Genomic DNA, 124219 nt, shown 5'->3' on the forward strand with positions numbered 1-124219 from the left:
TTAAGCCCCCCTGCTAGCTGTTATACACGAACATACATACCTGTCCCAGGCTGCAGACACACACACACGCATGAGGAGAGAGGCTGAGGGCACAACGGCGGAGCTGCACGCTACCTGCGACCACAAGCGGGTTAGCCAGGAGAAAGCATGCGCTACAAGGCTACGAGAAGGAGAGAGAGAGCTTACCACAGCCAGTGTGGAGAACAGACTCACACCACGCACAGACACACTGATCAGCAAGCCCAGGTAAGCCTGAGCACTTCTGCCGTACAGGGGACACTCCAGAATGCATGGGTGTGATGCAGAGGGAGACACAGGGCCGAGACTGCAGCTTAGACAGCACTCCCAGCTGATTACTCAATCAGCTACACCTGCATGCACCACGGGCAGGTGAGGAGAGAGAGAGGAGAGAGAATCTCCACACTGCCACATTCTACCCCCTCTTTTTGCATCGTCGCCCCGACGATGGACAACTTACAGTAAATCACACTGGCTCCACGGTCTAAACCAGGCTGTCACTGCATTGGAGGCAGGCGCGGGAGGGCTAACAGCCCGCACGCGCTCAGTTGACCGTGGCAGATGATGCACATTAGAGTGCTGGCCAGCTGTTGCCCGGGTGGTCCGGCGCACTGCTTCAGGGCCGGGACCACTGGCTGGAGAAGCAGGTGGAGATGCCGGTACTCCAAGATCAGGAGCAGTCAAATGGCCATGCATGGGTGAAGCAGAAAGAGGCGGCATCCCTGGCACCCGAGGTGCCACTTGGGTCGCCTGGGCCAAATGAGTGGGGTGCATGCCAGCATCATCCACAGCAGGCTGTTTCCCAACAACCAACAAGTCATACTCTGAGGAGCACTCATCCTCAGACAGTGGCCGTTCTACAGGTGGAGAGTTATGAGCCACAGACCCAGGCGAATCCACACCAACAACGGCCTTTAACATACTGCGATGGACCTGTCTGACCCTGTCCAGGTCATCAACTGGTCCAACAGTATACACTGAACCACCTTCATCAGGTGCCCTCACCACATGATATTTGAGCGGTCTCCATCGATCTCGGCTCTTGTGGGGGCCCCTGACACTGAAGTTACGCACCAACACTAACTGACCCTCCCCCAATGGCTGACCTCTCCAATGCTGGTCGTGGGCTCTCCGTCGGCAACCAGCCGCATGCAGTAGGCGTCCCTCTGCCTCTTCAAAGGCCATACGAAGTCGAGCCTTGGGGTGGACATCTTTGGCGACCTGACACCCCTCACACATCTGGCACCACTGGGCCACGTCAGATGTCATGCCCGGCCAGTAGCACCGAGAACGTAGCAGCGCCAATGTTCGCTCCACCCCCTGCTGCCCATGCTCCTGGTGTACTTTTGTTAGGACCTCACTACGCAGCACCTGGGGCAACAACAGCTGGAGCACAGCTTCAGCTCCATCTGGGCGGAATACCTGCCGATACAGAACCCCATCCCTCTTGATCAGGTGACCCCACTGTCGCAGCAAAGCCAATACGGGACCAGACATCTTCTCACGCTCCTCCCGGTTAGGACGCCGTTTTCGACCCCAGAACTTCAGCAGCTCTTGAATAACGGGGTCAGCCTGTTGAAGGGCACCAAGCTCAGAGGGAGTATGCGGTGGCAAGGCTGCAATGGCTGCCAGCATGTTCATAACCTTACCCACTCCCATGTGTACATCTGAAGAACATGACGATATGAGCTTAGTAGTCGCTAAGCTGGTCGAAACCTCTGATGAGCCAGTCGTGGCCCCACCCAAACTGTGGCTCTGCAATTTGGAGGGTGTTAGTTTTCCGGCACTGGAACATTCCGAGGCAGGGACTGAGAGGGAACCTGAGGACAAGAAGAAGCACGCACTTCATCACAATTCCGCGCTGTGTGACCAGGCCGATTACAGCGCCTGCATATTATAGGGGCAGAATGAGGGGAACGACTCTACTGGGTGTTCTGCAACCGCGCAATGCTCTCAGTGAGCTGATTAAGCTGATCTTGCTGTCGCTTCAGCATCTCTTTGATCTCACAGATGTCAGACAGTGAGCATGGGGGAGGTGATGCCTGAAGGCCACCTCGAACTCCATACTGGACACCCAGCACCGAGGGGACTGATTAACTGCGGCCCTGCGCACCGCCAGGCAAGGCCTCGTGCTCCCACCGGATCGCCTCTGCCCTGACATCAAGCAAAGTATGCCGAGGCTGTCTGCGTACCATCTGCTTCAATTCGCGACGCAAAGAGCTGTTCGACACATGCTCCACAAATTGATCCCTCAAAAGGGTTTCAGCATTTGGTACAGCAGTGGGTGCTCTCTTTAACCTTCTCCATGAGGCCCCTCAGCGCAAGGGAGAACTCCTGAAGAGTTTCTCCTTCTTCTTGCCTTCTGGAGAAGAATGCCTCCTGCAATGCAATGTACGAGTCTGAACATCCATACAAATCCTGTAGAATAGCAAGGATACAATCAGGGTCCTTTCTCTCCACACTCGAGCGATACTTAATCTCGTCTCTGGCTTCACCCTCCAAATGGTCAAACAGGAAGAGCGCCTGGTCCAGTGGAGACAGCCGCCGGGCCCTCATACAAGCCTGCACCTCCTCAATCCATTCACTCAATCCTACTCCTGCTCTCCCCCTAAAGACCGGACATTTCCTCTCTCTGCGGAGGAAAATTAACCTCTCTCCTATAGGCACACTAGGAGTAGGAGCTATAAATGGTGCTGAGAAGGTAGCTAGAGCGGCACTAGGACCAGCCTGTCCCTCTCGCAACCGCTCATTATCAGCCCTCAACTGATTTATCACTTCTCTAAGTCGCTGTATCTCTTCCTCCATTGCTCCAGTAACTCACTACAGGTCGCTGCAGGGGTGTAATGGCAACACGGGGACCACCCTGCCAGGACTGTCATGGGGACCCACCAAGGACGACTGCTGCTTTGTCTCCAATTTATCCGATCTGCACAGAACAAAAACAGATCAATACACAAACAACAAAAGAAAAACAGAAATAAAACTCGAGGAACCCACGTCTCAGCCGTTTATGAGTACATCCTGCCGACAACGCCAAGTGGATCAAAACCTGTGGATCAGTAGTGAAACGTGGGAAAAATACATAGTAGACAAAAGAAGACGAAATGGGATGTTACCCTCAAAATAGCCTCTGATTTGAGAGAATTCATGTGCAGGTTCCAGTCAACATGTTTCTTCTTCTGAGCCGATTTGTCCATCTTGAAAATCTTGGTCTTGAACAGAGCTTCGAATGTCTCAAGGGCTGAGAAATCTGTCTGTTGCCTTATACAGGCTGTGTGCCAAATAGTTTGTTGCTGTTCGGGGTCCGAATTTCCCGCGCAGTCGTGGGGATGTGACGTAAATTGACGCTGTATGCGCGTTGCCGAACAGGAAGAACATGGCCGCCGTGGACACGGACTCAAACGCTGCTGGGATCAGGGGCGGGAAGTGTTGCCAACTTGGTGACTTTCTTGCTAAATCTGGCGACTTTCCAAAACCTCTTGGCGACTTTTTTTGTCAAAGCGACAAGCGACAAATTTAGCGACTTTTTCTGGTGCTCTGGAAACGTGACAGGACGTCTCCGCTGTCCTCAGCAAGCAGCGGGTGCTGCCGTGAGCCCCTCCCCCGTCCCAAAGCACTCACAGGCGGCCAGTGTCACGCAGCGCCCCCTGCTGCAGTCAGAGCAGAGAGGAGACCCACACCACTCCATCCACACTTCAAATGAATCGCACGTGCGCAAATACGCCGCTGCTCACTCACTGACAAACCAAGAATCAACAGAAGAAAGTTCATCTGTAGTTCTATTTGTAATTTCATTTGTCCGCTTTCCCGGTAATATTATATATTTGCTCCCATCTGTGAATCGAAGCACGAGCGCGCACCCCCCCCCCCCCCCCCCCCATACAATCGGATAACTGCATCCACTCAAAGCCCACAAAAAACACCACGAAGAAAAAAAAGGACTTTATCAGTGTTATCTCGTGAGTCAAAAAAAAAAAAAAAAGACCAAAGCCGCAGGCACCCGAATAAATATTGGATATGCGTTTGATTCATGGAGGGAACTTCAGCTGCATTTGGGAGTGAAAACGGATGCTGACAAAAATCACATAATATGCGCTGTGGTCTTGCAGTAAACCGCGACGTAGTAAACAGCATGAGCATCCCTGGTGCACGCTGTGAAGACGGACTTTCTGTAAAATGTTTGTGCGCGCTCCCGTGCCGCCTTGGCTGGTGGCTGCAGTTACCCGCAGCACCTATGGCGGCAGCACTGAGGTAAATTTTGTAAAGTTGCCTTAAGTCCCTTTAAGGTCATGGTTTTTCGGACTTGGGCTGCAGGTTGAACATGTTTGTCTCTCAGAGTGATTCAACCCGCGGTCAGAGCTCTCAGTCTGACACGCTGCTGCGGGGAAGAGAGCCGAGGAGGTGTGCGGGGGTCGGGCGCTGGATGCCGGATGTCAGTCAAACTGTCTAATTCCATTTGATAAAAAGTATGTTTCAGCAGGATAAAGAATCTTGTTTGAAGATAATGCTTCTTAAATCAAGACTATTTTCATTTGTTCTGTTGGCAGAAAATCTAATACAACTAATGAATTTCTTTTAAATCATGTGGAATTAGACAATTTGACTGAAAACAAGCCTAAAAAACTGGTTAAGAATTTCAGCTGGGCTAAAGTTAAAGAGGTGTGAAGTGCTGGCCTGCAGAAATGAGTCATTCACACCTCAATGAGCTGGAGTTGCCACAGAGAGATAATTTCCTCTTTGGACGCCAGATCAAGAATTCAGAAGATTTCTCAAAGCAGCACCTCTGCTTCTGTTCACATTTCAACTGATTCGACGACTTTAGCTGCAGCTGATCAGCTGGAACACACATATTTGGTGAGAAACTTCGAAACAGTCGACATTTTGACTTGAAATGTTTGTTGAAATGCAAGAACTGTAATTTGAACTATTATATCAAGAATTAAGGCTGTATCGTTGACATTTTGTTCCTAAAGCTAATATCAGAATGTTTATGTGATTCAAAACAGAAATAGATTCAATGTTATTTTGAATACATATAAACAACATGAGCAAAGCACTACTTCAGCTCTGAATTTACATATTTGTTAGTAAATATGATTGTTTATTGAAAGAACAGGACTGGATTTCTTATTATTTTCTTTTCATGGGTCTTTTAATGAGCTGTATCATGATTTTCAGAGACTGCCAAAGTCAGCCATAGGCTGTTACAGGTAGTTTTAGCACCTGTGGCAGGATGGAGTATTTTCACATTGAGAAATATTAATAATTCTACAAATCAACACAGAGGTCACTCACTTAAACACGCCTTGGAATTCAATTTGAAGAAAATTACTATTTTCAGAATGCAGGTCAGATGTACTGACTGTTTGTCAATCTGATGGTTTAAGTGAAAGAACTCCCCCACTTTTAAAAGTCAGTCTCACAAAATTGACATTGAAACTGGTCAAGATTTGTGAAGCAGTCTGCAGTGAAATGTTTGTCGCAGAAAAAAAAGAAGAGAAGAAGGGTGTTTCTTGTGGGATACTCTCCAATATGAAATCTAGCCACTGTTGATGGCTGTGCTCTTCTTTTGGAGGGATAAACACAGTTTTTGAGCAAACAAACAAATTGAGCGCTTTGCCACGAGGCTACGCTCGTGTTATTTGGCGCTTCATGACTGGTTCCAGTAGTTTGAGGGGAGGCCGAGCTTGGACAGAAAATTTGTATAGATTACTCAAATATGTGTGAATGAAGAGAAATAGTGACTAGAATTATTTTTTATGAGGTTATCACACACTGAAAATGTTAAAAGCTCATGAAAGTCCATTTTTCATTACAGTGCAGGTTCCAGTCAACATGTTTCTTCTTCTGACTGTTTTCTTCCTCCCAGGTGAGCTCTCTGTTGCTATTATTTAATATGTTTGTTGAATAATTTGAAGGTTTTAAATCAATGATTCAGATTTTAAATTGAGCTCACAAGTTGTTTGTTTTTCCAGCTGTTTTGGTTCATTGTGCCGGTGACAAAGCTGGTCTCTTCATCACTGCACCGAGGAGTCTGGAAGCAGTGAATGGATCCTGTTTGATTATCCCCTGTAGCTTCAGACCTGCTTCAGACGAAGGCTTTGACAGCAGAAGAAAAGTAGTTGCTGTGTGGATTAAAGATGATTCGCCTTTTCAGGATCATCCAGAAAGAATAGTTTTTAACAGCAGTGATGCAGTTAACTACCCTGATATCAGCATCATTGGAGACCTGAAAGAAAGAGACTGCACCACCAAGTTTCAGAGATTCAAACTTGAAAAAACCACAAAGTTCTTCTTCAGAATTGAGAATGAATCATTCAAGGCAACAGCTGCTTTAAATCCTGTTGAAATTAAACTGAAAGGTAAGACTGCTTCATTTATGTGCATTAAAAAGATAAAATGTCACATTTAAGATTAGATTTTGACTTTGTAACATTTTTGATCAAATGATTTTATGAGTATGATAACGGTGATAAAATGGTTGATTATTTGCTTTTGTGTCCAGGAAACTAATGTCTGCACTGCTGTATCTAACATGTAACTGTCAATATTCAGTCGACAAAAACCTGCATATTGACTGAAAAATCAGTTCACAGCTTTCTCTTGATTTATCCAATGTTTAAAGTTGTTTTTCTGATTTATACCTTAATTTGAAGCCTCAAAGGATTAGTTTAGTTGCTAGAAGAACTTGTCCAAACTGTCATATGTTGTAGTTTTATGTGTAAAATGTATGTTTCATGTGAAACTGCAGATTCTCCTCCGAGGCCCAGATTAGAAGTCTCAGCTGATCTGAAGGACCTGAAGGAGAAGGAGTCTGTCACTGTAACCTGCTCAGCTCTCACTCCCTGTTCACACTCCCCTCCTCAACTCACCTGGAGCCTCCAACAAGACGCTCACAGCCAAACTGAGGGAAACACGAACAGAACCTTCAGCACTCAGATCCAGAAGACCCTCACTCTGTCAGACACACATGATGGATTCAGCCTCAGCTGCTCTGCTGTGTATCCTGTTGCTGGAGGAGAACCTGTGAAAACACCTGAGACAGAGTTAACTCTCAGGGTTTCATGTGAGTGATCCTGTCAGCTCATCACACTTCAGATGTTTCTGATGAATCAAGTTAATCTGAGTCTTATTTTCCCCTCAGATTCTCCTAAAGACACCACAGTCTCCATCAGTCCATCAGGGAGCTGGGTGACCCTGACCTGCTCCAGCAGAGCCAAACCTGCCGTCAGCAGCTTCACCTGGTTCAAGAACAGTGACCATGGACCCATCAAAGTGTCTGAAGGAGACTTTTACACCTTTAATGCGGGCGTAACAGATCCAGAAAGTTTTTACTGTGTGGCTGAAAATGCTCTCGGTAATTTCTGTACAAGTGTTTGTCTATATTTATATTCTTATGTGTGTTGATGATCTTTCTCTTTCCTCTTATCCCTATTTAATGTGGATATTTTATGAAAAATCTTTTCAGAAACTCTTTTACAAACCCATTTGACAGCCATGATATCACCATCACTGGAAACCTGAGGAAAAACAAACTGCATCTCTGTGTTTTCTGGTGTCGTCTTTCCTTTGAAAAGCACAAAATACTTCTTCAAAATCATCTGTGTTTTTGGCTCCATGAAGTGACCTTCACTAACAGATTAAACTGAGTCTCTAGCTGGATTATCTGAGATGTTGAAGCAGTTTGTCACCAGACTGTTTTTAATTCATGTTGCTTTTGGATCCAGCAAAGACTGGAAACTATTGTCTAAGTTAGAGAAAAATGTCAGTATTAAGATCACGTGTTTCTCTGCAGGTGAACTGAGGATTGAACTCGTCTTCAAAACACTGATGATCCTTCAGGTTGTATCTCTCTACTGTACGATCATCATCTTTGAGTGGTGAGACAAACTTTTCCATCTGTAGACCATTTGATCATTATTTAAAGTTACACTTCAAAATATTCATAGTTTTATTTTTTCTTTCTTTCAGCTGGTTCAGATGGAGACATTGCCGCAAACAAGTGAAGGTAAACAAGTTGTACAATGGCTACATCGAGAAGAAGAAAATCTACCTTCATTAACTCTTTAAGTTACTGAAAACAAATGGAGTAATTGACTTGTGAGAGTCTCCAAACTTCAGATGATCACACTTTATTCCGTGTCGTCTCATTTCCACACAGGACTCACCAGAAGCAGATGACGTCAATGCAGTGAATGAAAGTCCAGCATAATGGGCCACAAGGAGAAAACCGAGATGTTAAAGCCATCATCAGTGACCTGCTTTATTAATTCTGATCATTTCTACCTGCATGTTTGTCATTTTTGTCATGAAATCAGTTGTTTTACTGGATGTCAGCATGAACCAGGCCTGTATATAAGAAGTGGTGCGGCTCTGTAGAGGATTAACACATTTATATTCATGTAGAGTCTTAAACAGAGCTGATGTCTGTTTCCATTCTGAAGATGAATCAGCATGTATTGAAGCTGAAGAATGAATGTATTTTCTGTGTACATTTAAACAAGTTATATCTCAATTTATTGTTGCATTTTTTTCCATTTTCTCCTGGTTTCATTTGCTTTGTGTCTATTGTAGTGGTCATTTCAGTGGGGGGTGGGGTGGGGGGGGTCAGGTTCTGGATGTTGGACACGCTCACAGGTATGGACCTGCCTCTGGAGCTCACCGCTGCTGGTCCGCTTCGTCACCGGGAACAACAGGCTGGTTCCACCCATAGACTGTGGAAAAAAAAGCTGGGAGTCGATCATTCAGAGAATGTGTTGTTTGACAAGCCTCTCATCACCTGGGAGGTTACTACAATGGGGTGGAGGTCATTCAAGGTCATAGGAGGGCTCACCTTCGGAATTGGGATGATGGAGTGTTTCCACCACTTGGGGGAAATTCCAGTGGAGATGGAGGCCTGGAACAGGTTCTGGAAAACAACCCTGAGCTGGCCGGCACAGAGTCTGAGAACCCGTCCACTGATCATGTCAACACCAGGTGCGCTGTTGACCTTCGACCTCCTAAGGGCCTTTATGACGTTGGCAGTGAGGAAGGTGATGGGGTCTTCACCAGGTTTGAGATTCGACCTGATGTCCGCCAGCTTGGTCAAGTTGTTTCAAATGTAACCAAGATTTTCAGCATTTGGTGTTGTTGTGGTGACCCACTCAAAAAATAGCCTCTGATTTGATGGAATTCATGAGCTGTTTTTCTCTGCTGTAGCCATCCCAGTCCTGCAGAGGGCAGGAGTGGCCCAGTAGAGTGAGAAACGTCACAACCACCAACAAAAGTCTCGGCCTCATTCATGATGGTGTGGACTGGAGCCCACGTGCCTGCACAGCAGCCATCTTGCAGCGGGGGTCCTCACTTCAACAGCATATTGAGGAATGACATGTTTCATCATAAAAGTGATCATAAATCGATCAGGTTTCAACTTCTATTCAAGTTTGTAATAAGCAGACATGGAGGAAACAGACATGAATAGAACAAAATGAACTCGAGAATTGTTCAGGCAGATTGAGATTTTTATTAAGAGAATTGATTTAAGGATTTATATTGTACTTGGTTATATATATATATATTCTGTCAAATTCTGTCATCCCGACAGTCTTTCAGAGGCACACCTCATACTTCACACCAACAAGAGGGCAGCGTGGTTTTAACCATGTTTTCAGTTGTGTCAGGCCAGTCGTTGAACCTACTTTTGGAGTGATGAAAATGCGTTTCAGATGTCTGCGCCGTAGAGGTGGCTCATTATCGTACAGCCCTCAGAATCTCGGTGCATTCTTTGTGGCACGCTGTGTCCTACACAACATAGCCTTACGCTGTGGACGCCACAGAGGAAACAATCAGGACTTAAGACAGAGACCAAACTGCACATGGCACGAGTGTCGTGAAGGCAGAAGTGATCTGTCAGTGTGACGCTTCCTGTGATGACAGCTGTCAGTTCTCTGCTTGGGAAATAAACGACTCTTGACTCAGTCTTTTCTTTTACTATACCTCCACAGGCCTCAATTTAATCAGTCACATTAAAGATATACAAAATCACTCATGAAACAGTTATTTTAATCGTCTCCTTCCTCTTCTGGTTGGAGACGGAGCGGGAGAGCCTGAAGCCAGCCATCCTCCCCGGTCCAGGATCTTAACGGCCTCCTGTCACTGGGTATCCGCTGCACGAGGAAGCATTCAGCTGCCTCCGCCAGGGAGGCTGAGTCGATGGAGGAGAAAGGGTCCCCCAGGTTACAGAGGGGGTTTCCGCACCCTCAACCCGGGCATCGAGAGTTCACAGCTGCCTCTCCAGCATGTCGAAGCCCCGCCAGATGTCCAGAAGGGGCTGGTCGTCACTCCTCACGTGGGTCCGTCTCAGCCTGCGCCTCCCCCTCTGTCCTGCAACTAGCAGTCTCCCTGCGTCGTCCACCTCCTCCCACTGCTGGCTTCATCTTCTGAGACTGGATGCCGAAGCTGGTTATATCACAAATGAACAGTTTATCAAATGTATAAGTGTCTTAGATTTTCCATCATTAGGTGGTGTTACAGGGCGGTGAATGTTTATTTTCAGTATGCAGACAACCTGCCACCCGGGGAATCTCACCCCAGGAAATAGTTAAAATGTACAAGATGTTAACAGGAAACAAACAACAACAACAAAATAATAAAAAGCGGTTTCAACTCTACTGAAATTGCTGGTTCACAGATACACCAGGATGGGGGCTTACCAGGCAGCCAGTTTAAAGAAAGCTTTACACCACAAGCCAGGACACCCAGAGTGCACAGCAGTACAACAAAGAAGGGCCACCACCACCAGGGGATCTGGCTGGACTGGAAGTCTAAACTAAAACAGGATAGATAATAAGAGGGGAAATGAGGAAGAAATAAAGGGAGAAGAAAAGAAAGGGATAATCTAACAGTAGCTGGAAATTAACAACAATGAAGAACCAACAGAAAAAAAATATTGAAAAAAAAGATAGCAGCAGGTGAAAGTCACCAGGTCAAGCTGAGCACACAGTATGCAACATGCTCCAGACACATGACACTAACGATTGCAAAAGTGTGTGCCTGTGATCAGCAGAGCAACGAGGGAATCACCCTTTGTAGCAGCTCAGGGATGTCGGTGCAGGCTGAACATACCCGTCCCAGCATGCAGCCTGGTGCTGTTCAAGCCACCACTGCTGCAGCGCTGAGAGAGAAAACCAGGGCAGGTGTGGGCCAGCAGCTAAATGCCCTCTCAAAGCACCGCCCACCAATCAAATGAGGGACAGCTGTGTGGGAGAGACAGCAGGGAGGACAGAGCGGACGTTACATGACAAAATGATCATGATTCAGTCGGGTAAAACAAGTTAATTTCACAAACAAACACTAGAAAAGTGTCGTTTCAGCACACTTGCTTGTAATTTTATTGCCACTACAGTCGATTCATGTTGCGATCGGTTCACACCACTCATCTTTATTGTGCAGGTTTTAAATATAGGTTACTGAACGTGTGTCTTTATTAGTAGAAAAGTGTTTTCCTTACCTGCAATCCCAACTTCAAAACCACCAAAGTTTTAACTATTTTACCAAAATAGAGCCCAATATCTGAATTCATTTAAGGTACAAGACTTGAGTTTTTGATTGTAGTTCCATCCCTCACCCTCTACTGTATCGTCTGTGTGGAATTTGCGCGCTCTCCTTGGATTTTCTCTTTTTTTCCTCTCACAATCATACATGTGAGGTTAATTATTGACTCTAAACAGCTAAATGACCCGGCACAGTCTTCCATGTTCTTATCTAAAAAAAATAAACAGCAACAAAGTTGAAAGCATTGTGAAAACTTTATTTCAGGCTGAGATTATCACATGCAAACACCACTCTATCCACAGGCAGAGAGGGTGTAAAAAGCCTCAGTAGAAAGGTAAACTGTCGCTTCTCTTATTAAAACATAATGGCTCTGGACAGATTAGTACTACTGCAGATGATAAACTCTGTCAATACAATATTCTACAATATTATTACACAGGGATGCAATTAAAATATTGCATTTGGATCTGAACTGTACAGCTATTGTATACAATTTAGAGCTCGCTGCTTCCGCAGGAAATTCATGATCACTCCAAAGAAAACCTCCTCACAATATTCACACACTCAATGACAAGTTACACGCTCAAATTACACATGGAGAAACACCACAGAGGATCCCTAGGTAGTTTCATTTATCTCCATTTGGTCCAGAACTACGTCGTGATGCTACAATATGTGACCGTAGGAGCTCGTGACGCCGCCTAGCGATGGATGGATGGATGTCGAGGCACTTCTTCCAGAGCAGTGAAGTGAAAACGGGAGACCGAATGAAGAAAACCTTGTCTGACCTACACGTTTAAAACACGGCTGGACTCTGCCGGCCGTCGCCAACAAGCAATAAATATTAAATTAACCTCTGAATTAAAGGACAGTATATTATTACATTCAAGCCTCACATATATTCTACTCTTTTTTACAACTGTGTTTATTATCATAGCAGCATTACGTCTGGGCAAATTACATCAAGCAAGAAAAACAAACAAAAATACAGGCTGAGTTTTGATGCAAGAAAACCTTTCGGTAATGGAAATGACAGTATTCCTGATGTAAATCTCCCCTCTCGACCCAGAGGGAGAAAAACAAACAGGTTCTGGTAAAGTGGTATCATCATGAAGACAGGTGGGAAGATCACTGGCTGCCGATACATTCATCCTCCTCATCCTCACCAGAGCGGCCTCGCCTCGCGCCGCCTTCCTCATAGTGCAAAAGCAAATCACCGGGCTGTGGGGCCTAAAGCGGGGAGGGAGTTACAGCCAGGACGAGTTATCATCTGAGCCCGCGGGGGTCCGGCGCGGAGGGAGGGGTCAGTTGATTCGTCTGGTGAAGGGAAAGAAAAAAGAAAAAAGAAAAAGACATTAATTTGTATTTCACATTTAACGTAATATGTTGTATACAGTGTGTGTGTGTGTGTGTGTGTTTCGGACCTCCTCCTCCTCTGCAGGTACAGCCGGACCAGCCACTGGACCACAAACGGCCAGATGACGGCGAAGGCCAGGCTGGTCGGTGAAATGTCGAAAGGCCACCAGGAGGGTTTCTGAGGGGTGAGAAGAGGGTCAGAGGTCAGAGGGCATTCCAGTGTTTCCTTCTTATTCTCACAACGGAGAGCAGATTTGTAGGTTTTCACTTGTCACTGAATTTCCTGCACTTGTTTGTTGAGGTAAAACACTCTGCATGACCTCGTTCTGTGTGTGTGTGTGTTATGCAAGTCAAGTTGCCTTGTAATGTAGCCCAAACACACTTAAAATTTAACAGACTGTTTACCCGACTCCTTCTCGCTGGAGGCGGCTCGTACGCCGGAGAGAGAGCTGCCGATCTGGCCTGCAGTGAACAGAGACAGTGAAGGTTACATAACGGCGGTCCCTCGTCCTCGCCGGCCGTGTTTACCGGGCCGGAGTGCGGCCCCCTTCATGTCCGCGCTGTGAAAAAAGCCACAGAGTCTGACCTGGCTGGCCGTCAGGGCCTCCAGGGTGTGCAGCCTCTCCAGAACGCTCTGCATGTCCTCCTGCAGTCTGGACAGCGCCACCACGATCTGCTCGTTCAGGCTGCCCCCCCGGCTCCCCGGGCCCCCCCGGCGGGCTCCGTCGCCGTCCCCGCCGCCGTGCAGGGGCATCAGGGACCCCGAGCCGAGGCCTGGAGACCTGGAGCCTGGAGACAGCGCAGCGTGAGGAGGATCATGGCCGCGGCCGAGTGGAGGACGGAGGAAGAAGCGGTTCCTCACCCCGTCCTCTCCGGAGCAGAGACCCCCCCGCAGAGTCCCCGCTCTGCCTCGGCCTCTGCGACACGGCGCCCCCGGCCTCCCCGTCCTCTCCTCCACACCGGAGCCCCTGCGGCGGCCCCTGGCTCTCCTCCGGGAGCCCCTCCAGGGCGGGGCCGTCGTCCTCGTCCAGGTCATCCACAGAGCGATTCAGCTCCAGGTTCTGGAGAGGAAGCTCAGTGACGTGAGCCTGAAAACCGCCAGCTGTAACCGTTTGTCCTCTGAGAGCTTCACTTGCCTCTTCTTGACCGAACTGGTCCACGGAGTCGCAGTAAACCTCGCTGTCAGAGTCGCTCGCCACGTGAAGGGGTCCAGACGTGCCTGGATCTGACCGGAGGGCAAAGAAACGAGTGAAGAGCTGAACAGACGGGACGGCGCTCTCCGTCCATACAGCCGCTTATCAACGCCATTTAAACTGTGTCAGCAGCAGCTGGCGCCTCAAGGGTTAAGATTCAGTGTTTGCTGAACCAAAGCTTAGCAGATAATCTGATCACATGGTGCACACACACACACACACACACACACACTCACACACACACTGAGGCCAGCAGTGTGGCTCCTGCCAGGTACTCGGACCACTCTGTGCTTTTCGGTTATTAAATGAGCGTAGTTTACCGGTGTGGTGTCCGTTGAGCTGAGGCTGGACCGGCGAGGCCTCCGGGGAGCCGTCGCTGTTCAGAGCTGCCCTGCTGTGACTCCCGTTCGTCAGGTGAACGGCCCCGTTGAGCACTTTGCCGTTAGCCAGGGGAACTTTGTGCCTCCTGGCTGAGCCTTTTTTCTTTGCTTGTGCCAATTTCTTATCTGGAAAGAAATTAACCCCCATCAAGGGATTCATTTCACCATCCAAAGATGACATTTCACAGTCCACTCAGATGTGCTCCTCGTTAGATAAATGAAGAACCAAATGTTATCCCCACAAGGGTTCTGTCTGTACATTTGCTGGTTTAATGAATAAAGCTTCCTGTTGTAACTAAAACTCAGGTTTCCAACACTCAGTGACTTAACGTGAGGCACCACAGAGGGAGGCAGCAACAGTCGTACATACGTTAAAAAGAAACAGCTTTCATCTGAAAACTTCCAGCTCTAATCTCAAGTCTCTTCTCAGCAATAAAAACCTTCTTTACTCCGTCTCTAGTTTGAGATGTGAGGTTTTCTATCTTCAACCAAGAGGTTCATCACTTTTTTAACATCGTATAATCTGAGCACACAGTACGACACACGATCAAAGGTGTGAATAAACAGAAGAGCGTTCTGAGGTGTAAATGACTTAAACCTACAGTTTCCCATTAACAGAAGCAGCGACTGCTCTCATGCGGAAAGTGGAGCAAAGTTCACACAAGTGTGGTTTATTGTTTGTGTGTGTGTTGGAGTGCACGAATCTCCTGCTATGGTAACACAGACTAAAGTCTCTAGAAAGGAGTTTGGGTCTTGATGCCTATTCAACAGCATGGTGCAGTCGGTGTGGGGCTCAGTGCTCCAAAAATAACAGGAGGACAGAGTGACCTGTGACACCTGCTCTCAGCTGGTTTCTACTGCAACACATTTCAAACCAACACAACGGAGGACACACTGAAGCCAAAACAGCTCCAGGAAAAATACCTTTTCTGATTTCAAGGTTCTCAGTTTCTTCATTGTCATCGTCTTCTTCCTCCTCGTCTTCTTCTTCTTCATCCTCCTCCTCCTCGTCATCTTCCTCCTCTTGTGCTTCCTCCTGCGGGGGTCTGAGCCTGGAGGGCCGGGTCTCCAGGGTGCCGTTCATTTCCATGGTTCTGACGATGCTTCTGGTCACGCTCTTCGGCGGCGCCGAGTTGAGCATCGTGCTGAATCCTGTCCGGAAACACGGCTTTCAAGACGCGCTGAAGGCTAACAACGTTCAGATGAGGGCGAAGACATCTGCCGAGGCTAACATCTATTTTTAACCATTTCTTCATGTTGATCTAGGACCTACATCTTCTACTTACAGGCACTAGAAGCATCTGAGCTACGGCACCAGACAGACACTCCAACAGAACACCAGACTCATGTTTTCACAGTGGAGTACTTGCCTTCCAACTGCCTAGCAAACTGTGTCAAACGGGCTGAGCGCATAACAAGAGGCAAATCGTAAGAAGGTTAAGCTCCACATGCTGTTTGGGACAAAGTGGCAGATTTCCGGGTCCCAGGAGAACCCACCTGTGCTCAGGTCTGATATCTGGGAGATCTTCTTCTTGTCCTCCACCAGCTCGTAGAAAGGCCCGAGCACCCGGAGGAGCTCCTCCACCTCGTCAGTCATGGGCATGCCCTCCAGGATCTGCGGGGCAGGGACAGGGTGGGGGTCGGGGGGGTCACAGATTGATGTAAATTTAATGCTGTGCGCAGTGTGAAAGTGCAGATACAAGAGCTCCATGTTTAAACTCCTCCATACCAGTTTCATTTCATCCACATAGGCCGTCATTGCTTCTTCCTTCGGCATGTCCCCAAGTGAACTCCACGCATCCCTGCAAAAGTAAAATTCTGCATGACATGTTGCACAGAGAGAAAACAGCACATTGCGCAATGTGTACAAACACTGTCCGCACTGTTACCATAGAATTTAACCAGGCAATATTCAATAGAACAAGCTGGGAAACATTTAAATTCAGGACAGATGAGATAAGGAAACCTGCATGCTAAGCAGAAAAAATTCTAAGCGACTGAGTGACTTTTGCTTTTACCATTTTGCTTTGCCGACTGCGTCCCAGAAGCCGGGCCGGGGGATATTGCACACTCCTACCGTGGCTTGTTTGTAATAACTGTAGAATTTGAGCATCATGTCGTTGGAGGGCTGAAAGGGACCTGAGGGGGAAAACAAAAAGAAACCTCGATTATCAGCAGTCAGGTTATGATGATTCTGACTGATTTCTGTCTGTCTGTGTTGAGACAGAGCTGGCCTTGATAAGAGACGGCTGTGATACTGCAGTGAGCTGGGAGGAAAGTCCACTGTGCTCACTTGCTGCTACGCAAAGTGGATTATTTTTAAATCGCACTTGCAGCCAGGACAGACCCGAGCCGCTGGGCCGCTGCTTAGATGGTCTGACAAAAACTTGCATGTGGGGTTATTTGACGACCTCAAACCACCGACGGGTGTGTGGATGTGAGTGTGTGTGGTTGTCCGTCTCTCTGCGTTTGCCCTGACAGTTAAGTGAGATTCGCTCCAGCTCCCCACTACCCTGCACAAGTTGAGATGTCGAGAACATAAATCAGGTCAAATTGTGATTTTAGCCACATCAAGAGGAAAAACACAGAGATCACGTGACATTGAAGAAATAGATTTAAGGCTCTTTTGAAAATAAAATTCTGATAAAAAGGGTCAAGTCACGTGACCACAAAACAAACGTGCTGTCGTCTGTTTATTTATTTCCCCCATAATAATAATGATTAGTGCAGAATTACATCACGTGCATATTTTCGCTGGGCTTGTGTGTGTGTGTGTGTGTGTGTGTGTGTCCTGCAGACCACTCACCGTCCGGGGGTAAACTCTTGATGACTTTGACAGCAGCTTCGAACCTCTGCTGGACCAGGCGCCCCTCATCCTCCCCCCTGACAGTGTCCACCTCCATCCTGTCACACTAACAAAAACCTGCACACGGCGAACACCGGAAACCAGAAAAAAAAGGCATTTAAAGTCACTCCTCTCGCGGATTCGTGCTCTTTAAAAGCAGCTGACATTAACTTGAGAGTTCGCTGTGTGTTGTGACCACCAGTAGGAGGTGGTTGTGTATGTAGGACACAACATCCAGCGTGCGACGCGGGTTTATTGGCGCCTCTATTCAGGCTAAAGGTGATTAATGCAGCCGAAGTTTCGACAGAAGGAGCAGAAAAAGGACGTTACTCACCGCTAAATTCACCGGCCTATCTGTTTGTCAGACGGCGACTCGTCTGAAGGCTTCGACCAGACGCCATGAACTGTGTATAAAGCCAGGGAGCGGCGAGCTGCCGGGAAATGGAGTTCTCCAGCGGATTTCACCAAGCCTACAAGACCCACAATCCTTTGCGCCCAGAGAGTGATTTTGTAGTTTTAAACGGAGCCGGCTTCATAAGAAACACACTTAATGTTCACCTCATAAGGATAGAAATGCTAAAGAGAGATAAATATCTCAATTCACGTCGTGTTTCATATTGTTATTAGAAAAAAAATTCAATCACTACGATTGTGGGTCATTAGGTGTAAGACTACATATCCCAGCATGCTCCAGTCAGAGCCTGTTTATTTTTTGTGATAGGAATGAAGGAACGAGTTCTCACTATGGAGAACAAAAGTCGGCGTGTTTAATAATATCGTCAAATATTTATGATTTGTTAAAAAACAAAAAAGGAAAAAAAAGTGCTGATGAACTATAGTGTTGAACAAAATGTTTCTTTTATTGTTCTTTCACAGTGATTTGTCACTCTTGACTTTTCATATATCTTAACAGAACACACTTTTCTTTCAGAGTTACAATAGATTCTAAGTATTTTGTAAAACGCATTTAATGGAAATTTGTTTTACTCTGAATGAAAACTAATATGTATTCATTGCACAGTAGAAACAAACAGCAAATGGATTTCACTTGTATACTGCTTTTGCAATACTTGAGTAGTCACCAAAATATTTGACAAATATTACTCTGTCAAAGCTTTAAAGTATACAATTTTAATAGTTTTTCTAATTCAAAACAAACTGACTGAGATGTTGCTGTGATATATGCAGCTCATATCGTTAATAGAAGCTTAAATATAACAATAATGTCAAGTAAAATAATCTCAATTGTTGAATATTCAGTTTTCTTTGTCACATTATAAGACATTGTATTGAAGGCTGTTGGGAAAAAGGCAATAAAAGACAACTTTTTCCATGTTAGAAGTTTTAAATTTAAAATATTTGACAGATCTTCACATTTAATGTTCTTTGAATCCTCTTGTGGTGCCATGGAGGCTGAAGAATCCAGCTTGTATTGACGGTTTGAAGGCTCGAATGTAACCCTCCATGTCTGATCAAACATTTTACAAATAATTTCCTAAACGTACAAATAAATTTGAATCGAAAAAAAAGTGGAAGAAGAGGGCGCTGGTTATTGTGGGATTGTGTTTTCGGTGCGGAGTGAACCTCTTCGCAGTCACAGACGATCTCCGGCGGTGGGAGACGCCGCGGCGAGGGGCAGGCAGCAGGAGCAGGCAGGCGGAGAGAGGAGGGCTGCTTCGCTTTTCCTTTTTTCCGAGGCTGAGCTGGTTCTGGGGGCTGTTTCAATCAAAGGGAAGGCAGAGGGAAGGGAGGCTCTGCGGAGACATGTAAGATGGCAGAGCTACAAATGTTGTTAGAGGAAGAGATTCCGGCCGGGAAAAGAGCGCTGGTGGAGAGTTACCAGAACCTGACCAGAGTAGCGGACTACTGCGAGAACAACTATGTCCAGGTAGGACTTTGTTTCTGGGTTATCTCCGCACTCCGCCTTTTTGTTCCGGACTGGAGGGGTGTTGGGACAGGAAATGTGGATCAAGAAGCTTAGTTACACTTTGGAATCAGCTCTTTTCTTCCTCTTTTTAATCTTTCATTCCCGTACGATTTAATTCTCTGCTGCCCTCTTTTTTTTATTTTTTTTTTAAATCACATTTATTCTTTCTACTTTTTCTATTATTATTTCACCGCTCCGTAAACTGCTGGCAGGGCAGGCCCGTGTGGGACAAGTTCCACTACAGGTCCGCATGAGTGAGGCAGTTCTTTGCATTCCGTGAGGTCATTAAACTCACCATGTGAGCCCACAGGGGCAGCTGGAGGAGGCTGCAGGGATGTGAGCACTGAGTGCATGTCAGTGCGTGGCTCCTATCATCTGCTGCTTTATATCTCCACACTTCACTGTGTGTGCGTGCGTGCATGGGAACCTGCAGGAATGTGTGCAGGCAGAGAGGAATGTATTGATTTGCTTCCTCTCTCTCTCTGTCTGTTCATCTCTGTTATCCATTTATATACATTTTTAAACCCCCCCCCCCCCCCCCCCCCTACTTACAGCAAAATGTCATGAAATCATACATGTGGGATTATTACAGAGCAGTGTCACTAAAAAGTCTCTCCATCCAGTTTAATTTTAAGGCAGTAGCGTGTGTGGTGAACCACGGCTAAAAAGAAATGAAACAGACAGGCTGAGTGACAGACACACTGAAGCGGTGGAAAGAAAACACACTCTTTTCAACAGGAAGACCAGCCACCATATCAGCTCCGGAGGGTGTGTCCGCTCCAGCTGTACTCCCCGAGGACTCCCTGTAATTTTGTTTTCTTCCCCGTCCTCGGGTGATTTGGTGCTCTGGAGCTCGGTGCAGCTTGCAGCCCACGCAGACACTTCCAGACAGGACTCGGAACAAGTTTGTCCTGTGTTGAAGCTGGATTTCTCCTTTTTTCTTTCCCCTCCTCCTCCTCCTCCTCCTCCTCCTCCTTCAGTGAGAACATGAGTATTTCTGTGCAGCTGCTGGCTGATCGTGGACAGTGCAGTCGGACACTGTGGGAATTTTTGGGATTTTGTTGATCTCCTCCAGCTGTAACATGAGCTGGAGGCACAGCAGTCAAATTTCCCACGAAGCCTCGGTGCAGAGATCCACTCATAAATACACAAACGGTGTGCGTGTGTGAACGCTGTATACTGCAGAGCACTTTCGCATGTGTTTGTAACGTAAGCACTTTAAGATTTCACCTGGATCCGACATCCAGCACTGCTCACTCTGCACAGTGCAGCTCTCTCTGGCAATTAAATATACAAAAAACATTGATTCCAGTATGATCAGTGGTAATTTCTGGTGTATTTTGTTGTCTACAGCACGTATCATTTGATTTTTTTTTTCTAAGTAACAAACAGACTCAAGAATATCTCAGAAAATGTTAGTTCATCACCACCGAAACCTCCCCACAGCCTGATATGACAGTTTTCTGTATCTGACACCCGTATGTTGCTGAAAGCATCTCTGGTTAAGAGCTAAATATATGTGGAAATAGTTCAAGTTGCTCTCACAAGGACTATAAAGTGTGATTTGTGTCACCTGGTTAATCAGCAGAAGGAAAGTTCCACTTTGGCCTTAGAGTCATGTTAGCTTTTTCCTTTTGCAAAACTATTGCACAAACGAACTGCAAAGAACTGTAGAAATCAACAGGAAATGACTTCCTGCAAGCAGAGGTGTTTGTTAGAGTCAAAGGTGGGTTTAATGTCTGGAAATCTGAGCGCTTAAATCCCAGAAATCAGAAGCTGTCTGAGCGTCGTGTTGATGACGAAAAGCGGAGGGATCGGAGCGGATGACGGGGATTCCGTCGAACCGCAGGAGAAGTTCGGCGCTCGGAGACAATTACAGATTCTCCTGGTTCACACTCACGCACACACACACACACACACACACACACACACACACACACACACACACACACGCCGGCATGCCTCAGCTTGAATGGTCCGTCCTCTCTGCGCTCCCCCATCCATTCTTCTTCTTCTTCAGGTTTATTGTGTTTATCAACCTCTCAGTTAAACTCTGCCCCACTTTCTCGACACCATGATGACTTTTTTTATTTTTAATTTGCCCAAGAGAGGGTTCATAGCCGTGTGTGTGCGTGTGCGTGTGCGTGTGTGTGTGTGTGTGTGTGTGTGTGCTGCGTGAACACACTGACAGGCCCTGAGATGTGTTTCCTGTGTGACCTGATGACAATGCCGGCAGGAAGCATCGCAATAACAGACACCAAAACAGTAGATTGCAGGGTTTTTTTTAAATGTGACAGGGCTTTGTCAAAAAGCGAGTTATTATGTTCCGTCGTTCATTATAACAGGCAGGTAAATAATAAGATCGAAATCGGTTGACACCGATTTCGATCTTATTATTTACCTGCCTGTTTTAATGAACGATGGTGAAAGTGTGACAATCACTTGCAGAGTTTTTTTTTTTTCCTTTCTGTGACAAAGCCGTTGCAGACGTCTCAAGCCCGCTCTCGAGGAGCAACAAATGGCGGATTTGTCTGGCAAATTTCATGCAAATCTCGAGCAAATCTCTCAACGTGCACGTCAGCTGCAGGCAGATCTCTGACTTCAAATACAGCGAAACTTTTCTGTGACACAAAGTACCTTTTTTTGGTGTAATTTGAAGTGACTACTGCAGAGCACTATGGGAAATAACGGTGAAGTTCGATAGTTCATCAGTCTTTGTTGCAGGTCTGCAGAAATAGTCCCAGCCGCACGGTGCACGGCAACCACAGACGGAACAGGGAACCCTGGTTGTGGTGAACCAGTAGGGCCGAAACCAGATCAAAGTGACGCATCGTCAGAGTTCAGCTCACGTGACTTCACCTACTCGAGTTTTAGATCACCGTATCGGAGAGTCCATTAGCACTTCAACGCACGAGACGTCTTCTTTCTGGTCACATGACCTCCATCCATCCAGCTTTCCCAACACGATCGCTCTTCCCAGAAGCTGATGAATATTGCACCGTGTGGTGATTCTTTTCAGCATTTCTCTATTTTCTCCTTTCTGGGTTAGTCGCAGTTCTCGTTTCCCGTCCTCTATTCCTCTCTCTCTCTCTCTCTCTCTCTCTGGCCTGGTTTCCTCTCGGCACGGAGAGGCCTGCCGGCTCTCAGCCTTACCAGCCGGACCATTCATCCTCTCGACCACCTGTCACTGCTCCCCCCCATCAGCTGACTCCACTTGGTTTGCTCCAGATCGCTGCTCTGATCTGTCAATGTCTAGAAAGTAGGAGTTTCACTAAACTGGATTAGCGTCGCTCTCTGCTTCCAGTCAGATTCACTCCATGTTTATCTTTTTTTTTTTTTTTTCTTCCTCAGAATGTCCTCTGCTTCCTGAAATATGCAAATAATGCGCGGCGGGGACCCAGCAGAGAGGAAGTGACCTTGTGAAATCCTCCGAGAACCAGATCCCTGTTTGTGTTTTTTGTTTATCGGTGAAATACTCGGAGCGCGTTCCAAAGTTACAGCCGCTTTCTGCCTGGACGAACCAATTACCGAGTCACTCAGTAAAGGTTAATGAGTTTCATCCTTGTGCAAACTTCCCCCTTTGTGTCTCCTCCCTGACATACCTCAGGAATTTTTAATAGCTCGCTCGCAGTTCTTCAAGGCCAGAGAGACCTTCTGGCCTTTCAGTCAGCCTCCATCTGCCCTGCTGGAGGAAGAAATTATGAATTCGCTTATCGTACCGCAGCCTTTTCTTTCTTTTTTTCAAAGAAGCCAGACTTTGCTCAAGCATTGATTGAAGTCTTTATTCTTCGCTCGCTCCGGAGTCACTTTCACCGTCTGCTCTCCTCAGGTGGCTCGAGTCGGCGTCGGTTTTTCTTTTTTTTTTCTAATTTCCACACATTTCTCCCTTCAGAGCCTCCGGTTATACGATAAGTTCGCACAGAGTTTACAGAGATGGGTCCAGCTCGCTCGGCGCCGTCCCGTTTACATGGCTGCTTTTTCAATCCGATTGAAAACATGTTTTTCTTATCAGTCAATATTATATATATTGTGAAATAAGTTGTAGAAAATGGGACATTAAAAAACCAGCTGCTGTCAGTTCATATATGTCTGCCACAACACGTGTGCTGATGTATCTGGGTGTACTGAGGCACTGAATTGGAGGTAATCGATCCGGTAATAGCTTGAGCAACACTCATACAGATCCTGGACGCGTCGGTCTCGCAGCCTCATCAATACACCGAGCTGCGGAGCTGCAGCTCCCGTCTCTCTCGTCTCGCCCCGTCCGGTCTGCGGTAATCAGCGATCGATGCGTGACGGGCGGCGTGCGAGCGCCCCGACCTTCCACTCCGGCGCTGCTCTCGGCCCCGTTGGGGTGTTTGGAAGCAGAAGTTTCCCGTCCGCAGAGTTGCGCAGCGGATTAACGTTGCGCTGCCGTGTCATGCTGACAGTGTGTTTGTTTTGCCTGGCTCTTGGCTGACACTTGTTTGTCTGCTGCAGAGCTCCTCGGCAGCAGCTCTTCAGACTTTGAAGATGTGTGACACGCTGCAGGATTCCTCGCATTCCTGAGTTGTTTTTTTTTTTTTCCCCCTTTTTGTTCTTGGAGCATTTCCCCTCCGGACAAGCGGGAGCTTAAACGTGTTTCTCTCTTGTTCAAATCCAAGAGAAACTCTACAAACTCCAACTGTCAGCTATTCGCACGTGCTCAAACTATTCCAAACCCTGTGAGGACTTTCTCTGTTCTTGATTTGATTTGATTGGGCGACCCTTTCGAGTAATTGTTTGTCAAGTTTCCATTTCAGATCCCTGCACTGTCAGTGAGTCATGTCGGGAATACTCATTTAGTGGGTTTCCTCTTTCTGCCGAGGCGTTGAGGGCTGTCGGGGCAGCTCCTCCTCCCCTGACCCCTGAACAGATCCTCTCCTGCGGGAGGAAGTCTGCAGCTTTCCTTCCTCCCGTAAGCAGCGACGCAAGCCTGCACATCCAGAGACAACCCTCCCAAAAACAAACTGGATTGGCGTTCTGCGGCCGTTATCTCGTCAGACTGGATGGGTGACGGCGCGAGATGAGAGCGTTTACTCATTTCACCACTTCAAAAAAAAACAAAAAAAACCCTGCCAGGAAGCAGCCGCTCCCTCATTGTTCCAGAAATTGATCAACCTCCACTGCGCCGCCTTTAACAGAGTTTCCTCCCAAACGTCGTTACGCTCTGCCTGAGTCTTTGCTGCGTTCATGTTTGATTACCCAGCCTGCCTCAGCTCACAGCGACAAGTTTACAGCGAGCGCAGCGACCGTGCATTCCTCTGTACTCCCTCCTTAAACCCCGCCGAGGTGCTGACAGCCTGTCTGTTACTGCCTGGATCTTCCCGAGTTTCTCTCTCGCTCGCAGTCATTACTCAGCTCAGAAATATGAGATGAAGTGCCCCAGGAGCACTCTGGGAGCTCACCTAATTCTCCGCATCTCCCACTGCGCTGCAGTATTCTCAGCTTTTCCAGCGCTGGCGCGCGTCTCATGTAGGTTGTGATTTTTCTGAAGCGTGTTTGGAATCAGTTGCATGTTGTTCAGTGACTGAACAGCAAATCTGGTTAGTTTGATGAATTGCAGGCCTTGTGATGAGTGAACTAGCGATATGGTGAGGGTGTCTGGGGGGGGGGGGGGGGGGGGGGGGGGGGGGCTTTAACTGGAGCAGGAGGTCATAAGATGCCGCCAGTGGAGATGTAATCAAGTGTCACATCTGTCCTGACGCCCACTGCTAACCTCACTTCACAGCTCTGGCTGCGAGGGCGTTTTACGATCATTTTACCCCAGAGATTAAAAAAAAAAAAAAAAAAATTGTATAAATGTCTGTTTGTTCCACTTACTGTGACAGTGAGCCGTGCAACCGATTTCACACCCTTGAGCTCTGGGTGTGAGCAGGAATTGCAGCTGCCCGATTAACACCGGGCTTAAGTCTCACCCTCATGCAAACCAGGAAATATACATTCTGTCTGTTTCGACTCACACGGTCTGACAAAGACGAGACCGGCTCATTGTGGTGGCCACCGGAAGAAAAGATAGCGAACTTGACGGCTTCTCGTCTCACCTGGGCTAAAATTAAAGTCTGATTTAATCAGAAGCAAGACTGCAGTAAGTTATTTGTGGTCACGGTCGAGTTTTTATCTGCGTCTGAAACTGAGAGAGGCGAGACCCGAAGAGGAAAGCTGTGAAATGGACCGGTGAACATGCAGCGTGTGACGGTGGACTGGACGTATATGACAGCAGAATGAACTGTCGCCATTGAAGAACGTGAACCAGACATCACATGTTCTCCCCGGGGGGGGTTCAGCTCGAGCCTTGTATGTCTCATGAAACACTCCTGCTTGTTTACTGATAAAAGTTCAGAATACGTGAGATAAAACATGAATGGTGCAATAATATTCAATTCCAAACATAATCTTATTGATGTTCACAGGGTTTTTTTTTTTTTTTACTTGATTGATGAATGGTGCCAGCATGAGGCCTTCAGACACCATGAACAGACTAGAGAAATGCATCGATGGTATTTATGTTGCAGTTGATGTTGGAGCTATTTGACTACATCTGATTTTAGAATGTGGAGATGCCTGTCCTACATTTGAGGGTTTTCTCTCGTCTGCACAGCTCAATGGGTCGATGTGTTTATTTTACAGCGTGTGAAACATTAGAAGAGAAGTATTTCTTCTTTAAAGTGGACTTTGCCGTTTTCTGCTTTGGACAAATAGTAATAAAAGCTTCATAAATCAATGGTTGTAGTGATAATAGTAACAAACGGCATCGTCTTGTAATTGAGTGCCGTCAGGAGGGGGTTGTGTGTGTTTTTCTGTTGTGTCGTGTGTGTTTTCCTACAGCTGTGCCTCCCTGCGCTCAGCAGTGTCGGCAGTAGGTGTCTGTGTGTGATTTCAACAGATGGCCTTCTGCGCCGGGCGCTCCGGAGGAATCTCTCCTCTTTCCGGAGAGCTGTTGTCCCGCGACACATCTGCCGCCGCTCTGATTCCCCTCTAAAGAAACGCGGCCAACCCCGTCACGTCTTCCCCCGGCTTTTAGCCGCGCAGATTGCTGCTGGATTAGTTACGCTCTCCCGCGGGGAGTCGGTAACGACACACGCGGCGGTGTGGTTAGTTCGCATGTCGTCTGCCTCGCCTCTCATCTTCATGTGGTCAAACCCCCCCCCCCCCCCCCCCCCCCCCTGCCCCAGCTCCAACCCCAGTAATCATCTCCTCCACCTCCTGCCTGTTATCAAAGGCCGGCGTTGGCCCCTCCAGGCAGCGCTCTTCGGACTGCGCTTTATGAACGAGCGTCGCCGGGAAGAGCCCGCCGAGATCAAACGTGACGGCTCAATTCAGACATCCGCCCGTTAGCTGACGTGTTTTTCACGACCGGCCAGCGCAACGGTGTGCGATTAGTTCTGTAGGAGTGATATTAGGGATGCTATCTGTGCATCTGTACATCATCCTCCGTGTTTTCAGGTTTCTAAGCATAAAAAGTCAAATGTTCCTCCATCTCAGCAGCTGTGAACTGAACAGGATGTTTATTCGATAACATTGTTTTCTTGGCAGTGTCCAACGTGGTGACCTTTCTGAACTGGTTTATCCGAAATGAAAACATGCACATATTTCTAAGCACTCAGATAAAGAAGAACACTTTTTGTAATCTTTTTGAAGATACTGACAAAAAGCGGCTATGACCAGGAACCGGGGAGTTTTGAGCACATCTGAGTAACTGTTTAGTTTGCTGGGGGGTTTGGCAACTTTTCTATGAGCACAGCAGAAGTTTGTTAATGATTAGTTACTTGATTGAATGTATATGTATACATATATATATATATATATATATATATATATATGTGTGTGTGTGTGTATGCTAAATTAAAAAAAAATGCTTAAAAGTTCCCAGCTACATGATTAATATTTAAAAAAAAAAAAAAGATTGTGTTGAGTGTGAGTTCCGTTAAGCAGTCTGAAGTTGTCTAGTTTACAAATGCCGTCAGCTGTTCACACACTGTTGTGGAGCCACAACATGGCAGCTGCTGGACGCGTTACATCATCTGAAATCCCTCCAGAGGGAGCGTGGTATGCTGGGAATGAGAGCCGGGTCGACCAATGGATGTCTCGGTGGATCCGCTGGCCCGGACACGGGGGATACGCCTCGTCTCTCTGACTCGTCTTCTCTCTGATTTCTGCACGCAGGCCCAGGACAAGAGGAAAGCTCTGGAGGAGACCAAAGCCTACACCACCCAGTCCCTGGCCAGCGTGGCCTACCAGATCAATGCCTTAGCCAACAACGTGCTGCAGCTGCTGGACATCCAGGCCTCGCAGCTGCGGCGCATGGAGTCCTCCATCAACCACATCTCTCAGGTCAGAACTCACACAGACACACTGCAGAGCGTACAGCTGTGAAGAACGGCGCTCCACAGTTCCCTCCTCTGCTCCGGGTTTCACACTGGCGCTCTTATTCCCCGTCAGTACGGAGTCTTTTGTACCCGTCGTCCCTTTTTCTTGGTTCATCGGTTGTATTGGTGTCCTGACTGGCTGTGTGTTCGGCTGAATGACTGGCGGTCTGTTTTGGTCAGACTGTCTCAAACACACTGAAACGTTTCCATTTGCCGCTGACAGAGCACCACTCAGCCGCCTGGAATTAAAGCAGAACAATACTTTAAACATTTGGTCGCCTGTTTGAGACAGACACAAGAAAGCACTGCTAGTTATTCCTTTATAACCTTCTCCTCCCGCCATGTGCAGGTAAATCCTGCCGCTCATCCAATGAAGGCATTAAGAGCTCAGACAAATCAAACCAAGAAGTGCAGCCATGTGGCATCTCGTAGATTACAACCCAGAGACGTTCATCAAAGCCCCAACAAGAGCAGTGAATCCAAACCTGTGAAATAAGTGTTGAAGATGAGGCTTCACAGCGATCGGAAGTGGATCGGAAGGATTAGTTCCTTTTAGTTTTGCCTGTCTCTCGTCTGTGTGTTTTTTTTCCCTCTCCCTCTCTGACGAGGCTTCACCAGTGTCAGGAATTCTTTGAAGATAAACTTGAAGGTCAGATTTTCAGTGTATCGGAGGAAAAGAGGACTTGCGAGCCTTGAGGATAAGAGAGGGAGCGAGGAAAAAAGACAACCAGCAAATCAGAGGGAGGGCAAAAAAAAAAAGGAGAAGATTGATGGTGACAAGCACAGAAAGGCAGAGAGGAAGACCAAAAAAGGCGTATTTGCACTCAGGTTTTGAGTCAATATCCTGGCAAATTGCATTCAGCCGACGCCAAGGTCGCTGTGACGCCATTGCATGCTTCGGTCGCCATGACAACCCCCCGAGCCACACTGGAAAAGCGTATGAGAGACAGTGGGACGTGGAGAAAACCCTCCGGTAAACTGTGAGGAGTTTACTCTCTCTCTCCCCCCCCCTCTCGCTCTCTCTCGCTCTCTTTTCTTGTGCACGGGAAATTCCAGCCCGGGGTCACGGCTCGACGCTCACGCCCGTGTGCTTTCTGTAGCCAAAGCAAAGCCTCCAGGACTCTGAAACTGTGTCACTTCAGGTCAGCTGACGGGCCCACAAACACGTTTTCCTCCATCCTCGCTGTTTGCAGGGAGGTGCCGTCGCGTCCGACACCGGTTCCTTCCAGCTGGAAGTCATTGCAGCTGCGCGAGTCCCTCGCTGATCTCGGTTTGTTGATACACTTGCTTGATTTGTCTCGGGGAAAAGTGGGAACAATTACACAGCTCTGCGCATCGCAGAACACAGACTGCCTCGTCTTCCCATGTCTGCCTGCTTGTTGTTGCTCCTGGATGAGGGAGCGTCGAGGGCCTGGCGCGTCGGAGGCACCGAAGCGTGACTTTCTTCTTAATAATGAAGAGGCAGAGCGTTGAGCTCCGCCTGCGTTATCGCCCGCCGCTGTCTTGTTCCGAGACGGATCGTTATCGCGTTGGCCTCGCCGCTCATGGATATGAGATGAGCAGGAAACCCTCCCGGCCCGGCCCGGGCCGCCTCCTCCTGAATGGGTAATGGAGAGGGAAGCCCGGAGCACAGAGGGCTTTCTGAGCTTCGGCCGGAGAAGAGAAAGGAAATGACCTCAGGTGCCGGCGAGATGCGATGAGACGTACGAACAAACGGCTCAGAATTCGTTCTTTTTAGCCGTCTGTGCTCGTTTTCTCCAGTTTCTGTCTTGAGCCTGAGCTGATCCCCGCCTGAAGCCAGATATGCCTTCGAACGCGGTTCACTTACAGACAGTGTGTTTGTCTGTGCGTGCGCGAGTGTGTGCGTGCGCGTGTGTGTGGTGAGACGCCGGCCTGGCGTCGGCGCCTCTCTCTTTGGTCTAACCAGCAGCTCCGAGGGCTTTGCCTGGCCTCGTTCGGGGTGTGTCTGCTCGGTGAAGACAGCACATCGCTCTGTCTCCCTCGTGCACACGGAGGCCACAACCACAGGAAGCAGTGTGTGTGTGAGAATTTTGTGTGTGCTGTTGAATAAATGCGACTTCATTCATAAACACCGTCGTTCATGCTCTTCTTTCAAGCCACGTGGAAGAATGGAAGAGTTTTCAGGGTTTTTTCCGAGCAGCAGAAAAACCAAAGTTTTGTCCGTCATTTTAACAAATCTGATGACTGAGCACGTCTGTGTTTCAGACGCTTCCAGATTGCTCACGTCTTCATTAAAATTCCACCGTAATGGTTCGTATGTAAAGGCGTGAAATGAATAAAGCCAAATGGAATTGAATTTAATGACATCTCCTGTGTTGAGCAATATAAAGCTTTAAAGCTTTTCCTCACTGAATCAGGTTTCTGAAAGCTTAGGGAAGACAAATCCTCGCTGACTGCTCAGGGTCACGCCCTGACAAGAAACAACGCAGGTTAGAGGTTAGGTGAGAAACGATTTTGCTTCACTGATGACTAAAAGGAAAAACACTCATTTAAAAAGTTTTGTCAGCGCTGCGTCGCTTCACTGTTTGTCCATTCATTCAGTTTGAGGTCGATCTATTCTCTGTGATAGTCTGACCCCTCCACTCATGGACAAGAGGGTTTTTTTTTTAAATTTTTCTGGCTGTTTCAGCATGATGCAGAATATGCTGACTGTATAAAATGCTCCGTTTTGTCAGTACATACAGGTGGTTTTGAATCCAGCCAGTGATTATAATTTCAGCTAAACAACACAGAGACAAATACACAGTGAAGTCTCAACCTGACATTAAGGAGTGGGAAAAGAAAAAAAGGTCGAATTTTAACTCATTGTGCTGTCATCACCCTCAGAAGCTCCAGTTCAGGGTCATTCTCTGCGTTTTAGTGCTCATGTTGGGTGTTTGTTTGCACGTCTCAGTGCTCGTTCCCGCTCCGGTTCGCCGTCCCCCTGCGGCGCCGCAGGCAGAGCGCAGTAGCTGGCGGGGGGCTTCCACCTCGAGCTGCGTGTGAAGTGGCTGCTAAGAGGCTGCGAACAGCGAGCGCTTTGTGCCTCCTCGCTTTGAGAAACCTCCCTGTGGCACCCCGGGACGGGAGGGCTGTGTGCCTCCACGTCTTCAGCCTGTGATGTCGTTACAATAAAAATCAATCAAACAGCATGTGGAAACACACATATTCAACCTATTGATCAGGCCTGTTCATGTGACTCTTCATTTCTAATGTGAAACTTAACAGCATTCAGTTTTAGGAAATTCAGCGTTTCATTCTGAGTTCTTTTTTTCTAAAGATGGTCATCTGGAAGGTTTTGAGTCATGGCAGCATGCCTGTTAGGGAAGTCACACTGACTCACACTGCAGCAACAATACTGGAAACTCTGTTCAGCAAGTTCTGAGTGGAAGTCTTAAAAATACCGTCGAAAGCAAAGGAAGTGCTTCCTCCTCCTCAGCGTCGACGTTCACCTCCAGCTGTAAACCGACTGATCGCTGTGTTTGTCAACCATTTACAAATCCGCGTGTTTTTATGACTGTGGAAAAAGCGGCGCTTCCAGAGGTGTCCGTCAGCGGCACATTTGGCCGTGATCCTGCTGCAGATTGAACCCGGCGACCACAGTGGTGTAGCAGGACGACAATGGCAGCAGAAACCAGCTGACACACACACACACACACACACACACACTCACACACACACACGCATCTCTGCTGAACTGTGCCACAGCTGCGAGCTTCACTGCGTCGCTGTTACTACAGTTACACAATATACTTATCTGATCACATGAGGCCGGCCGGCCGAGCCGCCGCCGCTTGTGTATAAAGCAGGATTGAGTTTGTGTTGGTGAGAATCCGCTTGGCACACATCTCTCTGTTTGGGGTTTATTTTTCATTCCAGTCCTCATTCCGACGGTGTACAGCTGCATGCTTCTGTGCTCTGACGCCTCTGCTCCTGCGCATTGGGACACACACACACACACACACTGCAGCGGTGACTTTGTGACCTCCCGTCGAGGAAGACTGGCTCCCCTCCAAACAGGAAATGAAGCCCGATAGTCCCGAGTCTGAGCGCTGCCGGTGCTTCCTGCTGATCCCTCTGCCCGGTGTGTGTTCTGCTCTCTCTCTCTCTCCCTCTCTCCTGGTGGTCTCTCGCCCTCCTGCCCGGCTGTGACATAGCAGGACTTTCTTTGTCCGCTCTCGGATGTTCACACGTATTTGCCATGCGTCCCTTGGCGGGTTACGGCGCCGTTCCTGTGTGGTCCGCCGCCTCTCGCTCTGTTTAAATGTCAGGAAAAAGTGGAGCTTTATTTATTATGGATGATTTAATTCTTTCTTTTTAAAACACTTCAAATAATTTATTCTTTCTTTGGAAAAAGTGTGACTGCATTATTTACATGAAAAGAAAAAAGTATCCCAACTTCAAAGAGTGAAAACTTGTGAAAATGACATTAACAAGCTCAAAGAGCATCACATTTCACTTTCAGAAGACTTCTTCTGTTTTTATTGTAGCGAAACATCAAAGACGATCATTTAAAATTCTATGAAAAGACTAAAAGCAGCAAATATTCACTTCTTTTATTGTTTGAACTGAACAAAGAAAACAATGAATGGACTGTTTGGATTCAGCTCATGAAGTGGAACATCACAGAATTCAGTTTTCTTTTAAAATTTTTGATCAATGAGCGTTCAGTTCAACATAATTAATTACAAACGTCATCATTCCATTTGTTGCCTTTTAGAAAAAAATTAAAAATGAATGAAAGAATCTGGTGTATTGGTTTTTTTTTTGGTATCATTTAGCGCCGTTCGCCGGGAGGCCTGGCATCACCGAGCTCCTCCAGACTCCGTCCCGGCCAGACTGGGGTTAAAGGGGAGCGAGTGCCGATGTGAGATGACCGGTGAGCGAGCTTTGTCCGGTGAATCATCAGCTCCTCTGCTCTGTGGTTGCTCCCTCCTCCGCCCCCCCCAGAGCTCCTTCACCATTACCAGCCACATTCTTCCCCTCCTAACAACCGTCTGCAGCTTCATCTAATCATCACGCCGCTCCCTCCTCGTGTCGAAGCAGCCCAGATAATTAATCCAGAGCTTCTTATAAACAAGACCGATTGGAGAAGACCGTCTTCCCCGGACAGAAAACACGCTCGGCGTCTGACAGCTGGGTTTGGCTGTTTGTTGTCTTTGTCTGCCTTCCACTCCGGAGCGGATCGGGACCGGGGCCGACGCTCTCAGCTTGTATGTAAACTTCAGGATGCTGTTTGGCCGCTTCCCAAAGCGAGCCGGGTGGAAGTCAGTCGGCCGAGGTGTTTTCCATATGTGCTGTGTTAGCAAACAGAGCGCCGACCTTGGCGTGCAGTCCTGACTCTGTTTAATAATGTGTTCGGTGTGAGTGTGTGTGTGAGAGGTAGTCTCGCTGTGGTTTCACACTTGTCCAATAATCACAGCCTCCGCCGGCTGCAGTGTGACACACATGGGCTTTCACATAAACAAGAGAGGTCTGCTTTTTGAGGGGCGTTGAGCAGGAAGCTGCTGAGCTGAGAACTGCTCCGGAGGGCCGTTGACCTCTCGTTTTGGCTCCGACATGCCGCGTGTCGCACCGACAGCCCGGAGGAGCGGCCTCGGGGCGACGGTTTGACTCCGCAGATGGCGGGGTTCAGATGTGTGATCGCGCTGAGAGACGGAGCGGACAGAGAGGCGCGTTGGACCGCTCGCCTCTTGCAGATGAAGCTGGACACGGTCGCAGCCGGAGGACGCAGCAGCAGCAGCAGCGCCGCAGGGCGTGAGCGGACATGTGACCTGAACTTCATGGGATGTGGTTCCCCGAAGGTTAAACCCCGCCCCCTCCCCCCGTCACAAGACCAGGCTGAAGACGGACGTGTTTCAGTTGCAGAGGCACAGACGCTGCAGACCAGAGCAGTCGGGCCAACAGCTGACTTCTCGCCGTTCACCTAAAAGTGCGTCTTTCACACGGCACCTTGAGAGTAACAAAAAAACATCGCTCCAAATTCTGGAGTAGCATGAGTGGAAAGTAACGAAAATATGTAAACAACCGAATAAGCAGAGTAGCTGGAGAATGGTTTTATAAACCTAAGCTAATGTTTATTTGCAGAGGCACTATGGCTAAGAGCTAATGCTAATGCTACCTCCTGCAGTATACAGGAGCTTAGTGAAATAGTAACAGTTACACCTAAAGTATAATAAACCCACTAAAACTTCAGAAACTGACATTTTTTTATTTTAAAATCTCTAATGCAAGAATTTCTATGTCATACAAAAACAGGTTGCATATTCACAAACGCAAAAGTGACTACACATTTTAAATATTTGTGTTTTGCCTTTCTATTAGCTTCTAACAGTCGGTGTAACCCACTCCGGTATCTACTATTACACATCACAGAAGCCGAATGTGTGAATGGCGTGACACAATTCAAACTCTTGACCAGCCTGTATTTCCACATTTTATCGCAGCCTCCTCTGTCTGGAGGGTATTTTAGGAAATGTTGGAAACGGCTGTGGCGGAAGCCGACCCGGCGGGCTGAGAGGAGGTGGGCGGAGCAGCGAAAAGCACGCTCCGGCACTCTCTCCGCACTCGGTCATTAGGTAACTTGCTGGAACACACTCTGAAAGCATCACAGATTGTTCAAAGCCGCTAAGAGGCGAGAAGGAGCAATCCGCGTTCAGAAAACACCCCAAAAAAACAAGCAGACTAAACTCAAAGCCATGTCCTCGCTGATCTGTCTTCACCTGTTAGCTGCTGTGATCAAGCTTCAATCCCCAGTAAGCCTGAGGTCGAGGTTCAAATGTGTTCAACAGAGTACTTGTAATCCCACAAAACTGGAATGTCCGATTCCTGGACTGCTGTGGAGATGAATCCGTCTCAGCTGAGCTCTTTTCCCACCAGTTATTTCGTAATCGTGGCCGTGAAAATAGTCTGTGTGCGATCTCACAGGGACGAGCCGCAAATAAGTTGTCTGTTTAATGAAATACTCTTCAGCATATAAAGAATGTTACGATCATTTCCTCTCCCTGAACTCTGTCATTAAATATTGGCTGCTGTTTGGTCTGCCGAGCCACACATGAGCAGAAACACTCTGGTATGCAGGGTGTGTTCGTCCCGTTCCCAGCGTGGTGTGTGCGCTACGTCTGCACCGACGGGACTCATACAGTCGTGTGTGTGTCTGTGTGTGTGTGCGCGCGCACTGCTGGTGTTTTATGGAGGATATCGTCCCGTTGGCCGGTCTGCCAAAGCGCTGAAGAGGCTGTTTTCTTTTCTCCTCCGTACGAAGCGCTGAAGTGAAACCAGCTGCCTCAGTTTCATATCAAACTCCACAGATGAGGCTGGTTTTTTTTTTTTAAATCTTTTTTTCTTTTTTTTCCTTCCCTGTTTTGTCTGTCGCTACTTACCTCACTCTCCAAAACACGGCGTGTTTGTCTATCTGGAGGTGGGTTGTCATGTTGCGTTTGCGCAAGCCTCCCACATTCCGCCCGGGGCTGTTTGATTGGCCGTGACACCGGGCCGAGAGCTTTATGCCCCTTCGCCGATGCCGGGTGGACGCATTCTGTCAGTGTGTGACCCGTTTCTCCAAGTGGTCCGAGCTTGACCCCCCCCCCCCAACGTCTGAGCAGCGTGCCGCGATGGCCTGGATAAGACAATGCCATTTCTCAGAAAGTAGGCTCTAAGAAAGTGGGGGTGGGCTCCGATACGAGGGGCTTTCTGCGTCGCTATTCTTTCTGACCACTCAGGGAATTATTATTGTGTTTTCATGTCCGCTTTTAGTGCGTCTCTCAGATTCAGTCAACCTTAGAATTGAGTCATTGTCCTTGTGTGAGCCGGTGTCTCCCGAGGTCTGGACGACGGAGACGAACACGAAGCAGGGACTAAAACCACAGCAGTCCGAGATCTCGACGTCCTGAAGAAAGTCTATAAATAACGCCTGAAATCATTCAGACACGAAGCGTTTTATGAGTGAATAAAGGATTCCTCCTGAAAGATTATCCAGAACCATCTATTGCTTCACACAGAGGGGGATAAATCTTAACCTCAGTGGTTATTTGTTTTACAGAACTGAACAATGACCAAAAAACAACAACCAAGAATGAATGGTTGTTTCTGAGTTATGATATTGCAGCATTTTTATTACACTGATATTACTGTATAAGAGACACTGTACGTGCTGTTTGGTGAATCTGTGTGACACTGAGGTTCATGTAGTCATTTGAATATCTGTGTTCATGGACTGTTTAGATTTAAATGCAGATATGAAAAAGCTGGAAGAGACATGAAAACATTCTGAAACTATCCAGGGTAAAAGTTTTTCATATATTTCTTACTGGAAATGAGTGAACTCTGTGTGGAAGGTGAGACCAGATGTGAACTCCACAGCATTTGGTTTTTATAACATCCAGTTTTTCAAGTTTTTAATCCAGGCAGCTTCCTAAAAATAGCAGAAATCAAATAAACAATGGAAGAAACCCCTTTGCTGTCCGTATTTGCTGTAGCAGTTACCTCTCGTGTTTCTGACCATCCGTGTTTCACTGAGACATGATGTCAGTTAGATTCCCGGCCGTTGAAGTTCAGACGCTGAAAATAGAGGAACTTTTAGTCCCAATTGGGGCCGCAGATTCTTCATGTCTAATTTTCCCCCAAAACGGCGGTGATTTGGCATAAGAATAAATAAATAAGGCATAAATATTGTGCCACTTGTTGCCACTAACAACACAAACAGGAGCCTCTCAGTGTGGCCGCCACGGTGCTGACTCACTGCTCGCTGAAGTCCGGTCGGTTTCTTCTCTCTGAAGAGAAAATGTGGCCGGCGATCAAGGTGTTGGCAGCACTTCCAGCCTTTCACAGAGTTGGTCACACTTTGTCGAAGGTGATTGACTCTGTTTTGAATGTGGGAGGATTTTGGAGAAGAGTCGGGGATGAAAATAAAAAAGGCTGCCGAGAAAGAAGTGGGGAATAAAGGGCGGCGATGAGTTCAATGAAAATAAAGCGGCGCAGATTAAAAGGAAGGCTGGCAGAAGTGGGGGCACTTTAAATCCTGAAAGCCCGTAGCTGATGGATAAGCTAAACGCCAGAGCCAAAAACGGCTGTGTTGTGAGGAAAGAGCATATGGGTGACAGAGGCTGAGAGGCTGTCTGAATCCTCCACCTTCCACTCTGTCGAGAAGCGTTCAGACTCCGGCGTCTCTCCGGCCGGCAGATGGACCGCCGGGATCAAGTAAACACCTCTCAGAGCCAGCCGGGGAGTCAGTGACAGTGTTTGCACTCTCCGCCCGGGGAAGAGACAGGCTATTAAGTAGCCGTCGCTCAGATTGAAGCCCCCCTGCTGGGACTGAGGCAGAACGGGCTTTTCTACTTAGACCTTTTGCATTTTTTTTTTTTTTTTTTTAAACCCAGCTCCCTTTAACGTTCTCCGGACAGCAGTGGGGGGATTAGCCCTGCGATCCCGACGGGGCGCGCGACTCTCGCTGTGTGGAAGTTTTGGCAAAAGAAGGCGGCGTCAGAACCGAGAACCGCCCTCACCCCGTCAGTGTGCGCGGCTGCAGCAGGGGCTGTTTTCTTGACACACAGGAAGAGATGAACTTGGACTCACTTCCTCCCTGCCAGCTGCTATGATTACCGTTCACCCTGTTTTCTCTGATAAGGTCAGGCCAGCCGCTCTCTCTCGTTCAGGAAAACTTTTTCTCTGCGGCGTAAGAAGAAACTTTTTCTGTGTCTCGTCTCAGTGCTCACTTCCCCACAGCGTCTTATTATAGAGATCCACAATTTAAAAGAGGGAAATAAAACATCTTTTTTTTGTACTTCCACTTACTTGTCAAAGTCTTTCATTGGAAAAAAAAACAAAAAAAAAAAAACCCACACATGTGAACAGAGACATCCTGAATGCTGCAGGTCCCCTCAGCCACAGCCGTTAGAATTTCTCTACATTTAGATTAGAAAACTACATGAAACAGTCAGTATAATTTCTTATAATCAGTTGTATTTATTACACAGGCTGCTTCATCTTGCAGTAGAATAGGTTTGTACATGGTTCGTTCTTACATAAGTTTGTACATAAGTTCTTTCTTTCAGTGGCCCTTTGCCATTCTGGCTTTCAGATTTTTCTTATGTTTGTGTTAAGACTTTGTCTTTTTTTATTGTGTAAAATATTTCATTATGGGACATAAAAAGTTCAGATTCTGTGTTCAGTGCTGTTGAATCTTTGGCTTGTTTTAAAGCTAACTTGTGGCTAAACAGGACTATGCCGGCAAGTCGATGTTCAGAAATGTAAATAAAGACTTTTTTGCATTTTGGAAATTTACTGCTTTTTCCAGTAAAAGGCTATGTGTGGCTCAGATTGTGTTCAGGCACCAGAAAGACAACTGGACAAGTTGTACGAATATCGTTATCTTTAGTTAGCTGCAGAGCTTTATTGTCATCAACAGTTCCAAAACCGATGTAAAAACGCTTTTGGCTTTCCGATGAGGAGCCATAACCCCCAGGCTGGCCGGACGGAAACACGCCATCCCCCCCGGCGCCCCGTAACCACGTCCCGCGCTTATGATCTCGCTCCTATTGACGGTGAATGGAGGTCAGTAAGCCGGGCGATAATGAGGTGAAATGAGATTAAAACCATTCCCTCCTCCTGCTTCTCGCTGCTCCTTTTGTCTGTCCGGCTCCATCCAGCCAATCACGGAGCCCCGCAAATGAAAGCCAAAAGGACTGATTAGTTTTTGGCCCAGTTGTTTCCAGATGATCACGACACTTGACAGCTCGCAGTTTGGGGAATTATATCCAAGAGGTCTGCGGAGTCCGGCCGTTGGCACAAACGCGGATTGGTTCTGGTTAACGCTGGCCGTTCGCAGTGCCGTATTTTTTATTTTAAGAGCCTCTCGTGCTCTGGAAGCCGAGCTCAGGTTAGAAAAGACGACTGTGGTCGTCTCCCTGCCATCTCTCGTAATTCAAACAGACAGTACGGGGCACTGGAACAGAACGGATGTTTCCCCTTTGTAAGGGAAGTCTCTCTGGGAGCAATTATGTATGAGCAACTTTGCCTGTTATGAAATATTGATTTCCCTCTTTTTTTTTTTTTCCCCCTCCCTTTAATTTCGAACAATCCGCTTTCCTGTCGCCTTCTGTGTCCAGCGGCAGTCGAGTCCCCATCGACGCTCCAGCTCTCAGGCTCGTATCACGTCAGAGTTCAGTTTTCGATTGGACGCCGTTCGGAGATGACCCAGTGTTCCTCGCTTCCCACAACTCCTGGGACGAGTGACACTTGAAGGCTGAGTCGGCCATTCAGTCAAACAGTACAGGATTGAGAGTCCGGCTCCAGATCTCCGCGGCATGAAAGGAATCTCTTGTTGGCGCTGAGCGCTGCCTCCTTCCCCTCTGCGAGAGACCGCCGCAGACATTGCGGCCTTTCATCTCCCAGAGGAAGGGCAGCTGCTCCTGGGCTCGCTGGGAGGGTTCCCTGCTCGGCTGTCCTGTCATTTGTCCTGATTAAAGCTGGAAAGGGTCACATTTTATGGAGGCAGAGAACCTCGAGTCCTCGTGCTCACAGTCTGTTGGACATTAGAGATCATTCGTACCAATGCCGAAAAAAGATATTTCAATAATAATGATCTCTTAAGTCACGATAAATCTGTAATAGAGTTCCAAAGATCATTGCATCTCAAACTTTTTCCACGTTTATAAATCTTCACAGCTTCGTAGCTCTCATGCAGAGGACTGGATAGTGTTTCAAACGGTGGTGTAAACTCAGTAAGAAAACTGTCTGGAGCTTCAGAAGCATGAATAATTAATTTGTCACCAGCAGAAACTAATGAGAGGCGCCGAAAACAGGAATTTGTCAAAATATGATTCAAGTTAATTTTGTTGTAAAATATTAATGCCTTTCCTTTGTAACTTGCACCTTCCCTGTCCCGGTGATATATTATACAAAGTCTTGTGTTTTCTTATAAAATTGCTGCATCTTAACAGCATTAATTGAAGAGAAGCACGTTCACACATCGTGTGTTTGGTTCTTCATCCTCGGTTTTATTTGCATGCTCCGGGTTCCTCTGAAACCATTAAGTCCCCAGTGACAGAAATCACAACCTCCTGATTTAATTAAACGATCTCAAGCTGCTGTATGACAGCTCCATCCAGTCCCAGAGTCTCACCGCCCCCCCTCCTGTCACCCCAAACAGACGGTGGACATCCATAAAGAGAAGGTGGCCCGGCGAGAGATCGGGATCCTGACCACCAACAAGAACACGGCGAGGACTCACAAGATCATCGCGCCGGCGAACATGGAGCGGCCGGTCAGGTACATCAGGAAGCCCATCGACTACACCGTGCTGGACGACGTCGGCCACGGAGTGAAGGTGAGCCGGATCCGGGCTTTTCAGTGTTGTTTTCCCTCTTCCTTGTTCTAGATCTGATCCCCCTCCTCCTCTTCCTCCTCCTCTTCCTCCTCCTCCTCCTGCTTCTCTTTGCTCTCTTGCCAGCCTCGCTTTCCCGCTCGCCCTCCATCTCTCCTCCTTTCATCTTCAGAAAGCCCCCCCTCTGACCCGATGCGTTTCGGTGTGTGTTGGCGGTGCTGATGAACTGAGAAGTGATTACGTCATGCAGCTTTCAGAAAACGGCTCTATTCTTAGACCGCGGCGCGGAGAAAACGCGGTCGCGAGACGTTTTTTTCCCCATCCGACGCCGTCCAAGATGAGATCTGTAGATTATGTTACCATCAGAGCGATCTGTGAGGTAGGATAGAAGCTTTCTGATGTGATAAACAAGCAGGAAGCGGCTGCCCGGCTGCCATTAAGGCCTGCTTTTAGGGGTCACCGAGTCGCCCCGGCAGCGGCGGCGCGTCCCGACGGCCACGGGCGCTTTCTGTGATTTCTGTCCCCGATCTGGGGCCCATCAGTCAGCCGATCAATCGCGGCTGTCACCCGGATTGGATTAGAGGCCCGCCATTACCGCGCCGCAGCGTTGCAGGCATTGATAGGACAGGAAGAACGCCGTTGTGCCAGTTTCTGTTCACTCTGCGGGGAATTGCATTGATCCGCTGCGCCATGTTTAATGGGATGTGTGATTCTCACCACAGGGAACGAGTCTTAACCAATTACTATTGTTATGATTTAGATTTAGTTTTCACTGTTCCCGGTGAAAGCAGGACATCAATACTCCTGGGATTTCGTGATTATTTTCTGTTAATGGGCCGGAGAATGTTGGCTTAGCTTAAATATTCAACTCTCTGATTGCAAAATTGCAGCCCACAGATTGAAATCCATCTGCTCTCAATCTTTATTTTAGCTCAATTGAAGAGCCATAGTTAATTTTCTAATACTTTCTATTAGTACAATAATGCCACTGTATTTATATCACATGCTATTTGATAACAAATGTTCAGTGTTATGATTTTCTATGGATGTGTATCTTGAGATGTATTTTTAGAGAAATCCTTGGTTGTAGAGGTTTAATCATATACACAAACTGAATTTTAACCCACCTGAAGCTTTCAGTGTGAAGCTGGATAGCAGCGTTATGCAGAAATAGGAGAACGCTACGTCACTGCATAAAAAAAAAAAAAAGAGAGAGAAAAAAAAAGAAATTACTGAAACCGTCGTGCTTCACGGCTGATTTGAGACTGTTTGATGGGTCTATTTTAAGAACATAACGTATTACACTGTACCTAATCTCTGTGGATTTTCTCCTTTATGAAATGTGTTTTATAAACGCTGCATTTAGGTGGAGAGAACACAAACAAACACACACACTCGCTTTCCCGCGGCGGCCCTGCATCACTCACTTTCTACCATGTCTGCATGTCGCAGGCCGAGGAGCCGATCGATGATCGACATCGGTGCTCCATGTTGATAAATATCTGATACTGTGACGGCTGCTGTCAGGTGCTGGGCTTGTATCCACTGCTTCTGTGCTCTTACTAAAGAGAAATATCCTAAATACTGAGAGAGACAAACCATCATGTAGTGCTTCCATACATCATTGAATAGAAGTGTGTGTCATTTGCGGGAATATGTAGCGGAGGGGAGAAGGTGAAAGTTATTTAGTCTGTAATCAGATTCCTCTCTGGAGTCGGGGATGTTTTATGGGTAATAAATGAACTGACAGATCAGGCTGTTCCTCCGTCTCAGGGCCTTCTGACAGTGACGTGATGCTTTTACGCGTTAATGCGAAGGATGGGATTTATTCTTCCCGTCAGCTGATGCTTAATCTAGTCAGAGGCGCTTTCAGGGATCCAGGCAAGAACATGTCAGGTGTTTCAGGTTGTGTTTCAGCCTTCAGGAGCGCTTGTCCCTGTCTGTGAGTACAGGAGATTATTAAAGGTACAATCCAGTTTTGAGCTGATGGGGAAAAAAAAGAAGTAAGAGGTGAAAAAAAAATGTAATTACAGGAGGTGACTTAAGATTTGAATAATGGCTGAAACCTCTACAGGAAGTGGTTGACTACTTGAAACTTTTAAAACTGAAAATAAACTCATGTCTGAGAGCAGCAGGTTCAAACTGTTTTCCAGTTCCTCAGAACATCTGTAGCCCTTCTGTCCGATCTTTAGCTTTTTAAATATTGGTGGAACCAAACACTGTCTGATAAAGAAATACACTATCCAATCTCTCTAGAAAGATCAATATGCCTCAGTCTGGTTTGTCGACAATGTTTCTCATAAATTTACTAGGGCTGTCAAAAATAACGCGTTAATGGCGTTAATCTATATAATCAATCTCATTAAAATTTTTAACGCAGTTTAACGCAGGCGCATCATGACAAGGGCCACGCGCGGAGCACGTACAAACGCACTACACACACAGACATTATGTTATGGTGTGCATGTTTTAGTTTTTTGAATATTTATTTTATTTGGAGCCTTAAATAAAAAACACATCACGCGTTAAATATATATAATCATGTCCTGTCGTTTTTTTTGTTAATGCAATACAGGAAAAATGGGTATATTTCAGACATAGTTGGAACTTGCGATTATTTGTGATTAATCGTGATTAATGAATTTGTAAGCTGTGATTAATCTGATTAAAATTTTTTATCATTTGACAGCCCTAAAATTTACCAATGATGGGAATAGTTTTCATTGTTTTGTCTTTTTCTCTCATTGTTTTTCTTTCATCTTAATCTGAAGCCGTCTGCCCACATGCCAACTGTGATGTTACTGGAGCATTTCTGTCTGGTGTGCACAGCAGAGCACATCCAGCGTTTCTCCCTGAAGTGATAAGGCAGCAGCAGGAAGTGGCGGGCTTTGGCATTTCTCGCATGACCTAGATGTGCAAATGGAATCTGACTGATAACCCGAGGAGACGGTGAAATTTATCAGTCACAGCTGCACTCAAGGTGTTTTTAAAGAGGCGAAGACGTCTTCACACTGACCTGTGCCATGCATTTGCTGTTACTGCATGCTCTCTCTCTCTCTCTCTCTCTGTCTCTCTCTCTCTCGTGGTCTTGTGATGCTGCATTGCTTTCTGCAGAGGCCGCTGGGGAAGCTGCATTATAGATGAGCCACTTGACTCAGTAGTTGTCAAACTGCAGATCAAACCTGCCGCTCCACCGCCTCGGTATTCTCTTTGACTTCAGCCGGCGCACATCGAAGGCGCAGAGTCATAATCTGACCTTATTTTCTGTTCAAACCTGCGAGTGCAGCGCGAAGCGTGGGATCTGGCTCTTGCTGCGCCCCTCGGTCTCACACCCTCCGATCGGATCAAACCGGCTTCGCTCCAGCTCGCTGGCTCCGCCGTCAGATCCCACAGATTTCCTGCGCCGAGTCTCCCTGGTCCTGGGTGTGGCTCTGCTCACTGCTGACCTACCCAGGCTCTTGCTAAATATTTACTCAGGGCAAATACAGCCTGGGATCATTTTCTCTCCGACTCTCGTACTTTGACTTTGACATGCCCTGTTTCTCTCTCTCTCTCTCTCTCTCTCTCTCTCTCTCTCTCTCTCTCTCTCTCTCTCTCTCTCTCTCTCTCTCTCTCTCTCTCTCTCTCTCTCTCTCTCTTGTCTTGTTTTTCCCCTTCGCCCACACTAAGTGGCTAAAGGCCAAGGTAAGTCTGGCTAGTCACATGACCCATTTTGCTCCGATATATATAATTAATAGATCTGTTCCACACCCGTCCAGTGAAAACCCCTCCACATGTGATCACTGTTGTCATTTCCCATTTAACGACTCTGTAGTCCCTCCTGTAGAGAAGAACCTCGCCGTCTCCACTCACTTTCCATGTTGTGTCGTCAATAGTCTCTAAAAATTGTTTAATCTTGTATGTGCAAAAGTTTTAGGCACGCCTGAACGAATCTGATTGGTCAAATGTCAGCGGCTTTGTCGTCTTGCAACATTCTGATGCTCTTGCCTGAAGCTTTTGTATTGTACTGCGATTAATAATATTTACAGGCTTCCCAGATTACAAAGTTTTTACTGTTGTACAGAATCTCTTGTTTGAAAATCCAGAGGTTTCAAACTTACAATAGCCTCCAAACACTCAGGGAAACTGCGAAATCATATAACTCTTCAAATACTCACACCTGACAAGAGAGCATCTGTGCAGCTGGATGCTTTTGGCCTGGGCAGCCTGTAACGTCTGATTTCAGCTGCTTAAGCAGTAATCGCCTGCTGCGAATGAAGTAACAGCTCTGTCTTTGTTTTTCTACAACCACAGCAGCATGGAAACAATCAGGCAATCCGAGCAGGAACACTATCGAGGACCAACCCGCCGACGCAGAAGCCGCCCAGCCCGCCCATGTCGGGGCGTGGCACGCTTGGGTAAGATTCCTGTTTCAGTCACCGTGAAAAGACGGCTAATCCTCTTATTATCGAATGCTCAATGGACAAACGGGCACCGTGCCGGGATAACCGAAAACAGGCCGGTTAGCTGCGCGGCGCGTGGATTCACATTGATTTGTGTTCCTTTTAATCTTCACATGGCGCAGTGCTGCGGCTCAGATTCCCTCTACACTCAACCCTCAGCTGCTTAGGGAGCTGAAAAAGATTTTAGGTCCAAACATTTAGCATCCTAGGACCACATTTCTTAAAGAAACAGCCAGTCAGACAGTGAGGCTGGAGTCAAATTACAAAAACTACACATCATGCAGTGAGGATTAGTTATTCTTTGGTTTTATATAACTTGATATAAGTGTGTCTGTGAACTTTCTGTGTCATTTAATGACAGCCATCATCAACTGATGCACAGCAGCCGTCCCAGACACTCATCACATATTAATTCTGTGCTGCTGCATCCAGCTGGGTGAAGTGAGAGGATTTACAATGCTCCAGTGAACTCTCTGAAGTTGTGATGGCGTCCCGCTTTGAGTCGGTGTCATTTGGGGTTTCTCCTCCGTGCCGCTGCAGACGCAACACGCCCTACAAGACCCTGGAGCCGGTGAAGCCGCCCACTGTGCCCAACGACTACATGACCAGCCCCGCTCGAATAGGCAACCAGCACGGCCAGCAGCACAGCCCCGGACGCACGGCGTCGCTCAACCAGAGGCAACGCACGCACAGGTACCTGATCGACGAGGGAAGATCCTCAGAACTCACTGTGCGGTCCGTGGATTGATGATTATTGTCTTCATGCATATTTGCGTCTCCGATGGAACCGTGAATCACTTTACTGGCTTCCACTAAACATGCAGCGAGGGGTTCGGCAATGTGTAAAAAGCATCTGTCAGTAAAGCCCGGTCCCCCTCCATGTCAAAGAGCTCCTAATCTCATCATTTAGTTCCCGGCTTGCAGCACTTTCGCTCCTCTCATCCTCCTCCTGCTGTAAATCCAACGTTTGTCTGACAGGACTTGGAGGACTTCTCACCGCAGCCCGAATCACTCTCATATTAATATCTGTAAAAGCCTCTGGTCTAAAGTGCTGTTTAAGTTAAGTTGCAGTGAGGAAACTCTGGGAGATGGCTCTGGTGTGTTTCCCCAGAAATGTGCTCACAGGAAGCAGGACACGCTTTCATCAGATTTGAGTTACGAGGGGGTGAAGTCGTCTCATTAGCTAAAAAGCCTGTTATGCTGACTGTGACGCTCATAAATATTGCATACATTCCTCCTTTTTTTTCATTTTCCTCCTCTGGCCAGACTTTGTGTTTTTGCTCGTGTTTGCGTTGTGTGCATGCGGCTGCTCGCACGGTGCCGGTTTCCCTCAAATTAAACTTCTGGCTGGTGGTAAACGGTGCAGCCAGACCCGCCGTGCACAACATCTGGACTTAAAGCTGCTCTTTAAGTCCCTTTAACAAACTGACGCTGTCCTCGGAGTCGGCCTCTCCCCGCCTCTGCTCATATTGCTGTGGCATCACTATTTGATTACACCGGCTCGAAGTCGGCCGCGCTTATTCAGCTCATTCGTCTCCGTCATCCTCCACTCGGGCCTCCAATTCAATACGGGCGTCTGCGAGCTCCCGCTGCACGCAACCTCATATTACACAGCTTTGCTGCTGTGGGAAACAAAGCTCACACTCCCTCTGGCTTACTGTGGATTCCTGCTCACGGAATGAGATTCGGCACAGCCGGCAGGCGTGAGGTTATGCTTCAACTGCCTCAGCTAAACCGGATGTTAGAAGGATGGTGGATGCATCAAAATGCATATATTAATTCTGCTTTTTTTTAGATTCTCTAATATCTGTTTGCAAAACAGTAATGGAAACTGAGCTCAGTAAATAATGTTTATATGTAGTATAATACTACACCTTAATCTATGAATTCATCACATGCAGGAAGATTCAGGGTCACTTCAAGAGTCTGTTTCCCCAGCAGACACTTGTATTTTACACATTTGTTCATTTACACAAAGACTGCCTTTTTTCTTTGTTTACTCCGGGGATTTTTGGCATCTTGGAGCAACTGAGCTGGAACTTTTTCGAAGCGGAGCTGTGTGTCACCAGACGGCTGATTTCTAAACAGTCGCCTGTATTAAACGGAGCCTGAGCGAAGGAGGCAGGAGAGGAGGCGGCAGACGAGCCGAGCGCTTTCATTTCAAAGTGTTTGGAAACAAAGGAGGGAGGACGGAGACAGCAAAAGCCGGGGGAGAGATAAGTGGGTTAGTGAAGGAATGGGTAAGTTATATAGGGATTAGACTGGATGAATCCAGAAGATGAGGAGGGAGGGGGTGAAGAGCGACGCGCACTTCAAAAGAGGGCCGACTTGATGCCGTTTAGCCGTCATCCCCGCTGACTCTGAGCCCCCACTCAGGGGTAACCCCCGCTGTCTGTGCCGGGAGAGCCCCGAGGCTCCTCTGACAGGGATCGGGGGGGGGGGGGGGGGGGGGGGGGGGGGGGCGCTGGTGAGGGGTCAGAGAGATGGATGGGGAATCACTTTACAGGCGCTGAAGAGATGAGCGAAAGGGGTCGAGGGACGGTTCGGGGTGAGATGTATGGAGGATGAAAGAGGCCGGGTGGGGGGCGGTGGGACGAGGAGCTGGAGCAGAAATGAGGATCAAGGCCAGGAGAGAGCGAGCGTGGGGGGGATTTAGCTGGCCGGGCCATTGATCTACCAGCCCCGGGGTCACGCACAGGGTGGAGGAGCGCTTATACAGGCCACTGCAGCGCTGACGTGCACGGCACGCCGCTTCACGTGTCCTACATCCTCTGAGACTGGGCTGGGCTGCAAGAACAAGCACAGCGCTGCCAATAAGACTGATGTGACACTTTAACTAGAAACACTGCCGCCCATTAGAGGTTAGTGTAGCGAGATGCTTCCGTCAATACACACGGTACACGGCCGCACCATTATAGGGCCAATAAAATGCACTTTTGAGATGCCGACAATTAAAACTTTCGTTATTAGTCACATTTTCGCCAGTTGGCGTGTTTATCACCTTCATCCACAGCTTCATGGAAGTTTTTTTTTTAATGAGGTTCTCAGTGTCACATTTTGCGATTTTACTCAGGACTTAAACAGCAACTTATGATTGAGTGGGAAATTAGATTGCACTGATTCTTTGGTCTGTCTTCTATGTTTCGTTGAAGTTAATATGTTTATTGTATTCATCTGAGACTGATGGAGGAGGGAATTTGAAGAAAACCAGAGTGAGATCATCACTGTGAAGGAGTGTTTGGGGAGAAATGAATGAGATTTTTTTCGAGTGTCGTCTCTTCTGCTCTGCACGGAGCTCCTCTCCCCTCAGAGTGACTCATGTCTTGCTCACTCGGGCGTGTCTCTCTGCAGGCTCAGTGTTAAAGAATCAACATGCTGAATCAGTCAGCACGGCGTGGACGGTTAGCTCATGAGACAGTGGAAATGTGGAGTTCGCAGCTTCTTTTTCCTTAAATAGGCCACGAGCCAAAAGCAGCTGCAGCACGTATGCAGAATCTACCTGCCGCGCAGTCGAGCAGGTCGGCCTGGATAAGGAAGATGTCCTCTTTCTCTCTCTCTCAGTGGAAGCAGCGGCGGCAGCGGCAGCCGGGAGAACAGCGGCAGCAGCGGGATCGGCATTCCCATCGCCGTGCCTACACCCTCCATCCCCAACTCGGGACCAGGTGAGCTCCGCAGGCCAATTTCCACCTTGACCTTTTGAACCGATGCGTTCCCTTACAGGTGAAACCTGAAGCAGAGAGTGTTTACAGAGCTCCTAACCCACTTTGATGCCTCTTTACAGTGTGAGACGCACGAGGAGGAATGTTTCTACTGCTAAATGTCAGGAGGAAGTCACAGCAGTGGAAACATACACTGCAGGGTGTTTAAAAAAAATGAGAAAACAGGTGTCATGCTGTGTGAAAATAGTGAAGCAGAAGTGGACAAAACTGATCATTTATGAGACAGCAGTGGAAAAAAAAACAATGTGAGGAATCGATTACACAGCTTTAGAACTTTTACTGCTTCATGGTTCACTGAAAATGTTAGTTATTAGTGATGTAAGGTAGATAAAATGAAATGCAAGACCACACGAGACTAATGCCACTTCAGAGTTCACATTTTTATTCCCTTATTATGTAAAATTGTGAACAGCAGACCAATAGGGAGAGGAGATCCAACTGTTTTTGTTTGTTTGTTTATGAAATGATAAATCTGGTGCGTTACACTTAAAGAATCAAGTATTTAAAGCCCGAGTCTATGAAAAGCATTACTGGAGGTGGTGTTTGCAGCCAGTGGGACTCCGCTAAGCAGAGCCTGTGTTTACCAGACAGGGATTATGGAGGCCCATTGTGTCCTAAGCACAGCTGATTCTCTATCCCACTGTGTAAATAGGCCAAGCTGCGTTGGGCCTGCTGCAGTACAGTGGAGCAGCGAGGCTCGCGGCGCCGCACACGCGCGCCGTACGGTGCCGCGTGACGCCGCGGTGGAAGCAGACGCGGCGCTGCTGCGTGTCTTGAGTTTCGCAGAAAATACCCGAGCCGCGGATGAAATGTTTTGGTTTCGTGCAGCGGCCGCTCGTTTCAGCGCCAGCGTCGGGCTGGCGGCGCAGGACCGTCCCCGGCTCTCAGCTGCCAGCCGGTCGCCATGGCAACACTCCATTCATGCCACAGAGGAAGCGCTTGAAAGCGGGGAGCACCACGGCAGTGTGCGAGCGGCCTCAGAAGGGGTCTTAAGTGCGTTAGATGTGACGTTATGTAACCCGGGGGGGTGGAGGCGGACGCCGCCGCCGCCGCCTCGCCGTTTAACGGTAACTCATGTGAATACTTCTTTCAGTCCCGCCCATGCCCGCTCCCCCCGGAGCTCCTCCGCCTCCCCCACCCCCCGCTCCCCCTCCTCCCCCTCCCCTCATGGCCGGGGGAGCCCCTCCGGCACCACCTCCACCTCCTCCACCGCCACCGCCACCCGCAGGTGAGATCCCTGAACTTCAGGAGCCGCTCGTCTGTCACGCCTGCTGGTCGCCTGCCGGATCGCCACCGCGCCTCCTCCGATGTCTCCTCCGACGCCTCCTCCCATCCTCCGGTGGTGCTGCTGAGGGTGGAGGCGTCTGTACACACTGCAGCTTGATCATGACTTTTGAATCACCACCACACGTCTTCAGGTTATCAAAACGAAGGAAATTGGAAAACGTAGAAATTCAATTGGTTATCCATACATATTATTGGTAGCCAACTTTTCCCAGCCGTGGATTTTTTTTTCCAGCCAAGACAACTCCGATCTGTTGCAGTGTGTACAGACGTTTGTGGAATTACAGTTTACCGCTTTTGCTTTTGCAAGCGGCGCTCTTCTGGGAGGTGGTGGGATTCTGCTCCTCAACTCTTTACAGGTTTTTCACGTCACCTTGGGTGTAAAATGGATTTTTCTGATTGTTTATAATCAGCAGTTAATTGCTCTGATCTATAATGGAAAGAAACTTGGGATCTTTATGTGGTAGAATATCACTGCCTTGTGATTTTGAGACTGTCACCATTTTTAATTTGCTTCCTTCAAAGTAATTGTGATAAAGCTGTATTGGGCAATATCTTCCCAAGTACCAGATTCTTACATCTTTAAATTAAAAGGGTATTTAACCCACTGTAACCCTCTTTCATTGAAAGTTATGTTGAATTCTATGACATTTAAATGAAGGCGCCAGTGCTGCATTATCATTTGGATTATTTAGCGTTGCCTGATGCAGCTTTAATTTATAAATGATATTGACTCTCAGTCATGGATTGATACTTGATTCAGTATTCTGTTGAAAAGCATTGCTGATTGTCAGTGAATACTACGTTTATGCAGCGTCTGCTCACATCCCGTCCACTCCAACGGTTTTCAAAGTGTTATAATAATGTAATGATCACTTAAACACATTTTTTTGTTTCGACCCACTGGTCCGGCTTCAGTCGCTGTGTGGAAGAGTGTGTCTGCGTTCTGAAGTTCCTCAGTGAGCGCAGGGCCTCCTGAGATGCAGTGTTAGGTAGAAATGTGAACAGGAAATGCTCAGGCAGAGCAAACGCCCCCCCCAAAAAAAACTTTAACCTCTCCCACACATTTCTGTTGTTTCCATTTCACCAACTTTACGCTGCTTCTTAACCCTCCGATACTTGAGTGTATTCGACGTTGCTGTGATGTTGCTGCTGTTGAACAGATTATGTGCTCGCATTATAAATTGTAAAGCTGCCTGCGGCCTTTGAAAGACCTGCAGGTGCTGCTCAAACTGATGACTTGCTCCGTTTTGCTGCTGCTCTTTTATTTTTTAATGCTCCATTCAGTTTTCCCTCCTTTTCTCAGGAAGCTTGATGTTCTTATTCTAATGAGACGATCTTCACATCTGAAAAAATGTCTGCCGTTACATGATCATCACCACACCTGCTTCCTTCTGGGGCTCTAATCACCATTTAAAGCTCACTTCTTCTTCTGTGGTGTTGCTGATTCATGTTTCGCTTGTGTTTTTTCTCCCTCTCCTCTCTCTAACCTCCCTCCTCCCTCTGTGGTCTCTCTCTCCTCTCTCCTCTCTCTCTTCCCCTGGCCTTTGGGTGTTTCTAGCGGTGGCTCCCGGCCCCGGTCTGGGCCCCGCTCCCATGTCCCAGTTCGGAACCATCTCCCGGCAGATTTCACGGCACAACCCTTCCAACTCCTCTGTCTCTATGGTTTCGGCCACGGGCACCTACCGCCGGGCGCCGTCGGTCACTTCCCAGTTCTCCTTGCAGCAGCAGCAACAGCTACAGCAGCAGCAACTACAGCAGCAGCAGCAGCAGCAGCAGCAGCAGAATCAGCAGCCTCACATTAATGGAGGCACTCCTGGCTACGGCCAGAACTCAAGTAAGGCGCTTCTGTCTCCAAACTGCTTCACAGACCCGCAGACTCCACTTCCCTTTAATGTCATGCACAAGATTCACATCAGTGTTGTCTTTTCTCCTGCTGATACGGTCTTTTACATGACTAATCAACACAAATATTTCAGTTTTCTGTGCCATAAATGTAAAATCTAAAGGTTTTTTGTAAAACTAGCTGAATGAAAACAGTTAAATAATGTAGGACAAATATTAAACTTCCTCCTCCTTGCTGTGGAGGATTGGCTGAAGGGAGATCGTTCGGTGATCTCTTGACTTCCAGGGAGGGCTGTTTTTCCAAAGAATGCCGACAGAGTCTAAGCTTACTCCGAACCTGGATCAGGTCGCAGCAGCACCTCCAGATGTTGTCGATCGCATTCAGCCCGTTCTCACACCCAGCGTTTGTTTTTGCTCACACCGGCTCGGTTCCCGTTGCTCGGCTGCTGGGCGAGCACGTGTTGAATCACTCGCTCCCTGAACAATGCAGAGTAAAGAACCCAGAGTCTGTTCAGGATATAGCTTCAGCAGGTTGAGGGGAGCTCTTGAACTCCTGATTGAGGTCAAGTTTGTAGAGGCAGCCATGTGAAACAGCGCCCTCTGCTGGGTGTGAGCCCTTCCTTTTTGAAGTTCGATTTGACAGAAATCAGCATTAATCCACAGTTTATCCCCGTGACCCCTGTGACCCCCAGATCCCACGTGAAATCTCATCACGGCCGCACACGTCACTGAACTCTTCAACCCCCGTCCTCACCTCACACGCCCACGCACCGTTCTCCGTGTCACCGTTGTGTTTGCTCGGCGTTGGGTCACACTCTGAGACTGACGGACTTTCTCTCTCCTCTTCCCTCCTTCCTCCACGGGCGCTCACGGTCTCTCTCTCTCTCTCTGCCCTCCTGTGCACTCCTCCGCTGGCTTTCAGTGTCTATCGCTCCTCCTCCTCCCCCCATGCCCCAGCTGACTCCACAGATACCTCTGACTGGCTTTGTGGCCAGGATGCAGGAGAGCAGTAAGTGAAGCGGCTCCAACCACACAGTGCAGTACTTCCCTCTGTACCCGAGCCAACTCTTTCCCTCCTCCTCGACACCCTGCATGCATTGTGTTCGTCCACCGTCTGCCTGTTAGAGCAGTTGATACTAACCTTTCAAGTGTTTCCCTCGAAAGACATTTTAACAACCTGGAATCAACTTAAGCAGATTTATATCTGTACAGGTGTAGAATCCAGATTTACTGTGATGAACGGAGTAGCAGCTGATCATAGCTGAGCTGTGTTTAAAGATGTTTGGGTGGAAGAAGTGCTTCAAACAGCACTGATGAAAGATGGAGCTCAGTGCTGCCGCCTGCTGGCTGAACAGCCAACGTTATTCTCTCAAACTCAGTAAAAGCTGCTTTTTGTGATCAGTAAGTCAAACCGTCAGTGTTTCTCTCATGCCTGGCTTTGCACAGTGTTGCCACTGTTAAGAAGGTCAGATTGACTGGTTAAATATCAAGAAATAGTCCTCAGAGGGATAAATAAAGGATCTTTAATCATGTAGCTTCTCTTCATGCTGGGCTTTAAGCTCTGCTGCTTGTAATTTGACATCAGCTTCCAAGAACTTTGGAACAAGCCTGATGTGAAGCTATTCAAACCTCATTCAGACTTTTTCACATCCATGAAAACTATTTTATTAAAACCGTTTATCTCATTATTTGACACTGTTGCACCGTCACGACTGAAGTGCATCAGAAATCATTAGATCATTCTAGAATAGATTTTTTTTTTTTCTTGACGCAGATGCCGGCAAACATATTCCTGCCCGCCTGCGTAGGGAGTCAGAAGGCATTTCATGAGATGAGTCGGTTTTAGCTGTGTGCATGTCTGATTGCGAGTCCGGACGAATTAAAGAGCGCTAACATGTCGTTCTGCGACGTGATGCACGAGGAGCCTTGCAGCCTGATTGATCCCAAACGTATTTCTGTGCATGTGTTAGCATGAGCAGCGATCCTGCATGATTGATTGATTGATTGATTATTTTTTTAATCCACGGACTCCATCACCTGCAGCCTCTGAAAAGTCTTTCTCTTCGATAGTCGCCGACACTCCGACTCCGCCTCCGCCGCCCCCTCCGGATGACCTGCCCATGTTCGACGACTCTCCTCCCCCGCCGCCGCCTCCCCCGGTGGACTACGAGGAGGAGGACGCCGCCGTGGTGCATTACAACGACCCCTACGCCGACGGCGACCCCCAGTGGGCTCCCAAGAACTACATCGAGAAAGGTTCGGCCCCTGCTCAAACGCCACGCCTTCCTCCGGGCGCCGGCTCCGCCCCCCCGCTGACCAAACTCAAAACTCCCCCTTTTCTCCTCGCAGTGGTGGCCATCTACGACTACACCAGGGACAAGGACGACGAGCTGTCCTTCATGGAGGGCGCCATCATCTACGTGGTGAAGAAGAACGACGACGGCTGGTTCGAGGGCGTGTGCAACGGCGTCACCGGCCTGTTCCCCGGCAACTACGTGGAGTCCATCATGCACTACGCCGACTGAAGGGACCGCCTATTTATTCAGTCATATCATCGTCCACCCAGAGGCTGACCGCAGCACTCTCGACTTAACTGAACCCCACCCCCACCCCAACCCTTTTTGATATGACAGAATGTTCTTTCCCTGAATGAAATGAAAAAAGTTAATATCTATTTGAGTTTATTTTGGTGTTACGGGGACGGGTCGGGGACATTTATGGAATATGTTAAAGCAAGATAGTTTCTAATGAATGAACACAGCTGAGGGATGTACGGCGACGTCTCACCCCGACAAGAGAAAAGGCGATTTAAACTGAACCAATGAGACGCGCTCCTGCAGCGGAAGTGTTTGTACATAGCGTGAGCCGCAGCCGCTCGGGTCTCTGTAATGTAAATCCAGTGAATGTTGATGAAATGATAGTTTTTACGAGTGCTGCCCTCCTCGACTCCACGCGGAAGATTCAGCCACTCTGCAAGTTTCCATACTGTAAATGGTATTTCAGAGAATCTTCCGAAAAAACAGTCTTTGGCGTCAAGCATGCAAATTATTTTTGAGATACGAGGGGGTACCCAAAAAAAACCGGAATTTGGTCAGAAAACAATAATAATAATGAGTTCCGACTTCTGGCCGTCAGATGTGCTGCAGGTAAGCCTCATGCACATCTGTGAGAAATTTGAGCTCCGAGGGTGACACTGACGCCTGTCAGGAGCTATTTATAGCAACAGAGTGCAGAGGCGGTCTGCGATTTTTTCCAAATGGCGACATTGACCGGGGAAGCCAGAGCAGCGCGTAAACATTAAATTCTGCTTTCTGCTGGGAAAAAACAGCAGCAGAAACACTCACCTTGTTGCAGCAAGCCTACAAGGATGATGCTCTGGCGAAGAATCAGGTCCATAAGTGGTTCGGGTGGTTTAAAAAGGGCCAGATGTCCGCGCGTCGGGTGCGCTCAGCCGTAAAAACAATGCTGAGCTGCTTTTCCGCTGTCCAGGGTATCGTCCACAGCAAGTTTGTCCCTCCAGGTCAGACTGTAAACCAGGACTACTACATGGAAGTCCTCAGACGGCTCCGTGAGGAGGAAGCGGCCCGCGGAGTGGCGGAGTGGAGCCGGTTGATCCACCACCACAGAGCGCCAGCGGACACGGCGCTGCGCGTCACGCAGTTTCTGGTGAAGAATAAGATGAATCTCCTCTCCCATCCGCCTGATTCGCCAGATGGAGCCTCGAGTGACTTTTTCTTGTTCCCCAAGCTGAAGAAAGAGCTGAAGGGACAGCGGTTTGCAGATGTGGAGGAGGTGACAGAAAAATCGCAGCCGGCAAAAAATGGCACTTTTACGCGCGGGTCTGACGACGCATTAGTGAAGCGGGAGACGCGGCTGGAGCGCTGCATGAATGCAGATGGGGATTATTTTGAAGGCGACGGTGGTGTTTTATTTTTAAATGTCATAAATAAAAAGTTATAATCAAATTCCGGTTTTTTTTGGGTACACCCTCGTATAATGTAATCTTAATTTTATTGCCATTATGCTTCCATTATGTTGTAAATGTATTCACCTTTTATGTTTTATTACACTGTTGAAATCACTGAAATGTTAGATTAATTACAGGCTTTTCCCTCATTCTCACACTTTAAATTATCGTTTGAACTTGATTTAGGAGAGCTGCAGAGATTATATTATGCTGGGCATCACTGGTTTCTTTCCCAGGAAGCCAATAGTGTGTCTGATTTTTGAAGAAAACCAGATATGCACAATGTTTTGCTTTTTTTTTTTTTCTTCTTCTTCTTTTGAGGACTCATCCTTGCAGCACTCAACTCTCAAAACAGAAAACATTTTATCCCGGCTTACTTTTGAGATTATGTCGCATCACTGTTCTTGATTTCGTACTAATCCACACAAGCTTCCACGGATCCGTCGGTAACGGGCTTCGACTTCAGACCGGACAGTCCTGCCTCACACTGCCATGCGACTATTCAGATGTAATAAGGTAGACCAAGAAACAACTCCGATACCTCGACGGCCTCCTGAGAGCAACAAAGACCCGCAAATTCATGACCCAAAACGCTGACCTCTGAATGCGTCACCATTTACCGGATACCACTGCTAATGCCTTCATGTTTGGCCCAGGTTATTATCCTTCCTCGAGAGAAACTGAAATGTATGCCCTTCATTTGTATGTATAATATGTTGATTGAGAAATTAATGTACAGTCTTTTATAATAAACAATTCTATGTACAACATGCACCAAATGTGTGTGATCATTTAGGAGGAAACGGGACAAAAAGAGGAAAATGTTAAATAGAAAAATCCGGTGGTTTATTGAGCAGACAGTCCTTGCAGATGTTTAAGGCCTCGGTCGTTACCTCACAACATTTGACAAGAGTCGGAAAAGACACGTGACTGTTTGGCGTTTGTGGCGTGGACGGCTCTGGAAGTGCTTCCGTTTGCGACGTGGCGCCGGCTGGGCCGGGTCAGGCCTCCCGGTGGTTACAGTACTGTACACATGGAGGGCTCGGAGGCCTTTCAGTGCTTTATATTCATTTCATATAATTCAAGATAGGAATTCCATTTTCAAACCGCACTTAATTTACATAAAGTTTGTTTATATATCTTTACTGATGTACATTTTTGGGTGTTGGATGCAAAAAGCCACAGAGACCAACGTGCTGCCGTCCCATCGTAAACCAGCGTTAAGGTGGCGAGAGCGGCGCCGGGGCGCTCTCCTGGGTCCACTCGGGCCTGAGGTGAGCCGTTTCGTCAACACGTAGCTGCCTGAGGCGAAGCTCGCCGGCGGGGCTTCACTTGTCTCTGGTGAGCACCATCTCGGTGAGCGCGATGAGGGCGTCGCGCTCCGGCGACGGCCGCAGTCTGCTGACCTGCCGGATGGCCTCCTGGCAGTAGCGCTGGGCCAGGAAGCTGGTCTGCTGGACGCCGTCGCTCTGAAACAACACATTAGATGCGATAATGAACGCTGGAGCTCAGATTTTCAGCAGCTGCGTATCTCGATCGATCAGACGTTTTACCTGAAGGACGTACTGCCAGGCTCGATCCACGTCTCCTTTGGAGCTGAAGCGCCTCATGATCATGGCGTGGAGCTCAGGAAACTGCAGAGGCAGGAGGAGGTTGGAGGAAGCCAGGCACGTCGTGTTTGTATCTTATTTTAATGCCGACGTGTCTCTCACCTGCTGACAGGCGAACAGCACCGGGCCCGTAGCCAAACCCAGCTTCAGGTCTGCGGCTGAGGGTTTCCCCAGCTGATTGGCTCCTGATGTGAAGTCCAGAACATCGTCCACCAGCTGCGGGGAAGGAAAAGACCCCAGATTTCACATCTAAACTGCACTGAACAGACTTCCTGCTCAGAGAGAAAATAAATAAATAAATCACCTGAAAAGCGATTCCGACATTTCTCCCGTACTGATAGGCGATTTCATGAACTTCGGGATCGGAGTTGACCAGTATGGACACCTCGAAAGAAATGAAAGTGTCAAACAGAAAACCAGAACGGTCAGAAGGTTCTCTAAGTCAAGGGAAGAGGAGACGCGTACTGCTTTACAGCTGTTGGCAATAAGACTGGCCGTCTTCTTGAAGGTTTTCTCGAGGTAGTGTTTGAAGCGCTCGTTCTCGTTCTCCTTGGAGCCCAGCTGCATGAATTCACCTGCAGGGGGCGGCAGTGTGGGTCAGCATGCTCACGCTATCAGTGACCGGCGGAACGGGCGCTGTGAGCGGCGTGCCGTACCTCGCACCAGGTCCTCGATCACCTGGGACAACACTTTGACCACAGTGGTGTTCCCGATGCGCGCCAGGGCGATGGTGGCCGCCGACAGGATGAAGTCTCCTGCTAAGATGGCCTGCAAGACACCAGATAGAGCACACATGATGGTTTTTTTATTTTATGTTTTACAATTCCATCTTGGACAAACACATTAAACTTTGACTCTGATCTTCAATAAATTCTATAAATGTTCATTTTGACTCTAATCAAGCGGCAGGTTGGCTCATTACAGCAGCTTTAAGTCCCGAAACGTCCTTCATTTCATCGACCCCATCCTGACAGACGACAGCAGATCTCGACCAGAATGGTTCCAGGACACTTCTCCATTCACCCTTCCTTCTGACAGAGGAAGTCTGTAACCACCGCATCCTGTTCACACAGCGGTGTGCAGTCCCATTATCTACACATCGAAGAGGTTAAACTGCAGTCATTTCTGACTGGACTGCTTTCCACGGACTTGTCTAAATGTTCAACAAACTCTAAATAATCATCAAAATGCTTCTTTTTTTTTTCCCCCTCAGCAGAGGAGTGCGGTGCAGCGAATGTGTGAATGTCTGGTGACAACTTCACCGCAATCTCACCGTGTGAAATTCATTTACTGAGGAGAGAATGGGGAAGTTCATTTTTTTTTTACACTTTATGAACACGTACAGAGACACTTGGTGTGAAGCGGTGCCCCAGGTTTGATTTCTGGGTTCAGCGGGGTTGTTTCCTGTTCTGTCATTATCCTTTCGTTCAGTGATCAGGCAGGTTTTTGTGATTTGTTCGACTCTGGGACTCGAACGCAACACAGACCAGCATCCTTCACACTCCAAAGTAAAAATCACTTCTTCTCAGATCAGAGGTCTCGTCAAACATTTATAAATATGGCACTAAATTGTAAATATTGTTTAAAACAATTTTATCATAATTTACTTTCCACATTTCACACACATTTGTGCCTTAAAGCCAGTTTGTGGAACAAGCTGGAGATTAAAGACAGCAACCACATTAACTCCAGGCTGCTTTAAACGCCGTAGAGTGCAGCAGCAGAACGTCTGTGACAAACAAGTTACTTTTTCAAAAATGCCAAATTTCTGAAATCAATCTTTTGTTGTTCAATATAGTTTAGATCAGAATAAGAAAATGTTTAGCTGTGCTCACACAGGAAACAACTGTTGGCACAATAACAGCGATTCAATTGCCCATACAAATCTGGCCCGAGGCCAAATCAAGCTGGTTTTTTGCTTTAGGCACAACCTCTGTCCCATTTCTCTCTTTTGTTTTACCTTCAGTTCCACCAGTCGACTTTATCCCTTAATATAAACAAACATCTTGTTTAATTGCATCTGTTTTCATATTTGATTGCTGTACGTTTGTTGTAGGTTAGATGTTTCTTCATCGGTCAGGCTCCGACTCAGTCCTGGATGTTTGCCGACTCGATCATAAGTTTTGTGAATTTTGACTTTATAAGTGGAGAGTGGGCTCTGCTCTGCGGAGGACAAATAAAGTCTGTCCCACTGTGGCCGTGCATTCTGTGGACTTATCTGCCCTGACAGTGGTTGAACTTTCTGCATGGAGTCTGCATGTTCTCCCTGTGATGAACTGTAGACCTGCTCAGGATCATGCACGCTGCTTCAGTGGACAAAGTGGTATTCTAATGAATGGGTGGAAGGTTTGCACTATCACCTGCTTGAAGAATTTAGTTCAATAAATTTTCTTTTTTCATTCATACTGTGCCAGGCACGATGAAAAGACAATGACATGACAGGAAGCCAGTTTGACGCTCTTTACCTTCCGTTCACCCCACACTTCATTAATCGTCCTCTTTCCTCTTCTCTTATCGGACCCGTCGATGACGTCGTCGTGCACGAGGCTGGCAGTGTGGATCATTTCGGAGATCATGGCCACAACCCTTTGACCAGGGAGCAGGTCTCTGCAGACACAACGAGGACGCACACAGCTTAAATACAGGTCAGGTGATTCTGGAGATGTATAACCGAGGCGTGGCACTTCTCGTCTCTGATCAGTTCGTTTGTCTGACAGGAAAATGCCACAATAAAACGGACATTCACCCGCTTCTGTTGCTGTGGATGTTCAGGGCTCGGGCCATCAGGACGACTATCATTGGTCGGATGGCTTTGCCCTTGCCATCAAAGTAGTAGTCGCATAGATTCTTGAGTTCTTCTTTGGATACAAACAACTCCTGCAATGAAAACTCAGTTTAATTCAGTCCTACTTTACCAAGAGCTTTCAACAGGCATCAAAACATCGCAGCTCAAAACCTGCTTCTTTACAAGAACTTTGAAAGTAATCTCAAGGTCACACAAACAAAGCTTAAAGCTTAGTCGATCACCACATTGACTGAACAAGCTTAAGTGTGAAACGCACGTTACCTTTTTGATGTCGTCATAAAGACTTGTTAGGTCTCTCTGGGCTAACATGAAGGGATCCTTCGGCTTCGCGTCGCTGTGCGTCATTCGGCAGCAGCACCATTGTTGTGTTGGGTACAGTAACCTTGACTTGTGTCTGGTGACAAAGAAACACACACAGCTGCCATTCCCATCTGCACTTAGGGTTAAAACAATCAAGAACGAAGATGCAGAGTAACACCAAAACTCACCTGATTAGAAATGAGTTAATGTTGAGAGTTTTTGGGTGCCTCGCTAAAGCCAGCAGCGGCTTCCCCTGAAAGTAAGGATGAAAAAATCAAAATGATGATGAACAATTCATTGATAAGCATTAGAACGATACAAGACTATTTTTACACAGGACCGAATGGACCGAGTATGTAAAACTGATCAGACCTGACTTCATTTGAGAGTAGTGCTCTGTGTGAACTGCTCATCTAGTCTATGGGATGGTTTGAGGATCTGAGGAGGTGTTCATCTGAGGACCTGTTCATAATCAGTACAGTTTGTCCTTAAAATTTTGAAAGGGCAAAATGGACTGAATAAAAAGGACTTCTTACAGTCATGGATTCTTTATGTCATTAAAGAAAAAAGCCAGTAAAAATGTAGCACGGATCACATTATTGAGTTAACCATTCAATACATTTACATCACATGTTCCAGCTTTAGTCTGGTTATAACAAGCACTTTTATTAAGGCTACTCTACAAATTGAGTAATTTTACTTTGCAAAGTGACACTGAATGAATGAATGGATTATGAACGACTGTGAGTTTTGCTGGACATCAGTGGGATTGAGAGGGACAGCAAGTCACGTCAAAGGCAGATTAGAGGCTGTCCAGTAAAGTCACAGCAGCTTTTAACCTTTCTGCCAGTAACGCCGGGGCGCGAGCACGCCCTGCAGCAAGTCAGCCAACAAATGAATGAAACCTCCAGCTGAATGGAGCTGCCGTGACGCTAGAAGCTGTAAATCTATAAAAAGTCATAAAATAAAACTCGCAGCCCGGAGAGGCTGCAGGTGGGACCGGCTGTCAGCCCGGCGGAACGTCTGTGACCTTCCCGGTGACTCACCTCGGGTCCCGGCGCGGAGCTCCAGGAGGACGTCCGGCGGCTCAGAGAGGACGCGGAGGCGCACGCTGGCCTGCCGCTGAAACACCAGACACTGTCAAACACGTTCCCGGAGGGGAAGTTAGTCCCCCACCTCCGGCACTGCCTCCACCACGGCGCCGCCATGTTCCCCGGCTGCCAGCATGGGGGACGGCTTATATACCTGCACCGGAACCGGAAGCTAGGACCGTGTGACATTTCATAACGCGGAAGTAAGGTCAACGGCATCAGCAGAATGTAAACAAACCGATCTTTTTTCTCATGCAATTTTCTCATTGAATAGACATCTATTTTTCTGTATATGTGCCTGTGGGGAATGTCGCACATGGGACGCGACTATGATAGATTACTGACAACGAACAAATCCATTTTATTCGCTCGAATATTACATTTATTCACTACATAATCTAGTAAATTACCTTACCTCTACAACCATTCGTTAGATATAAAACCTGTTATAAGATGTCTTGAGGTGTCCTCTTTGTGGGATTACTAATGTATAACCGAGTCACATAAGGAATATCGCGCTTCTTCTTCCACTTTAGTTAGAGATCAGCTTGAATTGCTAGTTTTAAACATGCATTGAAGCATCTATCCGTCTTCTAAACTGCTGCCGTGAAAAAAGTATATAATGAAGATATATTATTAGATGGACAAATATTAAACGTGCAAAAATAAATAAATAATAAATAAATAAAAATCCTGACTGCATCACTCAAACCAAAGTGTACAAGCATCAATTCAGTAATTTATAAAAATATCTTAGTGTTCACTTTGCTGACACTGTGGTTGATTTTAGACCAACACACTGCAGGACTTAAAGTCTTACAATGAAGTCATGCTTAAACACTTCTCTCTTTTTACAGTGAACATGTGTGAATATGTGGATCACCTACAGCGCTCTCATCTTCGCTCTAACAAGAGCATCAGCCTTCACAGCTGCATATGGGCCTGATGTTTGCCAAAGCACACAGTCTGAATGCCTCACTCCTGACGAAGCAGCATCAGACAGCGGGTCATCACAGCACACCGCCAAGCTCAGGTGGACCGCAAACACTTCAGAGCTTGCTCACCTGAATCAGTTCAGCGTGTCCTGCAAGACACTTCTAGGTAAATCAGACTCTGGTTTTATTCATCTAGATTAGAAAAACAAGATTCTAAACCTTTCTTTATATCTCCTCTTCAGAGACATTCCCAGTAGATGAGATTGATGGCAACTTTGTTCGCACTGTGAAGAGGTGCATATTTTCCAGATCCATTCCAACACCGCTGAAAGGCCCTTTGAGACTGGCTGCAGTTTCCAAGGTGATGAAGTAAAATTACTAATTATCCCGACCAAATACAACCAATTGATTCATATCTGGAATCTTTGCAATAGGATGTCATTGAAGGAATCCTAGATTTGAACTTCGATGTGACACAGTCCGATGACTTCCTGCATTTAGCAAGTGGGGGAAGACTGCTGACGGGATCCGTCCCACTGGCTCACAGATATGGAGGTCATCAGGTAAAACTGTATCTCTTGAATTCTAATGGATTACACTTGCTGCATACAAACCAAAATCAGATATTGACAAAGAACGCATACTGATAATAATGAACAGACCAGGCTGAATAATTAAATCATATGCAAATATTTGTATGCAGTAAAATTTCTGAGAGTTTGTTTTTCCTGTATTCTGCAATAGTTTGGCTACTGGGCAGGCCAGCTGGGTGATGGCCGAGCACATCTCTTGGGTCGGTACTCAAACAGGTGAGAACATTTTTTTTTTTAATTTAATGTCACATTATTTTTCAAAGTATTGATATTTGAGATGCACTGACCATAGAAGATGGTAAAAGTTTACAGTCTTTTAAAGGAGAGGTGAAACTTGGGAACTGCAGCTTAAAGGCTCTGGAAAAACTCCATATTCAAGGTGTGTTTCTCAGCTCTCTCATATGTATACAGAGGTACCTGTGGCTCAGTTGTTGAAGCAGGTAGTCTTTAAATCACATGGTTGTTGGTTCAGTGTCTCATCTCTCCTGTCAGTGAAGAGGGAAGTGACTGTGACCTTTCCTCTCACCTCAGGTCAGGAGATGGTCGAGCTGTGATCCGCTCCTCTGTCAGGGAGTTCCTGTGCAGCGAGGCCATGCACTCTCTGGGTGTTCCCACCAGCCGAGCTGCCAGGTGAGAATCAGCCTCAAACAAACCTATTTAACTCATCTGTGTGTATAACTGTAGTTTTAAACCTTTATTTACCTTTTTTTAAACAACCAATTAGCCTTTGTCGTTATTGGTCAGTGTTAATATCAGCGCAGCCACAACAGAAGGGTTTATTCATGAATTTAAGGTTGATCAGATAAGCAGATGAAGCTTTTAAACATTTAAGATGTATTTGGAAGTCTGCTAGATGTCGTTAAAGGTTTAATAACGAAGAAAAATATTTCTGTTTTTGTTGCATTAAATTTCATCCTCACTATTTTAAGCTTTCATCACTGTAGTCATAATTTTGCATATCAGTTTTTCTAATCTTTTTCTCTGTTGGAACGTTGGAATGTTGAAACATTTTTAGCAAATATGCACCTTAAGAAAAAAGAAAGAAATAATCCCGCATATTTTTCTATCTGCATGTGAAAACCTCAGTCTCAACATTTATTTTTGATGTGTGACCTTTTTGATAAGTTTAATAAGTAACTGTGAGCCAAATGATTAACATTTTTATGAACAAACAAGCGGGTGATTGTTGTGATACGTTGTTTTTTTCTGATACGTTTGTTTTTTCAGTCTGATTGTTAGTGAGGAGCCGGTGATGAGGGATCAATTCTACAATGGAAATGTCAAGAAAGAAAGAGGTAAAATTATACTAATTTTCTAATCACTGGTTTTGATTTGAATTTCCATCATGTTGTAGATTATCTGTTTGGGTCTGGTGTCACAGCTTTCTTCTGCTCTCTCATTTGTGTTTCCATTTGATATCCTTCACTCATATCCATTTAGTGAATAACTGCAGCAGGCAGCTGTGGCGGCCGATATTTCCACTGTAAATGTTTTACTACGATAAATATCCTTCCAACACGTCTTACACACTTTGGTCTTGTCTTGTAAGAACATATTTTATATTGTTTTCAGAATATAGTAACAGTGTGAGCTTAAAAAAAAATTCCTATTAAATTATTGACTGATGTCTGAGGAAATATTCTATAGTTATTGTGTTTGGTGTTCAGGCAGTTGAGAAATGTTTTCATTCTGTAACTACAAATTTTAATTTAAGTATTTATATCTAATATTCAGCAAAAAGCATGTTGCACCTAATTGTCCGTCGTATAAAAATCACCTTATCTATATATGTATATTATTAATTTTTCAGTCCAGTTGGGTTTTGCCGTGCTGTTACGCTGCACGTGCTCCCAGAGCATTCAGCCCACAGTGGTCATTTCAGCACAGGGGTAAGAAAAGTATGTGACACCGGATCCCCTCAGAGAGCCAGAGGTCACAGGAACGAGCAGAGGAGCTCCTGCCTTCTCTGATGCTGACAAAATTAGATCTTCACATCATAAAGAACACCAGAAGTCAGTAGTGGGAAACTCACTGCAGGCTGTTCGATGTAGCGTTTGACTTCACTGTAATGTTTTGGAAAATTAGAGGCTATAGAGAAAAGTTCCGCGGCCATTTTTAGACAAAAACTGGAAAATAATTATTGGGATGGACTGCTGTAGATAGCTGTTATGTTATGTAATGATTTGCATTATTAGTACGTTGGGTCTGCCTGTATGTCCTATTTTCTTACTTTTTTAGTTCTCTTACTTTATTCTTGCGTCTTTCCTCAGGAGCTGTTGTTCTCCGACTGGCCAAGTCCTGGTTTCGGATCGGATCGTTGGAAATTCTGGCTGAAAGTGGAGAAACAGATCTTCTGAGGTGAGATGTTAGATGATCACTTCATCACCTTCTGTTTTATCCTCTGACTTCCTGCTGTTTGCCCTGTGCATCTTCTCACTATTCTTTTCCTTCTTTTTCCAGAAAGCTGCTGAACTTTGTAATTGACGAGCATTTCCCTCTTATAAGTTCTGATGACCCAGAGAAATATCTGGTGAGTAATGACAGAACAGAAGACGGATATATCTGTGTTGATTTAAGCGATAACAAGAGCTCCGTGCACGCAGGTGTTTTTTTCCACAGTTGTGACTGAAACTGCAGGCCTGATTGCTCAGTGGATGTCAGTGGGCTTTGCTCACGGTGAGAAACAACCCAGAACATGTTATTACATAACCTGCACCAGCAATCAACTCACATCCCCACCTTTTTTTTAAAAAAAAAAAAAAAACAGGTGTTTGTAACACAGACAACTTCAGTCTTCTCTCCATCACCGTCGACTACGGACCGTTTGGATTCATGGAGTCGTACGATCCCGGTGTGTATGATACTGCAAGGCTGTGTCTCCACGAAACGTGAACATTCTGCTCCCATCAACCGTCAAACACAGTTCTAATGTTGTAGATTTCATTCCCAACTCGTCCGACGACGAGGGCCGATACCGTATCGGAGCTCAGGCGGACGTCGGACTGTTTAACCTGCAGAAGCTCTTGGAGGCTGTGAGGCCTGTGCTGACTCACACTCAGCAGGAACAGTAAGAATCCGGCCATGTCTGTCTGCATCCAGAGGCCTGAACCTCATTTAGAACAGATGAAACAATCATATCATTAAAGCGAATTAAAATCACTCCAACCTTCTTTTCTTTTAACATTTCAGAGCTACAGTGATTTTACATGGATACGCTGATGTTTACCAGAAGAGGTGAGCTTGAAGTAAAATATTCATGTCTTTTCTATGTATTAAAATTAATAGATTTGTTTTGTTTCTCCTTCAGGATTCACCAAATATTCCGATCAAAGCTGGGTCTTCTTGGTGAAGAGGAGGAGGAGGAGGAGGATCGCTACCTCGTTGCTTTTCTGCTGAAGGCAAGATATTTAGTGGCAAATTTACTGAAGTTAGTCTCTTCCTGTCTCTCTGTTGTTACGTGTGTTTTTGTGTCCTCAGATGATGGAGGACACACACTCAGACTTCACCATGACCTTCAGGCAACTCAGTGAAGCTTCAGCCGAGCAGCTCCGCAGCAGGAACTTCACACAGGTGGAGCGTTTCTTTGAAAATCAACTGCAGGATGAAAAAAGATCAAAGAACATGTGATTTTGCTCTTCCAGCTTCACAACCTCCTTTGAGCCAGGCATCGGTATTTACTGTGTGCTCTTAACATGGAGGAACTGTGGAAGAAATGCTGTTGTAATCTGTTTGGAGCCATCAGTGTTCTGATTTTGTGATATCTTTTGTTGCTAATAGCTGTGGGCTCTGGACGACCTGTCGTCTCATCAGTTCTTCTCTGAGTGGCTCCACATGTACCTGCTCCGGCTCAGCCGGTAAGTAAACCTCTTTAAGACATTTACTCTGTTTTTTCTTCTCTATATCTTATAAGTTCTTCTTTTCAGACAAATTAACGACAGTGATTTGGATCGTCAGCTCAGGATGAAAAGTAAGACCTGAAAAATCCAATATTTGACCTTCTGAAGACTTTGAAGTGACGTGTGTTTGAAACGCTTGTCAGGTGTGAACCCTCGCTACGTGCTGAGGAACTGGATGGCCGAATCTGCTATAAGAAAAGCTGAAGCCAATGACTTCTCAGAGGTTTGTGTTTGATAAAACAACTGAACGAAAAAAAGCCATAAGAAGTGTTGGTTTCATGCTGCTGTTGTTCGGCTGTCTGCCACCAGGTGGAGCTGCTGCACCACATCCTGTCTTCCCCTTTCGTTACACAAGAGACTGCAGAGGAGGCGGGCTATGCAGCAAGACCGCCACTGTGGGCGCAGAGGTTAAAGGTCAGCTGTTCTTCATGAGTGACAGATACTGAAACAAATAAACATTTAAAGTAAAGTCAAACTCAACCCTGTGTGTTTTTGTAACAACGTGAAAGTGACGGCAACCATCGTGTGCAACCCTCCGCACTTTAATTTAATCATAATCTTCTTTTATTTCACTTCAATAATTCATCTGAATGGACGAATATTTTCCCGTCGCTTCTTTCAGGATTTAGTTTCACGTTCAGGAAATAGAAACATGGGCTGATAATGAAATGTGATCCCAGGGTGATGCTGCTTCTACGCCGATACGTCATTTAAGAGGTTTTCTCTTTCCAACAGCCAGTCGCAGCCGGAATTCTCTGTTTCTGCAACACCGACCAACTCTATTCAACACAGAAAAATGTTCCTGTATTTATTACCGTAAGCAATGATTTGAAGGATGTATTTATGAGAGTTTATTCAGGGAACAGTCATTTGAAAGCACACAGACTGAACAGTATCATCCCTGGAGTTTGTACAGTATTTACATCGCTCCAATACCAACATTTACACCATCCAGTGAGAGCATCACTGATGTACAATAATAGGTTTCATACATATATATAAAAACAACTCAGATATTTCATCATTTTTTTATGCTTTAATTCAATGGAGTCTAAAATCCTTTACAAACAAAACTGTATATAATATTATCCTGAAAGTCTTTGTTGTTTTGATTAATTAGAAAGGAAAGGAGGATGGATGCCTTGCAGGGATGTAATCTGTTGATCTTCTAGAAAAAGGCTGATTAAGTCGGTGCAGATTTTCTCATATTCATACAGGACGGACGCCGCGCTGAGGTTATTGATCGCTTCGCTTCTTCTGCATGGCGAGCATCAGTTCTGACATGAAGTCCCCCCCTCCTCCTCCTCCTCCTCCTCCTCCTCCTCCTCCTCCTCCTCCTCCATGCAGAGATGGTGTAGTCCTCTTTGGAGGCGCTGGAGGCCTCTTCTTGAGCGAGCCAGCGGGCTTGGCGGGTGTCCGTGGGGCGCCGACGGGCTGGGCGGCAGGTGGAGGAGGGGGCGGAGGGGGCGGAGGGACCCCTCCCCCTGCGAACGCCGGCTGCGGTGGTGGAGGCGGAGGCAAAAAGCCGGGATCCGGCGGCGGAGGGGGCAGAGACTGGTCCAGAACCCCGAAGCCGGCCGCCGGAGGCGGCGGTGGGAAGGAGTTCATTGGCGGCGGAGGTGGGAGGGAACCGAAGCCGGAGACCGGGGGTGGAGGAGGGAGGAACTCCGGAGGGTCCTCACAGTCGTCGTCGATGGGCGGAGGCGGCGGAGGAGGGGGGAGGCTGTCCATCATCGACGGAGGAGGGGGGAAGTTGGCCTGGAGCTGCTTCCTGGGCAGAGTGGGTTTCGGGGAGCTCTTCGCGGCCAGAGGCGGCGGCGGAGGAGGGAGTGTCGGGTCTGGCGGGGGCGGAGGGAGCGACCCAGATACGGGTGGGGGCGGAGGGGGTAAACTTCCAAAGTCCTGAGGAGAGGCAAGGAAAAGTAAAAACATTAACTGAGACTGAGACTAGAAGCTACTGCCGGTAAGATGGTTGATTCCATCCAGGTGACAAAACACAAACTATTTGTTTCTTTCTCGTTAGCGTCGCCCTGAAGATGAAAATCAAACTGATTTCTTCACCTGACTTTATAAAATATCCCGCCATCCTAAACAGAAGAGCAGTTTACCTGAGAAGTGGGTCCTGCTGGAGGCTTCGCGGCGTGTCCGTTGGCCTGGCTTTGTGATTTGGCTACGAGAAAACAGAGAAACAGTAGAGTGAATTGTCTACAAAGGTATAAATAAGTAGATTTAAAAAAAAAACATGAACCACTGCAGTTAAAGAGGAAATGTCTGTCCCGTTTACCTGTGATGGTGGGCGATGGACTGGAGCCGGCTGGAGCGCTGCGGTTGAACCAAATGGAGCTCATCGCCGTCTTCTTCTCCGCTGTTTTATAGTTTTCATACAGAGATGCGCCGTACTAGAAGAAGCAGATCACAGCTGATGCTTGCGGCTGCCTCGGCGGGACTAACGCGTTTTATCTTTAAGGGCGGAGCGGCTCAGGTTTACCTTTGCGATCCGGATCCCCGTCACCCAAAGGTTCATGGACCAGGCGTCGTCGCAGCACAGATACTTGATGTACTGAGATTCCTTCTGGATCTGAGGATGCTGCAGATAAATATGTGATTGAGAGTGTTATAGGACATGAACATCAGAAATTAAAGACTGTTTTGAGCAATCAGTTGTTTATTTGAGCAACTGGTTCGATTCTGGATTGAAGCTTCTCTGGGGAGAAATCACTGCTCAATGACAGGAATATATATCAAAAATTTGCAATCAGCTTCTTTATTTAAAACGCTCTGTGATCTCCTCATTAGAAGTTTCCAAAAATATACACCAACTCTGCTGAATAGCCTTGAGTCACTCCCCAGCATCACATACAGATTTCAGTGAGTCTGTATTTGAAGTGTGACCACAAGGAGGCAGAGCAGCTCCAAAAGTGAGGAGTCAAAGGGCAACGGCAGCTGAATGGATTTATAGATCCAGTTTCTGTTGTGTGGCATAAATCTGTCAGTGTGTGCGGCAGTGAACGAAAACCAGACGTCTGAGAGTGGAGCGCGTGTTCCCCGTCCAGAGAAACTCCATTCTAACGGCAGGATTGATGCTCCGTTTGCTTTTGCTTTGACTTTCATGCCCGCAAACAGACGAAGCGCCAACCGCAATATGCAAACCTGAGCAGTGATCCAGCGTTCATTTCTCCCCCCCGAGGAGGAAGTGGAGCTGATAGCAGTTATAAAACTTATGGTGTTACATAATGGAGCTGGCGGCCCGCCGCTCACTGTATTTACCAGACAACTGATTGCTCGGCCTCTCCAGCCTGTCAAAACACTCTGATTGTTGACATTTTAGCAGCTGAAAGCGACTCCAGTTTTCACTCCCGTCAACTTCCAGCCATCCACGGCTCAGGAATCTTTAACCGAGTTTCCCTTCCTCCGAGGCGGGGCGGCCTTCAGACACATCCGCCCTGGCAGGTCATTTCCTCCGCCCTTGCAGCAGCATCTTTTTTCCCTTCAACCTGAGCCTTGAGGATTGGCTCCGTCCCTTGAAGGTAATTCGGCGTCTTTGCTTCTCTAAGCTCTTTTCGGCTCTGCTCCTCAACATCTAGTCTAATGGTCTGTGCTGATTCTAGTGTTTCCCAGACGAGATAGGGGAAAAGAAAGAAAGCAGACTTTCACATCCCTTTAAGACCCTTCCACCAACCCATCTCATCCCAGCTTTTTGACGTGTCAGCACTTCTGAGTCCTAAATGAGTGCTGGAAGTGCTGCACATCACGGCCGCTATTCCCAATTTTAAAATACCTTTTTAATTAAATTCATAGCACCGCTGCAATAAATTAGTATAAAGAAATATATAAAACTGTGCTTTCAGAGGGGAAAAAAAAGTAACAGTGGCAGTTTTGTTTTTTTTTTCACCACTTTTTGGCTAAATTAGTTGAAACGTCTTCTTTCACTTCTCCAAATGTAAACTATTTATCGCGTTTTACATTTCCAGTAAGAACAGCTGTGCAGTCACACACACACACACACACACACACACACAGCTTTAAAATAATCAGTTCTGCATTAGCGGGAATAGAAGAATGCAGCAGGCATAGGAAGATGGGAAGTGTCTTTAAAAGGTTGTATTTCAGAGCTTTTATTACCTGAGGAGACGTTTAGTTCAAGCCTGATGTGATTTTTGTGATGAAGGAAGACGGAGGGAGGTTTCTGATGGGAGGAGGGCGTTAATGGCGTCCCATATTGGGTGAAATATTTGAGATGGAATCTCCATAAAACAGGAATAAGTCAAGTTTTAAACTAACTGACACAATGGAGACAGATTAAATCAAAAGTTCTTTCTCTAAAGGTGAAACAGGCCTCATGTTTGCAGGACTTTCACAGTAAAAGCCTCTGGCAGGATTTCTTCAGTCCCAGTCGGTCTTCAAATGATCCATCTTTTGTGAAACGATATTTGCATTTTTGCTTCCCACAGGTCTGCTTGAGTTTACCACGTGCACAGTTCAGCGACGCCTTGATTCCAGGTGAGATAACTTACCTTGAGCACAAAGCAGAAGTCTGTCGGAGCCTTGTATTTATTTTTAAAGTCTTTTCCGTAGTAGACGTTAACGTTGTCGAACTGAACAAAGCACACAAGGTCACGGGACGACTGCAAAAGAAAAAAAAAAAAAAGAAAGCATTACATTACAGGTGTGTTCTGTGGTCTCTTTTTTGACATTTTGATGTTTACTGTGCCCACTGATGGGAATACGCAGCAGTGGAGCGTAATGTGCGGCTGGTATGTTGGACGGTGAGATGCCAGGAGATTTAAGATACACAGTGAGTACAGTGAAGGTATCAGCAGGGAGCAGGAGTCCTGCTTACATTCAGCAGTGCGTGAAACAAGAGCGGCGCTGATAAAGCAGAAAGACTCAACACTGCGTCTCGGTCGTCCCATGAAAAGACGGAAAGAAAATGTATTTTTACATCTCATTAAAGTTTCAGTTGACATAGCAGAAGTATATCTAGATCTCCCACAATTCATTACTCAGCTGGATGAAGCTCACGTTAGAGCTTCAACAGCCAGAGGAGTCTTTATCGTCTGCCCTTGGCCCTCTGACGATGCCCCCCTTTGACCCCTGACCTTGGTCTTCCCTTTGGGCACGTAGTAAATTCCTGAGGCCCTCAGCTGGAAGAGCCGCGGCTTCCAGGATTTCTTGCCGTCCTCTCTGAGGTGCAGCACCCCTTCCAGGTCCGGCACGATGATGGAAGTCCCACAAAAGTTCTCCTGCAGAGGTGAAAATGGGGGTAAAGAGGTCAATGGAAAAGAAACTCCCACCTTACAGACGTGTGTGTGTGTGTGTGTGTTGTGTGTGTTGTGTGCGTGCGCGCGCCTTTATTTACCTGTATCAATATTTCTTTGTCCTTGTCTTTTATGTCTTTGAGAGTTTTCTTATCCTTCTTCCACAGATAAAAGTTCTGCAGAAATCCAACATGAAAGACATTATTGGCTGGAAAAAAACCCCTGTATAATCCGATATTTAATCATGCACGAGGAAAAATCAATTCTTTATGGATCGCTGTGTTGGATCCTTTTGTCCTTTCCACAACACAGGAAAGCCAGAGCTTTGTACAGTCAGTGAAGAGTGAACATGTATTAGCTTTAATTCTTTCTATTATGTTCGTAAACTGTTTTAAAAATCCAACAAATCCTTCAGTATTTCCTGCAGTAAATACTTTTAAGGAAAACCTCAGAATAAACCAGTCACAGCATCTTTTGAAACCTCCAGCAGCCCCCAGAGTCCCACTCTTCTGTCCCTGAGCCTATGAGGGAGCTGCGTTCGGTCGCTCCTGTCATAAGGTAAAACAATAAATCCATAAGGACGAGCTGTATAAAACACAGGAGCACGAGGAAGAGATGATGGAGCGCTTTTAAAGGCTGTTTTCCCTGCCTGACTATTCGTCTCCTCCGACAGACCGAAACCATTAAATACTCGGAGATTATAAAGGGCTCCCATTATATCAACAAACATGCCAAGATCCCACTGTCTTTAGCCCGGAGCTGTTTTTGTCTGATATATTGCAGCGAGGACGTGAATGCGAGAGGTCGTCCTGCGCGGAGGAAAGACGTCTCATAACTCAGACAGCGATTCAGCGGTGAAAATAGCCAGACGGCGCTGAGCTGAAACAGTGTGCAGATAGATTTGCACAAACTGGGGCCAAGAAAAAGGAACTTAACCCGCGCTGGACTTTTGAGATATCGCATTCACATCACTTCTGATCACTCAGTGTGACTGCGCTCAGAGAGGTGAAGCGAGCCAGTGTTGATTTCTCCAGCGAGGGAGGAGGAGGGGGGGAGGGAGGGGGGGCTGACTGACTGACCTGTGGGTTTTTGAAAACCTCGAATTTTTCCGCTCTCTCCTGAAAGAGGATTTTGTTCTCGCTGTCCCTCGTCCACGCCAGGAGCGGCTCCACCATGTTTTCGTGGTCCTCGAACGTCCGCTCTGCCGAAAAGAGAAAACACAGCGAGGAGTGTTCAGATTGCTCACTTCAAACCCCGCAAAGTGGCTCCGGTTGATGCGATTCGATTGTGTCTCTGTGGATTTGGTGATGAGATGGTTTATAAATAGCTGAAAGGCCTGCAGAGTGAAAACAAGCCCATCAGGTCATGATGGATGAGAGCAGGAGACTGAAGAAGCAGAGGGTCACCGGGTCCTGAAGCCAGAACAGAGCGTGACACCACCAAACTCTTTCCTTTTTTTTTACTTTTTTCTTGGCCGTTCAGTCTCATTCGAGGTCTTTGCTCCAATCTAAGATGTATTTTTACTCCTTGTTCTTCGTTTCCATGTCAAACACAGCTGGCAGGAACAAGATAGGGGGGGTTGAAGTGCAGGAGGCCAAAAAATAATCTTATTATGTCTGTCCAATCCACACGAAGTTCACTTTCTTTCTTAAAGTTTTCATAAAGTTAAAAGCAGTCAATCCTTCTTGAGAGCTATTCCAGTATTCCTCTCATGTGGGACTTCATGTCACATTTATCCTTTCATTTATTGCATGTTTAGAGGAAAACTTGCAGTAGTGGCACAAACATCAACAGCTAACAGGCTGTGATTGGAGTTTGTAACTGGACTCCGGCGAAAGTTCAGCACACACAGCAATCTGATTGTGAAGGCCGAGCTGAGAGGAAGTCCAGTCTGCCGCCGTGTAGCTGCTCCTCAAGTTCTCTTTTTATTCACACAGCGTCGGTGACGGGGTCATTTCAACAGAGTCGCTTTACTGGAAGGAGTTTATCAAAGTTTTGCTAAATAGAAAAATAAAGAAAAAATCAAATGCAGATGAAGCTGGTGTCCACGTACATGAGCGCAGCTCTGTAATCCAGTTAATGTATGGGCCGTCGCTCCACCTCGCCAGTAAATCCAGCTAATCTCTCTGCTGTCGGCTATAAAAAATAGTTTGGAAGATTAAAATGTCTCCTGTTTGTTTTCTTACCACAGCACATTATTATTTCAAGTCAAACACACGTCCCAGTCTTTACCTTCGCGCTTTAAAACACGCTGGAGCGGCTCAGCGTGCACGAGACTCTGTCACAGGCTCTTTAAATCAGCTGATCTGAGAACAGTTTGAAGTCACAGCTGTACGACTGCGTGTCGCAAATGGGCTGAATTAAGGCCCGGCCCGGCGGAACACAAGCCTCCCCTCTGTGCTGGAAAGACGTGAAAAGGCTCTAAACCTCAAAAACACATCAGGCGGACGTCCCTCCTCCTCCCCCGACCTCCCATCCGCCCACACACACACACACACACACACACACACACACACACACTCGGTGTCACGCCGGGCTGGAGTTCAGCCGCGACCTCCAATTACAGGTTACCCGGGCAGAGGTAGGCATTACAGAAATTGCAGCCGGGGATCCAGACGAGAGCTTCGAGTATTACAATCATTAAACGCGTGGTGCGACTCTGCTTGCTGGACGGAGTCACTCTCTTCGAAGTGTTCCGGCCACGTGGGGCATTACGGTAGCGCGCGCGGCGAGCACATGGCGGAATCGAACAGCGGGGATCTGTTTGAAGATCCCCGCTGGGCGTGACCCGCCGGGACTTTTTGTTGGTAAAAAAATTGAAGGTCGGCTGTGATGTTGATTGTCGGAACAAACGTTAACTCGCCCGAGTGGGTGTGTGTGTGTGTGTGTGTGTTTCTTTTAGCGCGGATGGTTTCCAGCGTGAAGCTGTGGTGTGTTGTTCAGTCAGAGATGAGACAGAACCGGTCGCCCCTCGTGTCCATGAGTCAGTCACCTCTTACATCAAGGAGTTTTTTTTTTTTTTTTTGCTTGGCTGGCAGCCTTTAAATAGCAATTTGTGTGTCAGACAGCTAATTTAAACATGAACTGTCATTTGGTTAAAGTGTTGCCCGTTGCACTTGTTTTCCTTTTGTTTTTCTGCTCCCACTGCTCAGACGGAAAAAAAAAAAAAGAGTGTGTGATGAAGAAATCAGCATGAAGAGAAAAAACTTCATTAAAATACAATATTTGGGGATTTAATTCATTACAAGTGTAACAGAAATAAGCTGAAACAATGAATCAAGCTTCACATAAAAGTGTAAATCTCTAATTCATGTACATTGCTCAACTCTGACAGTATATCTGTCACACTGTCATCCTCAAAGTTGTGAAATTTCCTGAAGAAAAATGCTGCGAGTGACATAAGTTCGGCACAATTGGCCAACAAAAACGCAAACTCAAGTCCTTTGTTGTAATTTGGATGCTGTAAAAGTCAAAGACAAAATACGAGCGTTTAAAGGAAAACCAGTTTTTTTCTTGGAAATTTCAGTTTTCAGTCATTTAACGACAGTTAATTTATTTGTTTCACTTTAAAGTGTTGGAGTTCACTGACATTAGAGGCACAAAATTCAAAGAAATCTAGTTAAAAAGAACAAGATCGACAAACTCCTCCTCTACTCGAAGACTACAGGGAGACACTGCAGAGCAACGAACACATGATGGAAAAAAAACAAACAACAATACCCCAAAAACATGTCTTAGTCACAGCTGGTGTGAATCAGGGGGAAGATAAAGAGCAGCGTTATTTATAAGAGCAAAGACATTAATATCATCGACCAGCTTAACAGTTTATATGATTTGGAGATTTAATTAGTGTTGTTTTGACATAAAAAGCTTTAGTCCACACACACTCAGAACAGTCCAAACCACTGAATCAGGGACGGCGCTGACGTGTCAGAGAACTTTCTACTTCAAAAAAAAAAAAAATAATAATAATAATAATAAAAAATAAGCTAAAGTCACGGTGGAGACTGAACCTGATCCCCATCACATGGTGGCTATACTTTACTCTCAAAATCAAAGATCTGACTACCATATATGTACTATATACTGCTTGTTCATCTGAGTTTGATTAACTATTCCACGAACTACAGTGCTTGAGAAAATCGCTGCGTTTATACGGATGAACGACACGTTTAGTTCTCTGCTGGATGGATGTGAAGCAGAAAGCTGAACTAACACATTCTTGTTGTTTTTGTCTCAAAGTGGAATTTCACGGGGGGGGGGTAAAAAAGCAATAATTCTGAGCTAATCCGTTAATTTTGTGCATCACAGCTGCATATATAATTTCTTGAAGGATTTTTAAAGCTGAATGATATTGACTCGGATTTATTTCTCACTTGGGTTAATGGCTTTACCGCCGGTATTTCATTAAGGCTGTTGCGGGGAGGGGGGCAGTGAATCGAGTCTCCGTGCGTGATATGCAAGATTGAAATGCTTGAAAGTAGGAATAACCTCCGTAGCAATCTCATGGCGTTGTAAGAAAACAGAGAAAGCAGATGGTGTGGAGTAAATATAGCACAGGCGGCTCAGACGCAGGATTGAGATCATAAGGCTTCTATTTCCGCGTGACAGGGAGGATGACTGACAGTGTCCGATACAGCAAATTAAACCCACCTGTCTCCACCGCCAGTGTGTGTGTGTGAGTATGAAAAGAGAGAGGAGGAGGTATAGAGCGATAGATGGGAGCAAGATCAGTGTTTCATTGTGGGCTCGCTGCAGTGTGGCTGCCACAGTGCCAATAAAAACACAGTCCATCATCTGGACCGAGATGATATATCCCACCCCGAGTGTGTGTGTGTGTGTGTGTGTGTGAGAGAGAGAGCCTATAACAATTCATATAAAAGCTCGGTGAAGGCTTGTGTTGTTACACCGGTAATCCAGCTCCATTGGGCCGAGGCCTCTCTGGTTTTGTTGATATATTTGCTGCTCGCTCGGCGCTCATGCTTGTGGCGTTTCTGCACTTCGTCACCCACGAGTGACTCGTCGGTGAAGCCGTGCCACAAAACGACGACATCTCGGTTTCTGTGCTTTCGGCCAACTGAGCCTCGGTGTGGCTTTGATTTACTCCAAACTCTTTCTCGAAATAGAGAAAAAGAAACATTCTGTGCACCAGACGACTCCCCTGAAGACACTTAATTTGTCAGCAGACGTTATGAACGCACATTTTGAAAATCTGAGGCGCTTTATTAACTGGTGGCCGCGCCTTAAGTGCAGCGCAGATCGCTGATGGATTGTTCGTAGCACGTGAAGCTTTGGAGGATTTATTTTCCAACAGTTCCTCCCACATCACAAACACACCGTCCCGTGTGTGTGTGTGTGTGTCTGTGTGTGTGTGTGACTTCTCCGTGGAGCTATCAGGTGACGTAGCATCACTCACAACGCGCTGATGACACACGTCTCTATATAGCCGTCCAGAGCCACACATGACTGGACTGCTCTGGTGAAATACATTATGATAATGTGACGCTTTCCAGCCAGACTGACTTCAGATGTGAGCTGCAGATGATTTGGCTTTTTTAAGGAAAAAAAAAAAAAGTCTGAAAATTCCATTGTCTACTGACTCAGAGACATTTCTACAGCAGCAATGTGGGCAAGTGAGTGTGAAGCCGGGAATGGTGGTGTTTTATTTGTTGTTACTGATCAAATAAAAAATAAATGGACTCTTGAGAGATATGTTTTCTGTAGTGTCCCAATGTGCACCACCACTGGTGTTTATGCGTGTAGGACATACAGTGGAGCAGAAAGAATGAAACTGTAATGACATTACTCAGTATTTAAACCTGACATTATGTACATCACAGATTAAAACAGGTGAAAGACTGATTATGGTACAGAGAGAGATCAAAAAGACTCAACTTTAGTCAACTTTAAGAATTTTTTAACTTCTAACCGAGCCCTTTTTGGCTATAAGATAAGTTTTATCCAAGGACAATTAACTTTTTTTGCCACTCTAGTGACATTTAAAACTTGAAAGTTTGCAAAATCCTCTATTAATATGTAACAAAATCATTTTTCAAGTGCAAAATGGACCAGAATCACAATTATTTGAGCATTTACCATTAATAAATGAAATGTCAGTCAGTTTGTCTGATTATGATTCACTATAACATGTCTGGGCAGGTTGATTTTCATCAGTAACTCAGAGTGCATGTAATCAAACACTTTTTAATTTGTATTCACCATTTTCTATCCACATTCAGTTCAGCCAAAGCAAAAGGGGTGAAACACAAGCGTTTGTGACTCATGAGATGTTTGAAGTGAAAGCTGTACAACATATTCAGTCTGTACCACAACGTTTTGATTTTCCTTGAAAGTGAAAAAATAGGAAGTTACCAAATATTGTTTTTCATCCAATAAACAGTCAAACCCAATCTTTCGACATCGTCCATACTTCCCACTTTTCCTTTCTCTTTCAGGACTAACAGAGCATTAACTTACCGAGCTGCAGCTCATGGTTCGTCTCACACAGGCTCCAGTCCACGCTGCAGTCACAGTGAGTCTTCTCAAACATGTTGTCCAGGACCTCCCGGACGCTTTGTCTCTCGTCGACCATCAAGGTCTTGGAGCTGCCGTCGTTCATCAGCACCTTCACCACCAACTGAGGGAGGAAAAACACACCAACATGCTTCAATATGAATCATTTGATTTAGATGATAATGTTCCACTTTTAGTTAGATTAGCAGGGGAAAGAAAAGTATGGAAAAAATAACACGAATATTGCTTAAATGTATCTTTCAATGATTTGATTATTGAGGTCAAATAATAAATAATTTATGCAGTAAACCCTCTGATGAGGGCACACCCTAAAATCCAAGTGGTAGACAGGTGTCCCCTCTTTAGAGAGACACTCTATGAGGACTAAACAGAGGACATGTTGAAAACAGAAGAGTTGGAGCACATGGCTGATCATGAATGGTCAAAAGAGACATAAAAAGCTGCTCAGTAATTATACCTGTAGGAAGAGTTTGATTGCTGTACAGTGATGTGCAGATGAAGCTTCATCACTGATGATTTTCTGAATCCACAAGATATTATTTAGAAGTGTGTGTATAATTCTGGACATGTCACTTTTTGCTCAAATGTAGATAAAAGCTGAGAAACTTGTTGTTTTTTTGTTTGTTTGTTTTTGTTTTTGTTTTTTTGCTTCTTGTACATCATCTTAATAACTGTTGGAAGAAGCCTGTTTCATTTCTGGTTAAAAAAAAAAAAAAAAAAAAAGGTTCCTGGTTGGATGAAAGCAGCTTGAAGCCTAAATTTGCCTGAAATATGAATCATTTTGGGTAAAAACAGTGTGTCTGCCTCCACAGCGACTCAAAACAATGCAGTTTGTATTGCAGATAACTCTGTAATTCTACCAGAAAGACACCAGAGAGGAAGACAGAGTGGGGAGCTCCTCACTCGCCTGTGCTCTGTACACAAACGCAACACAAGACGCTGTCGCCTTATTAAACCACATAACACCGGGAGCTCCTGCTGGACACTGGGCGACGGACTTGAGAAATTTACTTTGACCGTGTTTTGGACGTTTTTCTGTCCACTCAGACTGGAATTTGCCAGAAAAACTAGTCCGTTGTCCACATTTGGCGAGGTGTCCACACTTGTCTGTCAGTTACGTGGCCTAACCGGCAGACACGCCCCCTTCTCTGGCAGACTCTTTGTGCTTAAGAGAGGCAAAGAGTCAAGAAAACTTCACAAACGTCATTGACAAACATTTCTAATTAATGTTTAAGTCATGTAGACGAGTGTCCCATTTTATCACTGCTAACGTCAAACGCAAAGACCATGCTCAATGCGGACTTGTTTACATCGAGTGACCACCCAAAATGGCGATTCGTCCCCCACAATGCTCTGCAGCTTTGGCAAGCGTTACGTCACCTGACAAAGGCCGATAGAAAGAAATAGTGCTTACCCCAATAGCACAATTGCTGTACATGTAAAATCCCTACACAGCTCGTCTGCCAGCTTAGCATGGCCGAATGTAACAATACAGCACTTTGCTCAGTAAAAAGTAATTTATTACCTTGCTTTTTCAGACACATACAAGCAAGCAAGCTGTATTACTTCAAATAAAAAAATAAAAAAATGTTGTGCGCACTATGTGCATGTTAAGGTCACGCTATGCCTCTGAGAATGAGGTTAGATGACATTCATCGCTGCAGAATTAAAATTGAGGTTAGAACTGTCCGTGCAGCAGGTGTTCTGAGTGACACATAAAGTAAAGCCTTTACATGTGCAACTTTTTTATCCACCAGTGCACGGCCACTGAAATATTGTTTCTATTCCAAAAGATTTAATGCATCAGCTCCCATGTCACTCCGTTCTGGCTCTTTATTAATTTCCTCTCTGTTGTCTAGAGGTGTCCCCGACTAAGAATTTCCATAGTCGAATCTGATTCGTCCGATTCTGCAAATAGTCGACTGATAGTCGAATCTATCATCTTGTTTGGCGGAGCAGGGGGGGGGGGGGGGGGGGGGGGGGTGGGGGTGGGGGGCGCTGCAGAGCGTGCCTACACGGGGAGTCGGAGCAGCGCAGCACAATGCAGAGCGGTGCTCACACAGCACACGGAGCGTCAGGGCGCCTATACCCACAGCCGGCCCTGATTGCACTAATAATAATAAAAAATACAAATAATTAAAAAAAAAAAAAAAAACAGCGCAGGTAAAACAACATTTATTTTTTCCCTACACACTGAAACACAGACTGGAACAAAGCGTCGGTAACTCTAAACATCAAACAAATGAAGTATAGTTCAAATGACCAGAACCAAACCCACTTCTAACAAACGGGCTAAACATGTTATTTATTTGTATCTATAATCTCTGCAGATAAGCTCACATTTTTTGGCTAAACAATTTCTCACATTATCTGCTTAAATTAAATGAAAGGCTTAATTGCACTGTGTCGGTCTGTTTCGCAGCGCAACATCCATGCAAAAACAAACACTAAATTAAATAGAATTAGCCTTTTAGATAAATAAAAATAATAATATAATAATAACCTAAAATATTACAATTAAACGAAATAAAAGTCAGCATTAAAAATGAGAATTGAGTAACAGAACCGTCTTTTAATAGCCCAATTATCTGGCAACTTACCCGTTTAAGGTGGAAAGCCATGTTGTTGTGAAGTGATATGAAAGGACACAATTTGCATTTGACTTTTTTTGGATCATCTTTGACTTGGTCTGAAGTTCTGTTTTTTTCCGACATTGTAAGACTTTTAAAGTTAAGCCAAATCACCACCGAGATGCTGCTCTGTGACGGAGCTCTGCGCAAAATGGGATTGTGCCACTCACCATGGTGGTTGATTCACAGACACTAAATAGATAGAATATTGAATAAAACTACAAGTTAAGTAAATTTTTCCACAGTATATTTGATAGGCTAACATGTATATCAAATAGGCTTTATATCATGTTTATTTGGGGAAAAAAACCAAACAATTCTATGTAAAATCAGTCATTCAGCACCCCCATACAGCTGTGATGGAATGGTCCTCGTTTAATAATCACATTTTTTCGATGCTTCGACTGCGTGATTGGTAGTCGAATCAGGCCCCTTCGAACGACTCGTCGAATCGTCAACTATCTGAGGACACCCCTACTGTTGTCTGTGCTGTCCTGCTTCCCCCTGCCTGCTGCTGGCTGAGGTCAGTCCGGCTGTGGAGCAGGGCACTGCTCACATGGCTTCACACTTTCTCTCATCTGGGAACAGATCCAGCTTCGGAAGGCTGAGGAGTTTTTACAGAACCGGTAGGTCGGCCACTCGCTTCCCTCTTGATGTTGAATGTGAGTTTCAGGGAAGCAGTCCAGAGCAAAGTATTTTCAAAACAAAGCAGCTGAAACCGACTCTGTTCTGAAACTCGATGGCAGTCAACCGCTGAATCTTTTGCTGAAACCACTGAAAATGCACCTTGCTTCTCCGCGTCTAACAGCCAGCAGACAGATGTTCTCCAGGAAGTGGGCAGTGGTCTGCGTTTCCTCAGCTCACACACACGCACACACACACATCATGCTTTGAAAAAGCTATTTGATTGTGTCTTTCAGATCTCAGGCTTTGGAAAAAAAAAAAAAAAAAAAAAAAGTAATTACAATCCAAACAGGAAAATATGCCATCAAAGTAGTAAAACCCACAAAGAGCTCTCCGTGAAGCAACTCTTGCCAGTCATATCATCGCTCACGTAACCTATGATTAAAGCGCCGAGCGCCTTCGGCGTGGAGCTAGGCTGGGTTTGTGTCAAATCGCAGATTTCTGCATACAGTCTGTGCTTTTTTTGTGCGCCGCTTTGAAGATGAGAAAATGTCCACACAGAGGAAGCCGCGCCGTCCTGCAGGATGTTGGCTGGATGAAAGTAGCCATCCATTACTGTGATTGATAGCTCCTCCAAAGGAAAGAAAGGAAGAGAGAGCCATGCTACGTTTGACCATTAAGTCTTTTACGGTGACGTCCAGGTAGCCGTAATTCTCCGTCTCTTTACTGCTGCCAGCGGATGTCAGATCAGAGGACAATGCACCAAGTCGGCGTGCGCTCGTCTTACCTTTTTCACTTTAGCTTCCTTCAGCTTCTCCAGAGCCAGTTTGATTTTGTCCGCTTTCATCTGCGCCTCAATTTCCTCCTGAATGGGTCGAACAACAATACAGGATGAGGATGTGGAGAAAAGCAGATGTTCGTCCTGTCGTCTGCACTTGCTACAACCTTTTACGAGTCAGATTTACCGCCGTGCCTCAGATGAACCAGTTTTAGGAAATCAGGACTCAAATTCTCTGAGTTCATGACAGAAAACCGCACAATTATCTCAATAACCTCTGGAGGAATATTTAAACTTTTTTGAGGAAGATTTTCATTTAATTTCAACAAAGTGCCGGACGCTTGAAACCAAATAATCCTGAAAAGAATTCAGGAATTAATTAAATTTGAGGGAGACGGCAGAACATCGATAATTCGATTTAAACATACATGGTTTGAATCAGAGCTGTCTGAAGAGTCTGTGGCTGGTAGGTTAACTGACTTTCATATTCCTGTCAGATGTCCGTCAGCAGGGACGGTTTGCTATTTTCTTCCGAGTTTTGTTCTTCCCAGTCAGGTGCCCACGTCTAAATCCTGCCCAGCGTTAACGAACTCGTGCAGGTCTGCCTCGCAGTGACGCACTCCGTGCCTCGGCACAGCTGGTGTTTTTACCCCGGGATGAGGTAACAAGCTCTGCTAAAGCCATACGCTCCCGTCTGGTGCGCCTGCCTCGCTCCAGCCCTTCATGCTATTGATCCTGCTACACTTTCCTCAAGGCCGCCGGCGTTTGATCTGTTCCAGACAGACTCGCTCTGCCGTTTGGCCTCACGAGTCTCCCCGACTGTAACAGACGCCTCCATCCAGGAACCACTTGGCTATGATCTCACTGTCCGATTGTTATAAGAGCGGTACCATTCTTCCAAAGACAAAAAAAACAAAAAAAAAGCAGAAGAAATTTATATGCTGGGAGCTTGGTGATGTTTTTCTTGTAATACTGCCCTGTCACGCATGGCTTAGGCAGCACTTATTCGTAGTAAACCAAGACACGGCGCCAATAAAAGAGGAAAGATTGTGATATTATTGCTCTGTTTCTGCTCCTGCGTATCATATTTTAAGAGCCCTGCTAAACTTTCTGTCCTTCGGCGTTGTGGTGTCGTCCTTGAAACGGCTGCAACCAAAACTGATTCACTATTAGTCCGACAAGCCTTGATTAAAACTTTCACTTCTTGCAATTTGGATCGGTTCCCAGTGGTGGGGAGGTGAAGAGGAAACGGAGAGGCTGCCGGGATCGGCCGCAGGCCCACTGACCTTGGTGGGTTTCGTAGACTGGGGAGGCGGGGGTGGTAGCGGGGAGGCGGAGGAGGAGGCCGTGCTGCTGCGGTTGCTGCTGGAGGGTGAGGAGGATGAGGCGAAGGAGGGGGCCGGCGGGACGCTGAGGTCGCTGGGCGGGGGCGGCAGGTCGGACTGGGTCGGCGACGGCACCTTCAGGGTCTGAATCTCGGCCGCCAGCTTCTCCTCGGTGGCGTTCAGGTCGGCCACCAAGTCGGCCATGAGCGCGTCCAGATCATTGTCCTCCAGCTCATGGAGGGAGTCTGGTGTGGGGGGGGGCACATCACATGAAGTGTCACAACGCTCTGTAAATACCGACTTCCCTTTTTCTAAAACATTTTCCTCAATATGTTCACAACTTTCTTCTCTCGACCAAGTTCTGGTTTTGTGTTTTTGGCTGTGATCAAACAGATTGAGGCTTTTCTCTCCTCTGCTGTTATTGATCTTCCCTTTACTTTGTCAAAGAGGAATAAAGACTGGGTGTATTGAGGAGGAAGTTACTGCTACTGGGTTTTTTTATATAGTTTTTAGTGTTTGGGCTACTTCTATAAAATTATATGTTATTATTATTATTATTATTATTATTATTATTATCGTCATTATTGTTGTTGTTGTTGTTGTATTTTTCATAGCATTTGATGCTCCGAATGAAAGGGGAAGGGAGGTCCAGAGCTGGGAGGAGGACGGCTGAAGTCTCTGGACCCCAACATAGCTGTATGGGTAAAGGACAGTGAGATTTAAATTAAACAAAATTAGATAAATAAATAGATAAAAAGAGGGGAAAAAAATAAAAGGAAAAAAAACGCACCCAAAACCACTCAGAAAACAGTCATTTGTTTTATGAATTTCCACATGTTTGGAAAGGAGTTGGAGGCAGTTTCAACTTCTCGAGTCCTACTCTGAATAGCTAACATGTATATAATAAAAAATGCTCATATTTTATGTCATATATTGTTGATTCTCCAGTCTATTTTGGAATATATAAGCTGGGTTTGAGGACGTGGACCAACTCAGAGGAGTTGTTGGAAAACAGGGGTGATATGAAGCTTTCTATGCAGCATTCAGAGAGTAAAGCCTTTTGGATGCATAATTTTGTAAATTACCGCTGTTTAAAAAACATTACATTGATAATGACAAAAAAAATCTGCAAATATATGCTTTATCAGTTAAATTATTTCAAAGATTTGAACGTCAATCATTCATTCCCTCCAGTCAGTGAGTTGTTTCAGAATATTGTTTTTGGAAACTGTATTTGTTTCCAGTCTGGAACCGATCATCTAGAGGAGGAGAGCCGGGGAACAAATGGGAATGAACTTGACGTCTGTTTTCCACAGAGTAGAACCCTTTATGCTAAAAAGCTAGCTCATCGTAACCGGTTACATGCCATCTTTTTATTTGTACACACGAAATCAACCAAATGAGGAAATATTCCCTGACAGCGTGTCAGCAGACTGTTGAATACAGAAAACAGGAAAACAAACATGCACGCAGTGAAAGATGAAAAGTTGTTCCTCCTTTGTGAGTATTCTGATTTCATTAAAGTCTGATACTTCCCAGTGTCTCGTTGCACTGAATTTGCAAGCTTTTAGATATACTCGATGTGAAATATTTCTGAAAGTCATATTTCCATGGATGATTCCACGTTTTCATCACAATGAACATTATTTTCTCGTAATGACTTTTAACGCTGAAATCGCTACTCTCAGCCTGTGCATTAAGTTTACTATAACTTTAGAAATCTCATTAACATGCAGGGCAAAAGCTGTCAACGCTCCTCCTGAAGCACACTGTGTTAGCCGAGCACCTGTGAGTGTATTAGTCTGCTTATTTTAGCGTCCAGCTCAGCGCACGGTTTGGTAATTGATGGAGAATTTGAGTGTTTAAGAAAAAATGAAAGCATGTATTGGAGATTGATCGCTCAGTTATGTCAAGGACAGTTTGTAAAGTCCTCCGAGACAAAACTTTGTTATGAAGCTTTGGCAGGCAATTTGAAAAGCGTCTAATGAAAAGACAACAGGGGGAAGGAGGGGAGTTAAAGTGCGAGCAGCGTCAGAATCTGTGACCTTGCTTTGAGATTATTACTGCTTGTTTTTTTGCCGTCGATTAAAGCCAGAGGCAAACAGGGAGTAATTAGACCCTAATCTTTGTCTGGAATCACGTCTTTGAGTCAGATACAGTGCCAGGCAGGCCGAGCGGAGGATTTCTGCATCAGCTTCTTCACGACACTCGTGGCCTTGCTCAACCGCCGCGCCGTTTTTACAGACGACAGACGAAGTGTCAAGTCACCGTTCAGGTCGTTGAAGCCGAAGGAGAAGTTGGCCTCCTCGGTGTTGCTGGGGAACGTAGGAGGTACTGTGTCGCACCCGAGACTCTGAAAGGAAGAATGAACAAGGCAGCGTGTTTATGAGAGCGTCAATGCAATTTCTGTGCGTGAGCGAAGTTCCCCGGAGAGCTGGTCTGCAGCGCACTGCGCCCTCTGAAACGCAGACTGTCCCTAAACGTTATGTAAGGGTTTTTTTTTCTGGGTTACGTTTGATGCTACATCTGTTTTTAGGCGTTTCACCTAACAGAGCTTTCACGGTACGTGCAATACGAAGCCTTCTTGGGGCAAAAGTGAAGCGATTTGAAAAAAAAAAGACTGGTAGGCTGGAAAACAACATCAAAGTGATCAGCAGGGTTTTTTTTTTTTTCCTTCCTTCATGAGGAAACTGTGTAATCTGTTGCTGGCTCATGAGCTTGCCATCTGACCTTTCCTTCGAGAGAAAGTGTAATTCATGCTTGTTGAATGACCACAGAGTGTTTCCCCCCACTGAGACGGCAGTGTTTGCCAGTGTAGAGGGTCTCGCTGACGGATGGAGGGTTTGAGTGAATTTGTCATCGTTTTTAAGTAGGAAAGCTCTTACAAGGTATTAAGAGGGAAAATATCGATGGGCAGCCAGGAAAAAAATGTTTCTATGGCAATGAGGTGCAGAAACTTTCCAAAAATTATATTGTATTGGCACATTTTACAGTGATTTAAGACATACTAATCACAACCATTGTGTGTGAGGTTTTTTTTTTTTTTTTTTGCCTTTTTTCGTGTCAATCTCTTTTCATTGCTGCTAGGTTTTGGAGGGGGTGAAAATCCCAGACTGCAAGTTACGGTCACCAATCAACCGAATACACTTTGTAGAAACCCAGGAGAAACCTATGTGGGCTCAGAGAGAACATGCAAACTCCACACAGAAGCACCACAGCCTCCGAACTGCTGCGAGGCAACAGGGACAACCACTGTTCATGTTTAACAAAAGTAATGCCTGCTATCAAAACTTAAGTAACTTAAGTTAATACATGTGTAAGTTGTACAGTGTTCTCTTATAAGCCTGCATGGTCATGTGTTGTCGTTGTCATGGCGACAGCCTGCGCTCACCTGTGTGAGGAGATCCATCTCCCCCAGCAGTTCGCTGAACATGGCGTCAACGTCGTCCATCTGAAAGGAGCAAAGCAAGCATCAGGCACCAAGAAAGAGACGTCTGCAGCTCAAACTGCAGGCTGTTTTCTTTCAATCCTTCAAGAAAGTCGGGCTGAATGGCAGGAAAAGAATGTGAGGAACGAGGAGACGAATCCATTTCCAGGGAGAAAACCACTGTTAGACGCATGTGTGCTGTTACACTGCACGGCGGCGGCGGCGGCTCTTTGAGACGAGTGCAGTTGTAACTTTTGCCCTGCGGTTGTGCTGTTTCACTAAACATCTCCGGCCCAGACGGGGAGAGGAAAGGTATGTATGCTTGGCTTCCAGGCATTCATTTTTTTTGCCAGAGCTTGTCGTGTCTTGCTGCAAATGTTAACCTGGAGAGATTTCGTTTCATTTCAGGTTTCTCTGATTAGAGCAAATCGAATCTTTGCAGCTGAGAGGCCCGAGCCAATCGCTCCACCAGGACATATGCTGGTTCATTTAATGTACACTGATGTGACGGGCTTTTGAAAAGTTCAGCAAATCAGTTTTGTTTTGTTTTTTTTCCCCTCGCTCACTTGCATCTTCTCACATTACCTGAACACACAGAGTTTGTTTCCATCAATATATTTACCAGTATGGCCCGACTTTGATCACTTAGTCTGGAAAAACTCAAACTTAACGACTTCGACGCCATAAAAATTGATCCCTGAGACACGCTCGGCTCTAATGAAAGTGAAACCATTGACAGCACAAGGTATGCAAGCTTGCATAATTTTCCAAACTACAGTCTGCTGATCGGCTCTCAGAACCGACTCTCACTGATTTATCCTCTTTTCAGCTCAGACCTGGACGCACGGAGTGAAACGTCAGCATCATCAAGGTTAATTATTTGAGTTTTAAGTAGCTGCTGAAGCGACTGTGCTTTCCCTGAAAACAACTCCCGCAGACTCAGCGGAGATTTACATCTGTAATCATGTGCAGCACGCTGTCTCTCTTACATGTATTATTTAAAGCCTCATTTCTCAAAGCAAATGTTATGATGGTCTAGAATGTGCAGTCAAAACAGAGCTGGTGTTTTCTTTACTTACAGAGGGGTAGCTGTCGGGGAAAGTGAAGGTGTCACACGGAGTTCATACCGCTGTTCACTTCTGCTAATCGCAGACAGGTAACACAAGTCACATATGATCTCGGTCGCTTACTTCCTCCGACATCCTCATGATATCTGCAGAGACATACCTATATCGTCTGGCATGCACGTCTGGTGAAAGCTGTGGCTTTTAGGAGAAGATCTTTCTTCAACTTTTCGAGCCGTAATCCATTGTTCAAATGATCGGTAAAGATCAACAACCTCCCGGACCTTCAGGTGATCCATTTTTATGCTTTTTGAAGCCAAGTGTGAATGAGTCATTTTCACGCCTTGACATTTTAGCTCTCTCTGGTAGGAAAATACCACCTTGAGCCGCACATATATGTGAGAAAAATATAAACTCACGTCTCATCATCTGACCCTAAATCAGTAGTGCCATGCTCATTTTAGTTCAGGGAGCAGATGCAGCCTAATTTGCTTCAGAGTGTGATAAACTGGAAGCTTCCCTGTTGTTGAAGCCTGAGTTTGAACGTGTTCACACACTTCCACTTTGTGTCAGTGCAGCCAGACTGATCAAGTGTGACTGTAGATGTTAGGTAGACGCCTTCTCATGGTTTATTCAGATTGCATAAGTTGAGCACTGATAAGATCAAAATCTTGTGTAATACTAAGTTTTCTGTTTAAGAGTTCAGAGCAATTGCAAAGAGCACACAACTGTCTGAACATTGGGGTCAGGGGTCTGGATCCTGCTGCTCCTCCAGCAGCTCCCTGAAGCTTTCAGAGAAAAATCCTTTAAAAATCACAACAGCTAAACATTTAACAAAATACATCTAAAATATGTCTAACAGATGGAGCTTTATTCATGTAACTTTACTTTTTGCATGCCTATTAGATGTTTGTTCTTTATTTCAGATAATTATCATGTTTTGAGGCTCCAGACCAATTTTATTTGGTGTAAAATCGTGAAAATGTCTTTTTTTTGGTCATAAAAGTTGCAGACCCTGGATTTAGGGGATTTTGGACAGAGTCAAGTGTGAACTGAAACACTCTGACTGTCCTAAAAACACACAGAGCTTCGTCCCACCTTTGTTTTGAAGCACCAGGCATCCTCACATTAAATTAGTCATGGTTGTGGTTCGGTCTTAACGTTTGTTTGATGTGGCTTCAGCCTAAAAGAAGCCATGTGTTTGACTCTCCGGCCTTCCTCTCTGCTACTGTAGTACTGTCTCTACAGTGTGGCGTTCAGTGAAATGAGGATTTCAATGAAATCCTCTCCTGAAATGCTTCAATAACAAATTCACTGCTATTGTGGCGCTTTAGACATGCAAGCATTACTTCAGTGAAGGTGAAGCTCTCTGTTTACCCATCTGCTTGTCAACATTTACATCCAGCCAGAGAAAAGACATCGCTTGTGGGGACTGGATGGAAACACTCCCGAGGTAAACCCCTCGGCCACACTGTGGAGAAAGGCAAATGTGACTGATTGTGTTGCAGGCGAGAGTTCGCTCAGGATCAATACTGCTCCAGCGGCGAACAGATGGCGAGTGTGTGTGTGTGTGTGTGTGTGTGTGTGTGTGTGTGTGTGTGTGAGAGAGAGAGAGAGAGAGAGAGAGAGAGCATGTGCGCTTGTCAGAGAGAGTGTGTATCTCCTGATTCCATGGATCAGATTGAGCAGATTGTTATGATTGTGTTTTCCTTTTTGACAGAATTTTCTTTGAGCGCCGCTGCATAATTTCCAAGTGACGTGCATTTGAGGCTTTTCTCTCTCTGGGAGCGTGCGAGTCCGCCACTCCTCCCTTCTTCATGCTAAATTGTTCATTCTCACGAGGAAGTGGTGAGGAGTAAACTTCCTGCCGCCCGCGTGTTGCAATGGCTTCGGAAATGGTGACAGAAGACTCAACAGCCACCTGTAAGCCGAAACGGCACAACTGGAGCTCGCCGCTCATAGTTTTCAGCTTCATGGACGCATGCTGCAGTCGACTCGGTGCAAGGGGGACATGTGGTTTCGGTACCTTTGATCTTGAGCTCTAGAAAACACAATTAACTGTGAACTCTCACAGGAAACGCTCAAGATGCCTTCAGGGTGCGAGTTTTAATGTCATGTCAGGAAAAGGGTGAACGCACTGAATGCATCTCACGGGTGAAATTCAGTGGTCTTATTTGCAGCACAGTATTTCCCCCTTCTGAAATACATGATGAGACAAAAGAGAAAGTGTGAACATCACTTTAACCTTATTAGTATTGTTATAGCAGAATTTGAAAAAAGTCATATTCAGGAACTGAAATAGGCGATCATGCCAGGAGATTAGTGATCACGGAGATGAAAAGCTGGCCTCGCTGTGCCCTGATGTGATGAAATACACCGTCTTCTAGGAGCTGCTGGTTTGTATTGGAGGTAGAGTTTGTTATAATCGACTGGAGGTTTGTTAACACTCGTCCCTGATCATTACTCACAGCCTCACTGGCAGTAGCCACATATTTAACACCCAGAAATGAAAGCAACACCAGTGACCACAGTACTTTCAGCAAAAAAAAAAAAAAAAAAAAACTTTCAAAATAAAGTTCACATGCCCCAAAAACTTTTCCTTTCTTTAAATCAGCAATACAAGGGGTTTTTTGTTGTTGCTGGAAGAGCACAACCAGCATGACTAATGGACACAGACCAGTTATTTCTGCTTTGAAGTCTGAGCTCCATTTTCCACTTAAATCGAACATGTTTCTACGAACAGACCGAACAGACACCGCGGAGCGCCTCTTCTGTTTGAGGTGAGATGCAGAGAACAAGGCTTTCATTTCCATTCCTGTCAATAAGCACCGGGAGCACACCCAAGGTCACGCTTATGCACTTCTGGTCTCAAAACTTTTAAACACTGTTGTTGTGAAGAGGAAAAACACAATCCCTTTGCTCTTTTAGAAATATTTGATTTATCAGCATGTATAAACTACACTGTACAGAGTGAACAATAAAGCAAATTGGAGACTCAGCACCCAAAAGATAGAACTCAAGAATCAAAGCTAACCTTCTTTTTCTTTCTTCGTATGTCTGCAGAAGCTTCTTTTACTGTCAACACCAAACAACTGCATTATTTCTGTTCTAAACCAGCTGCATGTGAGTCATTGACCAAAAAGTTGCTGTTTTATCACTTGACAACACTCAGAAAACTCAAAACAGCCTTTTTTTTTTTCCTTCTATCTTCTTTCTTTCCAAAAACGACACCTTCAATTACATGATTAGCAACTAATTCACTTCATATTTCTGTGATTTAATCTCATTTCAAGGGCCAAATGTACAAAATGTTCCTCTCATCAGTGACAAACCGACGGAGCCAGTAGCTTTAAAGCAGGAGGCCAGCCCTATCGGTTTCATGGGGTTATTGAGTCATAGAGCGGTCTGAAAGAAGAGCGGGGTCCACCCAGTTGGAGAGAAAACAAGAACCTTCAAGACCTTAAGTCCTTCCTTAAAAAAAAGAAACATATTAAAACTGTCTTATCACAGGAATGCAGTTTTATTAAGTCTCATCTCATGCGAGGGAAAATATCTTGTGACAATCACTGTTTCATGTCAAATGTTTGACGGATCTGGAGGATTCTTATCTCAGCCAGTCGAACGTGTCTGTCTGAGCAAGATTTTACAACTCTACTATCCGTACGTTGCACATAGAAGCCGTGACGGGGTCACTGCGGCGTGGCCTGGCGCAACCAACACAATGCTCACCGTCAAAGTCTCCGGCAAACACCATGTTCTCGCCTCGCCGCCACAGAAAAGCAGCTCACCGTTAACTGAAGCCTCCGCCTCCGAGTTGATAGAGATGTAACTCACCTTTCTGAAAGTTTTAATCCTTGTTTCAGCAGCTAGTTTCAGGATATCTTCTGAGACATCAGTTCCCCTTTGAAAGCTTGTTCTTTAAAGGGCTCAACGCTGAGAAGCGGACGGTCATGAGCAGGCAGATGATCTGGGTGTGTGTGTGTGTGTGTGTGTGTTGATGAGGACCGCATCTGGCTCGCTGACTGTTGACTTCTTCCTGCTCAATGCGGAAGTTCAGGTCTAGACCTGTCACTGCATTCCTGCCGAGAGCTCCGCGCTTTCACAACAGTCCTGTCCGGGCCAATCCCCACCTGAGCAGAGCTCCTTATCTGCCCCGGAGCTCCTTCAGCCCGTGGCCGGGGAGGGAGGCGGCGGGGGCTGAGGACCAGAACAGAAAGTTTGCTGTGGCTTTTTTTTTTTTTTTTTTCAGTGGAGACAAGTTGACAGGCAGTTGACTGGATGATGAAGCTCTTAGAGAAACGAGGAGTGAAAAAAGAAAAAAAAGAGCTGCTGCTTCTCAGCTGGATCGAGAGAACGGCTGAATCAGCGCGAAGAGCGTGGCGGGTCTCGGTTAATAATTCACCTCAGTGAAACTGATTTACAGCAGGTCTTTAGACAGGAGTGGTAGTGTGGCACGTCACAGTGCTGGAGGATACCAGACTCCAGCTGAGCTCCGGCCGACAGCGCTCAGCTTTGCTTGAAGAAATATCGGAATATTTTGAATTTAAATTGCTTCACAAAGCCCGAAAAGACACCAGTGAACTTGTAACCCAGCTGCATGTCTTCACATAGTCACGATGAGTTACTGCAGCCTGATGTCATTCCGTGATACCAGCAGAACACTTTTAACTTGTACAGATAGCACAATATATATGTAGACTGGATTTCAAGATTTACACCAACATGCTCAGCCTTCTAATAGTTGTGTTGCATTATGAGGGGTAAACCCAGAAGGAGCTCGGTGGTGCCGTCCCACATGCAGATCGGCCAGTCGAAGCTGATCGGGGTTTTATCACGATGGTCGCTTTCTGTCAGATGTGGAGCAGACACCTCCAACTGGGATAAATCCTCACGCTGGCCCAGGACCAGCTGGATGGTCACGTCTCTCGGTTGGCCTGGGAACAGCTTGCAGTGCAGCATCATGACCTGAGGGGAGATGCCGGCTGCACTATTCCCCACACTGAAACTACAGAATTCACATTTTATCAGCGAACTTATGTTGACAGACTGAAGCTTGACATTTGAGGGGCAAAAGACATAAAATCAGCATAAAACACATGATAAATGTTTCACATTCAAAATGAATACATAATTATAAATGTTTTTTTAAAAACATCTTTATGATTTAATGGCATGACAGAGTGAATAGTTACAACTGACAGATTCAGTAGTTATTTACAGTGCTGTATGTTCACCATTTGTATTCACACCTTCTTTGCTCTCGCTGGGCAGACTTGAGGTGAGAGGCGCTCAGCCTCCAAGCAACACATTTTCTGTTGCACCAAACAGCTAAAACAAGAAAACTCGGCTGACTTCAGATTAAATACTTCAGTCTGAACGCAGCCTTTAATTGTCCCGATCTTAAGCAACGTCCAGTTGTGGTCATACATCTTTTGAAGCCACACCTGTCTGATCCTGGGATTAACTTCATCACAGCGATTTGAAGCTGTCCAGTCTTTTAACTCGAGAAAGTAGAAAGTTGAGAAAATAATACTCTATACAGGATTAAATTTATGCTGTTTTGATATTTTCTTCGATAAGTAGACAGCTTTTAGGACCTAAATACGAGCTCCAGTAGCTAAAAGCCCTTTCTCACGTTGTGGATACAGTAAAATTGCTATATTTCATCGTTGAAAATCAGGAAGTGATATCTTGAGACACCGTGGTGGTGCAACAAGGTCAGTTATCTTCAGGGGAACCAAGGAGAGTCAAACTGTCAAGCTATGAATAGCCTCTGGTGCTTATCTGACCATGCAGACACAGATAGCTCTATTTATTTGCATTTGTCCTTGAGTCAACCTGGGGGGCCAAAAAACAAGAATTCACTTCTGTTTTTTTGTATTATCCTGTTACAGTTGAAATGGATCGCTCATTGAGCTGAACTGAGGTTAAAAATGTGAGGAAATTAATGCAAAATAAAGACACAGGAACCACGTCTTCTCCCTGCTATCGCCATTTTCCCGTTTCTCTTTGCATTACTGCCTTATAATTAACCCTTCTTCTTATTTATTTTTTCCTCCCTGGAGACCAGTGGCTCCGGTGGAGAGTCGACCCACCCTCCACGCGGCGAGATCCCGTCAGTTGAGCGGCGACGCCGAGCACCACGGGCGGGGGGGGGGGGGGGGGGGGAACTAAATAACCTTGAATGGTTCGAGGAGCCTTTCATGACTGTGTGATGTATTAAACAAACAGTGGGTCGGGGTACGGGCATGTGTCCCGGCCACCCTCATTTCCTCTCTCTCTCTCTCTCTCTCTCTCTCTCTCTCTCTCTCTCTCTCTCTCTCTCTCTCTCTCTCTCTCGTCTCTCTCTCTCTCTCTCTCTCTCTCTCTCTCTCCGGGGTTGACAAACAGATGGACGCCAAAGGCAGCCCCCCCCCCCCATTAGCTCCAAGCGTCCCCTGAACACATTCACACTGCTGCCTCGGAGAACATTTCTCAAATAAATACACTGACTAATGGTCGTGGAGCTGGCAGCTGAAATGAGGTGATGTTTTTTTCTGTCTTTGGAGTCCTAGTTTAGATTTTGAGGGTGGTCCGGCAAGGTGGACTTAGATTATTGTTTTTTTTTTTTTTTTTACTGCATATAAGAGAAAGACCTAAAATTATGAAGTAATGTGGACCCCAGATGGTAAGGCGTGAGGCGTAGGGCGTCCTTTAAAGACATTATAGTCTCCGTCACCGTATACCTGCTCCAGCACTCCTTCAAATGGGTTTCATAGACTCGGCCACTCAGGGTAAATGGGGTGATGATGACAAAACCAGTGGGCACCTTGCAAAACAATGGAGAGCCTGTTAAACGCAGCAGTGCAGAGGATCAGCCTCTCTGACATGATGTGAAAGTGATGAGCTCTGCTGTGGTGCCCTCTGTTTGCGCTGGGCTGTACTGTACATGCCAGGCTCAGCGGAGCTCTGGAGGATTTCAACCTGCAGCGTCTTTTGTTCTGCCTGTGGAGCCAGTAATCCAAACCACAAGTTTACACCGAGAAAGAAACCAGCCAGCTGCGTGTTTCTGTTTGTATGTAAGCTGTTTGTGTTCCTGGCTCTGTTTGGCGTTATCTAATCACCACCAGAACCCAATAAAGAGGGACAGAGGAATTATTTTCTTTAAATGGGAGAGAAAATCAAATTGCTGACTTAACCATGATACATGTAGTTTTTATTATATTATGAAAATAATTACTATGTAAATATTATGTAATGAACAACTTTGAAGTCAAGTTTTTCATATGTATCGAATAAGCTGAAATTTTAGACTTTGTGAGGCAAAGTCACACAACAATTGGGGTCAAAATAAAGATCCAAAAAGTTTACACTATATGTCCACGTCGTTACATAACAAGATATAATTTAAATAGTTTGTAATCATGCAGATTCATGAGATGAAAGATGCATCAAATCGCTTGATGGCAATAACAGAAAAAAGATGATGTTGAGTTGAAAGTTGAAAGTTTTAAAAAGAAGTGCCTCAAAATGTAATAAAATTGCTACACTGAGCCAATATTTTGTCCTTTAATGTGTTATTTAACAACCCAGCTGAGTCTGGGTGATGGCTACCCAGCGTCACACACAGAGGGACGGACTGTCACACACACTTACATTTTACTTTCTAGACAGCAGATACACCGAAATGCTTGGTTTTTTTTTTAATACTGAAGAAAAGCAAAAGGATGCACATGTGCAATGTGCAAACTCCACATGGCCAAATCAGTCTCCAAGTTATGAGATTGTCTCTGCACAACCAATATGTAAATAATCCAACAATCAGCCGGTATTATCCTGCTGTCTCGAGCGACAATAACCTCCTTGCTGAACGTGTGGTTGTGCAGAGACACCAAAATAACAAAATATTCAAAAGCTGCGAGTGTTCCACATTCCTGACGTCTGCCATCGGTCTCCTCAACAAAGGTCTGACCTCTGCCAGCTCTGTCTATAAAAAGGGGCACCCGGTGTTGACAAGGCCTGTGTAACAAGGAGGACGAGGTGGGTCGAAGACCAGCAGCTGTCTCAACATTCAAGATGTGGCCAACAAAAAAAGTCCTGCCACTTTTGGCAGCGTGAGGGCCGCAGAGGTCACCGAAAAGTCAACAGTGAGCAAAATGAAAAGTGACAGCCAGCAGTGAGACAGAGGTCACTGTGCCAAAAAGGAAAATGCAACACAAGGAAGTATGGATTAATTTCGAAACGCATGAAATCACATGTTTAATTATCCCAACTCGTCCACCTAAGAGGGATATTGTTCTCCAGAAAAGAAGGAGGGAGGCTGAAGGGTTAATTTGTGGCCGGGGAAACCTGATGCTAATTAAGTCTGAGGAATGCCACATACTGACATTGTGGAGCAGAAAGCCTTCAGAGAGGGTCAGGCATGGAGCGAGCCGGCAGTAATGCGCGTGTCTGAGGTTTCCAGCCCGCACTGACAGTCTCACCAAAGCCCGGAGCTGAAGGTAAACGCCTGAACGTCGAGCCTCCATCCTGTCAAGAGTGTTAAAGTTTGTTTGCACTTGTGGGAGAGGAGGGTTTGATCCGAGGACGCAACATCAGTGAAGCAGTTTGGGGGATTTCCCCCTCGGCTCTCCATCTCCGGTCTAAACTCTCTCTTCTTTTCGCAGGGAAGAAGAGTCACTGAAGGGGGGAAAGATGGTTTTATGGACGCCAGTGCTGCTGGCGCTGCTCTCCTGGGCGTCGCTGCCAAAGCGCGCCGGAGCGGAGATGTGCCGCGGGACGCACTGCTCCGGCGGGGACGCGGCGGATCCCAGACCGTGCGCCGGGGAACACTGCCCGGGCGGCAGGTCCAGCAGACCTCCGCGGCACTTCCACCCGATCACCCCGGGGAAGGCGGGCCAGCAGCAGGCGTACCAGAGCCTCCCGAGGGCGGCGGCGGCGGAGCCCCACGCGCCCGCGCCGCTGCTCCGGTCGCGGCACGGCGGCGGCGGCGGCGCGCGGATGAGAGCGCCCGAACTGCTACCTGCGGGATGCGCCGACGCGGACTGCGCCGCTCCGGTGAAGCCGTTTCAGCCCAGCAACGACACCCGAGACTGCAGGGGGATCGAGTGCAGGCTGCCGCTCAGGATACGGACCAAACACCGGGCGAAGTCGTGCGCGGGGGAGGGATGCGCGTCCCCGGAGGAGAGCGTCTCTTCCAGCGGCAGCCAGCTTCCTCCCGTCCATCTGGCCGACAGAGCCGCGCAGTTTCTGGGAGATTTTCCGGAGTTTGGACATCCGTCGCCGGAACTTGGCAGCGCGCCTCTGGGAGTCCAGCTCACATGTGACATCAAGCCAGGTCTGCTGTCTCCATCATCCACTGCTTTCACGGATTACTGAAAGATTATCAACTCCTCTGCAGTTTTGCAGTGAAGCTCTTTTAAAAACTTTTATTATGCTTCAAAAATTATTGTTATAATTATCTTCAAAGTTGACCAAACGCACATCAGTCTTCACTGACTTGAAGCCCCCCTTCATCCGTCAGTGATCAACTAAAGGACTTCTTCTCAGGGCAGGGCTGACCTTCACCCCCCATCCCTCCAGAAAGAAAAAAAAAAAAAAGAAAGAGAAGAAAGAAGGATGCCTGCTGTGCAGCTAGAGTAACTGAAGTGGAAAAATGTCTCCGAGTCAATTGTCCATAAAATTTCAAGTGCTTTGATGTGGTTCCATATCGGAAACTTTCAGTGCGCTTGACAGGGCTGGGCCAGGCATCCGGGGTCACATTGAATTCACACCTCAGGCCCACGAGGCTTCCAGGACAGAGACGTCTGACTCACACATTTCCACCTCTGCTTTCATTTCTTCTCAGGGGAGAACGAGGTCCCGTCAGAGGACGCCCTCATTCTGCACCTCCAGCTGGCCAAGGGGCAGGAGAAGCTGGTGGAGGCCCTGCGGACCCAGCAGAGCATCATCCGGGACCTGCAGCTGAAGCTGGCCGACCAACAGGAGGCGCTTCTGTCGCAGCAGCGGGAGATCCTGGAGCAGCAGCGGCGGATGTACGAGCAGATGGACGTGGTGAAGGCCCAGTACGGGCTCCTCTCCGACACCGTCAAGCAGGTCTCCTTCCAGGGCCTCCAGGGCGAGCTGCAGAGCTACTTCGAGACTCACCTGGCCGGCCTGCAGAGCCAGGCCCGCAGCCACCTGCAGAAGTCCTACGCCGTCCACAAAATGGACATCGACTCCAAGGTGATGGACGTGGTCGGGGAGGCTCACTTCCCCCAGCCGCTGCTGGGATGCCCTTCGCCCTGCGGATCGGAGGAGTACTGTGATTTCCAGAGGGACCCCCCTCAGTGTGAGAAGTGCACCATGTGTCCGCCAGGCTTCTTCCTGATCTCACAGTGCTCCCCCACCGCCGACAGAATGTGCCAGGTACTGCTCTTCACAGCAGCGCTTCACTTCCTGTGCTTATTTTAGACTGCTGACGTGTGCATTGTGTTGAAAAGCCCACAATGTTCCAGGAGGTGTTACGTTTTTTAAGAAAAATGTGTTTTGAAATTCTTTTCAAATTATTTAAATTTTGAATTTCAGGACAGAGACGAGTGTCTGGAGTTACCAAATGTCTGTGGAGAGCGAGTGAAGTGCCTGAATACCCCAGGTGAGTCCTTTATTATTCGTACTCACAGTGGACGTCTGTATATCACAGCCTCTTGCAGTTCCCACTTTTATACTTTACGTCTGTATATGTGCTTGTCACACCAGAAATAAACTCATATTTAAAATGAAATGTGTAAAAATGGGCTCAAAATCCACAGAAAGCGTTCTTGATGAATGGCTGTATCTATGAATATCAATGCTCTCGCATCTCTGCGGAAGGTAAATTAAATAACCTCTTTCGTGTGGTAGGTAGGGGAGCTTCAGAGGGACGCAGGAGAAACCTCGGGGAAAGAGGGAGGCTTTGTCCCGACAATATATATTTCCCATTAATTTCTGAAAATGAAGTCCTAATAAAAAGAAGTAACTGCAGCATAAAACTGAATATTTCCAAGTGAATTTGCTGGAAGTGTCCTAGAGATTCATTTAAATGGCTCAAAACCTATTAGTGTCACAACAGCAAGAGACTGTGTATAAAGACTCGCTTATTGAAAACTGAAGCCCTCCGGCAATAAAAGAGTTAACTGCTATTAAGATCAATATCTTACAATGTGGCAAAGAACGATGGAGCTCCTTCACACACACTTTGAGAAAACAGTATGTAAATAAGCAGGTGTGTTATGAGAACATGGTCCCAAGTAAATAATGACATTTTGATTTAAAGTGGTAGTTTTAGTTAATTTCTACCATCATTATGGATCATTCCGTCACTCTGAGAGTTGATCATGAGCTCGTTTGATCTGTATGTTTTTACATAAAAGTGACAAAAACAGGAACCTCATGAGAGTCAACAGGAAGGAAGTAGTGTCTTATGGTTTGATCACAGTGGGTCACTCGCGCACAATGCATAAATTATGGTGCAATTTTAATTTTACAATAAAATTGAATAAGATCAAGCTTTACATCTGTACAGCTGTTTGAAGTCTGTTTTTTGTTGTTGTTTTGCAGGTGGATTCAGGTGCCTGGGAGCTCCTGAGAGAGAGGCAGTGCTGGGTTTGTGTGGTCAGGAATATTTCTACAACCAGGAGCTGCAGGAGTGCCAGGCCTGCTCGGACTGCGGCGGTGAATCTGTCACCGTGCCGTGCACGGCCATCAGCGACGCCGTCTGCGGTCAGCCTCAGGAGAGCCGCCTCTCGCAGTCCTGGTCTGCGAACGCGGCGGTCCCGCCTGCGAGGACGCCCGGCGCTCATATTTTCCCCGGACTGCAGCTGACGATACGAGGCAAGGAGAGCAGCGATCTGCTGTCCAACGAGGCGGGGCGGGTGACCTTCCTGCAGCACGGCCTGGTGTGGCTGGATCACAACTTTGCAATCAAGCACAGCTGCAGGAACTTCCTCCAGGTGGGGATGAGGCTCAACGCGAGCCAGGAGGAGGAGGGTCAGGACCTCAGCGGCGTTCGCATCGAGCAGCCAGATGGAAAGTACTTCCAGGGGGTGAGCGTCAGCACCGGGGTGGAGGTGGAGCCCAACCACACCTTCACGCTGCTGCTGAGGAGCCCCAACCAGCACTGCAATCAGAGCAAGGACATCCACGTCTACGACGTGGCGGCGCCGTCTCTCAGCCTGCTCTGGCTGTCGCACGACACCGGCGCCGTCGCCATGACGGCTCAGATGTCTCTGCTGGCGCACTACCAGACCAGCTACCGCCCCACTTTCCGCGTGACCTCGGTCTCCGACCCCTACATGATCAACCTGTCGCACGACAGCCGCGGCGTTCGCTTCACCGAGAGCGGGGTGGTGAAGTTCGTCCTGCAGCAGGCGCTGTACTCCATGGGCCACACCTGCGTCCGAGAGGGGTTCTCCCTCATCGCCTACACCAACCGCAACGGCACCGGCCAGGAGGCCATGCAGGCCTTCAAGACCGGCGTGAACTACAGGGACACGTCCATCACGCTCTCCGGAGCGGTGAGCGTCGAGAGCGCAGACATGCTGAGCTTCGAGGTCACGTCCCCGTCGCAGTGCAACATCCGCTACTTCGGCGACAGCACCGGAATCAGCACGCTGAGCCTCATCTGGATTCCCTCCGCCGTCTCCTCGGCCCTGACGGCCACCGTGTCCCGGACCGGGCTGCCGTTCGGCGCGGTCAGGAACAAGCCGCTGCTGTTCCAGCAGGTCGGCCCGGACACGCCTCAGGTGCGCCTGGCCCGCCCGGGAGAGCCCGGCAGCCGCAAGAACTTCGTGTTCCACGAGAAGGGGACGGCCAGCATCGCCCTCAACCTCAAGCTGATCCACTCCTGTAACGTCGTCAAGCTCAGCGTGCAGCGGGCGGGGGGGCAGGGCAGGCAGGCGGGTCCTGTCGCTCAGCAGGTGTCCGGGTCCATGCCTGAAGGCAGCGAGTGGGCCAGCATAGGACTCAGGGCCTCCTTTCAGGTCCAGAACGGCACCGCTTTTTACGTCACTCTGGACTGCATCCGCGGCCGGGTGAACCAGATCACACACGAGGGCGGCACCAACATCTCAGTCCTCTGGGTCGCAGTGTGATCCAGGAAGAGGTGGAGCTTTTCTCATGAGAACATTTGAAAGGAAAACAGAACAAAGACTTTTGCACAAACTTGAATTGCTGAGCAGATTCAGATTTGACCAAAATATGGTGGAATATTGGCTGATGATCAATTAATCCTCATTCTCTGTCACGTCATCGTCTTAATTGTATATTTCTTTACATTTTAGGACTTTCGGGGGGAAATATCTGGGGGAAACATTCTAAAAGTACTGCTTTTGCTTGAAGTACTTCGGCTGGTTGAGCAGTGACCAATTCTTCGTGATGTGTGTGTGTGCGTGCGTGTGTGTGAGTGTGTGTGTGTACATAAATATGCAGTGGTGCTTCAGTATGTTTGTGCATTATGTACACACATTTTGGCATGCCTACTTACAGTACGTGTACGAATCCATGTATGAGTCAGTTAATGTGTATATCCCTCCATCCCTGCATATATTTAAATATGTAACGAGCAGTTTTTATACTCTTGATGAGACTTTAAAGCCGTTGTCTGACAGTTTGGGAAACAGGCGTTCAGGATTAGAGGTGCATTGGTGAATTAACGCTCATCGTGAGCGCCACCGCACTGGAGCGTAAACAGCATGTCACCAGAGCACAAGCCAGGGGTGGGCAGGTCTGAACAGTCTCGCTGCTGAAGCAGATGAAGAGATATGTGCTTAAAATAAACATCTGGTTAAAGTACTGCTCCACGTTTACTCATGTAAAAAAAGCATACTGTGATGATAAAAGTACATTTCAGCCATTTTTTTTTACTCTACTTGTGGATAGTATCCAGCATTTCTCTTAAAAGTACACATTGTAAAATTTGATGATGCACTACTTTTATGCATTAGATGGAAATAATTGGTCACTTTAATATCCAGTCTGTCTTTTCGCAGTTTGTTTTTTAATCTGTTAGAACCCAGAGCTGCAGTGTGTGTGTTTTCTAACCAACCTGTCATTATTCAGACTGGACACAGATGCTGGAGGTGGTTTGAGGTTTCTTAATATGTACAATAAAAGAGATTTATGTCAGTAGAATTACATAATTTCTGTTATTTTACTGGCTTATTTCTTAATTTAATTTTAAAAGAAAAGCAATATTAGCAGTTGCTGCCCCACTCATTTGAAATGCAGTCAGTCTACATCTTATCACAATGAGGTGAAAATGATTAACTACATTGAAAAGAATTTATTTAAAATGCAAGGAGTGTTAAAAAAAAAAAAAAGCAATTTTTTTGACCCAAGAGAAGTGAAACTGAAGAGGGTGAAAGTAGAACCCGGTAAGAAAACCCACCTGCTGAAGTGCAGCACAGATACCTGAGAAGTCTGCTTACGCACATGAAGCTGTCTCACTGTGTTCCCTTCCACCTCTGGCATCAGCAGCTGCTTCGGCTCTGCAGACCGAGGATGTGCACGCTATTAAATCGTGGCTCACCCGCTGTTTTATGCAGAGGAAAATTGACTTTAAGAAGCATGGAAATATGTTTTAGACTTTGCTGGAGGAGTTTGGCTTTCTACCAGTGACGTCCTGGTGTCGAAAGAACCACCTGGGACTCATTCCCAGCAGAGGAAGACACTTTAAAAGCAGCTAAGTGACACTAAAAACTTCTTTTTTTGGTACAAACACACAGGTTTTACAATGCAAACAGTTGAGCTGGAAGGTTTTCTACGGACACAAGCCAGCTGTTTCAGCACAATTCCCAAACTGTCAGAGTACTTCTTTACAGTCTGTTGAGTTTGTTTCACTCATGCAATGTAACCTTTAAGCAGGAATTTTGATATTTGGTGTTTTTGATGGTATTTATTTTATAAAACAGGACTTTTATATTTCACTATAGAATACATGTGCGTCTCGACAGTGTTGATATTCTGAAACATGCAGCTGCAGCTTCTCTCCGGTGTTTCTTTGCACACGTATAGCTTGGCGTGGGACTGTGGCGCGTTTCAAACTTCATGCTTTGCTATGCTTCTCTCGAAATGCAGTTTCCCTGTGAAGGGCTGCCCATGCATGTCTTCCCTAATTGCCTCTGTGTGTGTTCTGTCCTCTGAACAATTAGACATAATTAAGTGTTTCGGAGAGCTGGCAGCGAGGCCGCCGCTGAAGTCCTCTCGCTGGACTTTTCCTCACTTTGTTGCGCTTTTTCAGACGTTGTGGGTGTCGCCGGACTCCCTGTACGCTTCCCGTGGAACGTCAGTGTATGCATTCTTGTTCAACGCTGAATAAAATATACATATATTTTGCCAGAAAGAGGAATTTCATTCTGTCTTAGTTATTTTGTTGCATTTATCTGGCAAGAAACATGTTTACAGTTTTCAAGGATTCTGATTCAGATCTTTTACTGGAAAATGTAGAGGGGGAAATATGTTTTTTAAAATACTCAGATATGTGTAAATGTGGCCAAAGACATGGCAGATATTTCACAGGATTGTCGGATGATTTGAGTTCATGTTTATCTTTCACGCCGTGTTGTTTTGAATAAAATTTGAGTTCAGTTATTGTTCATGGTTTCACTTTTAGCCGTCAACGTCTCGGGTCCTCCTCAGGCCGGAGGCCAGGCTTGGGGGCCTCTTGTCTGGATTTCTTTCCTCCATGCCACGTGGTTTCTTTCTTCAGTTCGTAAACATGCGTTAGAGGTTTAAAATGTTTGACTCTGATTGACTTGTCTATTCTTTACTCTGCCTGTGTCACCAGCAGAGCTCTCCTGCTGCTGAGGCTCTTCACCACCTCCCTGCTGGGGACACTGGGAAAACTGCAGATTTAAAGCGGAAAAACAGACAGTCATGAATGGATTTAAAGCCCAACACACTGAACCTATTTAAAAGCATGTTGAGCAGCAGAGGTGACACAGTACCTGGAAAATCGTACACCCCACTTTCCTCACAATTTGGCTTAATCAAGTTCAAATTATTCTTCCATCTATTACCTGTAGAAGGTCTGTAGTTTGGCTTTAGCATAACAAATAGTCAAAGAGAGGAGGGGAGACAAGGGAAGAAAAAGAGGCTGAAGAAAGTCTGGTTGCAAGAAACAATCAAATGTTTCTGTCGGTTTCCCGAATTGGAAACAGGTGTTTGAGTGGAGCGTTGCTCCAGATGTGCGAGGCTGGAGATCAAATGAGACCCTCGACACATGAGGAGTTTCAGAGGCATCGGGGGGGAGAAACGGGGACAGAGCAACAGAACAGGAAGGCGCTGCCTTCAAATCTCTCAGTTTTTTTTAATTAAATTCAGATCAATTGATTGCGCTCAATAAAAAAAAAAAAAAAAAAAAAAAAAGTTTTCATTCATCCTGCTTTAGTTTTGTTTTCGCTGTAACAAACCCCCGCTCGCGCCGGCCCAGTTTCCAGCGGCCAGCGGGGAACTGAAAAGACCACTTTATCGTAGATTTCAGCACCAAACGGCTGTCAAAGGCAGCAATTAGCTGGGGAAGCTGCAAAGTCAGTAAAGAGCCAGATTTTTCTATTTTTTTCCTTTCTGTGTAATGGAGAGATGCTGAGAGGTGAAAGCAGTTTGCACTTCCATGCATCAGGGCTCCAGACTGAGGGAGATGGCACACTGATTGTTGTGAGACCTAAAGCACCGAGGTGATCCATCACGGCAGCACTGAAATATGATGTTGAGCTACTTTCAGGTGACTTTCTTTTAAAAGGAAAAAAAAAAAGCTGTTTTTAATTAAGACCACCAACAGTTTAGGAACCATCCACACCTCGGTTCATAGATCACAGTCAGCAAACGCTCTGGAGTGCAGAGCAGAGGAAGCTCTGCAGACTGAGTGATCAACATTACGCCACCCACTTCAAATTTATGCTTCACATTAAAATTCCTGCCCTACAAACTAAAATCCATGCAGACAGAGCAATGCAAATACCTAATGCACAGTTAAATAGACTTCACTGAGCTTAATTTATTAGATCAAACCTGGAAATGTGGGACAGGAAGAAGAAGTCCCACGTTACCGCCTGAGCCAGTGTCATTTTTCAACATTATGATTTTTATTTTTAAAGAAAATTAAATAAAAGAAAAGAGGTAAAACTACATTATGCAATTATGTTAAAGGTTCCTTCAAGTAAAAGTGGTAATAGTGTTATGATAAATACAGGTACTCTTCTCCCTGACTGAATTACAGTCATTTTCAATGCATTGCTACACCAGGATCAACGAGTGCAGGCATGCCAGATAACACAGGTTTTTGACACTTCGATGAAAAGTACCTCTTAGCCTTGAAAATATACAGATATTTGTGAACATTTAGGTGGAAAAGGCTGTTTGGCACTTTAATTAAATTGCTCTTCTCTTTGCTTAAAGTTAACATCATATGAATGACGTGTTTCTAACTTTTCAGGATCCAACACTCTCCTTCGATTGTGAGTTTCATCTCTTGCCTCTGTTTTAGCTAGACCATTTCTTTCAGTGTTTTTGCCTCATGTGTGTATTTCTCTTATTCAAATGGTGATGGCGTGATGATTCAGTTTGCTGAAGGAATCTCTCAGATGACGAGTACAGGTTCATCTCCGCAGCTCCTCCTTCACTTCCTCTCGAACTTCCTTTCGACCGGCACAACACCACATTCAGAATGTCAGAAAAAAAGAAAGTCAAGCTGTCAGTGAACTGGGTAGTAAAATCTGAAAACTCCTGACTCAGCAGTCTTCGGTTACGTAGCGGATGAGCTGCAGCTGTTGTGCAGCCATGAAATATAAACAGTTCTTTAATGAAATTGGGAATAAAAAGAAAGTCTCGAGGCTGACGAGGTGAAATGTTGCTGTTATTCTTTGTATTTAACAGCTGTGTCTAATTTAAAAAAAAAATGGCTATGAATTACAGATTTCTTTTGAAATTTCTCTTAAATACTTTGCATTACATACACATCTAAAATGTGTGTTTAAATGCTTTATTTTATGATGTTTTCTGCACAAACAAAAAAAAAAAATGAAGAAGGCAAGCTGTGAAAAGCATCCTGCCAGGATGATCAGAAACGAGCTAACACACAGAAACAAAGAAACAGAATGAGACCACAGCCTAAATGTTCATGTGCTCAACATGTGACTCTGTACACACCAAGCAGATGTTTGTTCGTCTTCATTTGGAGTCGCATTTGAGTCGACCTCCTTTCAACTCATTTTTTTTGTCACCAACTCCCAAACCGAGAGGGAAGCACAGCTGACGTTCAGCCAGACAGGCAGCAGATGAGCGCATTACTCAGCTCGCTTATTTACCACATTTGCTCTTTGGTCGTTTGCAAAACAGCTAAAAAAAGTCATATGGAAGATGTAAATTTAAATGAAATGTAATAAATTAACCAGATAAAAAGACATTTCATGAATCCATGCATTTTAAAGGCGTGCAGCGTCTGCATGCCAGTGCGCCTGTGGCAGAGCACAGAGGCATCATTCATGGCTGAAATGCATCTGTTGTGAGTTTACTTTCCTTCTGAGCGTCTTTGTGTTTGGAGCCGCTTCAGTCAATGGCGAAGGCAGCAGAAGACTGTGATGATTGTTGCTGCATCGGAAACGTCGCGCGCGATCTAACACGACTCCTTTTCATGTGGAGAAAATAAAAAAAAAACAAACTCAATACTCCGAATGTGCAGCGGCGTCTCTGGGACCGTGACACGACGTGGTGTCATTTCAATTCACTTATCAGTCGCAGAGATTGGTGGTTGAGGTGGACACCCTCCTCACCCCAGTCTGGCCCCAGTCTGCTCCCATGTTGACTTAAAAAGGACAAAGCCGGAGACGGGCTCGCTTTAATCACAAGCCGATGTTCCCGTCAGGGCCGAGCGCTGTTGTCCGCGGGGAAATGTTTAGACCATGTGGTCAGATTTCGATGATGAAAACCTCCGCTGGGTTATGGGTTTGAGGCCGTTTCTGTCATTGTTGATGGAGACTGTTGGCTTCCCTCCCTAAAATTGTCTAAATGGTGGAGAATAAATCCACTGAAAGGTCTGATGTGAAACCACTCAGGCCGGTGCTGCACTGCTCACAAGTCTGCTGGTGTCTGAATTCAGACGTCTCTGTTTCGCTGACATGATTCAAGTCTTGTTCGGCGACTCTTCAGATGAGATTAAGTGGATAATAAGGCGCTGAATGATGTGATTAGCACTCGAATGAAGACATCCTGGGTTTAAGTGGTCATTTTGTGGCTTTGTTATGAGGTCCAGATGATGTTTGAGCCCAGAACCTTTCAGATTTCTGTTGGAAACTGAGAAAGTGTTGGTGTTTTGTGAACAGGGACTTTGCCGAGCTGTCATCAGCTGAACAAAAGTCAAGCATGTCATTGACATGAACGAAAATTTTTATCATCCTCCGACATTTTCAGAACACCATGCTGTACCTTAAAATACAGAATCCCTGTAAGACAAGAGAGTCAAGCACTACTCCACCGTTTGACCCTGAACCTGAGAGTCTCAGTTGTCTGAACGTGCTTGACCCCATTCAGCAGAAGGTCCAGCAGGTGAGAAGTTGACCTGACAGTGGTAGATTAGGAGGATTTTCCTTCTGGGAGCTGTTAACAATCTGAACAACTATTTAACAGCTGTTTATTGGCTCGCAGTGACAGTGAAATCTATTAAACAGCGGCGGAGACATTTGTATTGTGAAAGAGAAACTGCGAGTGAAGTTAGTGAGGCTAAGCTGTGTCTCTCCTTTGTCTCACATCAGCGGTCTTAAAATCAAATTCTGGCATCAGCTCTGCTCGCAGTGCATCTGGTAAATCTGGTGAAAAGTCCCACAATGTGGCTGGCTCAGATGAGCCTGCACACAAGGACGGATCCACTGCACTCACATCTATAGGCGGCTGTCGCTCGCTTCATCAGAAATTCTCCATCACCCCCCTCCTTCGCACGTCCACTCGACTGTCGCAATCTCCTCCCCTCTGTGGTCCATCTGTGCCGGTGTTCCTCTGCTCATTAGAGAGGGTACTGGTGCATGAGGGAATGAGCTGGCAGGTCAGTAGCCACAAACACAGAGTGAGATTCATATCGAACAGCCTATGAAAACTTTCTCGGTCCGACAAACAGACAGGAAAGTTCACCGCCAAGCTCATTTGAATTCCTAAGTTTGTATGAAAAAGAGAGAAAAAGTCAGAAAGTAGGCCCTCCTGCCGAGCAGAGCATTTGCATAACTCGTTTTCAGTTGGAAATGTTGGCCAGAGGAAACCTGCATTGGCATTGAAAATGAAAATAATCAAGCTGGACATCTCTATCTTCCTTTTACAGACTTGGCAGGGACCCTGCATAGTTTCCTCCAGTGGCTGGTAAATTCCCTGATCACCAGGAATGCAGCATTTAATTTTCTTGTTCTTTAGCTGACCTTAATCATTTCTGCGTCAAGGGCAACCTGAAACTCCAGAGCCGCGGGGATAAGTCAGCCTGGGTGTGGAAATAAATACCTGTGTGTGTGTGTGTGTGTGTGTACGAGATACACATGTATATGTAATAGAGAGAGCGGTCTGTCGTTCTGTCTTGGTGAGGAGGCCATTTAAAGCGCTGATGATGAATAATACGTTGGCTGGATGTGAGCGTGCGAGCCCCTCTGGTGTATATTTAAACGGCGGAGTGATGCTCTCTCGCTCATATCAACTCCCCGGTGGTCCGCGAGGTTAATTGCTTTCTCCAGCAGGCGCTTACAGATTAACTATCTCACTGTATGCATCCATACAAATGACTCTGCATATACCACAATAAGTCCAGCAGAGAGAGAGAGAGAGAGAGAGACAGAGAGAGAGAGAGTGTGTGTGTGTGTGTGTGTGTGTAGGTCGGAGAAGTTAATGAGTGCGACTGACTCTCACTGAAGGAGTGAACTCGACACTCACCCAGAAAACAAGACAGGAGTGTCAGTGTACTCGGAGTCGATCCTGTTCAGGGAGGCTTCAGCGTTCATAACGCTGAGCAAAGCCAGTGGTGAGGAGTCGATGTGATCGTAAGAACGTTCCAGATTTAAACTATATGACATAATGGGCTTCGTGTATTTCATGTCTTTAGCGCCTAAATACATTTAAAATTGATACATTGTTGCCAACTCAGTCAGGAAATCATCATTTGTTTTACATAGAATCTTATTTGCATATTTAGGTCAAATTAGATGATGACATCATTTCAAACTGATACATTGTTGCCAACTCCTCAGTCAGGAAATCGTCGTCTAATTTGCATAGATACTCATTTGCATATCCAGGTCAAATTGAGCTTTATTGTCAAGACCAGTGATGAGAGTATCGGTGTTAAAACACATGGCGTCAGTAACGGCGTTGCTATTTTTAGTAATGAGTAATCTAACTAATGACCTTTTCCAGCTCTACGGTGTGCCATTACTGTTATTGACCATAATATGAGGCGCGGCTCCGTTACTGTAATTCACCACTTTCAGCCTGGTTTTTTCCTCCTCCTGCAGTCCAAGTGTGGAAACATCAGTCACAGGACTGCTTGTTGAAATGAGAATAAATTCCTACTGACTCACTGACAACAACTAACAGCATAAGTGTTTGTAACAGCTAATTTCTGCAATGAGTTATGCTCACATAACAGAGTAATGCAGCACAACAAATATAACACACGCTGTAAACCCAAATGATAGCTTGCATATTCACATCAGGTAAACTCGATGTCCACAATCTCCATCGACTTCTATACTGAAACTTCTCCTTGCATATCCAATTTTTTTCTTTCAATTTTGCCTTTTCTAAAACCGAATTGATGCATATGGAGCTTCACTCGGCTGCGACGACAACACAGCTGGCTTCAGAAATTAGCTTCAACTGTCGGGGGAAAGCAATGCACATTCAGTGAAAATGTCAATAAAATCTAGCTCTCAAGCCTCTCTACTTTTAAGTGCCATTACCAGAAATGTGTGTTTGGACTCCAACCAACATCTGTTTCACAGACTCATTAGGCAAGGACAATAAAAGTATAAAATAAACTCATTACAGTGAAACGAGAACTACGGCTCAGTTCTTGGTTAGCTCAATTTGTTTATCCCCAGAAGATGTTGCTGGCGTACCTGCATGATGTTCTAACTTTCAATTTGTTGAAGGTTGGCATTGAGAAGTCAAACTTATATTCCAGATCAATGAAATCCCCGTCACTCTTTATAGCAAGTGATAAACATTTACGAAAAGATTGCGCATTCTGTGTAGGAGCCTTAAACCTGAACGAAGCGAGGTGACCTCTTGACCCCGAGAGCCTGCACACACTCCAACCACAGCCACCTTTTCTATGAGGTCACATCAAACTCGTGTGATGCTGAGTCAGGTGGATATGAGATCATTCTTGGGATTGTGAGTGATCTGCTTGTTGAAATCAGCAGGTAAAATCAGTTGTGGAGCGATAAATATCACTCCACGCTGATGAGAAAACACACACGCGCTTGATTTCTCCTGCTGTCAGCCAAGCATGTGGCCTCGCCGCTGAGGGTGACGAGGCTTTCATGTGTTGACCGAACAGCGTTTGAGTGAAACCAAACACTAACAGATGACCTCCCGGCTCCTGGGCTGACACCGGGGGCGGCGGCGGAGTTCAGGCAACTCAGAAGAGGTGAAAGCCACCAGGTCCAACAGACGCCAACATCTGGCTTGGCTTAGTCAGTGTGTATATACACACACACATACACACACACACACGGCCTATTTTCAGGAAAGCCCTCAGTCACTTCTAGGAGCCGGAGAATCCTTTTGGCCTCTCTGTAGATGCTTCAGTAAGCCTCTCTCAGAGCCACCCACTCTGATTTACCATCTGCCGGTTGGCTTGTAAATCCACTGCCAGGTTGAGAGAGGAACAGCTTCAACGTCTTAAACTTCATGACATGTTTGCTACATTTTCTTCTATCTGCAGCTTGTCCATTTGAACTCCTTCCCTTCTTTCTAGGATTAGCGCGTTGAGGCTTTCCAGACACGGAGCAGATCGTTCAGGTGACGCTGCGGAGAGCCAGGGCTCATAGGAAGAAGTCTGATCATGGAGAGCAGGAAACCCCGCAGGGTAAATCCATGAGCACATGCCAGACCTCTTGGTCGATCCGTCACTGTTCTTGGGGGTCATTTCTAATCTGTAAAAGCAGCGATGGAAATATTTGGACTGTGGAAGATTGAAGCGGCTGTCTTGAGGTGACGGCGGAGAGGAGTCCGCAGAGGCAGCACGTCCAGGTTGATTGAAATTAATCTGGAAGCCTCATGACACATGAATCCAAAGAGGGATGTCAAGAGCACACATTGATAATTCCTTGATGATATTAATGGAAAATGAGCCGACGAGCCATTTTTTTTATCCGTGTGGCTGTGCAGGAAACACAAGGGATCGTTCCAATCTCACCATGGAGGATTTCAGTTCTGCATGAAGCTGAACCTATATTTTAAATCATCCGACAGTTTTTGTTTTTCTTGTGGGTATTTTCAAAAAAATTTACAATTTTATTTGCATGCAAAATATTTCCTGACAAACACCTCATGAGCTTCATCTCTGTAAAAGTTGTTTTTTTCTTTCCAGAAGCCTGCAGAAAGCGTGGCCTGAGATGGTCTGGCGCTTACTGTGACACCACACTGACCTGCTTTAACAGGCCTGCAAGATTTTAAAGAACTTTAAAATATTCAAACCTGATTTTGTTCTAATGCTCAAATAATATCTGTGTTCACTCTGTTAATATTTCATATTTTCAGTATATTTTGCCCGTGGATGGCCCACAACATTTAAAACAGTAATGTTTCTGGTAATGAGTCTGGTTTTGACCCTCTCTTGCTTTTGAATTATCTCCATGTTTTTGCCACGCTGAGTGTTTGCATGTCAATGTCTGCCTATTGATGATGAACAAACGGTCAAAGCCTTCTTCGCTCATTTGGCGCCATCGTTCATGCTCCCTGACGCTCACATCCAGATGCAATGTGAACATTTATATGCTGCTTTTGTTCAAAATAAAGAACAATGACCAATAAAATGTATTTTGATCTACGAAAATGCACGCAGGGACACATATGATCATGATGAACCATCTCTGAATGGAGCAATATGCAAACATTACAAACAACCTCAGTTCAGCTTTTAGTTGATCATGAACATTAAGTATAAATTGCAGAAATTCACACAGTTATGTCTGATGCATTTAGGATTCTGGCATCTTACTGATTTTAAACTGCAGAAGTGGGTTTGGCACACAGTGTGTCTGGATTGAGAAAATCTGGAAGTTTTTCTGCTCCATCGACGATGTTTTGTCTGTTTCTTCGATGTTTTTTGTTAGAATATCCCACCAGAACAACAGCGTATCTCGATCTCACCCATTTGGAGGCTGAGACAGAATTTCAAGACATAAAACAAAATATATACCAGATGTGAGCGTATCTATTTCTCTGTGGCAGAGGTAACACAATGACTTGCTGTAACTTGGTGGCCACAACCAGGAACAGCAAAGCCGTACAGGAAGAAAATCTGGTGCAGTTGTCAACCAGATTACACGCTGAAATGGTGTCTGCAGAGGGTTTCCACAGCGAGGTGAAGCAGAAAATTCAGTTTCCCCCGTATTGTGTGCTCATCTGCATGTTGTGGACTGACCAGGTGTCAGAGGCTGAGTGATGGCTGGATTGAACTACCGTGACCCCTCCTGCATCCGAACATGCTCAGACTGCTGTGTGGCGACAGTTTTGTTAAATATCTGAAATGTTAAAAGCATTTGTTTCCTCTCTGCAGTCAGAGCCAGCTGATCGTGTGCTCCCCAGATGTTTCCTCTAAACCACGTCTTGCTTTCTTATCGGGGCCTTCATGTCACACACATCAACAAACGGGGCGTTATGGGCTGAGCTGTGGTTCAGTCCCACAATCCATTGTTCTCTCCATTGTTTTAGTGCAGATGAGGCAGAGATCAGCATCATTTGGGACATCCTTTAGATTAAAAAAAAAAAAAATCATTACATTTCACTTGATTGAAAGTGTTTTAATCACAAAAGATTTGAGAGGGAAGTAAAAAAAATAACAACAGAGTGAGACAACGAAGAAAAAACCATTTTATTTCCCAAGAATTGGCTGTGCATGAGGAGAGGGGAGAACGCTTCAGTGCCAACCGAACTGTGAGGTAGCACTGCCACCTAGAGAGGAGCAGGAAAGCTACCAGACGGCCCTGTGAGAGACAGGAGCAGAGAGGAGGAGGGAGCTGCAGGCTTCAAGCACTGGACACACAGATGAGATGAAAAACAGAAATAAGAGGTAATAATGTTAGGACTGATTACTGTGTTTCCCCTTATGCACACTGGACTGATAATTAATTGATAACTATATTTGTGCATACATCATGTCAATTTTGGATTGTGCACAATTTTATTCATTTTATATGTTGATAGATATAGAATGTATACATTACTATTTTTTTAAAAAAAATCCCTGTGATTGGCTTTATGTAACCAGGGATAATGAAATGACTATCTTTGAAGTTTGAAATTGTTGTTACATAATCGATAACAGTTGTGTACTGGCAGAGCTGAGCCATCTTTACCTTGAAGTGGTGTAAAGTACCACTTTTCATACTGTTCTGCTGTTCAAGAACTATTTCCACCAGTTTTACGTAACAATTTAGACTTTTTCTGCTCACATACTTCTTGACCTACATGAGACGCAGGTGACGGATCGGTGGCGCACAGACAGAACAGAAAAGAAGAGTTCACATAATCATTGTTTTGACAATATTTATTTATTTCTATTTTCCCAAGAGTAACACATAATCCAGGACAAATGAATGTTTGAGAGGCTAGCACAGCAGTTTGCAGAATATATGCTTCAAAACTGCACCATATTAAGCAAAAATGAACTCTTCTCTGAGTACCTGGGGGGCTTTAAATGTTTGCATAAACAAACAATATTTATTTCAACCAATGAACTTCTGGGTCAGTGTTGGTTTCTTATCAAACGTCCCACGGAGTCGCGGGAAACAGCGATGCTTGGCACCATGACACGAGTCAACATACCGTCTCAGGACACACAAACAGAACGACAGCGGGTAGCCTAGAAGGAGGAAAGCGCGAGGATACAATGTCACTGCTACCAGAGGGCGAAGCGGAAGAGAAAGAGAGAAAAGGTCATACAGGCGCAGAGCAGAGAGGAGCGTTCAGAGACATGCTGAGGGACTACACATATAGATATAATACTCTACGTTCAGAGCGGCGACAGTCTTCAAGCAGAAAAGACGGAGGATAGAGAAAGTCAGATCAAGCGCGGAGAGGATACAGTTTGCGAGCGAGGGTTAGCATGCTGGCAGCACAAAGAAACTTTACAGGAAGCCCAAGACACGGAGATCACGAGTAAAGGCTAGAGCGACAGTGCACTAATCTACAGGCTAAGCTATACATTGGACACTAAAGCTAATTACAGGAGCTACCGTACTGTATATGTGTGTATATATATATATATATAATGCATATTTATAGATATAGAAATAGATATATAGGAGACAGTATATCAAACAAGCTGGATAGGCAAGGCATCGCATGCACGTGCAAAAGGAAGCAAGTCTAGCCAGCAGCAGCGAGAGAAACAAAGTGTCTGGTCTTTCCGAGACTACCACAGTGAGATTCCTGTGGTCGCTGTAATAAATCCGATGTTGTCTGTGTCACAGTGCGAACGCCAATTTCGTTTGGGGAGCGGAAATGCGGCCGTCGAAGTTTGGTAAAACAAGAAGCTTTACAATATCTACAAACTGCAGAAAAAAGATTAAATGCTTTAGTTTTCCAACAGAGACCCTTCATTTAAAGACACATTCAGACCAAAGAGCTTAAGTTACATTTTCTTTTTTTTTGTTTGTTTTTTTTAAAACACCAACTTATGGACAGCCCATTGGACATCGCACATTATCAGGTCATGTGTTTTACTCTAAAGTGCACGACCTCCCCGTCGGAGGAAAACGAGACATACCGGAAATTATACTAAGGCAACACAGTTACAAACACACTAAGGTACACGTTGGCACATACCGTCAAGTATCACTTTGTGCACAAAAAACATAGAGCTTCAGAGTCAAAATGGCTTTGCATATTCGATTTTAAAATCCGAACGGCCGAGTCGTCGCGCCTCTGAGCTCCACTCGGGAGTATTTCAAGGTGAAACCTGTCCATTTCTTTTTAAAGCCAGTCCCTGAAACACGTTTTCTTTGAAATAGCTAGAAGAGTCACAAAGTCAAGTATCTGACACACACACGTACACACACATACACACAGGGGGGAAAAAAGCCTTTTGGACTAACAAGATGAAAATACAGGAAATCTATTTTGGAGATAGAGAAAATATGAGTAACTTTACCTCACAAATAGTCTCTGGCTATATGTCTTATATACATGTATGTATACACAAAGATATGTACTTAGGACATCTTGAAATACTATTACAATCTATGATTAAAAGTGATTGTACATTAACTGACCATGTTGAGCAAATTGTGCTTTCTAACTTGTTCTAATGGAAATGCTACAGAACCTCTGCTTGTGGAGTCAGAGTTCACCCTCCAGCCACCAACCGCTTACAATGAGCTTGTTTCTGTTTTTATTTTTTGCCATTTACTGTGCATTTGGTCTTGAGACTTGATTATCATTTACTATTGTACATTTAAATTCACTGTCTTTTTTTTTTGTTATATATATTTTTGCAGGATATATGTATATATATTGGACCCATACTTAAATATTGCTTGTGAATGAATAAAGAGGAAATCTCAGTTGCAATGCTCCGTGGGGGACGCTGCCTCTCCCCACCAAGAGTTAGTGCAAGTGATGTCAGGTATACAGTAGCTGCAAATCTGGTCAAATTCCCACACAATCGCTCTCTGAACAAAACAGGGTTATGGCCTCGCTCCGTTTCTCGCCACATCACGGACGGGCGCTCATCCGATTTCGGAGAGGATGAGGCTGTTTTACATTTAAAAATTTCAAACTTTTCAATCCCGGTTAAGTTGTTCCATGCGACAGCGGCACAAAGCCATGCTGGGGAATTGATCAAATTGAGTAGTGGCCAGAAGGGGTACTGCAAGCTAAAAGTATAGCTTAAAAACATAGCGAATTAAACCCTCATGGACCCTGTGGAGAGATTAGATTTTTTATGTTAGCACTCACGGCTTGTTACACTGCACCCTGTCACCTCCAAGTTTACATTTAATCCACTGCAAACCGCAAAAAAAAAAAACAAAAAAAAAAACTTAATACTGCTTTGTACAAGTCATACAGTGACATGCACTCACCGTAGAAGACATCATCACAACCCAAGTTGTTCTTTAAGTATTGCAAATTCCCAAAGTAAATGGCAGTCAGGTGAAATCATAAAAGCAGCCGTAGCATGCAGTGAACCCTGGACTTTGACGGTGAGGACCTTCAGGCAGCTGCTGGTCACCTACCAAACGAACTGATTTCGCCACAAAGCGCCTCTTTCTGTCCTCAGAGTTTGGTCATTTTTGACAGAATAAAGTCTGAGAGGCACAAGTAGGCTCGTTCAGTTCCAGACTCATGTTGGGGCCAGCCGGAAGAGGGACGCTAATGCAAATGGAGCTGAAATGAAGGAAGCCTGAGAAAGCCTAGCGAGTTTCACGAAGCTGTGCGAGCATGCATTGACCGGCAGGAGCAGCAGACATGTGAGCGGCTTTCCCAGCAGAGACGCAACAGAAACACTACAGTCCTAACACTGAGCTGTCCTCTGCAGCCAGTCAAACACTTTGGAAATATCTGAATTCAGCCGTAGCAGTAAACACGACAGCGAGAAACCTTGAGAGGATGCGAGATGACAGAATCGGCTGTAAAGCTGGGTTGATATATAGGGAATCTTACAGGTTATAAGTGATGCGCTGACGGTTGTTAACATTTAGCACAGCTAAATTTACAGCCAGGGGGAAAATGGTTCCCGTAGCTTAAACAACAAAGTGTAACAAGCCATTACCATTTTAAAACACAGAGAGAGGGACTGAGTGTAGCAAAGGCAGGAGATTAAACTGGAAAGCTGCACTGATGTATGAATACAACCGCTACTTCGCTCTCCCGTCATTTTGATGGAAAATGTTTGTCTTCGCATGCTTGTAGATCCATAACACGGCTTGTTTCTGGCAGGAACACGTCTCTAACATGTGCTGGCGCCGCGATGCGACGCCGGGTAAGAAGGCGAGCGTCCGAAGCCGTCGCCGAAAACACTGCATGCGGGTGCGAAAGGCAGTCGATTAAGCTGAGGTAAGGTGAAGTGCTATTTTCGTTTTTCAAACCGGGAGTTTAAAATGTTGAAGTCACAGGAGAAACACAACCACGTTTGGCACTTAACGACATACTCGGCAAATGAGAAATGATCCCAAAAATAAACTCTTCCTCATCCACTTACTGCACAAGCGTTTCAGTTCACAAAAAACGTACATATAAAGTTACATCACTTACACTATTCTGGGCTGGACTACACTATAGGAAAGGCAGACAGAAGCACTTTTACATAGCTTTGGACCCAGTCAGTCCACGGCAAAGCTACAATACATAATATATGGATATATTCTGTAAGATCTTTTTCTCAAATATACTCTTAAATATGTGACTTTGGAGGAGAGATAATAGAGAAAAGAAGAAGAAAAAAAAGTTTTACCAGTACATTCACGACAAACAATTCATCCGTCAAGAGGAAAAGTACAGGAGGATCTGGTGATCTGCTGAGATGAGTCTTATAGATCTTGGCCAAGTCGCTCGATCTCCTCGATAAGAAAGTCGATGTCCTCGAAGGTGGCGGCGGGATTTGAGATCACCATGCGGAAGAAGTTGACCTTGTCCCCTTGCGGCTGGTAGCTGACCATGGTCGTCCCGTACTCCATCATCCTGGCCTTTATCACCGGAGCCACCTGACCACAGAGAGCCAGAGAACAGCGAGCTCTTACTGAAAATCTATCATTCAAGTCTTGAAATTCTCGTCTCTGTTGAGTCTCGTTGCAGCTGTTTGGAGCATTTGTCTTCGTGTGGTTATCTAGAGAATTGTGTGGCTGTTCTGAGTCTCTCTGATTGATAGAAATGTTTTTATGGTTGCTTTTCAGTCTCTTTACATTTGTTTTGACTCTTTCTGTATTGGTGTTGAGTCTCTATGTGACTGTTTTTGGTCTCTGATAAAAATCCTGTTGTAGTTGTTGAGTCTTTTTTTGTTTGATTTACAATTCTTTGTGGTTGTTTTGACACCCTTTACGGCTGGTTTGAGTCTTTTTGCTCTGGTTTTGAGTCTCTTTGTACTGTTTTTTGTCTTTGTGTGGCTGTTTTGGATCTCTCTCTGTTTGATTCAGGTTTGAATGTCTTTGTGGTCATTTTAAATGTATTTGTGATTGCTGTAAAACGTATTTATTTTGATTTCTCCTTTATTGTTTTGATTGATGTCCTTCAAGTCATTCTTGTCTCAGTGACGAGTTTGAATCCTTTCTGCATTATATGCCTTCACCATTGTTCAGGGTTTTTCGTTGGTGATTTTTTGGAAAAGAACAACTGTCATTTGTGTCATTGTCAGTCAAAGTCAGTCAAAAATTTCAGCGGCTCCTTTGTACAAAACAACGATTCACAAAAATGGAACAGTTATCAAGATTACTAGCCAAATGTAACAACAAGACCTCCTTTGATGAACACATAAGAGTTTTCAAAGTGCAGTTTGAGCTTTGTCAGGTTGGTGAATGGAGAGAGCTCTCACTGTGTCGCTGCTGAACAGTCATTTGACAAGAAGAATTACACACAGAAATACATTTAGCCTCTTTAGGTTCTGCTGTAATGAGGCGACAATGTGTAGAGTTTTAACACCTGACAGGAACAGCTGATGATAACCGATTGTTTTCTCTCTCGCTTCACAGAAGTTGTGTGATCGGATGTTTGTCCCTCTTCTTTGTTTACTTTATCAGCTTCTCCCCAGACGGCTCCGATCCTCGGCCGTGTAGTTCATTATCTGAAACCAGCCTGACGGCTAAATCTGACAGCAGGCGGCGAAGGCAGCGCGGTGATGGCTGCAGTCCAGGGGTTATCTCCCAGAGCGAGGAGGAGGTGACAGTCGATCATTCTGCGCTCAGCAGATTCCGGACGGGACTGCGGATTTGAAAGCGACAGATTCAATTTGAAGTTTAGGAAGTCGCCCTTCGTGTTTGGATCCAGCAGCCTGTTAGACGGCTCGGCTCGTTCAGCGTCACTGTCTGAGAAACGATCATACTCATGGTAACGTCATGCAAAGGATTTAGTGAGCCGACCAGACGGCTTAGAGCTTAAAGTTCACTGTGACTCAAATACCCTCGACTTTCAAAATATCCTTTTAAAAAATAAAAAACTACATTTGGAAGTATTATGTCAAAAACTAATTTTTTTCTCCGCAAGAAACGGGGCAAGTGAGGCTCTGCTAGTCATCCATCGTGTTCAGATATCCAGTTCTCATAATCAGGTCTTTCCTCCTCAATCTCAATCGACTTGCAGCTGATTTCTGCTAAATTAGCCTCTGGACGATTTCCACTTTGTAAGAAACAGTCATTTCAAGACGATGTGGAAACGAAGATCAGACTTCTATCTTCAAAGTTCTAATTTGGCAGCGCTGCATCATCTCTCAGCCTCCAACTCCAAGTGGATGGAAAAAGGCGAGCGGAGGCCAAGCGGTTGATCCAGTTGGCGGAGCATGACGGCGCTGCTTCAATCAAACTTTACAGTATAAACAGAAACATCTGCATCGCCAGATAAAAGTGGTAATGATTTATGGCTGATGTTTCTGGGAAGGGGGAGAAGAGAGGAAGGCAGCCATCTTTACATGGCGGTCACGTTCGCCATCTGTTGGTCCTGATTGTCAATTATTTCTCCCCCTGCTGCCGCCGGATTATCTGACTGACCGCCACGTTCGCTAACGAAACGGCCACACTTCTTTTCAGACGCCGTTCCGTTTTGAGAGCTGCACCGTTTACCGCTCCACACGCGCGTGGAAAAGTGTTCTTTAATCCTCAGTATAAGGTGTCCCTAATTAGGGACATGTGATGGCCGGGCCGGATATGACTGGCAGCCTTGTAAGGGCACGTAGGAGCGGCGGGGAAAGGTGTGTGGGGAGATACCGCGGCCGGGCCTCTTATCTCCGCTCGCCCACCTTGTGCAAGTGTTTCTTCCTCTCCTCTTTGTCCTCCATGTAGCGGATCCCGGGGGGGGAGGTACCAGAAGCAGACGTTGGTGTGCTGAGGCTGGGGGGAGACAACGGGCGACACGAGATGAGAGGGAGGAACGGCCACAGTTTAGGGTTAGGGTTCATATAAAATTCATATAAAATGGATCATGCAGAATAAAAATGTTTTGCTGCCGTCTATCTAAAACCTGAGTTACAGCTGATTCAGCTCCAACAGTAAAACCCCATGAGGATCAGATGAGCTCCCTCTCCGCTGCTCTCTAGATATCTGAACCTCGCCGCTGTGTTCTTCTGGCGCCGGAGCCGACCGGCCGGCCGCCTGCGAGCGGAGAGGCGGTCATTACCGACGGCTGACTAGCCAAGCGCACCAGCCTCATTTATACAGCCCGGCCGGTCGGGCTGTAGTGCATTCGGCATCAGATTGATGTAACGGCTCAGTGGGGGCCACAGACAAGCGAGCACCTGGGCCTCCGCCCGGAGGACTTGGCTTTTCCTCACCACCCTCTGGGTTGCGGCGCTCTCGGGCTTTTTGGGGGCTCAGTGGGAAAACAATGAACCTGGAACGATTAAAGAGGCTGCATTATCAATGACTGTGGGTGTCCAAGCTCCTCTTTTATGAGGGAGCTTCATCTTAATAACCTCTTCATCCCACATATGTTTGTGTTGTCCTGTAGTTTAGCCTGCTTGGGGTGATTTCAGACACTATGCCATTCATATGCATATGAGCAATTACCCGTCGTTATGCTATTCATTAGACATAATAGCAGCACATTATACTGCCAGCCAGAGGTAAAAAAAAAAAAAAAAAAAGAGTGGCATTCATTCAACACAAAGCACGAGCACTCTGTGTGCCAATCAAGTCACCCGCCATGACGCTGAAAGGAGCGGCGAGGACCAATATTAGCTTTTCTGATTCAATATTCTGGAGACGTGAACATACTTTCCCGTCAAAGACCATCTCATATCCTTCTCTGTCCTTGATCTTGTTGTAGAGATACTCGGACAGCTCCAAGCACTTGTCAATCTGAGCTTCGAAGCCAATGGTTCCCTCGTCGAAGGAGAAAACTAATTAAATGGATGAAATCGGTTTAATGGGAAACATTCTGGTTTAAACTGAAGGAATTGTGGCAAAAATCTGCCTAAAAAGGTAAAAAACAAATGGTTCACCCCCCACCTTGGCTCTCCACATGAGCCACAGCTTGAAGATGTCCACGTGGCGTCCGCACTCCAGTGCCTTGTCCCCGGTGTCGTAGGACAGGTCGTAGTGCTTGTCCTGCTGGAACAGGTAGCAGGCGTGCATCTGGTTGCAGTTCTGCATCAGACCCTGCGAAGCAGAAACCCAGCCGTCACAGCACCGGCTGAACAAAACAACGACAACACAACAATCAGGGAGCCCACCTCTTCTCTGACCAGCAGGGCGGAGCACTGCAGCGGGACCGACATCATTTTGTGCGGGTTCCACGTGACGGAGTTGGCCCTGCAGGGGGAACAAGCAGCCATCGTTCACCGTCACACTCCGCGCCGCTTCTGTCTGATTCTCCAGAAAACAGGAAGACACTCGCCTCTCCACGCCGTCCAGCTTCCACCTGTGTCTCCGCGACATGAGCAGACTTCCTCCCCACGCTCCCTGCACACACACACACACTTTTCAGCATCAGACTATATGGAAACTGCAAATGTCAATTCAAGACTGTGATTAATGGACATTTCAAGAATTCTATAAAAATGTGAATAAAACCCTGATGTGAAAATTATCCCATTTATAATCTGTTAAAAAGCATTAAACTGACCAAGGTGACTCATAAAACACCATTTCAATTATTAAAGCAACACAGAAATGGCAGACTTTTCTTACTGGGTATCAAGTCATGCTGTTAAGGCACCACTATCATACTGAATGATGCATCATTTATAACAACAACAACAAAAAACCTAAATATGACTTCCTATAAGCACTGGGCATATGGGACAATCACAGTACTTTATGTTCACACACATTTTTTGTTGATTTATGGTGTTTTTCTTTGATGTTTTAAGGACATCTATCAGGGAGGAAAGTCCATTTTTAAACAAGTAAAAAGGGAAAACTGTTACAGCAGCATGTGTCTGAATATGAATATTCAACTGAATTTAGTTCATGTAGTGTCACGTATTTACAATCATTACTTTGAGAGAGACAGAATAATGTGAGAGTTACCTAACAGCGTGATTTTATGTTTTGGGTAAAAAGCTTATTAAAGATGAAATTCTGCGTTTGGAGCTGAGTGTTTTCTGCATGACTGGGTACTTCCAATCAAATGCTTCAACGTAGAGAGGCGGTGATCTAGATTTGATCGATAACTCCAGCAGGCTCACCTGTAGTTAGAGGAGACACATGAGCATTTCTATTGGCTGCTGACTTTCAAAGAATTCCTTGTTAAACAAAAAAAAAAAATCTAATGTTTTCTGACTGTAATTTGACACAATGTAGAAACAGCTGCATATAGAAACAAGACAAAATCAGTTTTTTTTCCATTTCACGGGGTCTTGTGATTATATAGATAAATATTCACGTTCATATTAAACTTGATTATGTGGTTGCAAAGGTACACAAATTCTTCTTTTAAGTAGATTCACAGATATTTGAGGCCTTCTGACCACATGTAAATGTAATCAAGGAGACTCTGAATTACTCAAAGCAGCAAAGTAAATTTAAGATTTTCTGCCAAAGCAGAAACTTTAAGTATGACAATAAAATGAAGCTTTTGAGGAAGAGTGTCTCCCTGTTCTGAACGATATCATCTTTTCTCAGTTATCAGGCCTGCATGCTGACAGGAGAAGGAAGGCGGTGTGCAAAGACCTAAAATATAACGCCTCTTAAAGTAAAACGATGACAATGTGACAGATATCTAAATGTGGGACTTCATGTGGAGTGGTGAGTGAATAGAAACCCAAGTAGGTTATTTATCAAAGTCCATGGGTCAATTTGACTAAAATCCAGGAGTCGAGAATTTTTACTCATGAAGCTTAATATCTGCAAAAAAAAGGTTGAGTCTCATTTGATGAAACGTGCTGACTTTTTTTACACTATATCAAGTGAAAATTAAGGAAACATGAAGCTGAATTATCACTGGCATAAATGATTGTTGCTGCTTTTTGATTGGCTGTAAGTCATTTTACAAAAACTTAATGGAGGAAAGTCGATGTTTTTTTCTGAATATCTGAGGAATTCCCATCCTAACTTTTGAATTTAGCTGCATTAAAAGCTGGAAAACACACTTCTGTCCTCCACAAAGTCACATCAACCAGCAGGAGCAGCAGGTGCCACGATGCTATAAAAGAGAGGTGTGTGTGTGTGTGTGCTTTTTTTTACCGGCAGCCTTCATTGAGGAATGACAGACAAGACCATTTATGTCTGTTAATAGAGGTGTCCCCCTGTCAGGACTAAATCACCTTCATTAATAGACAGAGTTCCTTCAGTGAGCGCCGAGGCAAAGTCAGGGGAGGAGATGATTTACAGCCTCTGTTCCAGTTTTTCTAATCTCCAGTGTTAGAGAGGAAATGGCGAGCTCTCTATCTAGGTCAACCGCAAGCAGCTAGGAGCCAGACAGACGTAATAGATTTGTCAAACTCCGTGGCGAGCTCTGCGGGTCTGAGTATTCCTCCCCCGAAATCCCTTCTGAGGAGACGCATCCTGCGTCTGCTGAAGCGGCGGGGAGGAGCTATCATCACTTCCACCCGCTGTCGGCTCCGGCTCTCACTCACGTCCACGTGCATCCAGATGTTGTACTTCTTGCAGATGTCGGAGATGGCGATGAGCGGTCGAAGGCTCCGTACACGGTCGTCCCGGCGGTGGCGCTCACGAGAACGGCACGAAGCCCTGCGAGGAGGGGGGTGGGGGGGGACACAACACGCGAGCATGAAGCACGTGCAGCAAAGCGGCCATGTTGGATTCTCTCATCATCTCTGCTGCTTCACTCCACTG

General features: G+C 46.0%; 8 protein-coding genes across 28 annotated transcripts in view; 4 read left to right on the top strand and 4 right to left on the bottom strand.

Moving 5' to 3' along the window:
- Positions 1–5853: 5853 nt before the first annotated feature.
- On the top strand, positions 5854–7822 carry LOC115394784 (sialoadhesin-like). The gene is made up of 5 exons (XM_030100129.1): positions 5854–5887; positions 5994–6380; positions 6770–7084; positions 7163–7329; positions 7814–7822. The coding sequence occupies exons 1-5, from the start codon at positions 5854–5856 to the stop codon at positions 7820–7822; spliced, it is 912 nt and encodes a 303-aa protein (XP_029955989.1).
- Positions 7823–11785: 3963 nt separating this feature from the next.
- acbd5a (acyl-CoA binding domain containing 5a) lies at positions 11786–17758 on the bottom strand. 2 transcript variants are annotated; one of them, XM_030099355.1, is made up of 14 exons: positions 17657–17758; positions 17286–17409; positions 16498–16618; positions 16209–16281; positions 15977–16094; positions 15850–15882; positions 15404–15631; positions 14420–14605; positions 14043–14131; positions 13769–13967; positions 13493–13695; positions 13312–13368; positions 12975–13084; positions 11786–12867 (listed from the first exon to the last, which is right to left on the bottom strand). In XM_030099355.1, the coding sequence occupies exons 2-14, from the start codon at positions 17380–17382 to the stop codon at positions 12855–12857; spliced, it is 1527 nt and encodes a 508-aa protein (XP_029955215.1). In that variant the 5' UTR covers positions 17383–17409; positions 17657–17758; the 3' UTR covers positions 11786–12854. The 2 variants fall into 2 exon arrangements, with proteins under 2 accessions (XP_029955215.1, XP_029955216.1); XM_030099356.1 differs by lacking the exon at positions 15850–15882 and having other exon boundaries at positions 17286–17402; positions 17659–17752.
- Positions 17759–18963: 1205 nt separating this feature from the next.
- Positions 18964–53982, top strand: abi1a (abl-interactor 1a). Of its 17 annotated transcripts, none has more exons than XM_030099317.1 (12): positions 18964–19212; positions 27436–27603; positions 39787–39963; positions 43630–43644; positions 44254–44357; positions 44943–45095; positions 47964–48064; positions 49215–49349; positions 50967–51242; positions 52173–52259; positions 53321–53506; positions 53600–53982. In XM_030099317.1, exons 1-12 carry the CDS (start codon positions 19096–19098, stop codon positions 53773–53775), a joined length of 1695 nt encoding a protein of 564 aa, XP_029955177.1. In that variant the 5' UTR covers positions 18964–19095; the 3' UTR covers positions 53776–53982. The 17 variants fall into 17 exon arrangements, with proteins under 17 accessions (XP_029955177.1, XP_029955178.1, XP_029955181.1 ...); XM_030099318.1 differs by having other exon boundaries at positions 44257–44357; XM_030099321.1 differs by lacking the exon at positions 52173–52259 and having other exon boundaries at positions 18965–19212.
- Positions 53983–56047: 2065 nt separating this feature from the next.
- pdss1 (prenyl (decaprenyl) diphosphate synthase, subunit 1) lies at positions 56048–61176 on the bottom strand. The gene is made up of 11 exons (XM_030099363.1): positions 60980–61176; positions 60122–60186; positions 59895–60027; positions 59574–59704; positions 59293–59434; positions 57484–57595; positions 57293–57402; positions 57132–57212; positions 56930–57043; positions 56771–56851; positions 56048–56686 (listed from the first exon to the last, which is right to left on the bottom strand). The coding sequence occupies exons 1-11, from the start codon at positions 61139–61141 to the stop codon at positions 56546–56548; spliced, it is 1272 nt and encodes a 423-aa protein (XP_029955223.1). The 5' UTR covers positions 61142–61176; the 3' UTR covers positions 56048–56545.
- A 35-nt stretch (positions 61177–61211) lies between these two features.
- On the top strand, positions 61212–66911 carry LOC115394122 (protein adenylyltransferase SelO-like). Of its 4 annotated transcripts, XM_030099311.1 has the most exons (20): positions 61212–61252; positions 61882–62125; positions 62202–62320; positions 62394–62522; positions 62704–62768; positions 62875–62931; positions 63084–63182; positions 63780–63847; positions 64823–64910; positions 65013–65082; positions 65156–65228; positions 65320–65403; positions 65490–65619; positions 65742–65786; positions 65860–65950; positions 66030–66122; positions 66330–66406; positions 66476–66519; positions 66592–66671; positions 66758–66911. In XM_030099311.1, the coding sequence occupies exons 2-20, from the start codon at positions 61897–61899 to the stop codon at positions 66878–66880; spliced, it is 1764 nt and encodes a 587-aa protein (XP_029955171.1). In that variant the 5' UTR covers positions 61212–61252; positions 61882–61896; the 3' UTR covers positions 66881–66911. The 4 variants fall into 4 exon arrangements, with proteins under 4 accessions (XP_029955171.1, XP_029955172.1, XP_029955174.1 ...); XM_030099312.1 differs by lacking the exon at positions 62875–62931; XM_030099314.1 differs by lacking the exons at positions 61212–61252; positions 61882–62125; positions 62202–62320 and having other exon boundaries at positions 62493–62522; positions 62865–62931.
- Positions 66912–67191: 280 nt separating this feature from the next.
- On the bottom strand, positions 67192–92137 carry apbb1ip (amyloid beta (A4) precursor protein-binding, family B, member 1 interacting protein). Its single transcript, XM_030099305.1, has 14 exons — positions 91923–92137; positions 86989–87048; positions 85866–85950; positions 83559–83842; positions 82282–82359; positions 78184–78343; positions 72786–72907; positions 71808–71882; positions 71548–71691; positions 70963–71073; positions 68937–69035; positions 68733–68847; positions 68557–68618; positions 67192–68350 (listed from the first exon to the last, which is right to left on the bottom strand). The coding sequence occupies exons 2-14, from the start codon at positions 87046–87048 to the stop codon at positions 67685–67687; spliced, it is 2061 nt and encodes a 686-aa protein (XP_029955165.1). The 5' UTR covers positions 91923–92137; the 3' UTR covers positions 67192–67684.
- A 4212-nt stretch (positions 92138–96349) lies between these two features.
- Positions 96350–103621, top strand: nell3 (NELL (neural EGFL like) family member 3). Its single transcript, XM_030099288.1, has 5 exons — positions 96350–96568; positions 96734–97404; positions 97915–98474; positions 98634–98700; positions 99645–103621. The coding sequence occupies exons 2-5, from the start codon at positions 96762–96764 to the stop codon at positions 101174–101176; spliced, it is 2802 nt and encodes a 933-aa protein (XP_029955148.1). The 5' UTR covers positions 96350–96568; positions 96734–96761; the 3' UTR covers positions 101177–103621.
- Positions 103622–117808: 14187 nt separating this feature from the next.
- LOC115394785 (glutamate decarboxylase 2-like) overlaps positions 117809–124219 on the bottom strand; it is a 6672-nt gene continuing 261 nt past the window's right edge. The window contains 9 exon segments of the mRNA XM_030100130.1: positions 117809–117982; positions 120223–120279; positions 120281–120313; positions 121196–121303; positions 121430–121579; positions 121654–121732; positions 121818–121882; positions 124000–124058; positions 124061–124114. Of these exon segments, the coding sequence (XP_029955990.1) occupies positions 117809–117982; positions 120223–120279; positions 120281–120313; positions 121196–121303; positions 121430–121579; positions 121654–121732; positions 121818–121882; positions 124000–124058; positions 124061–124114 (779 nt within the window).

Source organism: Salarias fasciatus, chromosome 9 (assembly GCF_902148845.1).
Source record: "Salarias fasciatus chromosome 9, fSalaFa1.1, whole genome shotgun sequence".
NCBI classification, from domain to species: domain Eukaryota; kingdom Metazoa; phylum Chordata; class Actinopteri; order Blenniiformes; family Blenniidae; genus Salarias; species Salarias fasciatus.

Excerpts from the sequence above, each read along its gene's own strand:
- LOC115394784 (XM_030100129.1), top strand. The coding sequence starts at position 5,854 with ATGTTTCTTCTTCTGACTGTTTTCTTCCTCCCAG. Across the intron at positions 6,381-6,769 it reads TGTTGAAATTAAACTGAAAG|ATTCTCCTCCGAGGCCCAGA; the intron begins GTAAGACTGCTT and ends GTGAAACTGCAG. Across the intron at positions 7,085-7,162 it reads GTTAACTCTCAGGGTTTCAT|ATTCTCCTAAAGACACCACA; the intron begins GTGAGTGATCCT and ends TTTTCCCCTCAG.
- acbd5a (XM_030099355.1), bottom strand. The coding sequence starts at position 17,382 with ATGGAGGTGGACACTGTCAGGGGGGAGGATGAGGGGCGCCTGGTCCAG. Across the intron at positions 16,095-16,208 it reads ATGTGGATGAAATGAAACTG|ATCCTGGAGGGCATGCCCAT; the intron begins GTATGGAGGAGT and ends CCTGCCCCGCAG. Across the intron at positions 13,696-13,768 it reads TCTGCTCCGGAGAGGACGGG|GCTCCAGGTCTCCAGGCCTC; the intron begins GTGAGGAACCGC and ends CGCTGTCTCCAG.
- abi1a (XM_030099317.1), top strand. The coding sequence starts at position 19,096 with ATGGCAGAGCTACAAATGTTGTTAGAGGAAGAGATTCCGGCCGGGAAA. Across the intron at positions 27,604-39,786 it reads CCATCAACCACATCTCTCAG|ACGGTGGACATCCATAAAGA; the intron begins GTCAGAACTCAC and ends CACCCCAAACAG. Across the intron at positions 49,350-50,966 it reads ACCGCCACCGCCACCCGCAG|CGGTGGCTCCCGGCCCCGGT; the intron begins GTGAGATCCCTG and ends GGGTGTTTCTAG.
- pdss1 (XM_030099363.1), bottom strand. The coding sequence starts at position 61,141 with ATGGCGGCGCCGTGGTGGAGGCAGTGCCGGAGGTGGGGGACTAACTTC. Across the intron at positions 59,705-59,894 it reads TTTATGACGACATCAAAAAG|GAGTTGTTTGTATCCAAAGA; the intron begins GTAACGTGCGTT and ends TTTTCATTGCAG. Across the intron at positions 57,596-59,292 it reads AAGTGTGGGGTGAACGGAAG|GCCATCTTAGCAGGAGACTT; the intron begins GTAAAGAGCGTC and ends GGTGTCTTGCAG.
- LOC115394122 (XM_030099311.1), top strand. The coding sequence starts at position 61,897 with ATGTGGATCACCTACAGCGCTCTCATCTTCGCTCTAACAAGAGCATCA. Across the intron at positions 62,769-62,874 it reads TTGGGTCGGTACTCAAACAG|GAGAGGTGAAACTTGGGAAC; the intron begins GTGAGAACATTT and ends AGTCTTTTAAAG. Across the intron at positions 66,407-66,475 it reads TACCTGCTCCGGCTCAGCCG|ACAAATTAACGACAGTGATT; the intron begins GTAAGTAAACCT and ends TCTTCTTTTCAG.
- apbb1ip (XM_030099305.1), bottom strand. The coding sequence starts at position 87,048 with ATGGACGACGTTGACGCCATGTTCAGCGAACTGCTGGGGGAGATGGAT. Across the intron at positions 85,951-86,988 it reads AGATGGATCTCCTCACACAG|AGTCTCGGGTGCGACACAGT; the intron begins GTGAGCGCAGGC and ends TCTTCCTTTCAG. Across the intron at positions 71,883-72,785 it reads AGGTTTTCAAAAACCCACAG|AACTTTTATCTGTGGAAGAA; the intron begins GTCAGTCAGTCA and ends GGATTTCTGCAG.
- nell3 (XM_030099288.1), top strand. The coding sequence starts at position 96,762 with ATGGTTTTATGGACGCCAGTGCTGCTGGCGCTGCTCTCCTGGGCGTCG. Across the intron at positions 97,405-97,914 it reads CACATGTGACATCAAGCCAG|GGGAGAACGAGGTCCCGTCA; the intron begins GTCTGCTGTCTC and ends ATTTCTTCTCAG. Across the intron at positions 98,475-98,633 it reads CCGCCGACAGAATGTGCCAG|GACAGAGACGAGTGTCTGGA; the intron begins GTACTGCTCTTC and ends TTTGAATTTCAG.